The 144,179-nt window shown below is 39.1% G+C and overlaps 5 protein-coding genes and 1 long non-coding RNA gene across 15 annotated transcripts; 2 read left to right on the top strand and 4 right to left on the bottom strand.

The window, feature by feature from the left end:
- Positions 1–1,027: 1,027 nt before the first annotated feature.
- On the bottom strand, positions 1,028–24,655 carry SLC35D2 (solute carrier family 35 member D2). 3 transcript variants are annotated; one of them, XM_063422616.1, is made up of 12 exons: positions 24,185–24,653; positions 21,388–21,421; positions 19,717–19,803; positions 16,868–16,935; positions 14,416–14,487; positions 12,030–12,098; positions 10,896–10,998; positions 8,786–8,878; positions 6,389–6,456; positions 5,564–5,642; positions 3,730–3,812; positions 1,028–3,122 (listed from the first exon to the last, which is right to left on the bottom strand). In XM_063422616.1, the coding sequence occupies exons 1-12, from the start codon at positions 24,322–24,324 to the stop codon at positions 3,020–3,022; spliced, it is 999 nt and encodes a 332-aa protein (XP_063278686.1). In that variant the 5' UTR covers positions 24,325–24,653; the 3' UTR covers positions 1,028–3,019. The 3 variants fall into 3 exon arrangements, with proteins under 3 accessions (XP_063278686.1, XP_063278688.1, XP_063278687.1); XM_063422618.1 differs by lacking the exon at positions 21,388–21,421 and having other exon boundaries at positions 24,185–24,310; XM_063422617.1 differs by lacking the exons at positions 12,030–12,098; positions 14,416–14,487 and having other exon boundaries at positions 24,185–24,655.
- On the top strand, positions 23,708–30,356 carry LOC134564036 (uncharacterized). Of its 3 annotated transcripts, none has more exons than XR_010083456.1 (3): positions 23,708–24,220; positions 25,833–26,802; positions 29,269–30,356. It is a non-coding gene; the product is annotated as an uncharacterized LOC134564036 (long non-coding RNA). The 3 variants fall into 3 exon arrangements; XR_010083457.1 differs by lacking the exon at positions 29,269–30,356 and adding an exon at positions 27,288–27,410; XR_010083458.1 differs by lacking the exon at positions 29,269–30,356 and having other exon boundaries at positions 23,739–24,220; positions 25,833–25,912; positions 26,564–26,701.
- Positions 27,276–32,429, bottom strand: ZNF367 (zinc finger protein 367). The gene is made up of 5 exons (XM_063422615.1): positions 31,561–32,429; positions 30,418–30,568; positions 28,623–28,742; positions 28,107–28,245; positions 27,276–27,516 (listed from the first exon to the last, which is right to left on the bottom strand). Exons 1-5 carry the CDS (start codon positions 31,918–31,920, stop codon positions 27,276–27,278), a joined length of 1,011 nt encoding a protein of 336 aa, XP_063278685.1. The 5' UTR covers positions 31,921–32,429.
- A 7,961-nt stretch (positions 32,430–40,390) lies between these two features.
- HABP4 (hyaluronan binding protein 4) lies at positions 40,391–66,725 on the top strand. Of its 3 annotated transcripts, none has more exons than XM_063423513.1 (8): positions 40,391–40,409; positions 40,653–40,924; positions 51,373–51,520; positions 52,313–52,474; positions 54,474–54,557; positions 61,173–61,338; positions 62,881–63,063; positions 63,990–66,725. In XM_063423513.1, the coding sequence occupies exons 2-8, from the start codon at positions 40,669–40,671 to the stop codon at positions 64,044–64,046; spliced, it is 1,056 nt and encodes a 351-aa protein (XP_063279583.1). In that variant the 5' UTR covers positions 40,391–40,409; positions 40,653–40,668; the 3' UTR covers positions 64,047–66,725. The 3 variants fall into 3 exon arrangements, with proteins under 3 accessions (XP_063279583.1, XP_063279582.1, XP_063279581.1); XM_063423512.1 differs by lacking the exon at positions 40,391–40,409 and adding an exon at positions 40,432–40,450; XM_063423511.1 differs by lacking the exon at positions 40,391–40,409 and having other exon boundaries at positions 40,592–40,924.
- Positions 65,356–113,643, bottom strand: CDC14B (cell division cycle 14B). Of its 4 annotated transcripts, none has more exons than XM_063423507.1 (14): positions 113,236–113,642; positions 105,367–105,460; positions 104,409–104,484; positions 102,353–102,445; positions 91,738–91,814; positions 90,155–90,221; positions 88,672–88,734; positions 87,718–87,805; positions 87,161–87,391; positions 85,297–85,435; positions 85,018–85,171; positions 84,357–84,457; positions 81,770–81,915; positions 65,356–74,121 (listed from the first exon to the last, which is right to left on the bottom strand). In XM_063423507.1, the coding sequence occupies exons 1-13, from the start codon at positions 113,393–113,395 to the stop codon at positions 81,804–81,806; spliced, it is 1,455 nt and encodes a 484-aa protein (XP_063279577.1). In that variant the 5' UTR covers positions 113,396–113,642; the 3' UTR covers positions 65,356–74,121; positions 81,770–81,803. The 4 variants fall into 4 exon arrangements, with proteins under 4 accessions (XP_063279577.1, XP_063279576.1, XP_063279580.1 ...); XM_063423506.1 differs by lacking the exon at positions 81,770–81,915 and adding an exon at positions 77,412–77,528 and having other exon boundaries at positions 113,236–113,628; XM_063423508.1 differs by lacking the exon at positions 65,356–74,121 and adding an exon at positions 77,412–77,528 and having other exon boundaries at positions 113,236–113,643.
- A 2,403-nt stretch (positions 113,644–116,046) lies between these two features.
- Positions 116,047–120,793, bottom strand: PRXL2C (peroxiredoxin like 2C). The gene is given in 8 exon segments (XM_063423515.1): positions 116,047–116,731; positions 117,321–117,452; positions 117,690–117,795; positions 118,240–118,293; positions 119,834–119,902; positions 120,366–120,617; positions 120,619–120,729; positions 120,731–120,793. Coding segments are annotated over 8 exon segments (915 nt in total). The 3' UTR covers positions 116,047–116,603.
- Between the last annotated feature and the right edge of the window lie 23,386 nt (positions 120,794–144,179).

Here is a 144,179-nt window from a genome sequence, read left to right on the forward strand (position 1 = left end):
CCCCGCGCTCGGCGTGGGACCCGATGCCGAGCGCTCCGCCCCCTCGGCACCCCAGCTCCCCGCCCGGCAAACCGCGCGGGGAGCGGACCGAAAAAAGCTTCCCCGCCCTTCCAAAAACCCCGCTGGGCACGCCCAACCCCCGACATGGGGGCCGGGATCTCCTGCATCGGCTCTAACCCTGCATCAGAGCAATCCTCATCAGAAGCGACGGAGCTCGCAGGGGAGCCAGTCCTGCTTCCTGTCGAAAGCCCAGAATCAACTTCAAAGTCCTCTCCAGCCTCTTTTAGAAGTGGGAAGACTGTTCCCCAGGTCCCTAAGAGAGCGCTAGCTCTCATATTTCCGTTCAGAACGGATAAAAAAAGTTTTTCCCCCAGGGTTTTCCATGGGTCGATTAAGAGTGCTTTTTCAGCACTATAAAAAATTCCAAGTTTCTTTCCCCAGCTAAACAGTTCTCTCACGTGTTTCCTGGTTAAGTCAGCGTCACAGGACAACAAAAAGGAGTGGAGCAGTTCCATCATCAATCGTTCCTCTGAGAACATCGTGGGTTTCTTCTTTTTGCAGCTGTAGAAGGCAGATTTTTTTTTTCTTCTTTTTTCTTTCCTCACTAGCTTGCAACTTGACCACGTAGGCGCCAGTTATCACCGTGGGGGCCCAACCAGGAAAACAGACTGGGGACACAGATCTGGGTGCAACAACAGCAGCAGGGCAGAAGACCTTGCCCTTAGTTTATTTTTCCATTATATATCTGTGTCAAGGTGACCATGGATTGGAGAAGGGTATCGCCACCTCTCCTGTCACATTGGTCCAGGAGGCTGTCATTCAACCTCCCCTTGTCTTGGAGAAAGAATTCATAACATTGCCAATATTTACAAAACATGGTCCTTTACAATTCACCAGCGTGAGAAACTGCACGTTTCTCCTTTAATATGAACGCTCAGCAAACCAGGAAAATTCATGGCAACATTCATGTGCTTGGGACAATTACATGTGTTCATCCACAAAAAAAAACAACCCAAAAAAACACCTGTTAAAACTGTAATCTGTATCATTTATTTATAAAAGGTACAGCAAAATATAATTAATGAATTATATGCATATGTTAGGTGTTCCTTTGTGGGAACTACACCTTATTTAGCAGATGCCTTTGTGTGTCCATCAGTATTGCACTTTAATGGCACTCATACTGATTTCATAATTAATGAAAACCTTCCAATACCTTGTCTCATGGCAGAGAGTTAAGGTTCAGTAATTGGAATTGTAGAGGTAGAGATGATCTGAAGAAAGAGGAAGCTTATAAAATAATACACTCAAAAATATTGAAGGTTTTTAAGCATAAAGGAAAACTTTAAAAACAGAATATCACCAAAAAATATTTGCAGCAACACTTTCCCTCCAAAGGTGTTCAGCAGATAGAAAATGAAAGTCACATTCTCAGCCAGCTGTGAGAAAATGGATAGTTCAGATTTCTCTTCTCACTTTGACTGTGCCTTTAAATGGCACTTCTAGCATCTGCAGTCACTGCTCCTCTTGTCATTCAAATCCATACAGTCCTGAAGCTTCTGGTGTGAGTTACCCATGTGTTTCTCAGATCTAATTCAGACTGGTTATTGATGTGCTACACACAGAGTAATGCTTTTCAGATTCTCTTAGATGTATTTTAATTCAAGTGAGGATCAAATAAATCATTAGACCACCCTGGTTCCATGTCAAAGTATTTCAAATTCTTCTTTTGATTTGATTATTTTCAAAAATCTTGGCTCATGCTCACAGGGAATTGAGAGCTTCAAAAAGATTAATTTCTCTGCTGTCTTCCAACACTTCAGCGCTCTTATCACATTTTCAAAGGTTAACATTTTATCCTCAGATACACAGGTAAGCATTATCAAGTATTTTCAAAGAAGGAAATATAGATACAGGTGTTACTGAAATATAGATATGGGTGTTATTGTCCCACCACTCAGATAACTCAGACCATCAGTCTGGGCCTCTTAACCGCTGTACCAGCGGTGCCTGCTCTAGTAATCCCCAGCCTCATTATGATTCCTTGGTTAGAAACTGAAAGCATAAACCAGATAAGCTTTTACTGTCTATATAGGACACAACAGGACACTAGCAATTTCTCCTTATTTAAACACAAGTCAGTCTTCCACATATCTGTTTCCCTTCCCAACTATATTTGTACATAGTAGCACCACTTCTCTGCAGCAAGGTGGCTACAGACAAAATGTGAGAGGAGGGGACTGTGATATAAAAAGAAAAATGTACCTTAACAAAAGCAGACTTGTTGGTAGTGGCTCACAAACACACACACAAAATCTTTAAATATTAAAAAAACCCCTGTCATTTCCCTACTCCCCATGATTTGCTGCAAAGCAAATGGCTCATTTATAACAACAATGACAATGGTGTGATTGAGGATGAGAGAAACACAGAGAGAATGCCTACACAATGTACACACACAGACATAGTCTGAATTTTTTAGTTGACACTTACACAGGGAACAATCTGGGGGCAAATATCCTCTTTGTCCCATATGTTCTGTATCACTTACCCAAGAGCAAATACATGTGAAAAATAAATCTGAACCAATAGGATCTTTCATCTCCTCACTGATATCAAGGATTGCATGTGGCATAAGGCAATGGTGAATCAAGCCTCATGATCTTTACAGGGAGTTTTGCCTCAAGAAACTACTGGCAGTCACTGAAACAGAACTCAAAAGATCTTGCTGAAATAGCACCCAAGCACAGGTAAATGCAGAAATTTACAACTTCAGATTTGCTCATAGAATTCCTTCCTATAAAACAGCTTGCAAAGTAAAAAAAGCTAAAATCAAACTAGTTTGCATGTAAAAAATGTTCAAGAATATTTCTGAGCCTGTGAATTGTGTGCAGGATGGTGACAACTGAGGTAGACTTTTTGCTGTTGTTCCAAGTATGTTCCAGCATGTATTTATTTAAGGTCTTGGCAATGCTAAATAAACATGTATCTTCAGTCTCTTTCAAGGCAGGCACTTTGTCTAACTCTTTGACACTGGACGTGCATTCTCTTCATCCCCAGGTTGCGTAGGCTTGCTGTTTCCTCTTAATGTTAAAAATGAGTATCTCAGTCCTCCTGCCATACTAAAGAAAAGAGAATGAACAGTGGTGTCAAAGATATCTGATGTTATTTCATAGGGACATACCTTTCCTTCTGAAAGGCAAAAGAATACCAGCTATCATGAACTAGGAGTGCCTGTAATCCATCTAAGGAAGCAGTCCCGAGCAGACAAAGATCAATTACCAGTTGCCCACATAGATTCATACACGCAAATGATCATCTCTAAGGACAGAAAGTAACAACTCAGAAGTCAGAACTTATATTCAATGGCCACAACTCATTCAGTCAGTGTTACCACTTCGCACACCACACCGGCCTTTTACTTGAAAGCCTTGCAGCTCAGAACTGTTGCTCATAACAAAAGAAAAAAGAACCGATTCAATTCTAAACAGTAAAACTACAGGCATAATTCCACAATTAGGCTTTACCACAGTAAGATTTAATATCTGAAAACAGACATGAAAAGACATAATTAACTGTAATGAACTTTACATCCTGAGGCAGTGCTTCTTCAGGCCAAAAGTTTCAAACTACATCACCCAAATTAGTCCAATCAAATGAAACATAAAACTAGAGCTCTCTGAGAAATTTTCAGCTTTAATAAATAAAGGCTTTTCAAGTTTCACTTACCAAATATTTAGCCCTAAAAAGTTTAACATGGAGAATATGTAATCTCCACCAATCAACATTCCAATGTAAGCAATGGATATATTCTGCAAGGAAACAAAAGCCATGCATCTATTTAAGTCAGATTTCATCTCCATGAATACAAATGATATCAACTAATACACTTTTCTAAGGAAATAGCTATACTGTGTTGCTGACTCTAAAATCAACCTTTAAATTCATTTCATGGTATGTTAGCCTTATGGGTAATGTAGCAATGAAAAGAATAATAAAATCAGTATGTTTTCTGAAGGTATACAATGCACAGTAGCTTTCTAGGGGGAAAAAAAAAGCACTATTTGATATTGGATAAAATGGAGCTAGGGCCACCTTTTGAAATGTATTTCTTTATCATCTTTGGAATTCAAATCCCATTTCTTAGAAGTGGTGGGTTCTCCAGTATAAAAATTATGTCTTAAAGTTACAGTAAAACTTAAAAACTTCATTAATTTTCCAACTAAATTTGCACTGAAATCACTAGGAACAGGTTCAAGACAGGCACAGTTTAAAGTTAAAGATTCTACCTCCCACCCACCTGCATCACGTTTTGGAAAAATAGACCCCTAAACATATGTAGAAGTGTGTGATCATTTTACCAACACTTTGTTGCTTTCAATTGTTTTAGCAGCTAGTCTGTACAATGACATCTGTCTCTACCAGTCTCTAACAGAGACTGCTGCATCATAACTTGCTTCTCAACTTTAAAGCTGTTCAAAGTATGCCAAAGACAATTACAGCTTAGAAAATATAATTAGTCTTGCCCCGACTTAATGGTTTGATGCAGACATACAAAATTTAAAGTAATACTTTCAGGGCCACAAAATGAAAACTACTAGATTAATGTTGCAGCTTTCAAAAAAAGGATGCATGAAGAGAAGCATCACCTTCCTTTTGGAGATTTTGTTATGGCAAAGGTATTCTTTTCCTTAGTCATGGAAGGAAGCATTTTCAGTACTGTTATTTCTGTGCCTAAGCTAGTTTGAATTCTGAAAATGTTTTGCCCACAGCAGAGTAAGTTTTATCTTTACTAATGCTCTTTCAGCTTTACAGTTCTGTGCTTCTCTCCAAACTGGCTTACAAAAAAATACATGGGCAGTCAGAGATGTTCCTAGACATGCTGTCCTCATCACTACAAAGCAAGAGGCATGGTTTTAAATTAAAGTGGGTTAAAGAAAACAGACTGTAAGGACACTGGGCCCATTTCTTAAGACATGCATATTTTGGTGTTGATCAAATTGACCACAATTTGTACAACCCAAAATTAAATAATTTGTTCAACTAGAACACAAGTTCTCACACAGAGGCTGAGACCTTTAACCATAAAGCACACTCCATACTTCAGCTTATTCATTATTCTGTATCTATGAAAGCCCTATGTATCAGCTGCAAAGGAAATTAGTTTAGCCCAAGGCAAAAGCAAGTTAGTCCCAATCAGTTTGCCTGGATTTGCATCAGGGCATCTTGGCTAACACACAATAACCCAATAAACAACAGAGGCAAGGGATAGTGCCTGATGAAATGTGGCTAAATGTACATATTTTAATTAAAACTGTTCCGGTGTATCTCATAGGAGAAATAAAAATAGATCAATACTAACAATGCTTTCTGGAACATAACTGACTTTCAGTGCAAGAGAACAGGCCACTTTGTGCTGTGACCTTTTTTGGCACAAGCAGTGTCTCAATATTAGCCCTCATTTTGAGTTTCCACGTTAAAGTAGAATCAAGAACACTGCTGAGCCAGTGTTCTATCCTATCTATTTGAGCATTTATATTCCCTCTTTGCGTCCATAACTCACCTTGATGGCACCAACTACTGTTGTTGTGAGTGCAGAATTATAATGACTGCACAGGACAGTAGAATACATCAAGAGAAACCTAAACAAAGGAGAAAAATTTATAAATTCCTCCCAGGAAACGAAGAAGTTTAGCAATACTTCAAGATGTTCAACATTTTCTGAATCAGTATTTTCTGGGATCTATAATCCCCCCTGTTTCAAACCCTTATAAAAGAATTTCTGTGCATCTCTATTTTAAGTTAATGATGTGGACATACAGAATATTCAAAATATATGTTAAAATATGCTACTTGAGCTGTAGCAGAGTCATCCCTTTTCTCTGTGCTGTTTATATGTCAGTATTTGAAGTTAGTTTAACCCCTTGATTAGGACATGGAAGGGAAGAACAGGATGCACCTCATTCTTCCTTTGACTCTGCAGTTTCAACAGGACCAAAGCATTGTTTCATTCCTTTTAAGTCTCCCACACTCTCCCGTAGCTGCTTTAAAGAACAAACACACTGAAACAGTTCCTATACTCAAGGACTTATATGCTATTAACTGCAAAAAGTTAGATAATCAGAAGAGACAGACAGAAGAGGCAGTACAAAGCTAAATGTCATGCTGTTCAGCCCTGTACTGTGAGGTCAAAAATCCAGACAGTACTGAACAGTTATTTACACCATTAGAAATAATTAAAAGTCAAGACATAACTCTTGGGGAAAAACAATTCAAAGTTCAATTTTCTTTGAACTTTAACATAACTTTTAAGTGAGTCTTACATTTGAGATTTGCAATTTGAAACACTGTCATGAAAACAACCTGCTTGATTCCCCCATGTCCTTACCCCAACAAGCAGGAAAGAATAAATTGAAAGACAAATAAAAAATTTGTCCAGTGCTGGAAATGTGTTGCCTATTAAAGAAAGAGAGATAGAATTATGTGGTATATAATCAACTGTAAACACATATAAAATGTACTTAATATGAAAATATGTAAATTCACAAAATATGTTTAATTCATACCAAAATTATGAACCATTTATACTACTTCTGGAAACAGTTTAATGCATCTAACTTGAGAGACAACAGGACGACAGCACCCATGATACACATACTTGTAACATGTAGAGCAGTGTAGATACACAAGTGCACACTGTAAATAATGAATATAAACAAAATACAGAAAACTGTGTTTTGGTATTTACTGACAGATACTAACACTGTGAATAATAACACATAATAAATAGTGTTGATGTGAGACAGACAGAAACAGCAAATACATAAATAATTTCCTCTAAATCTCTTCCACATCACAGATTCATTCATTAGCAGCTTTCAAGGGCCAAGCCTGCCCTTTTGAGCATTACTAAGGTAACTCAACAACTAAGATCAGTGAAAAGGCTCAATTACTTTGAAATGTCCTCCCTAGTGATGTGCAGCAAACAAACACACAGTGCCACACAGTCACCAAGAAATATGTCACAGATTCTTTTCCATCTCTAGTAACTCCTGGATATACCTCATTTTAATGCGTTCATTTACACTTGCTGCGTAAGCACCAAATTCAGCTAAGGCTGAACACATCCCTGAGAAACAGAATAAAGGTGGTTAGTCCACACTGAGCTGCAGCCAGCTGAGCCTCTGCCATATCAAGTAATAGGTAAAAGGGATCTTGAGCAGCTCCGCCCTGATAGAATTGTGCTGGTGTGCAACAACAAACTGCAGAGTATAACAGAAAGCCATTCTGGGGCTTCCTTCCTCTTAGATTGCTTCATGCTTTCCTGCCCTCACAGTGAGCCAGCTGGTGAAGGAGAAATGAGTAACCCAGACATTCACTCACAAACTGCAATCTCTACAAGATTACAGAATAGCGAGGGCAGTAGAAGCACGTCCCTATCACATAGATGTGGTACTGATGTTTTGACTTCACAGGAAAAGGTATATGCTGTGACAAGTCAAGGCAAGAAGCTCTGCCAGGGTAAAAACTAGTCTGAAATATGTTCAGTACAAGGGTTATCTACAATCATTTGCTGACTTGTCATCAGTATTTTTCCATTTTCTCTGTTTTCTCTGTGATTTGATTTCTGTGTGGACACTGACACAGAAATTTCAGTCACTGACACTGATCTGCATCATTTAAAAGGACTTTTATTATTAAGTGACCAAATTAATGCGATGCACAGCAAGCACGATGTATTTCTCTAATACATATTTATTCTCTGCAGATAATTGAGAATTAAGTTGTTTACAGCAAAGCAGCCAGTGGGCACAACACACACCTTATTTTCCCCTAAAGAAAATCTAGCAACAAGGTAAACTTCTCTGACCAGGTCTCTCAAAATGTCTCCAACCCTGTGTGCTGGAATAGCAGTTGAAATCTTACAGCTATACAAATTTGGACCCCTTTTCCAAGATAGACAGTAGCTGCATTTTCCTAAACTGGCACAAGGTCATGCTGGACTGATGACATAAAGAAATTTTACATTCACAGCAGACCTAATTCCAGCACTTTCAGAGAATCTTATTTTTTCTGCTTAAAGCAGTATTCAGGAACACAATGGCAAAATCATGAGTTCAGGGAACAACAACATATAACAAAGAACATGGCAATGATTTATTGAACCCTCCAAAGAATTTTCTGTTGCAAATATAAAACATTTCTAGAAAGGAATATGAGTGACTAGACTCATTTTACTATTAAGAAAAAGGCAAACCAATCTGTGAGGGAGACAGAAAAAACTTCTGGTCTGATACTTTATGTATCTGGACATACTGCCTATGGATATTATATTAGGATTACCTGGGGAGAGTCTTGCTCTCATTCTATGAGAAAGCAAAACGTAGGTTACCAAACTAGATTGAGACTAAACAGAAATCTGCCTTGGACATCAAAATGAGAGAAGGACTGGAAATTATCTGTATAGTTGCAATCACATTTTAGAGCATGTGGCAAATCACACAGTGCAGCTGGATTCTCAAACATTTGTTCTAGCTAGGAGTCCCCAAATGTATGTTAGTTCATAGACAGAGACTCAAATAAGGACTATCACATAAATTCAGCTTCTTCGTCAGTGAATAATCACCTGTAAAGGACAAGTCCAACTCACACTTTTCAAACACTAATCACTAACACAGATGTAGGATTACCTCTTCAGAAATAAACAGAAAGCCCCTCCCACTCCCCAAATGAAATCCAAACAAAATGACATTATCAGTCTGATATATCCAATATTGCTACTTACCTGCTGAAAGTCTCCAGTAGAAAAGCTAATAATAACTGTTGGAATCACCATGAAACAAGCATTATAAAACAGGACACCATATTTTCCCAACTCCTGTGAAAAATGAAACATGGTGGTTTGGCATTAAAAGCCATTTGGGAGAAAAATACTACATGTAATTCTGGTAATTCTTCTGACATTATTGTCAGTGAGTAAACAGAATAGAACACATCTCAGTTTAAAATACAAACTTGCAAGACTTGGATTCAGTGTTTCATACTAACCTGAATTTCCACCTCAGCCACTTTGTGCACTCAGCAGAGCATTACTGCTCTGCCATACCTTGGGCACTTTCTATACAACACCAGGAAATTTCAAAAGCACTAGTCCAAAACTGCTTTGTGTTAATTTTACAAAAGTCACTGCCTGGCCAAGGAATTACCCAGTCCTTCTACTGCAAATCAACCATGAAAACATATAATAGGAAAATGAATGAAGTTTGACTCATAGATAAAGCTCATAGCAATCACTGGTAATCGATTATGGAACTTGAGGGTTGCCATATAACCTGTGAGTTAACATGCTTGACACAAAGGCAGAAGATTAAGAGAATGAAAAAAATAGCCTTCCCTTCCTCCAGATTCAGCCATGCTGCTTGGAAAATCTCTCCAGCCTATCTCTTCCCCTGTATTTTGCAGAAAATTGTGAAGCTGTTAAGTGCTGCTCATAAATAAAAATGCAGTCTGGAATCAACTAAGATATCTAAGATAATTAAAGGACATATATTTCTGCTGTACAAAGTGGACCACAGAAGACAGAAACCATACCTCTATCCAAGACTGCTTTTTGCTATGGCTCAGTATGTTTCATGGCACTACATTTGAAGAGCAGCCTGACCAACATTTACGTAAGCAATATGTATCAACATATCATCTAATTCCTTCCCACACCTGCCTTTGCTGCAGACTTGTTTATAGATAACAAAAAAAGACTATAGTTACAGAGGTTATGACTCAGGCTGGACAGTTCTCTGTTTATTTTACACAAACCTCACATAAAGTGTGTTTCTAGTCAAAAAATCATTGTCCCTACATAAATATATACCAAATTTAGAGGTAAACTGTTTGCTCATGGTCTGCATTTTTTTTTTTTAGTAACTGCAAACTCTGCCTAAAAGAAATGGGAGAAAACAAAATACACCGTTTGCTTACCAAAGCCTGGCCAGAGATACAAATAACATTTTTTTCCAGGCTGTTCTGTATTAAGAATGCATATATCAACTGAAACGTGAAAGTAAATGAAGTTATTTGAGTTCATAATGGTAAGTACATAAAAGTTATATAATAAGTAGATGTCCTGGGGTGACTTTATGATGATGAACTGTATCCCCATTTGTCTGTTTAGCCCAGAAATAAGTTTTGTGTCTTTAGAACTAGATCTGAGAGTAAAGCGGGGGGAAAGGAGAAGCAGTGGAATGTCTAAGGTGACTGTATTCAAAAACATAAAGAAAGATAAGAGCTTCAGCTCTGTCTCTCTTGGTGTGTGTTATCTGCAGCACAGACAGAAGGCTGGAGAGAGCTCGCCTTTGCTTTTTGGCTAATTTTTCACCAGCTGAGGCAGAGAAGTTTCCCAGACTGTCGCTTTTCTTTTTCTTGGAACTGATCAGCCCTGCTCTGGATTGAAAACCCAGAAAAACAATGGGACCTCACACTTGTGGCCCACTGGGGCCCAGGATGCAGCATTTTCCAGTGGTGGAGGGACGGATAAGAGACTGAGCAAGCAAAACTATCCCCCATGAAAGGACTTTCTGAATTTGCCATCTCTTCAGAACAGTGAGAGGTTTTATTGTTTAACATTATTAATTGTAAATGGAATTATTAATTGAATTATTAAATAAATATTAATACTTTTTTTTTCTGCTTGTGAATACTTTGCTTGGTAAATAAACTTTTTTTTCCACTTTTCTTGAAGGAAGTTTATCTCCGAACGTAATGGGAAGGACCACTTGAATTTGCTTTCTAGAGGGATGCCTTTGGAGGTTTCCTCCCTCAATTTGCCCTAAACCAGGACAGTATCCCACTGTCATCATATTGTCATAATGCTAAATCAAATCTAATAGCTCCACAGTTACCTTTGGATCAATTTTCTGCTTTGTATAAACTCCATTTGCTGCTGTGAAGATATCATTTAGCAACACAAAGATGTAACCCTCCAGATTGAAAGACAGGTCAGACCTGGGAAAGAAAGAAATACAATATTGTAAATAAGGAAAATAGCAATGCATTGCATTACCTTGCTTACCAGGATGAATATTGTGAATGAGAATATGAGAATCCCATGAACTCTCCAGTCACAGGTTTTGCTTCAAGCTTTCTTTGTAAGTCAGAGTACATTACATTTCTCCAGTCACACATCAGAGACTTCCTAATACTCAGTGTGAAAGTGGCAGGAAATGTTCAGTTTTCCTTCAGAGAAATATTCATTCCACCCATCTCAACCCTGACAACTAGTCCAATTAGAACTGAATATACTTACCTATTTCTTTTACTAAAAAAGTGGCTAGGGAATAAAATCCAACTGTTTTTTACAGTCAGAACAGACATATTGTCATCCTTTCGATTTCAACTAGTTACCTCACTAATACAGGGTAGTTCATCTGATAGGACATCACTCTATCTGGGTCACATCACATGGAAATTGTTTACCCTTGTTCATAGCAAAGCCAGGAAACAACAAACAAAACATTACCTTTCCAGTTAGGTAAATGAATGTTCAAACAGAAAACAGAGGACAACAGCTTATGAGTGCTTTGTGAACATTATCTTACAATGGAACGTATTAAAAAAAAAAAAGGGCTTTTAATGATTAAAGAAATTATACACTGCCTAACTCCATATTTGACAACCAAAATATCAGTCTTTCTATCCAGAACATGAATATATTTTTCCAAGATTATTAAAATACACTGATACCATGAAATAAAAACAACATTCCTCACACAGTTGTAACTTGCTTCACTTATGATCCTGCAAACATGGAAAACCTAGATGTGGAAAAAGACACACCCAAAGACTGTCAGCAGGAATTAGGCTTTTTGCTTTATATAACTGCATTTCCCTGTCATGTTAGTGGAGAGATTTTCCAAATCAACTTTATCCAGAGTAACTGATCTCAACTTAGGTTTACTTGGAGCTAAACAAGGAAAAAGTCTTTCTGCTGTCCCTCCCCTCATAATATGGCTTCATATGAGAAATTAAAACCTTACCCAGCGGCTATGAAAGCCCCAAGAATGATGGCAAATACGCTGACTATAATATTCAGTGGGTACCGTTTCCTGTAGGCAAAAATTGAAACAGTTCACATTTTCATTATTTGAAGTGGAGATTAAATGGTTGTCTGCCTGAAAACTTTCAAAGCAATTAATAGTCACAGAACATTTAACAGGAGAGCAAAGTCTTGACAACCTTACAGAAACAAGATGACTGCCCATGTGCCACGCTGTCAGACCTTGGCCCTGAGAAGCAAGATTGAAAAAGCACTGTGAGCACTCTCTTACTAAACAATGATAACACTAAAGATAAAAGGTTCAAAGTAACAGCACAGAACCAAACAAATTTAATGTGTATTGATATTCAGAGTAGACATATTTCAGTGTCTTCTGGCAGTCCAATAGAGCAAAATCATTGTACATCTCTTATGCAGTTTTTCATATCACACTTGTTGAGGAAGATGTTATACAGCACACTGTTTGGATTATTTTTAAATAGCTATTTGTTTTGAACTCAAATGGAAACTTTGTACTTGAAAGGGAAAACCTGGTGCTTATGACATTCTTTACTACCACATCAGTGCTGCCACAGAGTAGTAAAAAGCATACTGTAAACCTATTAAAAGGTTTTTCTGTCTACACTATTTGGAAACATCATTTTTGCATCATACTACAATATGTCTTACAGATACTCCCCTAGTCCTTACTCTGTCAAGATAGACAGAGAGAGAAGATTCATCAAAACAAAATGTACAATGCTCTTTAAAAAATGCTCTTGAAGAAATCCTATGTGTAAAGAAGCACATCTGCGGACCACTGTCCCAACAATAGAGCTGAGCAGATTCTAGATAAATCAGGCTTTGATCATAATGACTCTCAAGAGTGACAACCCAAACCTTGATTGTTTCAAAAATCCTGACATAAGCCTGCACAGACTCTCTAGAGTCCTTTCATTTTCAGCCCTGAAGAAATACAGTGTGTCAGCCTGCACCAATACAGCATTTTCCTCCCAAGCTTTCCTTTGGTTAGGATGTTACTTGCACTCATAGACCACCTTGCTGTTCTTCAGCTGAGCACTTACGATAATCTCAATGACTGACTTTTTTTTTTCACTTGCTTGTGGGAATCTTCAGGTCAACAGATTACAGCAAGTTTTGCTTTCCCTGGGTGGAGCTAAAACTACAAAAGAATTCCAGAGTATCTCCAAATATGAATCACATTGATCAGTTAATTGCTGCATCAGCCAAAAGGAGATGACAGTTTACTTGGGGGCTTTTTTGCGTTTTTAGCTTTCCTCTGACCATCACTCTCATGTTGCCTGGGTTCAGCTTCAGCAAGCTGCTTTTCTCCTTGTGAGTTCATCTTGTGAGTCCAGCGCCAGCCATGTGGATAGAGCTGTGAAGTTCTAAACAAAGTATGATGTATTTATACTCCTGTTCCTCCAACTCAGTACTATTGAAATTAGAGATCCTGAACAGCTAGCATATCTGTCACCCTGGTTTTTCTGAGTTTTTCTAAAGCCTTCTACTTGTTCATAAGATGCAGTCAGTTCTTTAGTTTCTGTACAATATTAGGAGCAATTTTTCAAGTTCTCACATCTTGGAACGTAAACAAAACTTCTTGTTTCTGTTCACTGTCCTTTGTTTACATATTTCTAGCCTGACAATAATGTTGGTTGACAGCTGGACTGGCCATTGGGGTGAAGGGGTAGTAACCCCAGAAGCCAATCTATAACCAGACCCAGATATGTATAAAAACTAAAGAACTAAACAGGCTCGCCCTCTTTTTGGGGAGCAGCTCTGCACTGCAGACCTCTTGCCTCTACTTATTCTGCATGTCGGTTCCACACATATCCTTCTTAATTTCTCATGAAAAATAATATAGATGTCTGTAAGTAAGGAATTTTCTGATCTAACAACTGGTAGATACCATTTTGCTTCATTAAATGTTTTCAGACTTGACTCAGACAGTTACTCTGTATAAGCAGGCTGCCATGCTATCAGCATTCTTTGGAGATATAAGGATCTGTCTGTTTGAAGCAGTTCACAGTTTAGGAGCCTCCAAGACAAGACACAAACATAACCACAGAAAGTGTCTGAGTGTCTGCTGCCCTAAAAGCCATGTAACAGTCTGGAGAAAGAGATATGAAAATGAAGGAAAGTTGATTTTTTTCCCTCTCTTCACTAAAATGTATATATCTATGCCTTCGAAAAAGCTACATAAATAATTTTCTTTGCTTTTCTCTATTAGTACATAAAAATCACTCTTTCAATATTCTGATGAGATAACAGAAGTAATGTGTTTGATATGATCTAAAATAAAGGTATCTTAAATGAAAAACAAAACAAAAACACAACCCCAAAAACAAACAAAAAAGGATCACCCAAGTATGATGATTTCCAGCAGTAAAGTAAGTGGAATGGTAAACTTCCTGAGCACTGTAAACATCGGCAAACTGTCAAAAAAAAAAAATCCAAGTATAGTATCAGATGAACAGTATTCTTTATTCTAACTCTTATTTTACTAACCCAGGGGATGGATCAGTTAGTCCAGCAATAAGCAACCAAAACATACACCAAATCATTTAGTACATACATAAAAATGTCAGTCTGACATTAGATGTACATTAGAAAACCAAATAATTGAAAGATAGAAAGCTTTACCAATTTGTAAATCAGTGCAAATTGCCTATGTTCTGAAGGACAGTCTGCATTACTGAAATGGAATAGAGTAGGTATTTTCTACCTAGCATAACCCTTATGAAGTAATTCTTTCTGCAAAATGGGCAGAGTTAAATAAAAATTATTTCTATTGTAAACTTAAGAGGAGAGAATGAACCTGTCTCTGAAAACACGTAACATAAATAAAATACAAAATATGTTTAGTAAACAAGTTGTACTTTGAAAAAAGTAAAATAACTCCATGACCAAAAAAATAGAGGAAATACAAGAAACATGAAAGGTGAGACCAGCTGCAACTACCATACAAACTTTTAGCAACATATTGTTGATCTTCATGAAGTAATGCAGTTGGAAGCCTTTCTGGTTGAGAAAACACTTGTATCTGACATTTTGTAAATGTGACAGCATGGCCATATGGACCAATTAATCCCCTGCTTAAGATAATTATTAACAACTGCATTAATAAATGATACAATTCCTAACACAATGTTTAATATCTTTACAACAGATATTTTGAATCTATGCATAGGATCATCTTCACCTTCCAGATAACCCAAACAAGGTGGAGAATTCAATGATGTAAACAAGTGATATATATTGAAACAAAAGGCAAGGTAACAAAATTTTAATGGTAGAAACACTGCAGGCATTTTAAAGTTTCTGTAACAAAAATTAGTTACAAGTAGTAAATCTAAAAGAAGTATATCAGTCACAGGAGACAGGGAAGGTGCATTTATATACCCTATGAAACATTTAAATTTACAGTCAGAGAAAAGGGAAAGAAAAAGCCAAATTTTGCAGTTTTGAAACTACTTGCATATTCACAATGGCTTAAGTGCTACTTAGCACTTAAAGCACAGTACTGCCTAAGTCTTTATGTCTGTTTCAGTGGAACAGCTTGAGAACACATTCAATAAAGAGTTGCAGAATCAGGCATCTAGTGTTCATAGCTAGAGAACATTAATTCTATAGGTAAAAAGAAATGTAAGCAAATTAAAAGTAATACATTGGGGGACCTCGTCACTCTCTACAACTCCCTGAAAGGAGGGTATAATGAGGTGAGGGCAGGTCTCTTCTACTGTGCCTGCAGTGAGAGCATCAGAACAAATGGCCTTCAGATGAGACAGGGGAGAATCAGATGAGACATTAGAAAAAAATTGTCACTGTTAGTAGGATGATCAGGCGTTAGAGTGGGTTGTCCAGGGAGGTGGTGGAGTTACCATCCCTGAAGGTGTTTGGATCTTCACTGGGTGATAAGGTTACTGGTGCATCGTTTCAGTGGCAGTGCTGGGTTGACAGTTGGACTGGATGATCTTAAAGGTCTTTTCCAACCCTGATGATTTTATGATTCTGTGGCTCTATTTTCTTTCCTAGCATCTGCCTCATAGTTACGAAATGCACACAAACCTGCAAATCTTGTTCTGATTTAGCTTAGTCCCAAACCCTCAAGAGCCTGCAATGACATAAAACCCCCACAACAACTGTAGTGCTTTATCCTCCAGTCCTGGTGTAGACATCATGCTTCTGTGCTCATCTTCCACAGAAAATGTGGTCATTTATTCTATTACAGCACGTCTGCATTACTTACACCTTTTTAGCACTAGCATGGAAGCAACTCTCAGGGGTCTACGCTTACAGGCACATGGGAGTCAAGGCACCCTTCAGCAGTGCTCCCTGACAACCTGCTTTTGGCACTCAGCAGGCCTAGGCCACCACCACCACCCCACTACACAGCAGTTTTTTCATCTCTTGGTGATTTCTAAATATCTGCCATGACATCGTGGCACAAATATTTTCCTTATGCTTCTTTCTTCAGAAACACCTTACAGTTTTCTGGTTAAGACACCCAGGAAAAGCTGGATGCTTGGGTGTGTGGCGAAAGTGTAAGGACTTTCATGGTCACATAGGTATATTGTGATTTTATGTCAGTAGAGGCCTGGCTAAGCTCCCCTTAAAGGAAGCAGACAACTTGTAAACTGATCACATGTTTGGGTAAAAATGTCATAACTGTACCAGGGGTTTAGACAGGCAGGCAGGCAGACACCACAGGGATTTAAGACTCTAGACAATGCTCTTCTTTAGTGTTTCTTTTCTACCCCACAAGAGAAAAGGGTAAAATCCAAACAGTCTACTTATAACTTCTACTTACTGTACCTGAGTTTGCTGGTACTTGATAATCCACTTAAGTGGTTTCCAACATAAATCAGAGGCAGAGGAAACAACTGTGATAAAATTAAAAGATTCATCTCAGATTATTTTGTTTAGAAGTACTGTTGAGAAACTTTACTTGATAAAATTTGATACCTGTCATATCAGATGCTCTTCTATCAAGAAAGAGGGTTTTTTTAACAGGAAAAATATGTAACTATGCTGCAAACTCATGTGCAGCTCCCATTTATGTGACTGGTCATGACCACAGCTTCACTGACGTCATTAAAAGAGTTGTAACCTACCACTAATGAGACTTAGAATGCATTTATAGTAAATGTTAATCACTTTTATTCTAGTTACTATAATCTTCAGATTAATACCCATTTTAACATTTAATTTTAGATGTAAAAGTAATATTAACAGCAGTAGCTAAATAAGCAAGTGAAGAGGTGGAATAAAAGTTAATAAACTGTAAGTATGCTGTGCTTCTCTATGTACTCCACATATATTTGTACAGCTGGAAGTTATAACATTTTAGATCTACCCAGAAAATTATGCTATGTGAGATACTAGAAAGGAAAGGTAAGTAATTATGAGTAAATTAAAATTTGCTTCTAGCAAAGAGGCTGACTTGCACAGAAACATATGGTCCATAACACAATACAGAGAAACAATAATGGGAACTTCAGAACCTTAAGAAAATATACAAGAAGACATGGCTCCTTAAAATAATCAGCTGCAATTCAAAGTCATTAATTTTCTTGTTACAGAAAAAAAATACAGTATCACAAAATGGGTAAGGTTGGAATTTGCAGAAGATTTAAACCAACCAAAGTAATCAATGGGGAAAAAGGCAGTGTGTACATTTGGTCCCACTCGCTATCAGTCAAGAGGGGCTGAAATGGCAGAAAGACATAACAGAACCTCTATCCTAATGTGTAATAATTGCTCTTGTTTCTGCCCTGTTACACAAGGACACTTTAAAGGACACTAACGTCAAATGCTATACATTCTTAAAACTTTGTCTGCTGGAAAAGCATACCAAGGAGTGGGGTGTATTTTACTGATGTTAAAAATTCTGCGTTTCTTTCACAGCAAGAGAGAAAAAATTGTGAAGTAAAAGTTAATTGATAATCAACTGAAGTTAACTTTTAAGTGAAAGTCATAGTAAAAGTAAACAGGATGATAAAGTAAGCAGGAGTATGAATAACAATAAATATTCAGCATGTTGACATATGTTTGCAAAAATTTTGTAATGTTCTATTTCATCTGCAGACTTTTATTTAGAACATTTTGATTCATTTAATTTATAGGCTGAAAACAGAGCAGATATTATATTATCTTTCCTCTGAAATTCATTCCATTGTAAAGATAAAATTACAACCTCCAGCACAACAACAGAGATCAGTGAATCATTTACTTGAAAGGGGTCAGCAACTTCAAAGCTTGGTCACTAAAATAAGCATTTTGCTACTTCAAAACTCTAGCTGAATGCACTGAAGATATAAACCAGTTGAGGAGTGAAAAGTAATGATTATCTTAGTGTCAATGCAAAAGTTGAAAAAAGGATAAGGAGTTGGCCTAAGTGTTCCTTAAAAAGTAGAGAAATCAACAATGAGCAATCCAGCCAACTAACTACTATTCGTCAAATCCAGCACTACAAATAATATGCGAGTTCTGGAAGCTAAAATTCTGACTGCTCCCATCCTATCCAGTGAAGTCTTCCTAACAACAGATATTATTAGGATAAAGAAAATGTGTGTTGTATTTTTTAATGCCTTTGTACATAAGTTTAAGTGAAGACAACAGCAGAGAGGGAACAAAGTAGGACTTGGGAGGAAAAAACTCCAAGAGGACTTGGAGGGAAAAAACATCTCAAGGTCTCAATAAGTTGTTTATACAACTGGAATAAAAAAGGATTGTCCATTTTAGGAATGATACTACAGAGTTTCCTCCAAGACTTGTACATGTAGCAATGCCAATTCAATTATTTCAACATACATTAAGAATAAACATATCTGTGAGACATTCATTATAAACCTCATACTGGTGGTAAGACAAGGCTCTGCAATAAAGATGCGGACCTAGAAACTATACTATCTGAGCCCTGCAGCAGGGCTGGGAACACTCCCTGTGTTCTGGAGCAAAGACAACATCAGGCTAATGCATAAAAAAATCCACTCCAGCAACATTGCATAGGTGCAGAAACGTTCAAGGATCATTGCTGTAGATGATGTAGGAACATCATAGTTCCCACAATGAGGTAAGAGGAGGTCCTCTCACATTTTTTCTGTCCTGCCTCCTTAGACCATACACATTTAAGGTCTGTATGATGCAGCTAGTCGCTACAGCATTTTCAGTGGGCATTATTTTAACCCCTCCTATGGAACTAAATCTTATACTGGGAGTCAGCTGTTGTTCCAGTTTCTCATCTATCACATTATTTTTCTATTATTTTATCACATGCTCCATTCATATTTCCAAGAAGCCTTTCTCTCTTCATTCTGTGTTCAAAAATCTTTCACAAACACACATCTCCCATTGATTCAACAGAGAGATATAGCCAGAAAACCTTTCATGAATATGAAAGAGTTCATCCAGCTGTATAAAGGTAAAGCACCCTTTGCATGTGTTGCACAACAAAATGGCACCAGATTTCTCTGAAAACAGAGTTTATAGCTCAAACCACAACACTGCAAAGAAAACTATCAAATCCATTTTAAAATGAAACAATGATACAAATAATCCCATTTGAAAAAGAAATGCAAATATTTTTCCTGTCTCCATAAGCAAGAATGCTACTATAAGAAGTAACTCTTTCCTATGAATACCAGGACATATATGATCCTTACCTTCACAGGTATACTTTTGTCAAAATCAGGGAAGTGAACAATCTTATTTAGTTTTGACACATACAAGATAAGTATAGTGGCTGCCATCTAAACAAAAAGAAAAAACAAGAAGTCATGTAAGAGCAAAATTGTAATGTATGAATGAAAAAACTTCTTTAAGGACTAAATCTTTATACAAATTTGACAAATGCTAGGTTTTACGTATTTCTCTAAAAGAACAGCACAGAAATGCAGCTAACAAATTGAAATAATTTTGCTCTTATCAATTTTGCCAGCTATTCATTTAAAAGAAAAATACACACATATACTTTACTATCCTGAAGAAAACTAGTGGCACCCTGTGAAACAATGCATTGAGAACGAGCTGAGAAAATAAAACAAGACACAATCCCAGATAAACCAAGAAATTTTTACTCAGAGAATTGTTTAGTCTGCAGAACCATTCCTAAAACTTTTTTTTGGTAATGTAAGATGGAAGTTGGGCATTGATCAGTCTGTTGACAAAATGAGAAAGAAAGTATGCAGACAGAATGAAGAAAAATATCTGTGCAATCATACACTGAAAGTGCTAATGCTGTCCCCAGGGAGTCAAAACAAAGGGTGAAATTTTCCTAACACAAAAATACAGTCATTGACTATCTAGAGGATGTGGTGGAGTCATGTTCTGCAGACTAAAGCATTATACCATATCGTATGCACTGTGATGCAGTGTTCAGGAAAATCTTGGAAGGATCAATCAGCAAAAAAAATGGAAATGTCATTACATCTTAGATTCTGCACAGAAAAAATCTGCATCAAGACATGAATTATTGCCACATTTTCTAGCTTTTCACTGAAGCATCTGTGGTTCCCTGAGCAGTCTGGATGTGTAAAACTCTCCCTCTCTACCACATCACAAAGTCTTCACAAGCTGTTTAACTCTCTCTAGCACCTAACAGCAGAGATATCAGACTTGAGGTACTTGCTTTTCAATTCTTCCTCACTACCCCCTGCTGTGCATCCTTGGCAGAAAGCAAATTCTCTATAAAATGTATTCGCCTAAGCAACACTTGCTTCAAGGGTCAATATTCACTAATGATCCTTCTGCTGTGACACATTCTTCTTTATAGACCTGGTCCACAAGCATTTGAACTTTGGTTTTATTACAATGCCTCCTAACAACAAAAATAATAAAAAACATTTCTGCTGCAATACTGCAACAACCCATGGGCAAATAAAGCAAGAAAAAAAATCAAAATTTTGCACTGGTCCTACTGCAAAACTCCTGGGAAGTGGGGAGAAATTTATGAGGAAATACATGGTTTGGTTACAAACAGGGAAATACGTTTGCACGTAGTCCCCAAAGGCTCAAGGACCCTCACAGAATGTACGTACTTGCTAGAAAAAAGCTGGACAGTTTTGAAGGCCAGATTCCTTAATTACTGAACTTTACAAGGAGAAATAAATGGCATTCCTGTCTTTTACATTACGCTCTCCAGGCAATAATTTTGACTCAAGCTCAAAGTTGCCTGTCTTCAATGAAACCAATTACAGCTCCTTATAGTGTATCTAATCCAGAAGACAAGCAGTTCACTAGAACTGTGAATTTGCCTCCTAAAATCTACCTCTATTACCACTAGTTTAACTTACAAAATAATTAATACTTTTAGTATGCTTTACTTGTGAACATACCTGTCCAATTCCAAGAAACATTGGTGATGGGAAGCTGAAAAGCATGAACAGGTATTTAGTACTGAGAATGAAAAGAAATAATTACAAAAATAAAAAAGTCTAAGTTTAATACCAAAGTCAACAATTAAACATGAGGATGACTGGCCTGTGTTTCAGAAGAGCTCAGGACTATATTTACTGTAGCAGTAATATTTTATTTCTGCAGCCCAATACTACAGCCAAGGCACAGCTGATCAGTTCTGAACTGCTAGTTGTTTGGGGGATACTCATAAGTGAAGGCAACACACTTAGAGAACTCTTAATGTGTCGTTTCCTGAGTAGCTTCACATACATATTTGAATCCTGAGATCGGATAGCAACTTAAACCTCTTGCACTTGCCCTAACATGGAAGCTTATCTCTACAGTCCAAACATACCAGCAATATGTTTTTGTCAAAATCAAGTTCTTAGGTAAATATTGTAGAAACATCTTTTTTCTACTAAATCAGCTTTGTTCCTACTATAACCCTTTGGTTGGCATTTGCTGAAAGTATGGCTAGAATCATTGAATGGTTTAGGCTGGAAGGAATCTTAAAGGTCATCTAGTTCCAAACCCTCTGCCATGGGCAGGGACACCTTCCACTACTTCAGGTTGTTCAAAACCCCATGCAGACTGGTCTTGAGCACCTCTAGGGATGAGGAGTCCACAACCTGTCTGGACAACTTACTCCAGTGCCTCATCACTCTCACAGTAAAGAATTTCTTCCTAATATCAATCTAGACCTGCCCCCTTTCAGCTTAAGGCCATTTCCCTTTCTCCTAGGCCTTCTGAAACTTCTCAAGCTCTTCCCTTTAGGTACTGAAAAACCACAATAAGATCTTCCTGGAATCTTCTCCAGGCTGAAAACCCTGTCTCTCCCAGCCTGTCTTCACAGGAGAGGTGCTGTCATCCTGTAATCACTGCTACTGTGATTAGTGGCCTCCTCTGGACTAGTTCCAACAGGTCTGTGTCTTCCTTGTGTTGGGGAGCCTGAGATCTGGATGCATTATTACAGGTGGAGTCTCATCAGACCAGGGGCACAGAATCGCCTCCACATCCACACCTCTTCTGATGCAGCCCAGGTGGTTTGATTTCTGAGCTGCAAGCACACAGAGTGCTGCTTCATATTCAGCTTTTTGTCCACAAACACCCCCAAGTTCTTCTCCCCAGGGAGATTTCAACCCGTTCTCTGTGCAGACTGTATTTGTGCCTGGGATTGCCTCCATCCAGGTGCAGGACCTCATACTTGGTCTTGTTGAACTCCATGAGGTTTGCAGAAACTGTTGTACTCCTACTTGGTGTGGTGGGAAATGTACATCTCAAATTAACACAACTGGGCTGGGAACAAAGCATCAACAAAAGAAACAAACATATTGAATCACAACAGGAAGGCCATAAGAGCATTACAGACCTAACACAGAGTTAGGAGCAACCGATAGCAAAAGAGATTCAGGGAAACAGAAGTATCAAGGACAGGAAAAACATAAGAAACAACAGGCCCTCAATCTATAATCATATGATGCCTAAACCGCCTTTTGTTTAGTATTTACAGCTAGTCTTTATGAAGACGGAAAGTTTGCTATCTGTACTACACATATTTCTCCAGACATCTGTGATTTGCAGAGGCTTAAATATTTCCAGCAATGCTGTAAGGTCTTAATACAAATCTTAGGCTTACTGATGGACATACTGCACTTGATTATCTCACACAGGTGTGCTAGATGTATGCCAGGGACTTGCAGGGAGCTGCAGTTTGTAGGATAAAAACCACTATAAAAAAATTCTCAACTTGCACCAGGTACAGTTTATGAGATATTAAATACAGCTGCTATATGTGCTATATAGCACTGTTCAAATAGCACTGAATGTTAGAAAATGACGACAAGTTTGGTTTTTAAACTTTCTCTTCATTTTGTTTTTTCTTTTACTTATTTTGACTCAAGATGAGCCAAATCACAGCAAAAACAGAGCAAAGATTTTAAGTAAAACATATTAATGGTGAGAAAAATGGAAACCACAGGACAATCATAGAATCATAGACTATACTGAGTCAGAAGGGACCCACAAGGATGACTGAAGTCCAACAAGTACAAATCGAGATGGGAAAAGTATGACTTGGGGATGAATGCTCAAGTTCCTCTATTCCCCACAGCTGCAAGACTAAGAGTAAAATGCAAAGTGTAAGATGTATTTAAATTTTACTGCAGTTTAATTTAACTGCGGTTAATCCTGTTGCTTTACACAACAGCATAAAATGGTAATTATCACCATGATTCCCATGTCGGAATTAGCACCATCAAGTCAAGGACGGAGTCCTTCAGTGTTATTATCATTAAGCCATTTTATGAGGTTTGCTTTTCGTTTCTGGCTACCCCAGAAAACAAAGATGCTGGAAGGAAGATACTGTTCGGCAGGGACAGTTAGGGGACACACTGTTTCCCTCACGGGTGTGTGAGTTGGTGGGATGCCCTGGGAATAGCGAAAAGACCCCGAGGAAAAGACGGGCGCTATCGGAACCGTGCCTGCCGTCGGGCGATGCTGCAGAACAGGTACATCTTGGGCACAAGTGGGGTCTGGAACTGAAGAAACCAGCCCGGCTCCACCACCTGGCTGCCCGGGATCCGAGCTGCACGGACGCCCGTGGGTGACGCCAACGGGAAGAAGGCGAACCGGAGCGGGAGGGCTTCTCCGCCGGGCAGGGACAGCCTGGCATCGCCCGGCACCGGCTGTACCAGCACCCGCCGGTGGGAGGGCCGCCCGCTCTGCCCCGGCGCTCACCTGTAGGCGCTGAGGAGCGCCTTGTTGACCAGCACGGTGAGGAAGGAGCACGTCCCGTAGAAGAGCGCCGAGAGCACCCTGGGAAGTGCCGGGGTCGCGGCGGCGTCCGCCTCCTCCCCCGCGGCCTGCGCGGCGCTCATGGCGGCGGCAAGCAGGCCCGCGCCGCGGCCGGCACCGCGGCCGCCGCTCCTCCTCCTCCTTTTCCCCGGCCCGTCCCCGAGCGGCGGCACCGGGTCCCGGGCGCGGCGGCCCGGCGGGCGGGTCTGGAGCGGGACCGCGCCTCTGCTGCGGGGGGCGCTGCCGCCGCCAGGGCCGGGGCGCCGCGGCAGCGCGGCCTGCGGGGCTCGGCGGGGCCGGCACCGCGCGGGGCCTCCGGAGACCCGGGCCCGCCAGCGGCCCCCGAGCGGCAGCCCGGCCCCTGCCCGCGGTAACCACCCCGCCGTGGTGTTCACCCGGGCCGGTGGCACAGCGGCGCAGACGGCAGGAGCAGGGCTGCAGCCAGCCCTTAGCACCCCCAGAGCTCCGGGCTGCGCACGGAGGGACGGACTCTCACAAGTTTCTCAAACTCTTACAAACGCCCTAGGGAATTTGCCTCGGGTGGCTTAACTTGTGTCAAATTTCAAGGGACAGGGAAAACAAACACTTTCAAACCTTCTCTGCAACAAGTCGGGCTGTCAGAAACGAGGAAGAGGCTGGGTAATTAATAATTACCAAACGACACACATTACACCTGAAAATTAAATCAAGTTTTTATTCAAAGCATCTATTAGAATGACAGCACATCAACTCTTCTGCTTTTAACTCATGCCAAACTACAACTTAAATCTTTCAAAGCACTGAACAATTTCTTGTGTGTAATCACTTAATGAAACAAAAAGCAGTCTTCCATATCCTGTCTTTACTATTTTTACTTGGTCTTTTACCCAAAACTTGTCATGATCGAAAACTGCTTCAGCTGTCTGAATTTTGTCTATGGCAAAGTACAAAATCCAGTGTACTTGTCATACTTCAAACACCTGAGGAAATATTATGGCTGACTGAAAAAAAGTCCTAAAACCCCTCAAACCCAACAACAAAAAAACCCCACAACCAATCCTGATGAAGTAAGATTCCAGTCAGTAAGTGGCTGGTAATTACAGTCCTCTGCCCTGTGAAATGCTACTCAGGAGCAAATCTGAGTTACGATTCAGAATTACAACAGATGTATTTCCAGGGCTCATTTTGGGATCAGACTATTCACATGAAGCCAGATGAACAGTCAGAAGCATGTAATATTTTTTAGAAACCCAAAACCTAAATACATGAATGAATTACCAGTTTTACATAGGCAAAGAAGCTTTGTATGACTAGTGTTTCTTTTTTTTTACCCGAAGCTGAAGCTTTAGTTAAACCGTATCACTGGTGCAAAATTTACATTCAATGAAAGAGACTTTTTTGTTTAAATTACTCAATTATTTTTTAGTTAAGTGCATCAACACAGGATTTAAACAAACTGGGTTAATGAGATTTTCAACCACAACAGGTTATCAGAGAACATACTTCAACAGCTGCAGTTTCTGATGTAAAACCAGTCTACTCTTCTGGAACAGCTGTATGCATGTGGTCAGCCTGTATCAAGCAATTGATAAAATGTTTTCTTCCTTTTCAGTTCAAGTGAGAGGGAAGGAGGCTTCCTTTCTCATCTGAATTTCCTGACTTCCAACAAGAGGAAGAAGTTAAAGCAAGCAGGTCAGTAAATACACATTATTAATATCCCCTTAAGCAGTAGCTTAACAACAACAACAACCAACAACAAAACCACACACAAAAAGTTCAATCTGAAAACAAAGTTTTGTTAGCATATTAGGAATCTCTGGCTGCCTTCAAAGCAAAATACGGTAAAAGATCTCCACGAGACAATGCTACTGAAAGTATACAACATTCACAAAGTGACAAGATACCCTGTTAAACATTTTATATCAGCATCTGAGTACTAGGCAGCATTCTGCAACTTAATTTATTTGGGAAATACATGAAATCACACTGTTAACACACTTGTAACTACCTTTGGAAACCTATTTTCTAATTGTATAGTGAATACTTTTCTGCAGTGTTTACTTTATAGCTGTGCTATGGTTAGTGAACAAAAAATTGACATGTTATGCTGGAGTAAAGCGGTAAGGTGGCTTTATGCACAGTAAGTATGAAGGCTTCTATTTGCTAATCATTATAAAAGCAGTACTTTAAAATGTAGTGTTTGCTAATAGAAGACCTAGAATAGTTTACTACAAATTCATACCACCCTGTAAATAACCCCTTTATTAACAAAATCAAGTGCCAAATCACTACAGGGCCCAAAAACACCTGAAAAAATATTACCAATTGTTTACTTTTTTCTAGACTTTGCAAGACTAATCATTTTCAGATAAAAAAATGTGCAAAACTTCCCAACTACACATGTTAGGAATGACAAGTGCTACGAAGAGATTCTGATGAAATCAAATCAAAAAAATATGAAGCAACGAAGTCAAGCCTCATACCTTGGGCAGTCACAGTGAAGATATTCCCTGCATGAAGCATTTTCTTTCCCTGTGCAAGTTGAGATGACTAACCTTTGCCCTTCGCCTTGGAGATGCTAGGTAAAGATACACTGACATTAGAAAAACATGGTTTCATTGCTGTTTAACAATATCCCCAGACCCATCACTTTGCTAGAGACAGTCAGATAAATACTTTTTTGTCAGCCTTCTTTGGCCACATGTACCATCCTGCTGATCATTAACACTTCCTTCAGAAAGTGTTTTCTGTGAAATCTGCTTCAGATAAATGAGTTAACCTTGCAAAATCTAGCTTCCCATGACACACAAATTTGTCCACCCTGCCTTATGCAGTCCCATATTTACAAAATACTTAGAAATTTTACATCTGTCTTCTACCTTGTCAAAAGTGCAATTCTCTCACCCCATGTTATGGGGCAACAACATTCTTCATAAACTCTACAGAATAGCAGCCTATTATAAGCAAGTAAGGTGCTTAGCTTATGCTTGGGATCTAACTGGTTAAGTTACACCAGAAAGTACATTTTCTTATGGGCAGAAACAGCTCCTCCTATCTACTGTCGCAGGGGTGCCACAGCTAAGTTTGCCAGCTCGATGAGCGCCAGCGCGCCGTGCATGCGCTCACGCTGCTCCTGGAGGCGGCGGTGCCGGGCAGCTGAATGAGCGCTGTTTTTCTCTTCATCATCCTCTTCATCAGACTGAAGATACTCCATTGGGTCCTGCTGTTCCTGATCTGTTTTCTGGATTGCTTTGGTCTTCAAAGCAGGAGCACGCTGCTCTCTAGTCTCCCAGTACCTATAACATCAAATGTGAGGAATACTTGTAAAATACATACATTTGACTCGCACACCAACAATACAAAATGGGCAGAAACCTCCCAAGTACTAGCTTGCATCCAGCCAAGCACTGCACTTGGCTTTACCTTTCAGCCCTTATATGGTAGTATTTAAGCTGTCAGAAACCTTCTTTATTCAGTATTTTAAGTGTAAAGTGCCCAAGTGAACATCTGTGACAAATTTCTTGTCTCCATGGTGTTCTCAGCAGGCATTTCTCCCTAGGCATACAGAGCCCCTCACACAAAAGCAAATTCATCAAAACTGTAGCACTAGCTAATAAACTATTAGTAGGTGTTGATAAAGCAACAAGAAGTATTTAAGCAGAGAGCAAACACACAACAAAACAAAACTGGTAGAAAGAAGTTTCATGAGGGACTTTGTCTTGACCAGGAGTTCATAATTCTTCCACGTGAGGCAAGGGTGCGCTGATGCGTACTGGAAGAACATCTAGTTTTGGTTTCTTGGGGTTTTACTGTCCCAACGAATAAATGATGTGTCAGACTACTCTTTTAAGTATTTTGAGAAAGATGACACCATGAGGGAACTTACTTTGCTAGCCACTCAGCCACAGCCTTATTGTCAGCCGTCTGCTTCTTACTCAGCCTGTCCGTGAGCTCTTCCCTCTTCAGTCGGGCATATGGATGTTTGGGACAATGACGGTTTGCATGTGTGAATCTGCTTAAACAGCCTTAAAAAAAACCAAACACAGAATGACAATTAAGAGCTTGTTACAGAAAGCAGCCAACCAAAGGAAGTGTAACATATGTGGGATGGAAATGAAAGTGAATCCACCCTTCCCCATTCTCAAAAATAGGTTTGGTTGAATATGGAAGGCTCTAGTTTCAAGGGTCCTAAAATGACCCATTATTTTATACATTAGTATCCACTGGCAGAGAATGTATGCAATCCTTAGATACATACTTGCAGAATTACCAAGATTCTGCATGACTCTTCCTTAAAAGTTCCACCAAAATTAAACTCCAAAGCGTTTGCCATGTAAGCACGCATACATTTCCAATATTAGTCTGACCCCAGAAAGCTGCAAATTCTTCTCTGATGACTCACCATTCTCTGAGCAGACAAAAGGCTTCTCTCCTGTGTGGAGACGCTGGTGAGTTTTGAGCTGCCCACTCTGCACAAAGGCTTTCCCACAATCTGGGTAGTCACATAAATAAGGCCTTTCACCTTAAAAGCAGTAACACAAGAGATTTATGAAAGATGACAAGAAGTGTCATAGTAACCAGTGGTGGTCCCTGGCTTGAGACTTGCACAAGCAAACGCTCCTTTTACCCTCTCCTTTCGATGTAGAAACTTAGATCTACTTTAAAAATCCTGGTGCACTTTGAAGTGCATGCTCTATGCTACTGGACAATATACTTGTCAATATACTGGACAATATACAAAGAGGAAAAAGAAATTGTACTTTTCCTTGTCATATGTTCTGATTTAAGACTCTTAGATAGCACTACACAAGTTTTGTGAAACTGTGCTTATGTACAGCAAGAAATATATAAAGTAAATGGACAAGTAATGTAATTGAGGTTATAACCAGGAACAGTTTATCCTTATCATACCCTGAACTAGGCTAAAATATCTGAGGTCAACATTACTACAAGGTTGTAGAAATATCTCCTTAGGAGAAATAGCTCATGTGTAAGAAAAGTTGTAATGATGGAGGCTGCATGAGAAACTTATTCCAGATTTTTCTTAGGACAATCATCAAGACAGATTTCTCCTTGCAAACTGCAACCAGAAGAACAAAGGTAGCAGGTATCTCTTTCCTCAATTGGCTCTGACTGCACGAACTACACAAAGGCTTGCCATGCCCCCACCCTCAGGAAGGCAACAAAATGAGGGTGAGTCTGGCTCACGAATTCAGAGGAATGACAGGGTAAGCTCTACTCAGTTAAGTGGTTCTTACAAGTTCAACACATTGTAGGACCAAGTGAAATAACATCTTTTGACAAAAAACATGAGGAATGCTGTTATTTAATATCATTATCTAGATTAGTCATAGTAACTTGAGTCAGAAGGAGATGGTGAGAGCCAAAGCTTTCATGGGATTTTGGTTGTTTGGGAGGAGTGCTGGTGGTTGTGTCTGTATTGTGAGCTACATTTGTTCATATTTATGGCAAACATAGAGTTCTGTTGAAGAAATAAAATGTATGTGCTTGGTTTAAAAAAAAACCCCAAACGGCATCTTCAGTTCAAGCTCAGCTGAGTATTGAGTAAGTTCATCATACATTTTAACTTAACTGCAAATTACCTTCTAAACACAGTTCAGTAAATTAGCATGATCTCCTCCACCCTAGAAAATGAATTTTAGGTGGTGGGAAAAAACAGCTGGGTGGTGATTTTAAGCATGTGAGCTCTTCTCTCAATATTTAAGCACAGTTCCTAGGATGTTACAATCGTGAAGTTGACAGCTACTTTTTAGGTTACTGTAACCTCTTACTGCAAAACTTCAATTGTGATGTGAAAAATACATCAGCAAGGAGGAAACCAATCACAAAGAAGAGGCAATCAGGATACAAAGTGCTACCACGCTCAAGTACAGAGCACCAAACCCAAGACTAACTCTCTCTCTTACAAAGTGAGTCTGTGACATCGACAGATAACATGTTTATACTATTTGCCTATACTATTACAGCGCAAATTGCTGCTACACTTCCCCACCACAACCATGGTTACAGAGACTTTGATAAACAAGCACTGGGAGCAAAGTATGATTAACTTAGCAGTTACAACAAAATCATAACAGTTCAAGTTCTCTGGGGTTTCTTTGTTTGGGGGGTTTTAATCCTTTGCTCGTGCTTCCTAAGTGGCTCTCCTCAGCTATTCACACCTTCCTTTTACTCACCAGTGTGAGTTCGTTTATGGGCTTGCAGTGACTTCTCTCGTGGAAAGACCCTGTTGCAAATATTGCAGCGTATCCTGCTGGAAGAGTGCTCTCCTTCACTGATCAGGTCTCGGACGGTGTCTGCTCTTGGACGGCCACGTCTTATTCCATCCTGGGTATAAATAATGAGGCAACTAAACTCAGGCACTTCCTCTTCCTGCAGTTTGGCCAACAGGCACAGCCATCCCCTGGAGTGACGGCATGACCAAGGATGGTGCAGTGACAGCACAGAGCCACACCAGACTGTGCCCAGTCCACTCCTAACTTACTCCTAAAGGCTGCGCTGTGGCTGGTGCAGGAGGGGAGATGAGAGACCCCACCATGTGCTCAGGAGCATGGGGAGAAACTGACAACAGGATCACAGAATGGGTCAGGATGGAAAGGACCGCAGTTAGTCATCTGCTGCAACCTCCCTGCTCAAACACAGTCATTCAAGAACGCATGGCACAGGATTGTGTCCAGGTAGTTCTTGAGTATCTCCAGTGAGGGAGATTCCAAAACCTCTCTGGGCAACCTGCACGAGTGCTCAGTCACCAACATGATAAAGAAATTCCTCCTCATTTTGAGGTAAGCTTTCTGTATATCAGTTTCTGCCTATTGCCTTTTTTTTCTATAGCTTGTCACAAGCAAGCAGATCCTGGCTCCATCTTCTTGGCACCTTTTTTAGATTATCATATCCATTAATAAGTCCTCTCTCAGTCGTTTCTTCTCGAGGCTGAACAGGCTCAGCCTTTCCTCTTTAAGAGAAATGCTCCAGACCCTGAATCATCTTTGCTGTCCTACACTGGACCCTCTCCAGGAGCTCCATGTCTTTCTCGTACTGAGGAACCCAGAACGGGACAGAGCACTCCAGATGCGAGGAGAGAGAGGAGAAAGGGTTTTTTCCCGACGGCAAGGGTGCTTTTTTTAATGTTTATTTTTTACTTCGGAAAGGAGGGAGGACGAGCAGCTCCTCCGGCCCCTGTGCTTCCCCGCGGCGCGCGCGCCGTTGCCGGAAGTGACTTCACTTTAAATGTCCGGGCGGAAGCGCGGGAGGGGCGCGCGCCGCGGAGTCACCCTGTGAACGAGCGCGCGGCCCGCCCGCCCCCGCTCGCTCGCACTCACCTTCAGGTGCCGGTGCCGGGCGCCGCTCCCCGGGCTTCCCGCCTTCGCCTCGTCCCCGCCGGGGGCTCTGCCCGCTCCCCCGCGGGGCGGCGGGATGGCTGACGGGCCGGCGGTGCTGTCGCCGCCGCCGGGGCTGAGGGTCACGTTGTGTGCGTTCTCGCCCCAGCGCCAGGGGTAGACCATGAAGTCGCTGAAGCCGGGGCTGGTGGGGACGGGCGGGACGGGCATCGGCTCCTCGCCCCCGCTCCCCCCCGAGGAGGGTTTGATCGGGGTGGTTTTAATAACGGAGACCAGGACGCGCTTCGGGGAATCCTGGCAAAAAATCACTGGGGGGGGGCCCGGCGGGAGCCGCTCCGCCATCGCCGAACCTTCGCGGGCAGCGGCGAAAGGAACGCGTAGAGAGAGGGAAAAGACGGCGCTCCGCGGCGGCACGGCCCCGCTGTCCGCGCCCGTGTCCCGGGATGGGCCGTGCAGCTGCACGGAGGTCCCGCGGCCGTCGCCACCTGTCGTCGCCCGGGCCCGCCTCAGCCGCTCATCACTGAGGACGGCGGCTCCCCGTGTTCTGGCTGGTTTGCCCTCCGCACCCCTCCGCCTCCGCGGCCACCCCCGAGCGGATCCGCCAAGTTAGCGGCGGCCCCCGGCCATGGCAGCGGCCGGAGCGAAGCAGTCACAGCGTCCCCGCACCTTTCCGAAGCGAAGCCGGCCCCGCTGGAAGCCCCGGTCCCGGCGATGCCCGAGGAGGAGCCGCCGCCGCCGCTGCGGTACCTCCGCGCTCGCAGCCCGGGCCGAGCCCCAGGTTTTCCCGCGTTACGTTTCGCGCCCGAGCGCAGCCAATCACCCGGCCCGGCGCGAGTGTCACGGGGAGTCTGTTCCCGCCGGCCAACCGCTGGGCGGGAAAACGGCGGCCGCGCCTCTGGGGGCGGGGCCCCAGGGCGCGGCCGTGCGGCTGCTGCCGTTCTATTGGGCAGAAGCTGGGCGCACGGCCCCGGACGGGGGGCTGATTGGTCCCGCCGCGGCGGGGGCGGGGGGAGGCAAGGGTGGCGCGCCCAGGCAGATTTGGCGCGCTGTGGCTGTGGGCGGGCTGCGCGGGCCAATCCCGTGGCAGCGCCGCGGAGTTGGCGCGCCAGGCGGCTTAAAGGGGTCGCCTGGCGGCGGGTCGTGGCTTCCCTTGCGTGGGGCGGGGCGAGGTCGCTGCTCGGCGGCGGACAGACCTGGGAGCGAAATGACGGGCTGGGAGGGAACCCCCGTGAGCTGCCGCCGCCTCCGCGGGGATGGTGGGGCGGGCGGGGTCGGGACGGCGCGGCCGTTATGGCGCTGGCGGGGCCGCCAGGGGAGACGCCCCGACTAGCACCGGTGCCCGCGCGGGAGGGCACTCGTAGTCGTACAGCTACATGCACGGGTCCCGGGGCTGTGAGGAGTGGGCAGGAGACGTTGTCACGGCCCTCGACGCGGGAATATTAGGAGGTTCTTCAGGCAGGTGGTATTTTAAGAGCGTGCTGCCGGATTTTATTCAGTGGTACCCAGCGATAGGACTAGGAGCAATGGCCCTAAACTAAAACAGAAGCTTCACCTCAACATGAGTAACAACTTCTCTACGTTAAGTGTGGTAGAGAACTAAAACACGAGAAGTTTCACCTCAACATGAGGCTGCTCCAGCCTGAGGACATGCATTTTATTACACTAGTAGCTAAATTTTGAGGCCAGTACCAGAAGCACAGAGAAGCCACAGAGCTGTAAAAACGGTGAGGTTTTTTTTCCCTGATCTATTTTGTTTGCAGTTCATATGACTACTGCCTTGTAAGATTGTTAGCAAACATCACGGCTGACAGGAACAGGAAAGTGCAGGGAAGAGCAGGTTTGCAGCATGTAGCTACTAACTAATACCTACCCTTTTGCACAATGGAAAAAGCCTACCAGTTCTTCCAAAGCAGAGGCTGTAATACAGGGCTGCAGCATTCATTATCCATCCTGAGATCAGCAGCCATTTAATTTTGAATTATAGTTGAGTTTGCCTCGGCTGTTCTTTTAAGCTTCGTAAAAATCCTCAAATGTTTGCTTAGGCAAATTCTTGTTCATTGTAATGCTATCCCAGCTTCTCAAAGTCAGTGTTACATGTTGAAGTCCTACCATTGCTATGCCGGGTCAGGCCTTGCTTACCCGGCCGGAAAAAAAATGCTGCAGCTTGTAACATTTGTTTCCAAAACGAGCAAATAGGTTTCCACATGTTTGGATCTGACCCCCTTAAAAACCTTTGCCCCTGAAAACAGCCCATGGTAAATAGTTCTGATACTACAATGATGTTGTAGATGAGTAGTAATATAGAAAAACATGTTAAAGTCTACTTAAAAATAAAAAAGGAAAAAAAAACCCCTCATGTTAAAATAATTGCATCCCAAAACCAAACTGCATATACTCTTCATAACTTTCCAAACCTGCATGCCTAATGTTTCAGATAGTACATGTAGCTGCTGAAGGACTCTAGTGATTGATGGAATTAACATTGTGAGCTGGTAATATAGAACTGTAGATGCTGGGAATGGTGCAGTGCATTGTGAGCAACTGAATATCTCCATATTTAACTCTACGCTGCCCCAACGTACACATTATGTCTTGTGATGACTTTCAAGGGCCTTAAATTTTTTATGTGGATCTTGTAAATTTTTCTTATGCCAGCTAATAGAATTTTGTTAATAGAGACAACATAAGAGAAGTTAGTTGATGCCACATCTGATATTTTCACTGTTCTGAACAATAGTGTTTCATGTTGTAATAGCCATAACCCAAGAGAACTGAACTTTTTCTCCAGATCCTACTACTGGAAGAGAAAATGTGCTTGTAGAATGTATCTGACTAAAGGGCTTAAATACACTGCTTTTCAGTATACAGTCATAGGTATTGTGATATATTATTGTAATTGTTCATGTAACAAGTAAAACCAGTTTTAAAGTAATCATCTGAACAGTACTGTCCTAGCAATATTAAATATGTTTGCTTTTCATGGTATTTTGATGCTATGCTGCTAACTTAATGTGTGTCGTGGGTTGACCTGGCTAATTTCCAGGCACCCACCGAAGCCTCTATCACTTTCCTCTGCAGCTGGACAGAGAAAAGAAATTTTAAGGTTTGAGGGTTGTGATAAGGAGTGGGAGACATCACTTACCAAATACTGTCATGGGAAATCAGGCTCAACTTAGAGATATGAAGTGAATTTATTACTGACAAAATCAGAGCAGGATAGCGAGAAATAAAACAACCCCTTAAAAACAGCTTCCTGCCACCTCCTTCCAGCTCTGCTTCCTACCCCAGCAGCACAGGGAGACAGGGAATGGGGGTTTTGGTCAGTTCATCACCCAAGGCTTCTCCCACTGCTCAGGGAGGGGAGGTGTTTCCCTCCTGCACCGTGGGGTCCCTCCCATGGGAGAAAGTTCCCCATGAATTTCTCCAATGTGAGCCCATCTCACAAGCAACAGCTCTCAGTGACCTGCTGCAGTGTGAGTCCATCCCACTGGCAACAATCCTCCCAAAACTGCTGCAGCCTGGGTCACTCTTCCATGGGGTGCAGTCCTCCAAGGGCAGGCTGCTGCAGCATGGGGCCTCCCTTGGGTTCACAGAGTCCTTTGTGCCTCCACCTGCTCCAGTGGGGGTCTCCCCCACAGGCTGCAGGTGGATCTCTGTATCCCTGTGGGCCTCCATGGGCTGCAGGGGCACAGCTGCCTCACCATGGGCTGTCTGCCCCATGGGCTGCAGGGGAATCCCAGCTCTGGTGCCTGGAGCATTTCCTTCCCCCTCCTTCTGCACTGCCCTTGGTGCCTGCGGAGCTGGTCCTTCAATGTTCTCACCCTGTTCTTCTCTGGCCACGATTGCATCAGTGCAACAACCTTTTTTTCCTTTCTTGAATCTGTTATCACAGTAGTGTTACCACCATTTTTGACCTGCTCAGCCTTGGCCAGCAGCACATCCATTTTTGGAGCCACCAGGGACTGGGGCTGCCAGACATGGAGGAAGCTTTCAGCAGCTTCTCACAGAAGCCACCCCTATAGCCCTTCCCCCTCCAAAGCTTGCCATTGCAAACCCAATTCAATGCATTAAAGCATTAATATTTTAGTGTAGAAACAAGAAAAAGTTCTCTCAGAGAGTTAAAGGACAAAAAAAATGAAACATGATGCAACCTGCAGTCAGATCAAATCCTGCCTATTACAACAAAGCATATCTTTTAACACGCATAAGACAGGAATTGTAAAAGGATAGGAAGCTAGGATTCAAGAAAAAGCAGGAAAAGCACCTGCGTTCTATCTTGCTAGTTAGACTCAAGAAGGAAATGACAGTTACAGTGTTTGAGGATAGTAAACTCTTTCAGAAATAAAAACAACTAACTCTGAAACAGAACAGAACATGACAAATAAAGATGAAAATAGGTATTCTACCTCTCTAAAGCACGCATTTTAGATTATGGCCTTTAGGTACAGAATAACAAACAATCACACTGCGTGTAACTTGTTATTATGTTATAATATGGATTTACATAAAACTTTAACAATCATAATATCTTTTACCTAAGTCTTTATTATTATTATTATTATTTTTCATGTTTCTGGATTTCTTGTCTGAGCATTCAGATTCCACTCTAGGAGTCACATTCACAACAAAGAGACTTTCGCTGCTGGGTCTGAGATCCCTTTGCAGCGGGTGGCTTCAGTGACCTGATGGGTGCCCCATTTCAAACCCTACACACTCCACACTCGCACTGTCAGACAAGCTTCCTTTGCTGTCTTGACCCCATGTTTCCCAGAGCAGTGTCCCAGATGCTGGATTCCTGGAAGCATTTTGATCGTGATGCAGTGACTCAGTAGCAGCACATGCTGTTTCTAAGGAACCCCTGGGCTTTTATCTTACAATCCACGTGCCCATCTTTCATGCTCCTTGGACTTACCCCTTGGTCCAATGGTGGTATTTTGGCTGAGGTCCTCTCCTTGCTCATTGAGTCCTGCAGAGTCTGTAGGTGGCTAGCCACCCCCATCCCTACCAGCTAGAACCACAGGTCCCTGTGCCCTTTGTTAGCAGAAGGTCAGTGCCTGTTCATGGCTCATTTGGGCTCCTGCCATTTGCTGCCAGCCAGGGCCCAATGTCCAGCTTGCACACAAAGCTCTCAGCATTAGGTGTATTTCTCTACAAGCATGTCCATCTTTGGTGATGCAGCTCTCTTTTTGGCTGAAGATTTCATGTAGTCAATTTTGCTAAGTAGAATTGTGTTGCTGGAAAATGCATATGATGGCTAGATCCTCTAAGTGACACAGTTGTTACCCTCTCTGCCTGTTCTGGTGCCCTGCCCCAGAATGGCACCTTGAGACATGTGATGTGTTCAGGATGTTTCTCCCTCAGGCAGGAGAAATGAAGGCACTAGAAAATGAAATGTCCAGAGATAAGAAAGTTTCTGTAAGAAAGGTCAAGGACAGGATGACCCTTGCTGGTGATTAGGTACTTAGCCGTAAAGGTCAGAGAAACACCAATCTCTGTTCTCAATTCTGTCTCTTGCACTTTTGCGCCTTGAAAAACAAAAACAAAAACAAAACAAAAACAAAACAAAACAAAAAAAAGGAAAAAAAGAAAAATAACCACAAGAGGGCTCTTGTGGTAAAGAGGTCACATTCCATATCTACACCTGCTAGGCAACCTTGTCTAGGGTGCTGTTCTGTGTGTGTGAAAAATCCACTTATGGAGAACATGTGGATGGAGTAGCCATTTAGGCAGGCAGCCCCCATCTTGAATTAGATGAGTCACCTGTTGTCAGAAAGGTTAGACACCTATGCCTAGTACTAATGTAGGCTTTGAATACAAATATGTAATCATGCTGAAGCCATCACTTTTTGGTGTAAAATTCCAGACAGAACATTTGGTTACACTTTGACAGCAAAATTCAAATTTTCCTTATCTATCTCTGTTGTTTGTGTAAATATGTAACCTGACAATCACACACTGATTGCACATAGTGAAAAGCTGTGAAAGGAATGAGAGGGAGATATTTTTACAAACAAACTGTGGGCCTGCTGGTAGATAAGGCCAGATACTTTTACCAGATAGGTAAAAGAAGCAATGCATTATGCATTTATGGTAGGAACCATAAATTCCAGAGGAATTCCATTAATTGACACAAACTGTTACCCAAGGCTGTGCTAAATTCCTGGACTTAGAGTAAAAGAACAGAGACCAAAGAAAAGGGAGGGGAGGAGAGGATGCACATTAGAAGAGGGTCTGTATTAGGTGATTTGGGAAGTCTGTACCTCTCAAGTGCCTAAGACAATAGGGAAAGAGAGAAGGAAATGGGGCCAAGAAATTAGGATAAAAAGAAGGCTGCATCCCCCAGCACTTTGAGAGATCCCAATTTGGGAAATTGCCCCATGACCTCTCCTTTTATTCATTAATAAAGCTACAGAACTCCTCTGTCTCCTTTTTGTACATAAACCTCTGGCATTGTGGATTAATTTTCCTGATAGCTGCAAGCAAAAAAGAGACCGCAAGTTACTTATATTTGTCATTTGAGATTTTTAATCAGTTTGGATGTTGGAGTCTCTTACAGAAATTTTATTTTGATTGACAGTTTACAGCATCAGAAAACTAAGGATTTTTCTAGAGCTTTGCATTAATTTTAGAAAATAGAATTATACAGATAAAGACAAGATATATTTATAGCAAACACTAGGTTTGGCTGTCATTGTGGAATCTCTCTGAGCAGTTAGACATTTTTCTCTTTTGAGGCTTCACAAAAAGAAAGCCAAATCCCACAGAACACCAAATCTCTAATCTTACTGCTGAAATATTTCTGAATTCCTCATATTCATCCCTCTCCAGAGATACTATGACCTTCAAAGTACCTATTAAAACTGCAAGGACATTACAGTCAGTGATGGCACTGACCAATGGTGGTCATCTTTCATGTACAGCATGACTTTGATTCAAATTGGCAGAACATTTAATTAAAAACATTTCTAAAATGAAAAAAGAAAAAAAATACAATGTGTGCTGAGGAGATCCAGTGTAGGCTTCAACTGATACTAAAAGGCTCCAAACAATCTGCAAAGATTTGGTAAGTTTTTTGATAAGCTGCAGTAATGTGATGGTGTTAATGTCTTTCTCCAGATTAATACAGGACACAGTAGCTTTCCAGTTCCTTTTTAGCACTAAAAACACATGAAGTTTCATCTTTCTACAAAATAAACCAACAATTCAGAGGCAAGTACGGTTGATCTAAGTGAACATTTCTTATACAGTATTTTATTACTTTATAGTACTATTGACAATTTCTTCATGAATTTTTGTTAATTATGGGTAGCTACATTTTACAGCATAAGAACTGTGAACAGATATTTTTTCTTTGTTGACTTGAATTTTTCTGCTTTTAATTTGAAGCATTTCAGAGCCTGAGAGATTTGACTCGACTACCAGGATTTTGTAAAGCTCTTTGCGAGCAGATAATTGACTGAATTTACTGTAATTTATTCCACGCAAAACAGTTTGTGATCTCTCGAATGAAATTGAAACTTGAAAGGGAACTAAGTCCAATTAAATTAGTTTTATTCTGCAGTAAGTGTGTCCTGCAAAAGTGGGTCTATATGAAATCCAGGAGAGATGAAATGACTAGGTTCAAGGCTTGGAATAATCTGTAGAGGATACACCACGTTTGTTTTACAGTGGTGTGCACAGACTTATCAGTACCCCAAAATGAAAGAGAGCAGGGCTGTCTTTAATCCCACCTTTTGAAACATAGCAAGAACTCTGATATGGTTTCAAGTTACTGTAATAAGGATAAAATTTATTTCAAAACAAGGTGTTATATACAGTGAAGTTATCATGATAGAGGAAGCGTCAGTTTCTCATGAATGATTAGAATAAAGACAGCCTCGTCACAGAAATCAAGACTGCTATCGCCATTCTTTGGGCGGTTGTGGCCGAAGAGCTAAGATTTTGTTGTTACTGTGGCTGACAAAAGAGGCACTGAAATTTCGCCTGCCCAGGTGTCCGTCCTCTGCGGAGAAAAGGCCTTGATGAGTCTCCTGGCATGTCATATATATATATGTTGGTCATATTTATTGAGGCGCTGTTATTTTGAGACAGGGAAAGTGCTCGCAGCTCGGTGCAGAACTGTGCGCAGCCGGCACGGCTCCTGCAGGGGTGCTGCACTAAAATCTGTCACGGTGGGGCTCAGCGGGGCCGGGGCGCGCCCTGCCCGGGGCGGAGCAGCTCTCCGGGCTGAGCCCTGCATCCCGCACGCCGCTCCTGCCGCGCTGCCACCTCTGCCACCGTGCGGCACCGCCGGCAGGATGGGTACCACTGCTTTTCTCAGCAGCAGGGCGAGTTTCAGATACCTCGTGGTAACACCGGACCTCACCCAAGCGTGCCGGCCGCCTACAGCAGAGCTACCCTCGGGAGCTCCCAGAGCAGCGAGCGCCTCTCTCGTTGGTGTCACTTGTTACGGGATGCAGGTTGTACCAAAGGACACGTGGCAACGCCGTTGTGCGGCGGCACCACACTTGAAGCGCTCGTTGCTGAGCGTGTCCCCGGACGGGCCGGCCCCGCCGGCACAGGGCCCGCCCGCCGCGCCCGAGGACAGGCGGGCCCGGCTGCTCTGCCGCTGGGGGCGGGGCGCACACCGGAGCGATGGCAGAGCGGCACACCGCATTGGTCAGTGGCTGCGATTGACAGCTGCGGCGCTGCGCGTTAATTGGCCGAAGCTGGGCACGAGGAGCGGGGCGGAGCCTTGCGTCGGGATTGGCTGCTCTGTTACTCGCCGGTCGCGCGTGCGGGCCGTGGGCGGGCTCGGCCGTGCTTATAGGCGGCGGCGGCGGCGGCGGCGGGTGCGCCGCGGGGCTGCACTGGCCGCCGCGGGCCGGCGCCGGTGGGGCTGCGAGAGGTGCGGCGGTTCGCGGGCGCTGGGGCGGCGTGTGGGCCAGGCCGTCGCCGCTCTCGCCCGTCGTGCGCGTTGTTCCGGCCCCGCGCAGCAGCGGCAGCCTAAGCGCGGGGGGGGGGGGGGGCGCGGTGGAGGGGGCGGCCGGGGGAGGTGAGGCGGCCGCGCGGATGATGACGGGGCTGGTGGGCAGCCCGGTGGCTGCCGTCATGCAGGAGAACTTCGGGTGCTCCGTCGCCAATCGCTTCTACCAGCTCCTGGACGACGAGTCGGACCCGTTCGACGTCCTGCGCGAGGCCGAGCGCCGCCAGCAGCAGAGGAAGAAGGGCGACGAGGCGGCGGCCGCGGTCGCCGGGAGAGCCGTGCCCGGGGGCCGGGCGGGCGGCGGCAAGAGGGAGAGCCAGAAGGAGCGCAAGCAGCCGGAGAGCTCTCCTGCCCCCGGCCCTGCGGCGCCGCCGCAGCCAGGTACTCAAGGTGGGGCGAGGCGGGGGCGGGCGGGACCGGTGGCCGGTGTTGGGAAGGAGGGAAGGAGGTTCCCGGCGCTGCGGTGCCCGGTGCGGGTCCTGCGAAGCCATGTGGGCGGCCGTGGGCTCCGCGCTTCACCCACCCCAGCCACGGCTGCCCCGTGGCGCGGCGGGGGCAGCGCTGTCACAGCAACGCTGAAAAAACCCGGTTCCTGGTGGCGTCGTGGTGGTGGATGCACCTGAAAGTATCCTCAGGGAAAGCAGTGACACTTGAGCACGGTCCTGAGACGTTGCGGAGCGCTCTCGGCCGAGAAGGCATTTTAATATGTAAATGAAAACTTCAGCAGTGTCCCCAAGAGGCAAGTGCAAGAGCATTAACTCCTACTCTGCCGCACCTACAGCGTTCATGCTGCTTTAGCAGCCCTGTCACAGCCTTTCACCCTGGACAGTATCCTTCAGTGTCTGAAATTTCCAGGTGTGTTTTCTCAGTACCTGTGAGTTTTCTGGCCTTTCAGTGTCTTCAGGGCTCTGACGTCTCCTGGGATTTGTGCTTGTTTTGCCTTGAGCTTGCACTGGTGAACCACCCTTTGAATAAAAGCTTATTTCCTGGGTTAACTCTTCAGCACGCTGTTCAGGAATGGTCAGCTGCTAGATTTTAATGTGTAACATTGCCTGGGGAAAGAGGGAGTCAGTTGGCTTCTGTGCTAAAATGTCTGTCACCGTCCTCTGTTGCTGCTGAAGGTTTGTGGGCCATAGCTGTTTGCATTTGGAGCTGATTGTTATGTCTTAGTGAGTCTGATTGTTACTACGTACCCGGTGTTGAGCTCGATGTGTCTGGATTCAGTATCTAAAGTATCCGAGTACTGGTGGATTGTTTCCAGTTATTGAGAGTCTCTGCACGGAAGATTCTGTTTTCACCCTCTTGAGTTGTAAATTCTCATTCTCCTGCAGGAGGCAATGAAGCCTAACACATAATCTGTTATTAAGACATTTTCTTCCTGCAATTAAAGCTCCCGTTAAGCTCACAGTAATTGTACCGTGTTTTTTAATGCCCTAGAAAAGGCCTTTGAACCTCGTTACTCCATCAAGTTCTTGCCAGTGCTATCAATTCTATTGCTTAGGCTTACAGTGTTATGCTATTCCCTACAGCAATTAGTTGATGCATTTATAGCAGTTTGTGAAGCAGGGAATCTTTCAATGCTAAATATGTCCTAGATAATGAGCACCTTTGTAGAGGAAGATATCAACAAGTTGTCGCTGTCTTTTTGGGCAGTTATATGGAACTACTAGTTTTGATGTTTCTCTGCAGCTATGTGACTTTGTCCCCTAAGATCAATACTCCAACTATAACAGCTTATTTTATTTAAAAGTTACTTTACTGTGATTGTCAATAGAAGTTGAAGGAGTGTGTTCAGTGAATAGCAAAGTCTCAAGTTCTAATGAAAAAGTTTTTGAACAAGAACTGGTGGTTATCAGTAAATTACCAGGAGCATGGTAGTATGTGAAGACCATCCTTTACCTCCTGCTCGCCTATAGGTGTTTTTATTCTTGGCGATACACCATCATCCTGTGGAGTGTCTTTGACTATTCTCGGCAACCATGATGTTAAGAAATCTCTTTTCTCATACAGAGAAAAGCAGCACGTGCAACTTGTTTCAATTTCTTGCTAATTTAAAGTGGAGAAAAGACTGCTGACTACAGTATCCGTAGTGAAAGGGCATTAAGATCTATTTTAAGAGGAGTTATTTCTCTTCTGTATTTAAAAATGCACTTTCTTCTTTAAATGTAGCATCTGTTCTGGATTTTGTGTGTTTGTCTTGGGCTTGTTAGGGAGTAAGGACTATAAAAGTACAGTGCTTAAGATGCTAAACCAGTGTGGATGGTCAAGACTTGGTCTTGTGTGTTCCTCCTTTGAATGTGCTGTCTTGGCAAATCTGCTCTGAATGGCAGAGAACCCTCTGACTCTGCGTAAATACACAAGTGATGATGTAGCTGATAAATGCTAGGCAAGAGGCGTGTTGAGAGAAAAATATTTTGGATTTTTGGAAGGGAGGGGGTCAGCTCTTCAGTTGGGCCATACAGAGTTGGTTTGTTACATAGGGTTCAACCAGAAAACTTATGGATTTTATACAGTTGAGAATGATCAACCTCTGGGAAATGTCCTTGTAGCCCCACGATTTGGCATAAAGCTTCTAATAACAGATGCATTGTCAGAAGAGTGCACCTCTGTTTAGGGAAGTAATTAATATTGATTAAAATTACTAAATTGTTAAGCTAATTGTCAAACTTTTAATTAAAAAAAAAAAAAACCCACACCAGAGTTAAGACTTCGTTAATAGACTTTCTTAGAGATTTTTTGCCCCTGATTTTGGGCATAACTACCTCTAACTTCATTCTACCTATTAGTAATTAAACACCACAAAATAGCATTTAGACCCATCTGACAAGCAGAATCAGATTTTGGTGGTATTACAGCTGAAGTGATGGCATTCACTGCATTGTACTAGTGTTCCTGGAATCATCTCATCACAGAACAGGGCTGAAAGGCCGTGTTAGAAGGGACATCAAAGGATGGTCTGGTCCAACCTTTCCTAGGAAAGGCAGCCTTGAAGAGCTCATCTGCTGCCTTGTCCAGTTGCATTTTGAGAGCCTTCTTTGAAGGGGGCCTAACCCTGAGAAGGTTGTTTCAGTGTAAGGTAGCACCAGAAAGAAATTCTTAACACAGATGAAATTGCTTCTTGTGCAACTTTTTCCCACTGTAGCCGCTCACCTTTGTGGGACTCCTTGTGAAGAGAACCTTCATCACTGTAGCCTTTCAAGTACCTGGGGTACTGTAATGTGGCTTATACGAAGCCTTGTCCAGGGAGAAGAGACATGGCTCCTTCAGTCTTTTCTCAACCAACCTTTTCATAACCTTCACAGCCTCCTTTTGGATATTTTACTGTCTGATCATCTTCATAACCCTCCTTTGGAGCCCTCCATACTATTTTATCTAATTGCTAGGTTGTTTCCTTGTTTGGACTACAAAAAGTCTTGTTAAGTTTCATGATTTTTTAAATTCTAGTATTATTTCTTGAGCATATTGAATCTGTAAAAAAGGGTCTTTAGAAAGACTCAAAGCATATTTAGTCTTCTATTTTGCAGTATAAGAAGTTTTACTGTAGTCACAGATTTTTTTATGGTATTATGTTTTAAAGTTTGAGTAGAAGGTTTAGTCATGAAGTTCTGTAAGGCAGCTTTTCTTTTTTAATGTAGTTCTTCACTGAGTTTTTCAGAGCAGATTTTACTAAATTTCTGGAGATATTTTCAATGTGAAGCAGACCTCCTGGGAGGACTTTGCCAGATAATGTAGTACTTTGACTTTTAAAATCCAAACTATTTATTATGAAATGACACAACTGTAAGGAGACAACTTTTTAAGCTTTGTTTTTTATGGAGAAAATGAACTTCTATTTCATTGACTACCAAAACCTGTGCTTTTGACCTTAAGTGTGTGTTTTTTCTCTTCTACTTACTGTTGTTTTGTGGTTTTTAGACTGTATTAGCTAAGGTTTTGAGTAAAGGCTGGTTGTAGGTATTGCAGCTCTTATAGTTGCACCACTTGACGTTAACTCAGTCCATTCTTAGCACAGTGTCGAAACTGCATTTGCCAGCTCTTTATTCAAAAGGCCCAGTTGCAGAGCTTGCATTCTTTGCCAGCCCAGGAAAATTATATTTGTTGATCATGCACTAATACTCTCTGTTCATATGAAATCTCTAAATCTTTGTTGCTAATACTTCTAAGACATTCTCTTCTTTCATGTGCATATGATGACTGTGGTAACATTTATATATAGTTTGTAAAGACCATTCTTTTGAGTTTTTAGCTGTGGTTTTAAAATAGCATGGAAAGTTTCTATGGAATTTTATCTTTGACTGTAATTTTCTTATTTTTAAATAGTTTATCCTGATAGCATTCTTTCAACTACAGTGTCATAAGGATAATCTAGAGGAAAGTTGTGACAAGCAATTCTGTGATTTAGTGAATACTGGCACACATGAAAAAAAGAAGGCACAACATAGAGTCTAACTTCATGTGTCTTTTTGGTGTGTTGCTTGCACACACCAAAGCTTGAAGCTTTTTATTTTTGTATTTTGGCATACCCTATCCTTCTGCAAATCAAGTGATTAGCCATGCTTTAATTAATGAAATTAATTGCTTGAAGTTTGGTATTAGAACTGCATGGTCACACACATTTAAAGGGAAGAAAGGGTTTTTGGAATCTTGATTCTTCTACACTAAAATATAACAAAATAAGTGCCTGAATTGCCTTTTACTATTTCCAGTTAGGAAGTTTTGTTGTAAAGGAAGATTAGTTGCCTGTGTATCAGTTGTTAAAGAAGTTTATTCACCCTAGGCTTCCCACAGCTGAGTCTCTGACATCCAGTTTCTGGGGAAAAAACATGAATTATTTTGTGGTACTGCAGCAGGGACAGCTCAAGCTAGGTGCCTCCCCAGAGGGACCCAGAACAAAGAAATACCTGGGATTTTATACCCTTACAACCTATACACTCTTTGTTGCATGCTTCACACACCTTGCATGCACCTCGTATTCCAATGGTGATTTTTGTTTGGGAGTCTTCTTGTTCATTATCAAATTCTTTCTCTGTAGCTGTTTTTATCTGGATGGGTTGCAGCTTCTGATGATAGCCGTGACTTCTTAATCTTTTAGTTTGCACTGGTCTCTCTGCTCTTAAACAGTACTGCACGACTCATTTAGCATTTCAAGATGAAAGTTTGCAGCTCGTGGCCTAGAACTTCAGCACTTTGCTCGTGCTAAGATAAAAGAATTCAACAAACTGAACTGATTCTACAACAGTCCTCCTTTTGTTTTTATTAAGCCTTCCCACTATTGTCAGAAAAAAACTCATGAAGTCTTTCAAAGCATTTAACTGCAACCCATAATGTCCCATATGGTGCTATTGTAAGTAATAGGCACAGTATCTTAAAGCTCTAACAGCAAAATAAATATTTGTAGTAGGATGGTATATGAGTATTTCCATTTAGGTTCTAATTTGGATTTCTCTGAAAATACCCTAATTAATACTTCAGTAATACCATTGAGCATGGTTTTGTTTGTTTTGTGGGGTTTTTTTCCCCTCAAAGGTTTTTTGCATTTATCTAACACACTGGGTCAACCACTGGTCTCTAAGAGGTTTGTCCTGGATGTAATTGTTTGCCAAACACTAGTCCTGTTGATGACAGCCTTAGATGTTGGTGAAGGCTATTTCCCATCTTTGCATAATATCCCAAAATACACTAGTCCGAAGCTTCAGGCCATTGTAAACCTATCTGACTACAAGTTTGGGTTATTTTATTTTATTATTTTATTTTATTTGAATTTTGTTGAAGCCTTTTGTATGAGCTTGAGAGTGTACAACAGAAATTTCCCTTGAAACCTTAATAGCTACCAACAGAATCTGAATTTAAAATCCATCAGAAATATTATTTTCTGCTGAAGCAAGGGACTTTCATTTTTTCTGTAGTGTACCCATTGCATGACACACTCCAAAAACTTCTTTAGACTTGGTATAAATAGTGACACTTGCTGGTCATGTCACAAGCTGCTTTTGCTGATTCAATTAATTTGGCCTCTTGGGCCATCAGCAAGGGTTGTAGAGGTTCTGTTTCAAGTGCCTCAAAGTTTTTCAGCAATGCATAGCCTCTGTTTTCAATTTATGTAATATGAAGATCCATTGGTGAACAGTATAAGATCTAAGGTCTCTAGAGGCTGATTTTATCAATCTGTCCATAGGTGGCTCAAATGGAGAACCTTGTAGGAATCATGATGCAGCTCACTGTTGCAAGGAACAAATAGAATTGCTGAATTCAAAACATGACATCCTTTTAAAGCAGTAGTAATTAAATTAATGATTTCAAATTCAGAACAATTCATGTTTTGAAAAGACAAAGTTTGTCTATCATGTTGTTTAAGAATCAGTTCTACTTTGTGTTACACACACAGTTGTGTGACCTTTAACCAATATTTCTTTTACAGCTTAGAATATGCTTTCTTTCTCCAGAGTCCAATTTTACTTCCTCTGCCTTGATAACTTCTTTCAATGGTTTACTTAACTGCCCTAGCCCCCCTGGTAGTTTGGGTCTTCAGTACCCTACTGTGCCTAAAAAAAAATCCTCACAATTGTTTTCCTTATTGCTTTGTTTGGTCAACGTATTTATACCGTAGCTTTGGACCCATCTTGGGGTCTAATTTGTCCTTTTGAAGTTTACTGGGAAGAAGGATAGTCTTTCACAGCTGGAGAGGGTTTCCTCCCTATTTTATTTTGGGTGGGAGGGGAGAGAGTGATTGTTGGTTTTTGTTGTTATTTTGATTTTTTTGTTTGAGTGCATTTTGTTTTGTCATTTTTGTTTGTTTATTTGTTTTTGGTTTTATTTATGGATTAAGCCCAAGCTATCAGTTCTACATCGGTGCTGATTTTATTCTACAGCTTTGTGGCTGTGGTTTTCAACAATTCTGGGATTTTAGCTCCTTTTGTAAGCTTTTGGTGACCACACTGCTTCCCATAATAATTAGGTCTGTTAATTCAGGCAACAAATGTAATTCCTTATTTCAGGTCTGTAAGAGGTCTCTTTATGCTGGGCAGTCTTCTGTCAATGTGACCCCTCCAGAAACACTCCTTTTCCCATTTGCACTGTGCAAGCAGTTACCTCTCAGTTTGTGAATTGCATGCTAGCTGCCACCATCACATCCTAATGATCCTTAGAGTAGGGAGTGGGAGAAACAGCAAGGTTTCTACTTTAGCTTATAGTCACTGACAGCAGTTGCAAGCTGGGGTCCTTGTGGTGTTTGTCTAAAGTCACGGCTTTCTACCAAAAAAAATTTAAAACAGAAAATGTAAAGAAGTGGGAGCACACTCTCTCAGTGCAGGCCAGTGAAGAGCCACTGAGAGACAGAGAGATACGTCTTTCCAAGCGGAAGTCTCACTTGTTTGAGGATAGAAGATATGGATAGAGAAACTTGCTGAGAGTTAGACAGCAATACTGGAAAGGCAGCTGGATTTTTCTGCATTGTTTTAAATCCATCTGATAATATATAGATATCCAGTGTCTGGGAAATCAAGTAATGCAGGTTCAAGTTCTGCTTTTCCAGTTGCAAGTTCTGTGTAAATACTTATTAAAAACATTTCTCTAGGAAGTCTTCTTATCCAAGTGCTGCAGTGTTAGCAAAACTAATAGTGAAGTATTATTGTGGGGAAAGTGAAAACTACTTAGGTATGTTTGCTCTGTATGATTTAGAGTTTTAAAAATGTCACATAAAGCTGAGCTTTTTTTCTTTAGCACTGTCTATTTCTGGTACCTGGTAATTTTAGTATTTACAGGTTCTTTCCCTCTAATAATAGCTCAGCTGTGTCTTCTGGGGAAAAAAAAAGCTAGGTCTGATGAAACATGTTAAACATCAGATTTCTTTTCTGATTCCTCAGTTTAGAAGGTAAAGTGATAGGCAGCTTAGCCAACAGACTGGGCTGATGCAGTAACAATCCAGGAAAACTGTGGTGAGGTGGAGAATAGTATGGCACATATTCAGGTGAATACAGATTACAGATGTAATTTTAAGACACAGGAAAACCCTTTAAAGAAAGAGAGGCTAAACTAGATAACTAGAAAGAGCAATCTTTGGTTTTTAGAATTATGTTCCTGAGGCCTCAAGCAGATGACTCACAGAACTGCAAAGCTTTTTTTTTTTTTTGTGATTTTGAAGAAAACCTACATGCCAGACTATATATACAAACAAGCAGACAAAACTGGGGTGTACTTAGAGAGGTAATTATTAAGCAACCATTCAAGGTGTACCCCAGTTCTTTAAGTTATGTCAGTGATATACAAGAAGATTCATGCTTTGTCTTGGTTTTGTTGCCTTGGTTTTTTGTCCCCCGAAGGGTAGATGGCCCTTTAGCTCTGTAAATAAAACTGAGTCTGTGTTAGGACATACACGTAGCAGAGGATTAAAATTGTATAGTTTATGCTGTCACTGATGCCAAGGTCCAGTTTGGTTTGCATTTACATGCAGAGCTGAAAGTTGGGTTGTTTTTTTGAACTGATTCATAGGCACATCACACAACCTTCTGCCCTGAGGATGACTCTAGGTCCTACTAGAGAGATAGAGATGCTGCATCCACTACAGTTCTGCAATCCGTTCCTTCATATCTGTCAAACCAATTAAAGATGCTTTTGTGGCACTTACTACCTGTATAAAATAATCTTTCTAGTGTTTAAAATCCATCTGCAGTAAACAAACCCACGTGTTAGAATCAAAGTGAAATAGCAATGCACTGAAATTGGAGTAGAACAGATGGCTCCATCCAGTATGCTTAGTGCTGCTGACATGTAATACACTGACTTCTCTGGCAAGAAGACTTGTTTTGAAGCACTTCTAAGTGGTGCTGGGTAATAGAATGAGACACAGTCTTTTTAAAATGACTTCTGTGTCTTCTTTGGCATTGTTTTGCTAGTTCCAAGGAGCTCTTTGGATCTCAAGATGAAGTTGAAGTTAATACTGAGTGTGTAGGGATGGGTGTCCCTGACTACTGCATTCTTGCCAAAGGAATCTTTATAGAATAACTGATACTTCCGATAGCTAATCAGAGGATCAGAAATTAATAACAGTATAGTTGTCTATGCATTGTTGTGCATTCAGTTCCTAACAAAATAACAAAAACGAGGTCAAAAATTAGTAGTCATTTTTTCCACAGTAAGATTCCAATTTAGAATTAACACTTACATAGTTGGTAGTGTAGTTGAGATTTGTGTAGAGCAGATGTTTCCCAACAGCATGTACATTTCTGTATCTTTTACAATTTTGCTTTGTGTTAAAATGTCCTGATTTGAAAAGTTTAAACTGGTTTCAAAAGTTGTCCTTTGTCCAGAAATTAAATCATAATTTGAGTAATGCGAATGTGCTCAGTGCTCAAATAACTCAGTAGATCAAATAACTCTAAACCTTGAGAAAAGAGAATTGCTAGAATGTATTTTGTCAAGTGGTTTGTAGTTTAAAGAAGAGCAAAGCTGAAGTTGCTTCTATACCACACACTGAACTGTCTTCTCTTCATACAAATATGACTGTTCTTCGTGCAGAACAAAAAGCTTTCTTTACCGCTTATTCACCAAACGGGTAGTTCTTTGAAGCTTTGTTTTTACAAATGGTTTTAGACTTCATCCTCACCACCTAAACTTTGATCCAAAATCTTATATGGGCATTTCTACAGGGCTGTGAATTAATTTGCAACTTTATATTGTGACATAAAATATCCTTTTTTCTTTCTGTGTTCTAGCAACAGAGGTACAGTAGCCAGGACTGTCACTTGTCCACTAACCTGAGTTCTGTAATCTGCTCAGCACTGCACAGGGTACTTCTTGTGGAAACAGTAACTCAGTTTTGTTTGAGACCAATCTTCCTGTTCCTTGCTTGATTGACTTACACTATTGGCTGAAAAAGGTGTTGGTTTAAATATAGAGGCCTAGCAGACAAAAAGACTTACTTTCTTTCTTCTGGAGAACTTGGTCCCAGATACAGAACAGAATTTGGGAAAATGGGAAAGGAAGCACATAAACAACCTTAATCTTCTGCTAGATGTATACAGGTTGAGTGTGAAAGTTCAGTTTATTCTATTATAATTCTATTATACTAATACAATTTCTTTCCATTCATTCTGCCCAACCCCTTCCTCCTCAACGCCAACAGTGGCTGAACAAAACCCTAAAAAAGTCTTAAATATATTTTATTTTGGAATATGTCTATGTTCTAGAATTAGTGGTGTTGAAGTCTTTCCACTTACTGTTTGGGTCTCTGCCACCTGAACTCAGTGACCTTTAGTGTTGTTTAATGACGCTTTCCTCCATAGATCAGCAGTGTGAGGAGGTGACCCTTTCCTGGTTGTTTGATACTGTGCCCATGAGCTCAGAGGACCTGGAGGCTTAGACTTCTAAATTGAGCTCATCTGGCAGGAGGTGTGTTGTTTCACTATCAACACTTGACTGTAAGGAGTCCTTCTCTTTCCCTCGCCTTCCTTCATTGCTTCTGCTGCTGTCTTTCAACTAGTCTTTTCCATTGAAGCTTCTCTACCTCATCCTGTGCTATACTTTCATGATCCTTGAAAACATGAGAAACAGTTTTTGTGTGACTTGTGAGCAAAATGAGATTTTTCTTTAGACTATCTTTTCTAGAAATCTCTGACCTGTATCAAAACCCATAGTATTTTTCAGGTTCATCAATACAGAAGGTAAAACAAGCACGTGGCTTTCAAACAGTGTCTGCCAACTTAGCTATAAGGACTTTTAATTTTTGGTGGACTTGGGTTTGGAGGTATAACCAACTCACTTCAGTCAGTAGTTTAGTAACTGCAATTGTGTTACTATTGAGCTTTCAGTAATCCCTGCGTGTGTTTGTGTAGGCCCAAAGCGAGTACCCAGGCAGGGAGAACAACAAGGGTTCAGTAACAGAAGCACAGAGGGGAAAAGAGACAAAACTGAATGGAGACCATCTTTCAGGGAATACCGTCCCTATGGACCACAAAGACAAGTGGAATTCTCAGTGGAACGGTATGTATCATGCAGAGAGAACTAAGATCCCTCACAGAGGATCTGTGCTTTATTAGCATGCAGGTTTTTTGCAAGGCTACTCCCTTCATGCCTGTCAGAGCTGTAGTTTCAGCTTCCTGGGGGGTTGAATTGGAACATTTTTTGCTGAATGTTAGAAATACAAGGCAAAACTGAAAAATATAAAGATCTGAAAATGTACCCCCTAGTCAGCAGCATATTTATAATGTTAGTTTCTGAGCTCACATACCAAGCTTTGCAGAACATGTGGGAGGTTCCAAGTTGGAACTTACTGCTTGGACAGTGAATACATATTGATTTTGCCTTCTTCATAAGTACTAGAAGGTTCCACTTAAATCTTTAAAGCTTCAGAATGTGGCTGTTCTTTCTTTATACTATGATAGTTGATATTTAGTAGATAACAAGTTGTCTGAAGTTTTTAGCAGTTGCATATAAATATGGGTTTAGATGGTAGAGCTATTGTGGGATAAAGTTGTGAAGATTTGGCAGTTTTATAATGTTTTCTTTAATTTCTGTAATGTTTTCAGTGTTAACAACTGCTGATTTTTCTGCTCCTGTGTGCTGTAATAATTCCTCCAGAGTTCAGTTTGTGTCCATTTTTAATGACAAATGAAAACAGCTGTACTGTGTGCTGTATAAAGGTGCAGTCTAAAAATTGTGCAGTAGCTGTTATATACTGATGTGTCCCATAGCTGCACAAATATAACTATGATTTTTTTCTTCTTGTTAACTGTTCTATTAAAAGAAAAATCTGACTAATTATCTTCTTTTTAGACCAGTGGAAAGATTAGACTATGAAAGACCAATAAGAGGTCGTGGTGGAGGAAGAGGCAGAATGAGAGGTAGAGGAAGAGGTGGTGGATTAAATGGAAGTTTTGATGGGTTTGACCAAAGAAGAAAACGGGAACCTGAAAGACTAAGTGGGAATGATAAAACGTAAGTGTTCTGTGTGCTGTTTCTTACTTGGTATACAATAATAGTCAGCACTGCAGTACTGTCTTTTAGGTATTATGTTCCCTCTTACTATCCAGGTTGGCTGGCAAAAAGTCAATACTAATTTTAGTTTGAGGTCATAAAAAAAAAGGAGAAAAAACGTCTTAAACTCAGAATTGCTTTCCTCTCTAGAGGAGTGGAAGCAGATGACAAAAAGGGTGGAGGTAGAGCTCACAACTGTAGAGCAATTAAAGATGATGCGAGGTATGTCATACAATTGTGCCCATCATAGATCATAATTTTCTGTGGCCTTTGTTAGATCGTCATTTTCATCAGTTCCACGTCCATTCTAAGCTTTATAAGCATCGCTTTCTATTATTGTTATAGTTAATATAATTTTACAGTTTTTTTAACTTGGCTCCTTCATGGTGGTGAGATTAAATTGAAGCAAAGGCATGATGATGCTTGTTCACTTAAGACTGCCAGAATCTTTTGAGTGGAGCTGAGTTGTCCTTTAATGGAAGTAAGTTACTACTTTTCTCAACAGTTAAGTAAGTGGACTCTGGTATTTAATGGGATTACTCCAAAATGCTGATTCTGAGATTCAAACTCTGTTACTTGGCCTAAAGTCCAGTCTCTTTTCTGGTGTTTTACAGATACTTCCTAAATTACACAACTGTAGTATAATTCAGTGTCACTCGGAAGGTAATATTGAGCTGACTTGTACCACTGAAGTGTATTTTAAAGTGCTAGAAAAATCAGTAGCATAATGTGACTAATGGCCACTTTGAGTTAAGAAAAATCAGGAATTTTCCTTTTAATTCTGTATATCTTAGTGGTCCTGGTTTCTGTTCAGATTTATAAAAACCTCACAGATTATGTTGGCTTTTGTCCATTCTTTGCACCTAGCAGTACATTACTCTTTTCAGTAGCTTTTGTTCTCTTAGACATCTAGAACTCTTTTAATGAAGCCTGATAAAGGATGGAGAAAAGGCAGTGCTTCGAACTTCTAGCAAATATCTCTGGCCACATTCACTGACAAAATTGTTTTAAAAATAAAATTGTATTTTAAAAATCTAACTTTTAAAACTTAACGGATTCAGATAATCATGCTAAAAGATTGAAAAATACAGCCTTGGTGTGTAATAATTTTTGGGTCTTGACATTCTGAATTCTTTGGAAAGGTTGTTCTAACTTCTCTTCCATCTACAGAATTTCATATTAAGAGTAGATTGGTTAGGTACTCTGGCTTTTCAAAGGATCGGCTTGGTGAACATTGTTCTGAAGTGATAGGACAAAACTAGCTAGCAGAAAACTTTCTTCTGTAGGGTATCAGGGAAGGCTTCATAAGCTTACTAGGTTTTTATTGGCCTTTACATATTTTCTCCCTAGTTTAGGTTTGGTGGGTTTTCTTTTAGTTCAGTACCATCAGAACTTATACCAGTGTTGTCTTGTGATGTTGTAAAAGTGACATAAAATTAAAGCTCTCTGAATGATTCTAAAAGCATGTCTGTGCCCTAATTGTGCTAATCAAGCATGGAAGATAAAAGGTGTTAATTTTAAATATGTATGCCTACTACTGGAATGAAAAAAAGTTCCTACTGTCATTTGGCAGTGAATAAAAGTCCATGTGACAGAAAATACAAACTTTAATTCTTTAAAAGAAGCAAAAAGGCAACCCCAAATATTGGTGTTATACTGACAACTAATACTAATCATGATTAGTATTCATAATTGAATTAGTTCATCCTCATATATGCATTTTTTTAAGGAAACTTTTCTCCTAATACTGCTCATTTTGTTAGTTGTACAACTAGTTGCTTAATACATCTTTCCTCTTACAATCAAAGAGTTTTACTTTTTTTTTTCTCTCCATACCAAGGAATTCTGGTAAAAGAAGTAATGTATTGACTTGGTTTTTTCAGTGTGACTCATGAGAACTGTGGTTTTGTTTTAGTTTTTTGTGTATGTTTTGCTTTGGTTTGTTTGCTTATTGTTTTAGTGGGATGGAACAGACTGCATCTATGGAGGAGACCGTGTTAACTCCTGAACAGCCAGGGACATCTGAAGGAGAACCTCTGAGCAAGTACAGTCAGACAAATATTTTCTTTCTGAATGTAAAGGAAACAATTAACTCTTACTGATGTATTGAGGGGCATACTAGAAACACGAAGTTTTGCTAGTGCATGTATTTAAAAATAGAAAAGCTTCTCTTGTTTGTGGGTATTGGCAACTGAGAGATGGGGACATCTGAGTTCTGATCAGAAGCCTCTTTTATTGAGTATACAAGGCATTTATATAGGGTTTTACTTATATGGCACTTACATAGGGTTCTATTTGTGGTAACAATTTCCCACTGGTTACATGTTCTTCATAACATCACATCACCTGGTAACATTATCTTATCACAAAGTTTCACAACTTGTTTCCTGGTCACTTTTTCTTTAGGGAGCATCTATCTGTGTTTGTCTGTCCCATGGTTTCTGCTTGATCAGGCTCCTTTATGTTCTATTCCCCATAGGGAGTATGGAGAATGTGTCCCTAATTCTGAATAAAGCTTGATTTATATGGTTGGAGATTGCATTTAATTGCACAGTGATACTTAAGTTCCTAAGATTTGGTGATAATTTAAGGAGGAGCTACATGTTATGTTTTACTAATTTGTAGAAACTACCTTGCTTTTTGATGTTCTCTAAGAACAGGTATTCAGGGTGCCCATGCAATTGTACAAAGATACAATTCAGTTCCCTTTGTATACAAAGACATTTAAAATACACTGAGCTACTCTAAGTTGGTATTTACCAATCACTAATATCATGCAGATATCATCTATTCATGAGAGGCCATGGCAGAACTTGGAAAAATTTTCTGGAAAAATTTTCTGGAAAAATTTTCTGGAAAAATTTTCTGGAAAAATTTTCTGGAAAAATTTTCTGGAAAAATTTTCTGGAAAAATTTTCTGGAAAAATTTTCTGGAAAAATTTTCTGGAAAAATTTTCTGGAAAAATTTTCTGGAAAAATTTTCTGGAAAAATTTTCTGGAAATGCAGTGAGCCTTGAAAGTAGAGAAATTGAAAGAGGCATGTGCCCCTTGTCTTCTGGGTTCCATTTTAATCAGTGTCACAGCAAATAAATTAACACTGGCTTAAGAAAAATAACTGTACGGTCTTGTCTAAGTAAGAGGCTTAAAGAATAATTAAATAGCATGTGGTGCATATTGCCAAATGAGTGAAAGATGGTCAGTGCAGTATGTCAACCTCTTCTGTTGCTGTGAAGCTTTTTTTACCTCATGAGGCATTTCCAGATATAAGTGATATGGGTTCATTTCTTAATTCTAAAGCTAACTAGGCTACAAAGCCTGTTTTATATGTTCAGGTCATTTAACCCTGTAAGAAGTTCAGTTGATATAGCTTTGATTCTTTTAATTTTAGCGTAGGTTTTAATATATAGCTAAAGGTGTATACACATGGGGGAATCTGTCTTTGAATGATTTATTATTGTAAAAATGTTTCTAGACTGTGTTAAATCAGTCAGGCAGTGTAGGTACACTGGCAAAAATGCACTATATTAGCTATATACAAAAACAGTTATTCAGATTTTTAAAAATTTTGATTTTGTCAGTTGCTGATACCCTTGCTTGTTTCACACTTGTACTTGTTTCTGCTTCAATTCAAGGTCTTTGTAGATTTGTCTCAATATCAGTTCATTGTAGAGAATAAGGCATGAAAAGTGTATACAGTGGAAAAGGCCTTTGGCAGAATCTGCCAGTTGTTTTTAACTCTTTCATCTTTCCTAGAGATCACTAGATATTCAGTTAGATTGGGAGCCTTTCTAGAGATTTTACTTGTGTTTGTATTTTTTTTAAGATTAGTTTAGGCATAGTCCACTGAAATTCAAATGATTCAAAAAAGCAAGTAACCTACAAGTACAAGATGCTGCACTGTGTAGTCCTTTCAGTGCAATAAATACTGTCCCAAAGGCTTACAAATCTATATACAAAACATGAGTTACATAAATTTCCCTACACTTACCTTTTGGGGAGTGTCAGCTTGGTGACTCTGTGTCTTTTAAAACAGAAGATATTGTGTGAATAGTGCCTAGGTCATTAGGGAGGGTTGTATGGCATACACCTTAACAAGATGGAATTGTTGTTTTAATGTTTAAAGCAAAAGCTGGTTAGGATATGGTGTTCAGGCTTCAGAATGTATTTAAAGGTCTTACATGCTTAGTTGCTCCTGTCCAGCTAACACAAATTAGGTTACCTTCTGCTTTTGCTACAGCATCAATATTATAAAAGGTTATGTGTTTGCGTGGCCTGCTTCTAGGGTGTTTCTAATTCTGACACTAAAACACGATGACTGCAGGGAAACCATTTATTCCAGATTAGATGTTTTGGCTTTGTTCAGTACAATTCATGGGCTAATCAATTCCTATTCCATATCGAAAGGTATTTGCAGAGCTTTTATTTTATCCTGTGGGGTTCTTTTATATTTTTTCTCACAAGATAGTTTTCCTTTTTGGTGGAGCTATGTATCATTTTGTTTATGTAATAGGAAGCTTTAACAATTTGTCTTCAAGATTTTTTAGCTCTTTATCTCATTTATTTATTTGTTTTGTTGTTGTTTATTGGGTTCTGTTGTTGTTCAATGGTGACATAAAGCTGTTATAGATCAAGTCAGAGCTTCATAAGTATTTGATTCAGTGTTTTTCTTCCATAATAAGTTCGTGTAGTTGTTGTTTGGTCTTTCTTACCTTGTTTAAATTTTTCTACAGCTGGTGATAATGCTCTTACAAATAATGTTTAGTGGGAAAGCTCCATGTCATTGACTTCTTGATAAAAGCTGGCTAAGCATTTGCTTTGTGCAGCTGCATAATACAAAAACTGATCTGAGAGAGACCTGCTGTCATTATTTTTAGTGATATGAAAATAATAACTGAATAGCTGAGCTAAATGCCATTCCTTTCCATTTGTCTTTCTTCTGGTAAAAGGAGAAGGTATTTTGTTAACTATATGCACAGTAATCAAGGCATAGGTAATGGGTTATTGTCATGCACTGGAGACATTGAAGCAGTAGGTGCCATTACTGAAGGCTCTCATTTAGTGATTTGGTAGGACTTTCATTGTGAATTCAGTTTCTTCGTGTCCAGAGGTTGTGCTTAGTTGTCTGGCTGTGTTTTGTAAGCATGATTGCTGGTGTGTCAAGGAGCTTATTAATTTGATTAATGAAAATGCACACCAAGCAGTTACTAAAAATGTGTAAGGTTAGAGGGTAGAAAGTAATGCACAGAATGCACTTCCATGCTGGCTTGGAGCCCAAAATAATTTGCTGCAATTGAGTTTCTGTCCAAAATGTGACATGCAGGTTTCTGTTGCTGTGCTTCATTCATAGGTGTTTCCCTGTGGGAGTCTTGACATCCTAAACCAGATTTGTACTGCTAATAACCTAGCAGTTAAAACCATCCTTTGGAGTAAAGACCAAAATAGTACTTTGCAGTTGAAAACCCCAAATATTTGCAGTGTAAATCCACAAGCAGTTCCTTTGGAACTGGCTAGTGGGTGTTTTTGATGTATGTGTACTTTTCAAACCAATAGCTCTGTTTGCTTTTTGAGAGATCAAGTTGTTGTGTGGTCAAATGTCCTCATGTTATCTATGAACATAGCAATTCAGACCTGAAAGAGGTCTTTTGGGCCCAAGGCATAACTAATTTTAATTTTTTCTTCTCATGGCTGTCTAGTTGATTTTAATGTACTCTGCTAATGGAGATTTTAGTGTCCTCTGGTGGTCCTTCCAATACTTAAAAAAATAGAAGCTGCTATGTTAAGTTCTTTTTTTCCTGGATGTCTAGCCTTAATGCCATGGATATGCAAAACTTTCTTTAGCATTATGTATATTTCCTTTGCACATCTTTAAAGGCTTCCCATGTACATTATGTGTTTCAGACTTGTCTTGCAGCACTATTGTGGACTTCTCACCTGTTCCCATGCAGAAGACATTATTCAGTTGAGATGTTTTTCCACCCTACCAGCAATAACATCTGTTCCAAACAAAAAGTTGATGTGGCTCCTTATCATACATAATATGTTGTTGAAAGAGGAGCAGATATTTACCTGAAATGCTCTTGCACTCTAGAGAGTTGGGGTCTCTCCTTCAGAGCTTCTGCCTTGTTAGTAGTTCTTTCTGTGTTTGGGCAGCTGATACTTTTGCCTGAGTGCACATATTTCTAGTTGTTCTTAGGACTTTCTGGTGATTGTTGTTTTGGTTGCTTGTTTTCAAATCACTGGGTCACTTTAGTGTCTTGTACCACTGAATGGTCAGCCATTCAGTATTCTTGAATACTTGCACTATTGCCCTTGTTTTGTGCAGTCTTTGTGACACAGAAAATGCAGTAAATATTATTTTACACCGTTAAACACCCACTCACATTCTTTTTTTTTTTCTTTTGCAAGTTGAAATATTGATAGCTAGTTCTCCACTACTTTTTGCTATCAGTTCTGTATCTTTGTGCAGCCCTTGCCAAGGATTGAAACACTGTCTCTGTAATGTGGTGAAAGGTTCATGGGAGAAAGTAAAAAAGACTTCCTAAAGTTCAGATATGTGGTTTACTGAGTGGCTTAGGAAAAAATTAAACCAGTTTAATAGAGACACTTTTATTAGTTATGTTTCTCTTTAATTCATCTGAGTGTTTACCACCAGTCTTGTTTTTCTAACACTTATCCTCAAAACTGAAGCTTCAGAAAATTGATCAGAAGTTATCTAGCTTCTTACTCTTGCAGACAACAAATTGAAATGTTTTGGGTGCTATGTGTTCTTTGTATTCTTACAGATGCAACAGTATCTGTTGGTGTTTTTCAAGAAGTAGCTGCTTTTTTCACCAGTATCCTTTTTGTGTAACTCAGTAAACTATTTTTTCCCTAACAGTCCTTCTAATACAGTTTCAGATTGTAATGAGTGTGGAACTACAGGCTGCTTAGCAGTCTTTTAACCTTGAATTTCTAGTTGATAAAGCTGGAATTTTCAAAATAACAGGGCATAAAGGCCTGTCAGAGGGCAGGCATGTAGTACAGGACTGCTGTATTTGTTATTGTTCTGTGAAGTGAATTTATAACTGTGTTAATCCTAGAACTAAAATTAAGGGCTGCCTTAGTGTACGGTTTTGCTTCTCCCAGTCATATGCTGTGTATTTACGAAAATACTGTCTTATTTTGACTGGCAAGAAATACAAACGCTTTGCTGCAGAATCAGGTAAGAAGAGGGACCAGGCCTGTTCCTATGTAGGCTAGTTCTATAATGTACACAACAGTCCTAAAAAATGTGCATACTCCAATGGGTTGCTTGTATAACTTTAAAAACAGAATACACACAGTCACTGGTTGTCATTTGACTGCATCTTTCCATGATTAAAAAAATCCAACTTGCATCTAATAAACTGTATATTTACATAGGGGAAATTATGATTATTTGGTAGGACTGTGGAACTGTGATTGAATGAGGAAAACCAAATCCATTGTTCTCCCATGAGACAGGTTCTAATGAAGGGGCTTTCCAGAAAAGTTAGGGAAATACTTCGTCAACTCCAGCTGCTGTTGTAATGCCTAGCAGCTTCCTGTGTAAGAAGAAATGGTTTCTCAAGTGTCTTGGAGTAATCGGTGTGGGCTTTCCTGGTATTTGACCTGTTTATGCAGCAGACAGTTATGGTGATGTAGGAAGTTGTGCTCCTTGTATGTGATGCTGGTTAGTAGGAAATAGCTTTCTGTAGGTATCATTAGATGTACACCTGTAATGTTCTAAAAGCTGCTGTCCTGGGCAGGTGTATCATGATCAGCAGCAGAAAAGTGGCAGAAGAGTACTCAAGCAGTGATCAGTGGAAGAGAAGACTTTTTTGCTTATGTATTTTGTTTTATCTCTGTGTGTCCTACAGATGTAAAACCTTCTGTCTTTACAGTTCAAAAATATGCAAGGCAGCCTCTGACATATTCCACATGTTTTTCTAGAACATATCATTATTGTACTTAGTGACAAATAAAAATTTGACTAGGATTAATCCAGTTTTGCCAAGTGGTAAACACTGTCTGCTTGTCTGTTACTACATCTGGTAAAAAAATTCAAGGAAGCATCTTGTGAAATTAACAAAGGAAATATTAATAATTACCTGGAAGATCCCATGGTGTGATCATTGTATGACGATAATTTTTGATGACTGAAAGCTACACTGAAATATGAATTCATGTTGTATTGTCATTGTGCAGTACAAGGCATTGAAATCATGCAATGGTGGTGTCTTAAAATGTCTCTGTGTGCTTTTTCTTTTTCCTGTGGCCATATTTGCTAGGGTGTAGATCCACGATTAAACTGTAGGTTTAAGAATATGCCAGATCAAAAAGCAGAATGATTTTGTCTAAAATCTAAGTGCTTAAATTCAGGATGAGACTGCATGAGTACTAATACAAGAGGCTGCAGACAGCATTTGTTCATATGACTAATTTCAAAGACTACATATACATATATGTATGCATACTCTTAAGTTACATTAGTGTAAAACTATCCACGAAGTTACTGTGAGGAGTCAGGAAAATTGACAGTAATTTGGTGAGAAACATTCTAAACGTTTTGTTTAGTATCCTTACTTTGGAGATAAGTGTTCTTGTTTGTCCTGGAATGTTGCAAGCTAATGTTTTTTTGCTTTAAACTGTAAACTTCTAGAGCTGCTGAAGGAGAGCCAATGGAAGTGGTTCAAGAAATGACATTAGATGAGTGGAAAAATCTTCAGCAACGGAATCGACCAAAGCCTGAATTCAACATCCGGAAACCAGAATCTGCGGTTCCTTCCAAAGCAGTGGTGATTCACAAGTCAAAATATAGTGACAATGTAAGCACTGCCTCAGGAATTCTGTAAACTCCTTTATGACCAGGGTTAGGAAACTGTCTCTATTTTTTTACTACTAGTTTTAGTGTAATCTGAATAGGCAAGAAAACAGTATGTAAGCTTTATCACTGCATTGACATGTGCCCCAAAACTGGCTTTAAATTGTGTGTTAAATTTTTTTCTCTGATCATTGCTATTTTCTATGCAAACATGTAGTTTATCAAGTTGTTCTACCTTACAGCTCAGCTGCTGCCACCTGTACAGGTCTTGGGTGATGCTGCTAGAAAAACTTGTTTTATGAAACTTGGTTTACTACACACTTCTTTTTCTCAGTTTGAATCCTGTTTAGCTTACTTGCCAATATACACTTACATCTTGTATCTTACTGTGTACTTGGAAATATGACCTTTTTCAGGGTGTGGTTTTTTTGGGTCCTGCTTCTTAGAACTAAACCTGGAGAGCTTGTGATGCTATAGTGTGCACCTCCTACCCATTTCCCCTAAATTTTACTCCATGATATTATTTAGATTGAAATTTCAGGGAGTGCTTCTAGTTCTGAGGAGAAGAGGGGAAGCTTCTTTCAGATTCCAGCTTACTTAGATTTCAGATTTTCAGAAGTATGTGCATATAGTCTAGCACAATGGGATTTTGATCCTTGAAGTCTATGTGTATTTATGAATACACATATTTTCTCTAGTTACAATATTGATGTCAGAACTTGCTTAATCACTTTAGATCATTGAGTCTGCATTCTTCTTAGTGAGACGACTTAGGTCAGAGTTGCCATTATCCCCTCTTTCTTTTCTGAGAGATTAAGTAGCGGTATGGGTGGGGAGAGTATCTTCCACAAACTTCAAAGAGAGAATACAGATATGTGAAGAGTACATACAAGGTTCTCTTCCTTTTACCCATAAAGTTTCTGTTCTAGCAGTATCAAGAGAAATTGTTAAAATGGCCACAGAACAGAACATACAAGAACTGTGTAACATAGGCAAGTGAAATCCGTGAATTAGGGATTTTTTTCCCTGATCAAGTGATTCATCATTTTAAGGGGTGAGTTAACATATACTTTATCATTACTACAGTCCCCTTTAAATTTATGTTGGGCAATGGTCTGATATGCACTGGCTATTAGGAACACACAGTTAAAACCACAGTAATCTCAACAGCAGGCATGTAGATGAATACAATTAAGTAGCTTTGGTATAGCCTTTTATCCATTACTTGGAGATGACTATAAGAGTAAGTAGCTTAGATCTGATGCACTAGTCCCTTTGAAAACCTAAATTATATTTCTGACAAACCTCTTCAGCACTATGGAGTTGGTATAGAAGCTGTTGTCAGGAATCTCTGAGCCAACAAAGAACTATCCCAGGCATCTGAGAAGCTGCAATGACCTCATCTGTGTTGAAATCCTGTGCCATATTGGTTCTACTCCAGATGCCACATTGGTTCATCTGCTGCTTAGTTTATAAGTGTAAATGTGTAGGGAAGAGAGACGCTCATACATGGAAACTGTAGGCTTTAACCAGATCTTCTCTTTAGTTGCATAAAGAAGACTTTGAAGATGATTCTCATGTCTTTAGAAAACCAGTGAATGATATAACTTCCCAGCTGGATATTAATTTTGGGAGTCTTCCTCACCCTGGCCGTGGATCAAGAGGAGCACGAGGTGGTCGTGGTCGTGGCAGAAGACCTGAAGAGACAGGACCTCGACCAGAAGTAGTGGTAATGGATTTTATGGTTTTGTTGTTGTTATTCATTTAGATTTTTTTTTTATTTTTTTCCTTGTTGTTGATGGTGTTCATGTGTGTCCTGCCCCTTTCTGTGTTGAATTTTGATTTCTGTAGTGACAGACTTGTTTCTAATTTCTGTCTCATTTCATGTTATCCTGCATATTGATTCCTGGCCCATATTATGTTACTTAAAATTAAACACTGCTTCAGGCTCACAAGTCTTAACACATTTCAGAAAGTCTGATTACTAGATGCTTTAATGGTAATTAGAGGAGATGACACAATGAGTTTTGATACAAATTGGGAAGTAAATAAAATAAAGGCTTGTATCTCCTTGAAAAAATTCAGTGCGATACAGTAATACTTTGATTATTGACAGCAGAGATCAGTAAATCTGTGATACTACAGAATGATTCATGTGTTCATTATAACCATTATAAAAAATCCACTTATTTTTTCCTTTGGAAAAACAAACATTTGCACACTGGAAAATGACATCTTCATTCTTCATACTAGCAGAAGCTTTACTGTGACTAAAATGCTTTAAGACCAGGAACTTTCAGAATAATATGGAATTGTTGATTTGTTTCATCTGGAAGAAAAAGATTCTTTATGGTAACAGATCAGAGATTAAAACTACAACCCTACTTGTTCAATAGTTCTAGAATGTAAAAATATAGTAATGCTGCTTCCAGGCAGCATTATAAAATCATTTACACTGGAAAGAAATTATAGTAGTCATAAGTTCTGAGATGAGTTTGTGATAGAGGTGACTAAAATTTGTGTAGAAGTGGCATTTAGTAGTGGTAGCATTTGAGTAGAGGAATGAACTCTTTTGAAGGTGAAATATGTATACATAGCTATCAAATACTATTGAAATGCTTTCATTTTTATAAAACTTCTTTTTTCCCTTAACAGGTGCAGCTTGTTGCTCCAAATCCTGATGACCCTGAGGATTTTCCGGCTTTAGCTTAAAGACCCATCGTGAATGGTGGTATCTCAAAATCACTTTGTAACTATGAAGAGACCAGTTCTATGCTGCTGTGGATTAAGGAAGCCTGTTTTCTTCTGGAAAGTTGTTTGGGTGTTTGGTGTGGAATGATTGCACCTGTCTGCTAATAGAGTTGGGTTCTGGAAATATGGGTGGACTGGGATCCTGTTACAGGTTCTAATGTCTGCCGCCATTTGTGAATCCTATGGGAAGGCTTACAGTACTTCCCTACTAGGCCTCAAGTGAAGTTAAAGGGAAGAGTGTTTAAAAATGTATATATAGATATCAAATTCTCCATGACACCATGGTGAAATGTAAACTGTACAACATGATCTACAATTGGAACTTAGTTTCACTGAACATTTGAAAGCTGTTTCCTTTGGGTGAAGTGTATACTTCAGACAGTCACGAATTGCAGTTCTTCAGAGTTTGGCAAATAAAGAAAAGTGCACATTGGTTTGGGTTTGAGGTATTATTTTAAGGAGTCAGAATGATAGGTGGAAGCTTTTGCTATTTGGATGTAGTCTGGGGGGAAAAATCCCAAACCCTAAAAAGCAACCTGTACTTACCAAAAAAGTGAACATCTCTCTAAATGGAAGTGATCTTTAAAATCAAGGCAGCACAGATGCTTTGATTTGACACCTAACCGTAAGTCCTACTTCAGTAACAAGATAATAGTCTGCAATTACTTTGAAGATTAAGTGAAATAAGAATTTTGATCTAAAGACACAACTATGTTATTAAGGAAACTTTTAATTTCAGCAGAAGCAACTACAAACTAAAATGTTTCATGCCTTACCAAAAAATCTGTGATGTTGGGGATGAGGTGCAATGTACTCCCATTGCAGCTTTAATATACTTGAGCCAGATTTTTTAACTGTTTCCTGTCAAGGGGACACTGAGAGCCATTCTGGGGAATCTGAGAGAAAGAAAATGGTGCCAGAGGTGATGACAGAAATTAGAGAGAACAAGCACACTGGACATTCTGGATGTAGCTGTCAGCCTCACAGGAGTCTTCAATTGCCTGCTCAGCTTGAACACATTCTTTCAATTTACTGGGAAAGCAGATGACTATAAACCTTTCATGTTTTCCAGTTCTGTGCCTCACTTCTAAGCAGTCTCCTTTCAGAACAAATAGTGGATGAAGCTTAAAAAAAGTTTTAATTTGGAGTAAGCCATAAGAGTACTCACAATCACAAAAGACTTTTTTTACTGATAAGGCTTTACTCAAACAGGATATAGTCATCCTAGAAAGACTCTTTTCTATATGCTTCAAACACATGGTCTGTAGAGTAGTTCAGCCCAAAGGGGTTTTTTTTTACATTGTTAAATTACTTACATGACAATTTGCTATGAGATTTTGTGTTCTGCAAGAAGTTCATTGTAGTGGCATAGAGATGCTCTGACTTGTAGTAGGAAGAATGTGCAAAAGCAAAGTGCTGGTGTTAGAGGAACCTATGCTGCTACTGTTGGAATAACTGAATTGGATGAAATAATGCACGACTACTTCACTTTGTAGTCACAAGTAAGTTGTTTGAAATCACTGCAGTTTAAGATTTACATGATGCTGCCCTTTTTACGGGCGTTGTTTGTTTCTACCAAAAATGGCAATTTAATCAATGTGGAATAGAAGTGATTTTGTCTATGGGGTTCTTGGAATATTTCACTTGTTCTTCCTTTCTTGTTTTCATATTCCCAATGGACAGGGAAGAATGTGTCTGAATTTTTGTTTATATTTTTACTTGCTGGGGTGAGTGTATGCATAGAGATGTGGAGAGCTTCTTTGCAGGGCTTCCTTCTATTTCCTGTCATATTTTGAATGTGGCCTTCTCTCCTACTAAGACTTCTTTTTGCTAAGGAAGGTGTTCATATACTTAAAAGTAACCCTCCCTTTCTCTACTATAAATTTAAATCTTTGCTATGCTGTGCTGGGAAGCTCAGTCTGCTGTGATGCATTCAGTTTAGTACTGACTGTTCTCTGGGAAGGGTGAGAGAATTGTTTTATTTTTCAATCTCTTCCCTGCTGTTGCAAAGTTACTGTTTATTCCTCTAACTTTGATCTGCCTTTCAAAACAGAATGACAAATAGGTTATTTGGGGAATGCTGTAAAGGACTTGTGAAAATGTATCTGTATAATCCACTTTTGGTCAGCAGATTTTTTAACTCCTGGTTAAAAGGAAAAAAGGCTGGTTACAAGACTTTAATTAAAAACAGAACAACCAACCAAAACTAAAAAATACAACTCATCCAATTCAAAACTTTGTGAGAATGAGATTTAGTGTAATGGATTACTGCTTAAACCAGAAGTTTCTTAGAGCTGTGTGACAATTTTATTTTTCAGTCTGTCAGACTTGAATATGGCTTAAGAGTTTCTTGAGTTGATGGTATATCCAAGTACAGAAAAGAAATTATTAATTGTAAGTGATGACAGTGATGCTGTTCCTTTGCCTAGCTGTGATAACAGAACTGTGAATCTCAGTCATCTGTCATATTTAAGGTATCAAAATAGCTGTATCTGTAAAGCACAGATTTGCTGCTGTCACTCCTGGTGTAGCTTTACTCCTTCACGTAAAGCAGTTGGCAGCAGGTATATATATGTACACAAACACTAGTAGAACATGGCATGCATATTTAGAAGAGATTAAATTGTGTTGCAGATCTTAGTCATGTTATTCTTTATTGCACTACTCCCAGCTACTCTTTGGATTAATGTAGTGAGTGGCCAAGGAAAAACTGCTGCATTTCAGGTTTAAGTTTTAGATTCACGTAAGTTGCCGTAAGTTTACAAAGAAAGGAATTCACCTCTCTCCATGACTATCACTTACATATGGTAGTGCTGATACGATGTTATTCAGTTGAATTATATGCAGTACTATGGTTTAGGATTTAGCTTATATTAATATGAAAGTGCCTTTAGAAGAAAGAGGAGATAAATGTCTGTGCATAAGATAAGAATACCAAAGAATGAATAAAAAGACTCAGAACTAAAAACTGAGTTAATAAATGGGAATATTGGGCATTTGAGCCCAGAAAATGAGCTTTCAGCTGGTTACACTTTTTTTGTATGAAAAAAAGCCCTAGGGTATAAGTATGCTTGGGGCCCAAACCCAAAAAGTCCATTTATATCATTAAGATTATTCTTAATCTTATATTAAACATTTTTCACATAACTTTTCTTTTTTTTTTTTTTTTTTACCCAGAGCTGTCACAGGCATATACAGATACATTCATATAAACCCCAAATATATGTATGTATATACATATATATACATATATATACACACACACAATATTGGAAGCAGTGCAATGCTGCTGACTCATTATCAGTGGATCAACAATTGAATGTGAAACATGGTTATCTTTGCATAAAAAGTACATTTCAATGACTGAGTAAGGGGCATGAAATCAGAGCTTTTTCTCTTGAAGTAGGACATGCTGAGCAAGTACTGAACAGTTGGTGCTTGGAGGGGGGCAGCCTTCAGTCTTTGGAAGAATTAACTGTTACATTTTGTCTGTTGCTTAGAATGTAACTTGAAATACATTATATGTTCAGCAGTGTTTTGTTTCTCTGAAAACAACTGGCTTTTAAAATTTGTGATACAAGTGTTGCAGATAGCTGTGTCTTCAGTGCAGCCTTAGATATGGCATCACATTTCATGATAGTGTTATGTTGGAGATGAACCAGCTCTAAATAAATTGAGTAAAATTTCTGATCTCCCTGTTTAGCTAACTAAACTAGTTACTAGTAAAACTAACAAGTATGACTATTCATACTATGTGTTCGTTGTCTCTACAGATGTTTTACAGGTAGATAGCAGGATTCAATAAGCTGTTTCTTGCTTTTAGCAGTAGTAGTTCCTCTGTTGAGATTTGTACAGTAGTTACTGTTTGAATGAAAGATACTGAATTTTGCATACTATAATTAAATCAGCAGGATAACTCTGCCAAAACATAAAAATACAGCAAGGTTATAATAAGCTGACATACTCTGATCCAAGAACTCCATACTTGTTAGTTGTTTGGTTATATTTCTGTTGCATATGGATTGAGTGCTTCTTTTCAGAGTTTTTGTGAGTTCTGGCAAAGACTTGGAACTTTAGAAGCTTTTGTGGGAAAAGTAAAACCTAGTGATCTTTTCAGTGAAGTTGCCAGCAGCATGAAAAAAGACCAGAGGCTGGAAACGTCTGATCAGTGAGGGGAAGAGGTAAAACTCAAAAAATCAACATTAAATAGTAGTTCACTTTAAAATAGGTATAATGCTAGTGTAAAGGGATGGACAAAAAGCACCTACAAGTATGAAAGCAGGACAAATATCATGTGTTGTAAGTACTGACTAGAGATTCAGTCCAGTGAACATGCCATTTTGGGAAGAATGGTTGAATTCTAGTAATAGTAGAACATGAACTCAGGAGGAAATACAAGGAGGTCTAGAGAAAAGCTGTGTTTGAAGGAGGGATGGTGAGGAGATTGAGCCCTTCCCCTGAATAGAAAACAATGGAATTATTCTACCATCTTAAAAGAATGGCATCAAAGCACTGACAGAGGCAAAATCAAGCTCACAAGGGTAAGAAGTGATGTTTCATTATCCACCCTCCTGCTATTGGCATCACTCTCACTTTGGCTTTTCTTTTCATCAGCTATTAGTAATAGCTGATGCCAAGGGTCTGTTTCCCATTGTGCCGTCAGGGTACAAGGACTCGGGATTTGCCACTTTATGCTGTTAGTGCTGTAACTGAGCTGCAGCAGCTGGCATGATTAGAAGAGCTGGGAGCTGGAGGTGCTAGTGACACAGAAGAGCTTTTCATCTGCTGCTGTGCTCTTATACAGCAGGGCTGCACATGCTAAGTTGAGGGATCAAAACCAGCAGCAGCTGCTTGGCCTGTCCGGACTCTATCAGCCTTGAGAACTAGGACAGACTTTAACAGGGAGCACATGGGCCAGGAATGTTTGAAGGACAGACTGTCTAGGTGCTTTCTTCCACCTACTTTGTGACAGTCCGACACTTGACAAGGCTCTTGAGAATATCCCATGGATGGAGAGTGTCATGTTTAATACCACATTTACTTACTTGAAGATGGTTCATGTGACATGGCATTTCTGGTTTAGAGTGATATAAATGATACTGAAAACACAAAAACATAATACTATATTTAATATAGCAATTGCAGTACACAGATTAATCACAATACCAATATGACTCCCTTTACTGGTACCTATGAAATACATTCTCAGTGTCAATATGTCGGGTGTCCCCAGGTGTCAAGAATGGGAGTGTTGATCAGTTGAATCCCACTGCTCTCTTTGAAATTGTTATGGCAGTTGTCTGGCTTTTATATTTCATGTATTCATTCTCACCATGCTGGCCTGGTCTTCATTCTTACTAAAGAAGTACTGATTGATCCACTCAAACTTGGATAGCCATTTATCCAAAACAAAGGCCACCCCATGTTCCCTTTGAGTTGAGATAAAGTCATCTTTGCAACTGCTCTGGTCCATCATTCCTGGGCTTTAAAAGCACATCACCCTTGTCTGTGTTCTCTTGGCCTTACTCCATATTTAGGACTTATTAGTCACATCCATATGAAACCAACCCCAAAACCCAGAAGTGCAAATGAAAATCATCTCTTCTTTAACAAAACCTTGGTGAGGTAGGTTTAAAGCATAGTTTCTCTCTAAAACCACTCAGATTTCATGTATAACAGCACATCCTTTTTGCTATAGCATGCTTTTTTCTACTCTCACATAAGCAATGTAGAAACTGCAATGCAAAGGAGACTAAATAGACCCAAACTGAATTTACTCAGAACTCCTGTGAAGAGATTATTCTTGCAGTGCATTAACTTCTCGATGGAATTGTCTTGGGCCACTGTTCAATTTTTCTGTGAGATTCTTTTAGTCCTCTGCCCTCCTCTGCCCAGTGCCAGTACTCCTAAAACTGCCAATGATATATATGATAGGACTTAACTGTGTTTTCCTGTGGGCATCAAATGCATAAATAGGTGTTCTTCCAGGCAAAATCCACCATTCACTCATCAGGCAGCTTGTTTGTTAGGAAAAGGTGCTTAAACATTCATGTAAGTCTGAAAAGGATCACCTTACAAGAGAAGAACACGGATTTTCCAACTATAAAACTCTTATCTTTGAGACAAGTGGAAGTTTACTTGCTTGTCAAACAGGCTCCACTTGGTGTGTGCAAATTCTGCATTTTCTAATATAGGTAAGGTAAAAGCAATAAGAAGTATTTCAGTTGGTCACCATTTTTTGCTGTTGGATTTTTTTTTTAAATATATTTTTTTTTTAAAAAAATATAATCTAGGTAAATCACCAATGCTTGTGCAAAAATCAATGTTCCTAAAAATTTAATTCATTTGGGAAGTCTTTGCTATCATGGTAACTATCAAATTTAAGATAATATTTAAGATAATGTCTGTTTCTAAAAATTAATACTATATAATCATAGAGGAAGGAGAAATAGCTAAAACCTCATTGATCTGTTTTACTGTGCATTTTTCACTGTGTGATAGTATCCCAACAATTGAAATACAGGTACTGTTTTCCAGTTTGAGTTTCCAGAATTGTAGAGCCAGAAAGTCTCTATTTTTGACATTTAAAAAATATGTGTTTTAAGAATCTGTGCTTTAATTAAAGGTTTTCAGGCAGCTGAGTGTGTTGTGTTTTTTTCAGTGTACATATGAGTCAGCTTGGTACAGATATGATGGCTTTGTGATCATACTGAAAATAAAACAGAAAAAACCTTCTGATTACTTTTAATTTTACACAATTAATGATTACACTTCTCACTATTCAGTATTTTCTACAAAATCAAATGCAATCTGCAGTATTTTCAAATGACACAAAAATGCATATTGAACTAATCAATATTACAAGATAATATGAAGCTTTATCTTAAAAATACCTTCAGCAAAATAAACTTTTGTTCTGTCAATCCAAGTTTAAAAAATATTATTAGAAATACACAGTTTAGATATAATCAGGATGAACAGTACTGCTTAGTCAAGAAATTTTAGACCTTGATAGCCTGTACAAGACTCTACGTGTGACAGTCTGCAAACAATTAATATAAAAAGCACAGTGCAATAAACTGGTGAACATCACATTTATGTTTTCTTTTGGTTTTTTCCTACAATCTCTCAATGCTTTAAAGCAGCAGTGCTTCCTCTACTGTCATGCTGGGGCAAAAAGACAAGGTCTAGGTTAACATCTGAGTTGTTTTGATGCTCTAATGAAAAGTAGCAATTTTACCCAAGATATTACAGTGTTTGACCATGTAGTACCTTTTGAGTTAAGAGACTGAGGAAGAATCCATCTGTCACATATTTGAAAGAGGAAAGAATTTCTAAGGAGAATCTCCTAACGGATGGCAGCAGGAATAACTTCATTCAGCTGCTCTGTTATACAAAGGCGATGCAGCTGCCAGAACACATTCCATTTTGGCACGTAATTCTTCACAATTCAGAAAAAAACTAGAAACCAAGCACTTCCTTCCTCACTTGTGCCCATTCTTCATTCTTGTACCTAAGACACCTTTGGTAGGGTGTACTAAAAATGTTAGACAAAGTAGTAAAATTTGGTAACAAACTAAGCAGTACAATCAGATAGATGGGGCACAATGAGGTAATGAGTTAATTTTCCATATAAGGCTGTTTAGGAAGTTCAAATGTAAAATCCTTTTGACATTTGTGTTTTTAACTACGATAGTGGATGGTGGATGGGGTATCCTGAAACACATTGATGCCAAACATGCAGTTTTGGTTTAGCTAGAGTTGCTATTGTTTGTGCACTTGCATTATGCAAATTTACTTCTGATGAACCTAGAAGTGCTAATGACTCTGTTGGTTACTTTAAATGAGGCAAATTCTGATTTGGAAGGGGTGAGAAACAGACCAATTATTTTTAGCTTAAAAAAAAGATGCTAAAAGCAGTAGCTCAGCTGAGAGAAGAGCAAAGCCAAACACAGTAAATATTACTAAATCTTTATTCTGGTTCTCACTTCACTATTTGCATCCCTTTTGCCTTCCAAGGTGAGAATTTTGTTCAAAAATAAACATAGATTCATATTTGCACGAGAGCTACTATTGTGGTTACCTGTGGCTACGTAAGCTTTTACACAAATGGCTTACTAAAAAACCCACCCAACCAAAAAAACCAACCCGAACCACACAACCCCCACTAAAAAAACCCTAACCAAACCCAAAACCCCCTGAACTGAAACCATCTCCAAAAACATCCAAATAACCATCCCCCCTGCCCAAAACAAAACAACCCCACATTCAAACCCCAAGAATTTTTAATTGCCTTATCAGGATGAGATCTGTCCTTCTCTTTTAGATGCTTTTTATCTAGAAGAAAAGGGGGTGGAAAAGGACATTTAGAAGAAAACAGAAGAATATTTTCAGTCTGAGCCTTCAATGATCCTTTATTTTGCATTAAACCTTTTCTTCTTAATTTGTATTCATATTTGCAGATTTTGACTATCTACGCATATAGATGTTACCTATAAGCTTACACTTCACATCCTGTTTCCATGATTCTCTTGCTAGAAAATATTTTCAAACCACTGTGTGATATTTATACTGGCATTCAAATGTCACCAGCCTAACAGAAGGCTTAGTTCCCATTTAAAAGGATATAGATTGAAACTAGTCATTGAGCATTTACATTCATTGAAGTAAACTTCCCTCTCTCACAGAGGTAATATGCATCTTTAAAAAGTTCAGATATTCCAATACTAACATTTCATGTTTCTCAATTTCTTCCACTTTCTACTGTAAGACACTAAATCAACAGATAACTGATTCATATTTAAGGCTATGTGGTAACATATCCCTTATCCAGGGGATATGCAGCTATAACCATCAGCTGGTCGACAAGGGTACATCAGTTTTGAAATGTCATAATGTGAAAAGTAGTAGGAAAAAACCACTGTAGTCCTATAGGGGATGAAAACTTCAGTCTCAGGCAGATTCCTCTAAAAATTACACTGGTTTTTAACAGATGTAAATGGTAGTTCTTGAAGTGTTAGGTGTCAAAAATTTTACCTGCCCCTGAATTCCACAACCTCAGTTGTATGACACCCTTATTTTCCCTTTTTTGTGCATGCATTAAGTGTCACAAAGCTAAACACCAGCACTGCCCACCTGTTACCAAGCGTACCAATGAAATCTAGGGGGAATTCTTACCTTTCATATATGGTAATTTAATGTTTCACCTAAAGAACTTTATAAGAAAAGAATCAGTAATGTTTCAGTGATGAAATATTAACGACATTTCAATATGACAGCTCTGCTTTAAATGGTAGTTTTTTTCCTCCCCTTTAAAATCATACCAGATTTAAAGCAGTTATAACTAGTTCAAAGAGCAATTGGTTATGAACAACTAAAAAGCTGCCACTATTAAAAACAAGTTAATCACTTACAAGTAGTTTTTCCTAAATAAACCACACAACCTTTGACAATAAAGCACTCTTTGGTGGACGATAGTTACATTGTGTATTCAATAATGCAGCTTCATAAAAAACTTCATACAAAGTAAGAAAGAACAATCAACACAGGAGAGTACCAATATTATTAGAAAAAAAAGCTTTTGTGGTTGATTCTCAGACTCAAGTGAAGACTTCAGCCCAGTCTGAATGGACAACACAGATTTATATACTTAAAAGCCCCCACCATCTGGTGGTCAGCAGCTAAGTGATTGCCATCACAATTCCTCACATGCATCATACATAGTAGCAAGCCCTCTCTATAATAGAGAGCTTAAATATTTACACCTGAGTCTGAATGTGTGTAGATTTTGTTGGTTTTGAGAAAGTGTTAGCACAGTAGAAAAAGATCTACCAAACATGTTGACAGTTCATTTTATTCTACAAGTAATAAAGAGATGGTTCTATTTCATTTCTTGCTGAAAAATAGAGCCAAAGTGATCTTCCTTGAATTGCATCAAGTCCCCTCCATATCCCCTTCACTCCTGAATATCCTCTTCAACACTGGTGGCTTGTTCGAAATTCAACGCCATACTGTCCTAGTCTTTGTAATGGACTGGCTGTCAAAATAAAACATATTTGAGGGAAAAAGTTAAAGATTACTCAGTATGCATTTCAAGCAAGCATTTCTGGCAAGGTAAAGTGAGCAAATGTTAGCTCAAAGAAAGAAACAAAAAGTCACTGCATTTAATAACACAGCAATACTGATTGTCAAGAATGCAAAGACTAGTCTGATCACAGACAATATGAAGAAAATTTTGTTCCATACAGAAATGCAAAAAGGGATTCAAAGTGCCATAATTTCATTAAGCATATTTGTGTAACGCATTCCTTTTCTTTTTCTCCCTCTGACGTATCAGACCATAGGAAAAATAGGAAGAATAGGACAGAAACATTAATATTGGTTTAAAGCTAGGTTTAGATTACATATACAACAGCTTTGAAATGCTGCAGGTAGTTTTCAGTATTTGAACAAGGGAGTAGAAGGCTGCTTTGTAATACCTGGCAAAGCAAAGGCATATGAGATTTTTAAAGTATATTCCTTTTACTTAGATTTTGTGATACTTCTCCATACAGTTTTCATACTTTTTAACCCATATTCTCGATTATAATTTTTGTAATAACTTTACCTGCTTCCCTTAAGCACGTCTACCCATCAAAATGCCTTTACCACTTAAGATTTCATTTCTAGTCAACTACTTACTATAAATTTAATTTTAACTCTCTTCTGTGTGGTAACATGGAAAAGACCATTTAACTTGTGCCTTATTACGACTCTGTTTGGATGTGAAGTATGCATTTGTGAAAACACAGACATGAACTTAGTAACTGGCAAATTTACAAGGAAGATGTCTTAACTGAAGAAATAAGGGCATCCATGGAGAAATACTGGGTTATGGGCTGACAGTGTGATTTCCTGCAATTCAAAACCAGTATTAATTCAATCACAAGATGTATTATGTCCATCAGTACTTTCTTTCTTAGAAGGCAGCTGATGTTCCACAAAGGAGATGCAATGAGTGTTATATATAGGACTGAAATTCCCTGCGTTCTCTTTAAAAAGCCAGAATAGTGTTTTAGCTGTAAATAGCTGTTTTGGCTGAAAAATCTTCCCGGAGACAATCCATGGTAGTGTATCCAACAGTCTGAAGGATGAAATGGCAAATGAATTCCCTAGCTCTGCAGATGATACTGCATTAAGATGGGTCACAAGTGTGATTCACATATGGAAAGAATTGTCTAAAGTGACATAAAGCAGCAAATGAGATTGATGTAAAAATGGTGAAAGATGTTTCCACTGGAATGTATCAGAAAGACAATGAAAGAATAAGCATACACAGGGATGTCCGAAGTTCAGTGAAGTAAATGAAGGCTTGACAAAGACAGATGTTAGTTAGGGCAGGATATCAATATTGTAGAAATAATTACTCTCTACCCTTCAATCCACTTGATCTGGATTAATTTCAGTGAATCTGAGCACTATGAGGTAATGCAAACTGCTCACACTTCAAGAAATTAAATGAAAAGAAAAGGCATGCTCAGAAAAGACTGATACTTTTTCAAATGCTACAGGAAAAATAAAAGGATACCTACGAGACAAACAACAAGATACTGCATTCTAAATCCATTAAAAGATAGGATCATACCAAAACACTCTTCAGAGAGACCAGAGCCCAATTAGCCCTCTCAGATTATAAGACAATTAAGAGCTCCATAACTGACAGAACAAAGACAAATTTGATTATTGGGTGGAAATACAAAAGTACTAGAACTTCTTAGACCTCCAAAGTTAGAAGAAAAGGAACAGTATATTTTGAAGTGTTTGGGGTAGAAGTTTTAGAAAGTCCATTAAAATACGAAGGAAGTAATGTATGAAGTTTGAGATCAACCTAGCCCTTGGCCTTCAGAACCATAAATCTGGCAATACACCCAAAGGACTTCTTGCAAAATTAATGAAATCTTCTGTGAACTCTATGCTGTTTTCTGCTAAGGATAGGTATTCACATATCACACAAAACAAAGGTCAGCTTGGAGAGGGAACTGAAAAATCTCTCCAGATTACACATGCATGAATGCAGCTACAAAATGTTGTGAGCAGGCTAGGTTATAACAAGGGAGAAGCATGAAGAATTAAAACAGCAGGCAGAATCCCATTAATTCTATTTGGACCAAAACTGACATGGTGAAAATTAGGCAAAATGGAAAAAAAATCCCAACCAACCAAAAGGAAAACCAAAAGGAAAACAAAAATACTACTGATTTTTGGTAAAATACCTATTCTGGGGAAAATATATTATTTTTTAGTATGTTGTTCAATAAAACAAAGTCACAACTAAAAATTCTCTGAATAGAATTTACTGCAGTTCACTGACTCTTTCCACTGACTAACAGAGAGTTTTCATAACTTCATTATCTTCAAGGTAATGAAGAAAGGATGAAGAAAAAGAAGGAAGAGCTCTGTGAGGAAAAAGCTGCAAAACAACTTAAATTTTCAATGATATTTATAAGTCAAGCTGCATAACATAGGAAGTAGTTATGTGCCGTCTTTTATCAGTCAAAATCTCTTCAGCACCTGACAGACCCATTTGAAAGTTTTTCACTAAGAGTTTAACACAAATTCCAGTAAATTGTAAGCAATGGAAATAGTTTGATATTGTTTTAAATAGATATTGTTTTAAACTATGCTCTCAGGCTCATCTTCTTTAATGACCCGGGAAGTTGCCACAGAGAGGTGTGATCACATGCATACACAAAGATACATAGCAGTAGTCGGGCTATATGCTTCTGGGCCAAAAGGCAATTTCAGTCTTGCATAAATCCATTAAAATTTAGAATTTCATTAAGCTTTACCACACAGGTTTATTTCAGATTATCATCCATGCTCTCAGTTAAAAAAAAAAAAAAAAAATCTCATACCAGTATACACATGTGTTTTACACACTTCACCTTTCCACAACCACTGCATTTCAGTTGCCCATTGAATTTTTGGTAGTTTTGACATCATGCTCTGACTAGTATTTGACTTAATGCTGTGAGGAATTTTTCCATCTCTGACTCCAGACAGAGGGGTTTCCATGTTACCCAAATCTCTCATCTTCAGTAGTTTTCACTCTCATTAGGAATTACTTTATAAAATTCTTAAACTTGGAAGACTGAGCAACATCAATTACCTAAATGTAACGTTCCAGATATTCTCACTACATGTCAAAAAACATGTAATTGTTTCTCACTTTCCATTGCTAGGAGAAGGAGCTGAACTATAGCAAAGCCCCTGCTAGCAGTGGATACAACAGCTCAAAGTATTTGCCTAGAAAACAGTTAAAGGATCTGTAAAGAGGGTAACTCTCACCTTTTAAAACTGTTTTTTCTTGCAGCAGACCTGGTAGTTCTTTTAGTAATGTCTGTACTGTCAGAAATGCAAGGTTCAGAGGTTTTATTTTTCTGAACACTGGACTGCAGAGTTACTCTGTAAAGAGTAGGAAAAAAGAAAGATTATATAACTGGAAAGTTTCTAAAAACACAGGAAAGAGGGTGTTACAGTTGCATTAGAGCTAACAAGTGTCAGCTGGCTTCTCACAAATCTTTCCACAAAGCAAATTCTTCTGCCTGAAACACATACTTGTCTTTCCTAACATCCCTGTTATAATTAGGATAATGCAAGTTGTTTTTATAAGGAGAATAGCAGCTTGCTTTGCTGGTTGGTTTTGTTTGGCTTGTTTTGCCTTCAAAGAATTGATCAAATTAATAGTTTTGAATTTTCTGTTAGTTCTTTGGAAGACAAAAAATATCCCAAACTGCATTTTAAATTTGGCTACAAATTAAAAGACAACAACCACACAAACAAAAAACACCTCAAACCCAAACAAAGAAAAACCCCACCCCCAATGCTAAAAAACAAAACAACCCCCCAAAAAAACACAAAACAAAACAAAAAAACCCCACCCTGAAGTATGCAATAAAAAGAAACATTATTTTACAGACTCACATGGAATACACAAAATAAATTCAGAATAAACCCCAAGTAATTCCATTTGTGGAGATCTAAGCCTAGATCTCCTTCAATTAACCATGAGATATCCCCCTCAAATAGTAAAATAATTGCAAATATTAGCATTTTGCTCTTAGAGGGAATTACTCAGTTTGAAATATTCAAAACTCAGCTTTACATGCTGGTTGTGCTCAACTGCTTCTCTAAAAGAATATAGTGCAACATATTAACTATTTCTTAAACAGGCAGATAAATCCTAGTGTTGTTTACGTTAGAAAAGAAGTCCAGATTGTGAAATGCAAATAACTACTTTTATCCATCAGACAACTGGTTCACAAGAAAATGACATCTTTTCTCTTCCTATATACTTGTAGTAAAAAAATGATACTACGGAGAAAATGACAACTGGTTAATGAAGTCCATGGATATCTGTTGAGTGTTTCATTTTATACATCTATTTTCTATTCCATCTATGCAACGTTCCAGCTATGAAAGTATGAACCATTTTAGAGATTCTGACCTAAGAGGAACTTAGCTATTACTCTTTATTCTCCTGCTATTATTAGACTATAATTTTCAGTGGCTTCACTGAGTCCAGTTGTATGAGCAGATTACATTAGACTGGAAATCAAAACCTTCATTAAATTGTGTAAGTTGCAGTCTGGTCAGTTAATACTCTGAAGAAACTACTTTCACAGAATCCTGTATATGACTACCGAATGCTAACTTTCGGAGCAAAAGTGAACAGGAATATATGGGGAGAATATATTCATCTATATTCATGTAACATACTCACCAAAAACAGAAATGGAAAAAAACTCCAATGTTTTCATTGTTTTATATGGGTTTGATTTCAGAATTAGAACATGCATTTGAGATAACATAATTTCATCTAAAATATATTCTTTATGCAGTAAAATTGATCAGCAATGTTATTTTTACTATACACTTCTTGAGTAGCAAACAAATGAGAACATAACCACAAATTTCAAGTTTTTTAAACTTCTACTTGAAAAAAAAAATCTCTTAACAGTTCAGCCTAGCAAAATATTGTCACTTGATTAGCAAATGTTCAAAGAAAACAGCCAGCTGCTGTAAGATACAAGGTTTCAACGACAAGTACTACAAAAAATGCAATGCAAGTTCTACTGTAAATGCAGGACAATCGAAGTTGAAGGAATTGCTTTTACAGGAGGCAGAAAAAAAACACCCTCAGATACCTTCAACCTCATATCATACTTCTTTAGACAGAATAAATCTCCAGTTCATCTGTAATGGAAACATAACTTGGTAGTTCTGATCCTAAATAAACACCACAAATAGCAGACTAGTTTATACACTGCTTTCTTATTCAAGTGAATACCTTGGTCTTTAAACAAATAAAAACCTGTTTAAAAGGAACAATATTTGAGTCAGTAGCAGCAGTTTTTAAGTAACTCATAACTTCTTTTCATGATTTAACTCAGTGCAAGGGTGGAACATAGGCACACCACTAGGACACAGAAACCCAAACTCCACAACCCAAGACAAAATCCACAAAACTTGAATTGCAAGCAGTGTAATACACATTGGACAGAAATCAGTCCAGAAATCAATCCAGAGTTTTTTTAAAGTACGTGACTGCAATATCCTAAGCAGGGATGAAGAAAAGAGAGGTTACACAGGTGTTTGCCTTCTCTGTCTGCAAAAGGCATTTTAGCCTTGCCAACCAGTCTAGGCAACCTGTCTTACAAAGTCTGTCAAGTGCAATACTGCTTTCTCCTTCATCACCTCATGATTTTTAAGAAAATAGACCAGAGACCTCTACTACTCTTCCAAGTGATTGATAGGCAACAAGTGACTGATAACTCTTCAGCATACAGGGCTCCAGCCAACACAACTGCCAGGCTAGCCCAGATTGATCCATGATCCTTACTGATAATTTGATCTCTTAAAACACAAGAGACACTAGCCACAGAATGGAAAGTTAGGCAAGCTCTTAAGAAAAGCCTAAGTGTTTTCTCTCCCTCTACTTAAATCAACATTGTATGATTGTTAGTCCTGAAAATCAAGCAGCAGCAGCACCAGTAATTGGAAATACACAGGAAATGGAATAAACAAATTGCTTGCATCACATCTACCAATATTTTTTTCTCTAGCAAGGAAAAAGTGCTTCTAGCTTTTAGACAGTACACAAACACAGTAAAGCAAAGAAAGGATGATAGTTGACTGAAATTGATCTGGCAGCACAGTACAGCAAAATAAAGCACAGATTGTTTCACCTCTTCAACCTGTGTTTTAAATTTAGCTTTTTAGTTTGTGTTCAGAAATCTGAGGACCGACTTCCAGAGACCACTGAGAAAGGAAATAGTGCTCCATTCAGTGTAAAACTTTGAAAACATGCCTCTCATGTTACTTGGAATAATGCATCTCAAGTCCGTTATTTGACAAAGGGAAAAAATTAAGCTGAAGTAATCTTTATTTCTTCATCTTTTTTTTCTCAAAATGAACAGTTCAAAAGATGACCTCAGTGAAGGCTGACTGAATAACTAACCTGTCCAAAGTCTCTGAGTTCTCATTCCATAGTTACTCAGTCACTTAGGTTAGCAGACAGAGTTTCATGTTTTTAAAAAGTGCAGACAAAAAATTGCAAGGCCAAAGGTAAGGATGACAGAAAATCTCAACACTCATGCCTGTCAGGAGAGAATGCCTATTCTTACTTAGTAAAAGACTTTCTGACCATTTTTTAAATCTGAGAGCACCAAAGTTTCAAGCATTCACCCAAAGTAACAATTCTACTTTGAGGGTGGTGATGACAGAGAAGTTCCAGGGAGACTCAGAAGTAAGCAAAAAGTTCATTTGCATTTCCTGATAGTTCTATGTGCTGTTGGAATTTTTGTTTGACCAAAAGATGTAAGTTGTCATTTGATGAAAACATTGCACCTTTTAAGTAGAAGCAAGGCACAGAAATCATTGCAGCTACTCTGATGAAAGCAGAGTGAAGAAAGATTGAAAACTGTACTCAAGGAACTGAGATGCTATTAATGTTTTCTCAGCTGATGAATCCAAGTAAGAGAATAAAGGAATGTAACTAATCTCCTAAAGCCTTAGAAAACATAATTGTGAACAAAAGATGATGAAACCAGACTGGCTGGGTAAACAAATAATCCTTGACCTAACACTGCAACCTGCCCCTTCTTCTTTTATGTCAAAAAGGTAAAAGTAGTCATGTTTTATGCCATGGCATATAATATTTGATCTCTTTGTAAAAACAAAGACCTACTGACATTTCTGACAAATTGTATTTCCTTGCATTTCATGAGAATAAAATCATGTGTTGGGAAACTAGCCTAGTTTCCAAGTTCATGAACTTTGAAGTAAAACTGAAGCTAACATCTGCATCTGCAATATGCAAAGAATAGGATCATATTATAAAGCAGTACTTTTTCTTTCTTACAGATAATTTTGCTTACGTACTTTTGCTTATCTGCAGAGAAGAAAATCTTCAAAACTAAAAATTATTCTAATTATAAGAGCTCTTTGCCTTTGTGTATTGCAAGCAAGCCATAAAAATCACTCAATTATTCCAAATAGTATACACAAGAATATAACAAAGCCAGAGCAGTGAAATTCACTCTTGCAACAAAGCCAGTAAGAAACATGACATGAAAACATGCATTTATGAGACATACTAGACAGAAAGTGTGAGCTATTGTAGAGAAATGGAATGGGACACTTACACAGTGGCTCTCTCTCAGGGGGTCCTGATGGTTACTATGTTCTTAAACCATCTAGACAGAATAGCAGGCTGGGCAGAAGGGAGCCACATATAATCCACCAGATGACAATGCTACACAGTGTAGACACCAGCATAGCTAGGAGCCATCTAAAAAGGGATTGGAGGGGGAGGTAGAGATGAAAAAGAATTCAAAAGCAAAAGCTATTGGTGCATTTTAGCTTGTTTCAAATTCTTCAGAAGGGTACTGCTCCATAACCTTTGCCAAGCATTTCTTACTTTCAATGACTAACAATCCAGGCAGTCATAAATTGCCAGTGTAGCACCCATGTGCTGCTGAAATCAAAGCAAATCTGGAATCCTCACCAAAGTAACCTATTTCAAAGAAAGTCTGTATCACTCTTGGAAATAACTGCATGCAGGAGCAATACATCTCTGGCCACTTGCTGCCATCTCTTAGGTAGTTGTATCAGCCTGTATCCACACATCCTACTTCACAATGATACATTCAGATACTAAAACATTACATCAGAGACAGGTAAGTTTGCAGAAACAAACAACTTGTAAACAACCAGATGATGGGGTGTATTGCCTTTCTGTGTAAGAAGGAAAAGCCAATTCTTAATCCTTTACCACAGGTGCAAAATACTACTTACTAGACATATCTCAAACATCCAGTCATCAATGCATGAAGAATTTATACAGCCATCTTCAATAAACAGTCTATACAAATCTCTTGTGACTTAAAAGTAAATAATGCCTCTAGTTTTCAAAGACTGTAACTGTCCAAGTTTCTGGTGCTCTTACTTTGTCCCTCCCACCCCCCTTCTTTTTTCCTCTGAAATAAAACTACTTGGAAGATTTAGAAGCTTCTGTTTGTTTATTTAGACAAAAGTAGTCAATTTTCCTGCAAGAATAAGTATTTTAACAGACTAAACTAAACAGGAAAGAGACAGACACCTCTTGTAGTAGAAAAAACTTCTGACTCATGTAAGGCAGTCAAATATTCCTTGCAATAAAACAACAGTAACACAAAGGAATGTATGAATTCTACACATTCATTTTTCACCAAATTATTTCAGTACAATTTGGAAACCATAAAAGTAACTCAGAGGAACAGAAAGATGTAAATTGAAACTCCTTGAGTAACAATGCACAATGTAAAAACCAGCTATAAGCTCCAGGTTAATTATCTTAATTCTACACAAGTACAAGCTAATTAGAGCAGACAGGTTGCAGAACGTTTCATGAGCCAAATAATATTTTAATAGTAGACAGGTCTTGTATTAAGAAGGTATTAAGACAATGGCTCTGAATAGATTATCACACAATCTACATTGATCGTATGGAACATACAGTAAGTGTGTGGCAATTAAGTACTTGACAACAACTTCTGTGCCTTGGAAACTAATCTGCAAGGTAGTTGTTTTTTACTGTGCTGTTTGAAATAACTGAGTTGATGTGTTTTGGCAGTTTTTAAATGTCAGATGAGCACAGTCATTGTTTTGAGTGTGTTGTTTCTTATATGGCTGCCTGTGTAAATGATAAGCATGAATGGAAGACAGTAATTTAAAACAAAAGCAGAAATCAGCAATAGCAATGTGTGAAGGTTTCCAAAGTTATATTCCTTTACTTTCAGCACATTTTTACTACCTACTTCTCACTTTTTCTAAAAGTCTGATGACAGTGGTGATCTAAGAAAAGAAAAAGAAAATATAAATGCCAGCAAGGTAGCAGCATCATATCGTACAGAAGGACAATACAAAAAAAGTCAAGTTGACTGTGGCCTGTGACTTTGGTGATGTTTAATTAGCAAAAGTCTGACAGCCAGGGGTCACCATTCCTTTCCTAGCAATCAAATGAGATAAAGCCAAGTTTTGCAAGTGTTGCACTCTCTTGCAAAACTGTTTGCCGATTTCTTTAAGATTTTGTACCTACAGTTGCTACAAGCTACAACAGATGCAAACTTTCTTTTATAGATGATGTTTAAAGACTTGCCTAAAAAAAAAAGATATTACCAGTTTCACTGACAGAAATGCACTCTGAGTTTGTTTGCTAAAACAGTAGCTACTCTTCCTTCCAGATCCACCAGCCATTATCACAAAGCCTGTAGGATTCAGGGAAAGTTCTTTTCCAAGGAAGAGAAAATGAAAGGAAGATAAAAAATCCTTGTTTAACTCTTCTTAGGTAGCTGACTTTACTTCAAACACCAGTATGTATCTTATTTGAGCCAATCAAACAAAACCACAGAGTCATATTCTTTCATTTTTATATTATCTTAGGAAAGACAAGGGAATGTTAGTGTTTAAACTGAAAGTAAAGCTTTCAGAAGTGCTATAGGAGCTTGTAAAGTGCAGAATACCAGCATCAAAAACTATGCAGAAAACTAGAAATTCAGTCATGCAGTTCTTTAACCAAACTGTCCTGCCTTCTCAGCATTCATCAAGCCTTCAGAGAAATGGTGAATCTCATGTTTGTCTTTAGGGAGTAAAAGCAGCATTGATAACAAACATTTGGGAGCAATGGGACACATGCATGAAGAAGAGGATAAGAGTGTTTCTGGCATTTTATATATTCCGAAACTGACTTACGCTAGTGGAGATGCAGTTGGAGCTTTTGCTTGCCTTTTGCTTTTCAGAGCACGAAGCTTATCCCCTTGTGTTAAATAGTTTGTTTCATCATCATCACTGTACTGGATAAGTGGAGGGGAAAAGGGATAAATCAAGATTAAATATAGACACTTTGATATTTAAGAATTAACCTTATCTTAAAGCTTAAAATTAGAATTATCTCAACAGGATAAAGTCAAAGGAAATTTTTAAAACAGCAGTACTGTCTTTTTCAAAAAGCACCATCAAAAGGTTATATAGAAGTTGCAACTACTTAGACACTAAAAAGAGTAAAAAACCCTCACACTTTCATCCCCTCCCTTTAATTACACACAGTGAAGCAGCAGACAATCCAAAATGAAATCAGTGTTTTTGATTGCAGAATGTGAGTACTTTTTTCTATTATTGACCTAATTACAAAAGACTAAAGCATGATGATGCTCCTTACTTCATCTGTGTTCTAAACTCCATTTTTCATAATTGCTGTCCCTAGCTTTTCCCCTCCATATCCTTTTATATAAAAGGGGTGAACAGAAAAAAAAAATTGATTAGCAAAGTTTTAGTGTACCCCCAGGTTTTTTCAAAACCTGAGAGATTCTCAACAGTTCCAACTTTTACAAGAGCACAATATTTGGATGGTTACCAGTTCAATGTCCTTTTGGATGGTTCTCCTGTTTCTTGTGTTATTAATTGAAATATCATCTACTCCTGACAGAATTCTCGTTACAGCAATTTTAGGGTTTCGTTTCAACTTTGCACGGAAAATATCCCCTTCTGTCCAAAGTTCTGCCTGTTTGCTATCATAACATGGAAAAAAAGGCCCAAAACACAACAAATTAACACTGAAGACTGTTAAGTATACAATAGAAGAAGAAGACATCTAGATTTATTTTTGGCAATAATTTACACTCAATCTACTTACTCCATGAGGAAATGCTGTTGTGGTCCAATCACAGAACCAGGTCTGTTTATTCTGATCCAGGCAATAGTTTCAGCAGCTGTCATCCGATAATGCTTCATGATGTAACAGGCAATAAGTGTGCCGGTTCGTCCGAGACCAGCTGTGTAAGATAAAAGAATGACTTCTTTTATATATCCATCTTCATCTGGAATCTGCTGTAACTACAGACACTTGGACAGGTAGCTACCTGTCTAATTTACCAAAACAAACCTCTGATTATCAGATGTGGTATGGAAACTTACTCTTTGATCTTCTTCTTCAGATACAAGGTTACTAACACACTGTCCATGATTTTTTGAGTGAGGTAACCTTCCAAAGCCAGCAACTTTACAAATATCCACAAGTTTAGCTACCTTTATTTACCTATCCATCTATGAAGATGAATGAAGGTATGAGAATGTTTTGAAGCATGGAATAAAATAGTTGACCTTTTTCTTTTCCAGAATTCCCCCAACACCTTCTTGCAAACTAATCATACATTGCACTGAAATCAGATGTTTTTCCAGCCCTTCCTCTAATTAAACTCTTTAATTCCCAAGAAAAAGACAAATTTTGCAATAAACAAGTCTGGCTACTAGCTAGCATAGACAAGAAGTACTCCAGAGTGAGAAATCTTATTTAAAATGGCCCTCAAAACAGTTCTATTTGCCTTGGGAAAAACGAGAAGCAGAAGAGGACAGCTCCAGCTAAGTGGCATCTCTTCTCAATCACTTGCTGTACATGCAAATCATATGCCACTTCTCTCATTTAACAATTGACTGATGAACACCAGTCTAAAATCTTCTGTATAGTGCAACAGCCAAGACAACCACACAGCACCTTCCATGACTTGCTCCAGCATTCTACACTTCCTCAAGAGTAAGCACAGGCTAGAAACCATTAGTATGACATTTACCAAAGAACACCTTAATCTGAGTGAAAACAAAGCACTTGTGTCACTGATACTCAATATTCTGGTCTAACCAATTAAGTGATATGCCTGAATTCATCACCTCAGTGAAGAATAAGAGTATGCACTTGTTTCCTAAGAGTCAAGATGATAATTTCAACAATTCTTTCACTTTCCAGAAAAATTCTGTTAAATGCAGCAAATGGATGGCAGAAGCAAGAACAAAAATGCAGTCTTTGCAGGTCCAAAGCAGACAGGTTAAGGAAAGGTCCTTCTCTTTCAATCATAGCATTATCAGGTACACTAGTGATGCAAAGTTGTGGAGAAGAAATGTGTGATAGACTATTAAAGATGGTGTGGGAATGGAAACATATTGCCTCTAGAACCACAAAAAAATGAGTAACTATACTAGCTGCATTGGTCAGGCTCTTAAAATCTTCACAGTCTAACTTTGGAGGAATGGCTATTCAGAGCATGCCTAAACTAATATAAAGAGTTTCTGAGGGATGGAGATTTTGGTGGTTGTTGAAGAACACTCATATATTTTGAAGAATCTCCCCAAAATGCTGCACTGTTTCCAAAAGTTTATGACTTGATATATTTAAGCATGTATTTTCAGAGAGAACTTGACAGGATTTCAAATGCCTGCCCAAAGCATCCTTAGAAAGTACTAACAGTTTCTAGCAGAAAGAGCTGGTAGTGCTGGAAATCTCACTTTCCCCAGCCTCCTTTTGGGAATGACTGGGAAAACTTTTCTGGAACTTAACAAAATTAGAAGATGAAGTACTGAACAGAACCACAGAAATAATTTGAATGGAAAAGCTGCAGTTTGGTAGTGTTGTTAATAACTAGATATAGTAGAGTTATACTGCAAAATACCTAAGGAACTGTAATTATAAACATCACTTGTAATATAAACTGGTTTTTACATCATACCTTTGCAATGAACAGCTATTACACCTTCAGCATTTTCACAAATATTTAGAAATGTTTTAACTATAGTATCACTAGGTGTGCTTCCATCAGCAAAGAAGAGATCAAAATGCTCAAATCCAGCATCTGTAAATCGTTTGGCATCATACAGTTTTTTGTTGAGGCGTATTATAGTGGTGACCTTATGTTGCTTGAAGTATGGGAAATAAGCCTCTGGAGCATGGTGGGGATAGCCTATTTGAGAACAGAAGATAAAGAAAAAAGAGTAAGGCTTAAACTAAAGAAATAAAAAAGACTAAACACCAAGATAAGAAAACACTTTCAAAATAGAGACAACATAAAGAAATACACTAACTGAAAATGAAATTTTAATACAATCACCTAGGTCAGATACAATTAAACCAAGCATTAAAATTTTACTGCCAGAGTTCTTAAAAAAGGAAAAGAGCCAAGGAAAAAACACACTGTTTGAGGAACAATTTTTAAAGCTTGTTCTTACTGATAAAAATCAACTAAGAAAGCAGTGGGTTTGTGTTCCCCACCTCCTTTTTTAAGCATACCATTTTCAATTTTACTTCTTGAATGAGGTCCACTGAAGGCAATGAATTTGTTTGGTATTATCCAGTTAAAATCTCCATTTTCTGCTCTCTGTCAAGAGAAAATGCTTGGTTTATCATTATCCCTGTACTTTCAGGCTTTTCCTTACTGTTTCAAAATACATGCTAGATAGAATTGATGTACAATTTTTGTCAAAGGAAGTTGTGTTAGTTGCCTGCTTTCTTTTTCGTCAGGAGGATGACAGATGCTCTCAACCTCATGTTTCTCCCCTCTGCTCCTGTCTTTTTAAATCAGAGGTTTCGAACAATGTAACTCATGCCTTTCAGATGAAGTACAACTTCCAATTTATTTTTTTAGGATTCTAAATTAGTCTTACCAATTGATCTGTTCACAAATTAAATATATTTTTAAGTTCTAGGAGCATTTAATTTTCTCTTTATAGATATCTGGCAGGTTTGCATTTCTGAGACTGCATACAGTCAAGAGTTGCAGTCCTTCATTGTCACAATAATTTCCTATGTCCCAAAGTGAACTATATGCACTTAGAAGTTTCCCAGCCCTGTTTCCTTCTTTACCTCAAAGAGTGTTATCAAATTTTTGCCGTGTGTTCTCAAATACATACTTTGATTGTTCTCTAGCATGCAGTTAGACTTGGGCTTGTACGCCCTTTAGTTTTTCATCAAGACTGCTCAAGAATATCCATGGTTTTAATAATAATGGACACTCTCATTTATTTCCATTTTGGTTTCTGCTTTCCCCCATGTTTGAGCATAATTATGCTTAAATCTGAATTTCAGTATTCTCTGTCTGACCATGAACTTTTATTTAACTATCATAACTTAAAGAGACGAAACAGAAATGGAACTTAATACTATAAAAGAATAGCAAAAATTATAAGCAATTGTTTTAGCATTAGTAACAGCAAACAAATCAAAAGACTGACACTGAACACTTACTTCATAATGCTCATATTCATCTACATCAAACGTACTAAAATCCAGGAAACCATACTGCAAAGCCTAAAATTCAGAACACAGCTCTTAACAAAGATTCCTCTTCAATGAGGACAGTTTATTACTCTTTTTGGTTACATAAAATCCTTTAATACACACTCTTCTCTTTCTTCACATAATTTAAGAAATACAGATAAATTCACTCTTGCTTCAAAACAGTTTCACAAATTTCAATATAAGTGAAATTAGATTAGTAAATTGACTTTTTTTGTTTTCACTGAATCACTACAAAAATCCCAGATTACGGAAGCATTTGGTCTTTTCATTATTGCTAGGTGCACAAAATAAAAAGAAAAATAACAGCAAAAAATATCTATTGAAACTATGGGTATTTTCTAAAGATCACATTCAAGGATTGGAAATATTTTTTGCGCACAAATTCTATTCGCTAGTATCTTCACTGATTTCAAATTGTTTGCAGTCACAAAGTCCTAAGTACATATTTCTGTGAGTCCACGATGTCCCATAATTAGCCATAAACATAATACTTAACACTGTACAAAAAATCATTTGGGTAACTAATAGTTTATCCACTTGTTAAAACAGGAAGCACAAACACAGAGAAATCCCATATCTCCAGATATTAAAAATACTACATTCTAATTTTCTCTTTTACTACCTAATCTTCTGTAGCTTTCCTTGCTGTTCACCAGCAAGAATATCAATGCACCAGTCTTGACATGCAAGTTCAAAATTTCAAAATACCCAAATACTCAAAATACCAAAATACCCAATTTCAAAATACCCAAAAGAGCTGAAGAATCACCAATCTTCAAGAAGGTGACTTAACCAGTAAAAACCTCAGTATCTGGCAGAGATACTGGTAATACAAAAGACAATTATACAGTGGAGAGCTACAGAATTCCGCATTTCACTATCCATACAGACTAAAAAGAATGTTTTGATTCCTCTATCCTTCAATGCTGCATAACTTCACTGCTATAGTGCTATAAAAACTAGATCTTATAATATTATAGTTAAAAAAGCACCTACCTCTTAACATATGTACTATTTCTATTACTAAAGCAAAACTTGAAATTGTTAGCACGTGCTGCAAATGCCTACAGTGTATAGCAAACCCATTCAAAACCACTTTCAAAGGCTATGTTCAGCCTAATACATAACATCAGGGGGCATATAATAAACCTAACACACAGGTCTTAGAATTAGAGGTGTATTGCCATCCTGAGAGATTAGACAAGTAAAACTCAAAATTCTTCACTTGTTGATTATATAAGGTATCGGCTGACTTCTGTGACCGATGTATCTACTTTTGTGATGATACATAATGCACAGTAAACCAGGTAACAATCAGCAGATCTGCTACTTCACAGCTCTAACTGGATCCTAGTTTCCTAAGCCTTCTTCTTCTGATGAGCAATATTTAGCTAATTTTTTGAAATGTGAAAAATATTAGTTTACTCACCTTGTTTATTGCATGAAAACAGTCCAGTAAGGTCAGATGAAAACTGCAAGTACCAAAGGAAGCATCCCTACAAAATACGATGACCAAAACCTAATTATTGCATTTTAATCCAAGTGAAAGCAATTGAAGATACTTCTCTAGAAGACCTTTTAAAACTTACTTCAAGATAATGATTATTAAATGAAATAATTATATCAAATGATTACTGTATTTCCCATACCTTGAATCTTACAAGAATAACAAAACATAAATTAAGCTGATAGATACAACAGTAAGATTGCTCCAGCTACAGTTTTTGTAAAGCTGAAATGTTCAGTTTTGGATATAGATATGTATGGCTATGGACTGTTAGGATAAACATTTTAGTAAATATAGTAAAATATTTTCCTTTAGACGCATAAATAGTTCATGTTTAAACAAGAGGAGAAACTAGTTTCATTACAACTGCTTCTTTCAATTACAAGTTTTTAATTCTGTTGATCCAGGAATTGCATTTTCTTGGTATGTGACCATTATCAAATTTCATAAGCACCACAGAGTAAGAATTCTACAGGAATACCATAGTGAAGTAAATAAATAAATTAAATTGAATCTACACCAGAGAATATTATCCCTTGGCAGAACACCTTGAGACCATGCAGCCCTTATAAGCTAACGTTTCTTATACGTAAAAAAAATTATCATATTTGAATGTCAACTGAAAGGAAGAAGAACTTTTGAAGAGCGTGGATGGCTGTCTCTAGTAATTGTTTTTTATCCTTTCCTTCCTTATGAATCAGTGTGAAAAGGGGCAGAAATTAGCAGGAGACAGAAATAATAGAACCTTATTCAAATAAAAGAAAGAACACATAAAGATGACATCATAGTAGCATGTGTCTCTTAGACCACCTGATGAGAAAGAGCGAAAAAAAAAAAGCCTTCTACAGACAGAGAGAAGCAGCCTCACGTTCTCAGGCCATGGTTCTCACAGGGAACTGCAACCACTCTGATATGTTTTGGAGGGATAGCACAGTAGGGCACAGACAGTGCAGAAGGTTCCTGGAGTGCACTGATGTCAACTTCCCCCTTGTCAAATATGTGCAGAAATCTGTAAATACTGTCTCCTGCATAAAGAATCCTATTAAGTACTGCAAGCCTTCTGTGGCGAATGATAGATATTCTGATATGCTTAAGTATCAGCTACTGGCACAAAATCAGACTGCCAAGTGAGAAGCAATGTAGATCAAAAAGCTCAGTGAGTGGATACAAACGTTGGGGCTTCTTCACCTTCTGCTGGTACATTTCACTACCAGCTGGTAACACCTCTGATTCACTGAGCACCTAAGGCTCAGACAGTGAGTGTGTCCCAAGTAAAAGCTTCAACACACACACACAGAAAATAAACCAAAACCAAACAACAAACCAACCAACCAACCAGCAACCTGCAAAAAACAAACAAGAACCACCCAAACAAAGAAAACACCTCAAACCCCCAAACAAAACAAAATCCCAGAAAACCAACACAGCAAAAATTAATACTGAAAACTGTTACAGTCTTCTTCAAAATATCAAGGTACAGAAAGTTCTATCAACTTGTTATTTACCTGAAAGGAAGATATGAAACACTTCCTGACAATATAAGCCTGTACACATCTTCTGGGGATTCTCTCAGGTATATTATCTATTTTTGGAAAAAGACAGAAAAGGAAAAAGATTATTTTAAGACAGGCCTCAATAATTTCAAGTCATTTGTTTACTACAGAAGGCAGAATTAATTATTACAGAGCACAAAAGTGCTGGAAAAGAGTGGCATCAAGAACAAATGTTTGCCAGTGTACAACAATAAAACTAACATAAACAATAAAAAATCTTGTAAGTCTAAAGAAATATATATTATAAAACAAACTTTATAACTTTGTGCAGGAGTTGTTCAGGTGTAGGCTACAGTGAAAAGGCTCCTGGATTCTTGAAAAGGTTCATCTGGATTCTTACATTTATACTACAACTCTGCTTGACCAGTTTGTAGATTTTTTTTAATTAAGCTTTTAAGATGTAAATCAAAACATAAAAACCTGCATAGATATCAGTAAAGCTATGAATCATCTGGTACACAAACTGCCAGTACACTCAACAGACAAGACTAAAACAGTTATTTATGTATGTTTTGATTTTCCTACATAAGAATATTTGCATTAATCCAAATTCTGTACTTCCTCCTTTGCACTGCTGAGGCAATATCCAGTAACTAAATCCAGATGGCATAAACTAGGAGGAAAATAAATAAATAAATAAATAAAATCTGTAGCTTCAGAAGCAAAGTACTAAGAATCAAACTTTCTACTGTAAAAAACACTCAGAAAAGAATTCACAAAAGACCAACTTACGACAAATATCCATATGGTCTTCCATCACAACATGTCTGATCCCTCTTGGACAGTCTTTAACACTAAGGTCTCCTTAAAGAATACCTAAAACTCCTCTTTTTTCCATGTCTCTTCTTCAAATACCAATAAACACCATCCCCAGCATGGCCAGGAGGTAACAACTGACAATAACAAGCTGTCATTAACAGGTCAATATTCAGTAATTTCAAGTTAATACTTTTTCTTTGAAATTTTTTTAGCACTCAACAGAAAGTTGTGTTTTTTTCACTAACATTCAGTAAAATTATTTATTTCTTATATAGTAATGACGTCTTTCCTTAGTGTCATTTGAAAGCAAAAATCCTCATGAGCATTAATTAAAAAAAATAAACTATGTCAAAAATCAAGGCATAGTGTATTTACTTTCTGTTGCTTTGGACACTTTTTCTTTAAAAAGTTGGCATTGCCTTTCAAATTTGTTTGATGCTGCCACAAAGTCAGTTTGATCAAATGGCTTAACATACCTTAAACATCTTCTCTCCACACACACGCAGAAAACAAGAGTTAGAACAGATGTTGCTAAAAAACCCCAACAAACAAACCCAGCTTGAAACACAACCTAAACAGACAGCTGAAACAGACATGGCCAACAGGTGACCCCTTTGATTTTCCTGGTTCAATTAGTGTGTTAAGTATTTTCTGAGCATTCCTCCCTTGAAACTGGCAGAAGAAAACAGAAAAATAAATCTTTCTTGAGACATAGCTAAGTAATGAAAACTGCATGTTTTTTGTGTGTGTGTGTGTGCTTTCACTGGGGAGAAAGAAGCAACTTCTGTGTTTATGTTTGCAAGTATATACCCAAAATAGAAAAGATACTTAAAAAGCCTCTCCAAGTATCATTGAATAGCTTATCCTCCGACTGCCAAATTCATTTTCTATTCTGCAGGCATTCATTGCCTGATTTGGATGTAAATGTTACCTTCCAAGAAATTTTAAATTGTGTGCTTTGATACAGTCCTAATTTGCATCTTGCAGCACAGTGAACACAGATTACTAGCAACCATTCAAATCAAGCCCTTCTTGTTTATTGGGAAGAGAGTCCTGTCCCTGAAAAATTTACAGATCTGAGACATAAAATGGAATTAAAAACCAGATAGTAATTAAGACAGAGTTTGTAGCCAGAAATGAGTCATTTGGAAAAAACTGGATTACAGAATCACAGAATCAATTAGGCTGGAAAAGATCTCTGAGATCATCCTTTGCCCAAACACAACCATGTCAATTAGACCATGGCACTGTGTTAGTGTCAACTAGACCATGCCACATCCAGTGTTAAACATCTCATCCACCATCTCCCTGGGCAGCCCATTACAATGTTTAATCAACCCTTCAACCTTCCTGTGAAGAAATTCCTCCTAATGTCCAACTGGACTTAAGTGCAGTTAAGTATACACACTGTGTAGTATACAGAGTACTAATAGTACCATAGGCAGATAGAAATGCTACTATACTAGCTGATTTTGTAAGCACATATAAAAGTTCAGCTGAGGTATGGGAGAAATCCTTGGCTTTCTGAGTTGCCAGAATCTTAAAGGAAACAAGATTGAATTCAAAAGCATTTGTTTACAAGTGTAACAGCTGCAAGAGACAATTTTTCTCCATTTCACTGTGTTGCATTAAAATAAGTTTGTTTGTTCTAACATGTTAGTTCTCAATCACAGATCCTGCTTCTGAAATTATATTACAAGTGAAACTGCTAGAAACACCTTTTTAACGTACATGCATATGCATGTGGACTTTTCTTAACATAGATACATAAGAACAATTCCTCCATAAAAGGACACTTTAAAAACCCAATCTGATTTTGCAAAGCAAAAATACAACTTGTATTGCACAACTGAAGTAAAATACAGCAGATTTACTGAAGAAGAAAATATTCTGAAACAAAGAGAGATCTTGCTACACTCAGCTGTGACACTACTACACACAAAAGACACAACAAGTGAACAGCTGCAGAGACAGCAGTTGATGAAATGGTCAAATGGTGTACTCAGTGAAAAGTGTTTGCAAAAATTAGGTTAGTATGAGAAAAACTGAATGAGTGCAATGGTGTAGAGTACTTCACAGGGGAAGAATGACATTCACACATAATGGAAAAGACCATAAACAGATAATTACTTCACAAGGAAAGTATCCTGGCAGTAACACAACACAAAAAGATGTGACAGTCAAAGTGGAGACAGGATCAGTTTCTGTCACAGCTAAAGTGAGTACCCAGCTAGAAATCCTGGATATAACCGAGGCTAGATGAAAGCTGAACACGATGGGGCCTGTTTTTAGGTTAGGGTGAACCAAATTCCAGGTACAGTAACAGGTAAGACTGAAGCACGAAAGCTCAGAGAAGCAATAGAGGTCAAGGCAGCAGAGGCCACACATCTGCATTAGGAAATGGTCTGCACCACAAGAATTCCATCAGTAGACAGAGAGCCAGCACTGAAGATCTAACATCTTTACTATATACTTCCAGCAGCCTTTAAGCTTGATAGCTGGGTTTAGTCTGGTCCTGTGGACTGAATGCACATTACTTGTTGGGACTGCTCCTACACTGCTCCATGAAGTGAACCAAAATGCAGTAGTCAGTATTTAAGGAAAGATCAAGTTCAAAAAATATTTCTGACACATCTATATCTATATCTATATAAAACTAAATATAATACTGTTTCTGACCTGGAGGAGGGCAGCAAAGCCTTAAATAGGAAAAGTTTCATTGGAATGATGTGAGTGAACAAAGAACTAAAGAAAGCAAATAAACGGGAAAGAGAAAGTAGTAGTGCTCAAATATCTGTAGCAGACAAAAGTGTTGAAAGAGAGAAGGACTTTCTAAGGCAGCAAGCAGAACTGAAGTTTTAGAAAAGAAGAGAATGGAAATGTTGATCTGATGAATAAAGAAACGAAGATACTTGTAAATTAATGAGGTATGTACTGGGGGAAGGAGAAGAAATGAGAAGACAAACTCAAGAAATCAAAATATGCAACAGCTGAAACCAATTTGTCCAGATACTGATTACAATGTATGTTTCTGCTACGCTTTCTAAGATGATGAAAACTTTCACAAATAAAGTTGTTTTCTTAGGTTAATGCCAGTAAAGCAACCAACAAAAATGACTACTAAAAAGATAAAATAAATTTCAAGCAATGATATTAGCTGTTATTTAGCAGAAGCAGGCATTCTCTGGGATAATTTTTATCCTTTTGTGTATACACAAATGAAGAAAATACTATTAGAATTTTAAAATGATATCTCAAGGGGCTCCTTTCCTGCAACAAGGGAAATGTTTTTTTAAAAAATCCGCCTTCTTTCAAAAGAACTTAGTCAATGCAGCATAGATCTACAAGTCAAGCTTTTAGAATTTTCCTACAGTCATATGCAAGTGCAGATAGAGTATACATACATATCTATACTACAGAAATACGAACAGAAAAACTCTTAAAATCTTTTAGAAATCTTCTACTTAAGAACCTTCCATGAAAATTGTTACTATAAAGAATTGACATCTTTCAAGTCAAACATATAATTTTATCACAATCTACAATCATTTTGTATACAGACTGTTTAGAAATTTGCTTTTTTTATGTGTACAAAAAATATCCTACTGAACTTCAACACAGAGCCAGGAATTTGCTATTAGCAGTTGAACCACTAACAATGTTCTAACCATCCTTTTCATTTTGGACATCTGTTTCTAATTAAGGAACTACAGGCACCTCTGTGAATAGTCAAGAACCATCCAAGCGCTGAACACTGGAAAGGTGCACTCAAGCACTCCTCCTGCCACCATTGCTGTGCAAACAGCCGCTTTCAAGTTCACTCAATGAAACACAAGGGTTTGCAGGATTAGGTAACCCAGTCTTTATTTATAAGCATTTAAAATCAACCAGAGAATGAGAGCTTTTAGCAAGCCATGCTTTCATCTGATTCATTAGTGTTTTCAATTCAGTCTTATTTTTTAAGCAACCATTTCCTAGATTATAATCATTGGAATGGTATTCACAGTAGGATGCAAAGTATTCCTGGTGGAAAGGCAAATAAGTCTCTGGTTAAAAGAGGCATCTTAACTTTCAATACATGGCATTGCCAAATGAAATAGTTATGCTGCACATAAGGCAAAAGAGAACAGTTAAGTAATAATAATAATCTATGACATAACTTGTTGCTTTTTCAGGAAAATTAAATAGGCTATTGAAATAAGCTCTACTCTTAGAAACTATATCAACTCAAGTCTGTAAACAGCACTTTGAAGTCATATCTATAATGTGCTCAATACAATCATGTTTACCCATCCATTCACCCTCAACTGAAAAATCTGCTTAATGGTGCTACCGAAATCATATATTTTACCGACAATGATGACTTAGAAGCCAGAAAATTATGAGGTAATTAATTTTCAACTCCTAACAAACAAATTTTATATGATACAACTATGTTCCAAAATGTCACTCACCCAAGACAGCCTGAACTGCTCTAAAGAGAAAATTATTAAACCCACCCATTCTGAACAAATGCAAGTAACTGCTGTGTGTGACCAGACTCAAACACAAGCTCATACAGTTGTTATAACCTCAAAGTATTAAAGATTTTATTTCATTAAAACCTCAATTGGATGTACTACTGAGTTAGTAGATTAAATTTCAAGCAGTATTCCTTAGGACAAAATGTTAGATGTTGCAAAATTAAAACTGAAGTTTATTAGAACAAATAGCTTCCTGTACGGATTTGTGTTGTAGTGAAGAAATGCATGTGGCCAACGGTTTCGTCATTGGCAGAAAAGCAGTCATTAAGTGGATAAAAGTGACAGAGAGTGAAAAACTGCCTATCTCTGGCAACTGTCTTTGTTCATCATAAACAAAAGCAAGAAACTTCCAATCATGTTTTAAACAACAGACGGAAAGTATAAAAAACCCTGAACTGACTGGACTGGGCACATCACTACTTCATGCCAGGTAGGAAAGCAACCTAAGACTACAGAGTGAGGGACCTCCGAAAGAACAACCCTTCTTCTCCTACAGAGACAAGCAGTTTTGTAGGAACATCCTGGAATAGAACCTAGTACAAACAGCAGGAAAAGTTGCCGCTGTGAAGATTAATCACGATTTCCCAAATACAGCTCAGAGAGGGTAGCATATTAGAGGATACAAACTCAGAGACTGACAAGACTCCAGGAAATTTCTGCTTAAATGAAAGGTCAGTACTCTGTCTATCTTGTCTCTGCCCCTTGCTCATCAAGCACCTCTCACCAAAACATAGCTGAGGGTAAACATGGTTTACCCACTCTAAATTTGCGCACTGCCACAATTACCCATTCACCACCACCCAGCCTGGATCACTAGACAGGTTTATCTCAGGCTTAGCCAGAGATAATTCTACAAGTGTCACAGTCAGAACAGAGCAGTTCAACATCACACCTGTGGGTGCCAATTGATTCTCCAGCCTCCAGCTTCTACCCAGCATTTGGCCCCCAACTAGGAAGGACACCAACAAATTGAAAAGGCAAAAAATCAATACTATGGATTAGAACGGATGAAGGAAACGCTGCTTACCCTGAAGAAAGAAGATGAGAAAATAGACAAAGTACAGAGATGAGTCCTGGAGAAGGTGACCTGAATTACAGCAGTTCATGGGGCGGTACCCTGGGAGGGTCACCCTCCAAGTACATAATTAGTGCCAGGCCTGAGAAAAAAAACACTGTTACTAAGTTAATGTAGCCAAGGGGAGAGGGGGGAGCTTGGGAAGTGGGTGGACAGAGCACAGAGAGTACATTTTCTTTTGTAATATAGAAGGAGCAATGATGGAAGAAGCAGACTTTCCTCACCCACAGTCAAGTCCTGGTGAAAATCAAGAGAAGCCACTGTAGATATCAACTCAGAAGATCACTGCTGCTTTGGTAGTGTGGTAAGGCCTGAACAGTGCAGATAGCTTTCAAGGAAAAGATTTTTCTTTAAAAGGTGAAGAATCAAAGCTTCCCGCCCTCCTCCCTTCTTTCCCTTTTCCCCCTCCACCCAAAAAAAGTGTAAACATTCAACCCCAACACACTGAATTCTGGCTACATTTTGCGTGGCTGAATGTGCCAAATTTTTGCTAACCTACATAGAAGAATATTAGTTCCATTATGTCTGTAAAAACGTAGAAACAAAATACAGAATTAAAATAGATGAGAGACAATAACGGGATTATGGTCTAGATTGTTAGGATTTACTCTAAAAAATTAGTATTTTATTCTAAAACTACACATAGAACCATGTATTTGTAAACTTAGTTCTTCACTCTTAAGGCCATGTTATACTGAAGAGCTTGAGTTAGGCTGTGCTGTCACACCAATGTACACCTGGAAGGAAGTGGCAGATGCAGGAGGGGGGAGAAAGAAGTATGTAGTCTGGAGAGTTCATAAACTATCTCCACTGAAGAGGAAAGAAAGACAAGTTAGATGAAGGGGAATGGGGGAAACATTAAAACACATCAACTGTGAAGAAAAGACTGAGAACAGATTTTGCTTGAAAACAAGAACACTAAAAGCTGCCCTTAACACACCACAGTTAATGAAGACTTTCATAATTGCCTTAGTAGTCCAAATGAGCATATCTCCACATGATATATATATACATATATGCATTTGAACAAAAGATGTCAAATGATAAATCATGCTAATATATCCCAATTCCTTTAAGCAGGAGTTGTAATATTCTGTTTAAGAATACAGATTTGAGGTCAACAAGCCTTTGAAAAGACATGCTCAAGAGTTGAGTGTCTATGAGGGCATAGAAGTCCCAGAGGAGAACTAATCATATACAGTTCATTACAGTTTTATAGTTTAAATGTAACTGCATTAAAAAAAAAAGATAACAAAACCAGATATCACACAGATTCACTGTGCCTTAGCTATTCTTGAAAACCTTGCAGCCTGTTATCCTAATAAGTAAACTGTAGCACCTGCACCTACAGAGCTACTTGCACCCAAAATTTTCTTAAGTTATCAAAAACCTTTCAACACAAGTAGACAAGCACTGTTTTTGTGACTGAATCTGCAAAGGCCACATTCCCTTTCTACTTCCTTGCTCTTCCTTGACTGAACTGGAACTCCCACAAAGTAATGCCCTCCTTACCCACAGAGTTCCTTAACCTAAGGTAAACTGATGAAATGGGAACCTAGCATGAAGCTAAAAAAATAGAATCATGCAAGAAAACACATTCAATCCACAGAAAACAAAATACAGTATCAATCCACAACTCATACTGTAAGATCAGAAAATAAATTATGACAATCAGTTCAAGCAACAAAAAGTATTACCAACATGACACAGGCTGATTAATTAAAATAACAGAAAACCTCCTTAAAAGATTTGACCAGTATCTGGATCTTTCTTCAACAAAAAGCAAAGCATTCTGAACTAAAGAAGGTAGATACTTAAGTCTACATATGTTTTAAATAAAGAAGTCATCAATATTTCCTTTCAATCAGGAAATATGCTTATAGACATGTTTATCAGGTGTTCTGAATAGATCCTCTATCATCGCTTGCTCCACAGAGAACAATCCAACTCTCCCTGCAGAAAGCAGAAATATGGGACAAGTATATGTGAACACTTGAGCAATAAGCTCTGTAATTAAGCTTGCCTCCTCATGAAAGATCATCAAAGCATGCCACGGAGCGGGCCTCAGGGGCATAGTTTTCCTTCTGTGATCTTTCTTCAGTGGAATCCCTCCTACATGACACTGGGAAGAAACTCTGCCCTACTGTAAAGAAAAAGCAGTACCAAAGCCAAAATGTATTGCACTGGAAAGAAATTCAGCATCTAGCTAGAGCTAACTCACTATCCTAGACTTGCAAATTTGCAAGATAGACATGCCTACATGTAAGGAAGTGACTGATACTCATACTGCGCTTCACTTTCCCCTGGGCCTTTCGGGAAACTGCCAAAACATTCAATGTGTGCAATACAGTAATGTAAGCACCTCTCCAAAGTCTGAGAACTAGTGGTGGTTTTGACTAGCCTCTTTCTGCTATATGCCATGTGTCTGCAACTAGCCCTACCACATGCCTTGGCTAGGCAGTCATGATCTTGTGTCATGGATCCATGTAAGCATCCTTTCTTTACTCTGCAACTCCCACTATCTTCACTGCAGCTCTCTAGAGCAAAAACTGCCTACTCATCGGTACAACAGCCTCCATTTTCAATTACTGTGCTTTGGGTTGTCATAAGCCATACATATTAATCTTAGAGCTTTATTCAAGCCTGTTGAAGCATTCACCTTCACCTGCATGTTATTATTGCAACATAGCAGGGTGATCAAAAATAAGATTTATTTTAAGTTTTCGGTATACTTTTGAATAGTCCACAGTAATAAGTGGATATTAATACCACAGTATACAAATAAAATACAATAAAATAAATAACAATATCACAGTATTTTCTTATTAGATTGTTTTTCCATTGGTTAGTCTTTTGTACCAAAATTCTGCTCAGATGTCAGCTGCTGTGGTGCACAATGCTACTACTACACATATTTAGAAGACGAGCGTAGGAAAAAACAAGACCCTCTTTTTTCCAAATAAAGGCTGAAAACTGAAGCCAATCCCCTCTTGCTCTCTGGGCCTCAATTATGATCAAGTAATTAGGAAGAAGTAGTATTCCTAAAAGCTGCAGCTGTTTTGTCAACATAATCCCTTAACAGCAAACAAGCTTAGTAACTCATATTTCCAGTCTCCATGTGTTTTAAGAATGCACAGGACTACAGCAACATTCCTAAGTACTTCTGTTTCAAATACCAGGAGTGATACATTTTGAAATTCAGTTCTCAGTTTGTAAAAAGTGCTATCGAATAAAGACAACAGAGAAATCCCAGGGAACAGAAAATGGACATCTGCATGATGCAGAGACAGCAAGGAGACTGCCTGCATCCCAGAAAGTACTGTGTAGCCTTTGCAGCCAATAAATAGGAGTAACCTACGGCTACAGGAACTTCAATCCCTCAAATCTCCAACATCAAAAAGTGCATAGCTTCTCATTTCATTTTATTACTCAGTAAACAAGAGAGATGGGTACAACCAAGGTGTGTTACAAGTCAAAACAGAACATGAATATGGTATATCACAGCTTTCATCCTGAAGTATTCAGCATTTTATTCCTTGTTTCCTTTACATTTTTGTGTAACAAATACATGCAGTTGTGATGTAAAGCCAGTCCTTTTCCCCTTTGCAGCCACACACTTGGCTTACTACTTTTCCAGCCACATTGTATCTTCCCAGGCTTTATACAAGCTCTAAACACATTCTCACTGCTTCTCCCAATTTAACTGAAGAGATTACCTTGTATTAGAGAAGAAGCAGTGGGGGAAGGAAAGGTTTAGTTAAATGTGTACTGGCAAATGATACATTATACTTTATGCAACATACTATTTTTCTATTTTAAAAAAGAAAAAAAAGGTTGTGTGGTTGGGGAAAGGCAAAACTTTAAAAACCAATCATTTTGAATCTAAATGAAAACATTAATAATGATTTTTTTTTTCAGTGATGCTCTTATTTCTTAAGAACAGAAATGGCAGTAAGGAGGAAAAAACCCAAAATCATGCTCTTATTTCTTAAGAACAGAAATGGCATTAAGGAGGAAAAAATCTAAAATTATACAACTTCACTCAATACCTGCTAGACTTTAGAAACTCTCTTACTATGTGGTACATTACTATAATTACATTAGTAGGTTGATTATTCAAGAGAAAAGAATTGTTTTTATCTTGCTGTTCTAAAAATTGAGTATGAAAAAATGAACAGTCAGCAGCTGATATAGAAATTTAAATACTTACTGCGTAGGAGCCTATGAGGAATGCAGCGTTGGCTTGCTTTTTCTGATCAAAGCCAGTATAATGAATTATTTTCTTCCTTATCAATGAAAATGACTGTATCAAGAAATGAACAAGATTATGATTTTACATTTTAGACCTTTTACACCTTCTTTTATAAAATCAGAGGAATGCAAGAGTTTATCTCCTTTCATCCAGCTGTAACCAGAGAACAAAAAATACTGTAGAGCAGTCCCTCAGAAGCTTTGGAACTCTGTATTGCATCCCTATCTAGATTTTTCCAGTAGTTTTTCCCAGTATCCAGCCTAGATAATTTTTGGTATAAATTACTGAAATATTTTATTTTCTTCTTAAATGCATTTGAATTTTTAGTTAGCATTTTTGACTTTAAACCTTACGTAACAGACAGGCGTTCATGAGAATAGAAAGTGGCATTCTCAAAAGCATCACAGGTATATTAAAGCTGCAAAAATTTTAAAAACAGAGTTTACACCTTTTCATTCATTTTTCAAACTCAGATGTAGATAAATGCACTAGTATTTGTTTCTAGGGATCAGAACCATGCATAGACTAAAATATTTTGAAAGTATTTCTAAACTTTATAATAAATATTTTTTTTGGTGTCATCTTGGCTTGGCATACAGTTCCTCCATTTATCTTAGAATATGGTGGAATGCGTTTTCAACAGAAAGGACACACACATATGTGGTGGCAGTTATCCCTAAGTGGCCCTTGAAATAAATTCTGATGTGCTTGAAACTGCACACTTTCATCAACTGCTAAGCTATCATAAAATGTCATTTTATGCATTTAAATAGCAATGTTACTTGTTCAAGATACCAGATTCTATGCATACAAGACAAAAAAAAAAAATCCCAGATCAGTAGCAGAAATATGTTCTCAGAAATCCTAACATGTCAAACACAAAAAAAGGAAAGGGACTATAACACAGACTTGTGCTGCGTCAGAGCATCCTGTATACAAAAATCAGATAATCTCATTTCTGGCAAACAACAGTTACCAAGGTGGGAGTTTACCACCTCCCAGCCTGTACCACTAAACAGGTTCGTCTCAGGCTTAGCAAGACACAATTTTCCTATTGCCCCAATAAGAACAGAGCAGAACATCACACTTGTGGGTGCCAGTTGCTTCTATAACCTAAAGAACAATAAAACAAGTTTGACCTACGCAAACTATTATCTGCGACAGACATCAAGGAATGAAAAAAACATACACTCTTATTCTATAAAGTGCTTTATATTTCCCACTTTTCACAGTTCAATCTCAGTTTAAAGATCTAAGTAGTGTGGAAGAGGCAAACCGTGACATGAACAAAAATAAGCTTTTTAATCTGCCGAAGAGGTTTTATACTCAACATCTACTGAAGGCCAACTAACTTGTAGTCAGTTGTACTAATTCATTTACAAAATCTATTTCAAAGACATTGTGCTCTATCAAGAGCCTAATCCCAAAAAATTACTGAGCTCCTGTAAGAGAGAATAATCTGCAGTATGAGCAGAGCAGCCTCCTTCAGGCCAATGCTATCAATGCTACTAAAGATCAAATGTTGTTCATTACTGAAGAATGTCAGCATCAGAAGAGAAGACTGAGTCAGACAATTCAAACAAAAACATAGCACTACACCCTCAAGCTCACTCAATATTGACAGATTGCCAATAAGACAGAATTCCAGGAAATAAGCTTTTCCTATAAAAGAGGCCGTATTGATTTGGCAACTGATCTTCTAGAAGCTTAACAATAGTTACTGCCACAGTTGTGCATCTTCTGGTTCCTAAAAGTAAGTGGATTTTCCACCCTGGTCCTCTTGCCCCCTAAATTCACCTCACTAAAATTCACCTGCCCACTAAATTCACCTCCTCCCTAAATTCATCTCATTAAAATATATTTTAGTGAGGTGAATTTAGGAAAACAGCTGGATTAGGAAAACAGGAAAGCATCTGAACAATAACAATAACAACAAAAGAAATTTTGGCCCATTTGTTTTTGGTTTTTGAAAAGCCAGTAATATTGGCTTTTGAATAAAAAACCCAAGCATTACCTTTAATTTCTTATTTAGCTTGCAGCAGTATCTGTAGACCATTGCCAGATTGAGTGGCCCAAAGTCTGCATAGAAGCTGTTAGAAGAAAGCAGAAAGATTGTACATGACCCCAGTAAATGCCTTTTTTTTATTTTAACAAGATGCACAAAGCAAGGAGTAATAATATACATATTATATATGTACATCATTCTAAAAACAAGCACACTTTCTTACATAAATACATACTGTTTAGTTGGAGGAAATGTTTTGTCCTCTTTAAACATGGACTAAATTTTTTTGTTTTCCACAAAGCACCATTCAAAACCAATATCCCAGATTTTAAGAACTACTTCTCACTACTGTATTGTGATAGAAGTTTTTAAACTCTATTTTAAGAGGAATTCATAAGCTTTACTTTAAAAGGAGGCAATTCATAGTGCTAGAGAAAAGAGAATAAAGATTGATTAGTGCATTAAAAAACAGCAAGCATGTCAATGATCAAAACTATTTGAAGAATTAGCAACATTCCACATCATGTAAAAGACAAACACTGTTCACTACAGGGGAAATATATCCACTGTCAGCTCATAAAGGCTTGATCTGACTTTGGCATTTTCTTCTCTGATTCTAGGATGTTCAGACATTCCACTTAATACATGAGAAATCAAAGACACCCCTTTTAGTCTGGCAGTACAACGTACGCTTCTGAATTTATAAGGCTGCATCATGTTTCTGTGTCTTCAAACAGAAATGGGTACAAAAAAAGCTTCTGCTTTGAAAATTTTTTCAAGAAATCATGATGGAAAAGCAAGAAACCCTTGAAAGGCCTATAAATTATCATGGCATGTAAGTCTTAGAAGACCAACCTTGTAATTAATTCTCCAATGAAACTGAGCCCTCACTGCTGTTGTTGTGACTATTTTATTTCTGTAAAAAAACAGGAAAAAACCCTACTTACTTCTTACTTCTGGTACTTACTTCTCATAAACAAGTTCATCATCTACACAGAAATAATGGGTATTTGCAGCTCCACTCTTTGGTTTTTGGTACAGAATTGCAAAATAAAGGCGATCTGAAATGCAAGAAGATTGGAAGCTTTTATGAATATGATTTTCTGTTGAAAGTCTGAAGTATTACTTGTCAATAGGACAACTTCAAATGGTTTAGAATGAAGAAAATCTTCTTTTAAGCATTAAATTAGGTATTATTATTTCTCCAGTGTTAAACAAACAAGGCACACAAAGATTGAGGCTTTTTGCTCAGCAGCATTCCCATAATCTGCAGCTCTTTAGTGTTCTTTCTCAAAGTGTTCTTTGTTTAATGACTTCATAAAATAGCAGGATCCGGACTTGCACCCACACACACAGCAGACACGTCCTTTGGCAGGTTTGCTTGCACTCCAAATACCAATGCACACACACCACCTCCCCAAACTAAACCACAAATCCCTCTGCACCTCTGAGCACCTATGTTAAACTAAATGATGAAGTACACATACCAAACACAGGCATTTCTTCCTGTAAAGCCATGATTCTGACCGTAGTGCCATGCAAATAAAGTTTGCTGGTAACAGACTTGGGAGGGATGCATCCGGGCAGCCCATGCTGCCCATGGGAGCACCAGCCAAGCCCCCACCCGGACATCTCCGATTGAATTCCCATCCCCGCCCCCGCTGCCCCTTCAAAGCCTGTGTGCCTGCAGGCAGGAGGTATCTTATACTCGCCCTGGCTTCCTTTGTTAAGCTGAGGGGAAAAAACACCCAGTGGTATTCATATAGATATAAATTACTTTTATGGCCAGGGCAGCTGAAGCCCCAGTGAACTTTAAACACTGACTCTGCTCCTGCTATAAATTGCTGTGCTTGCGGTAATTGATCAATAAAAATTCAGGGTTGCAGCACCACTGCAATACTTGTCTTCCTCCTGCTGAGAAAATATCATCATAAAATATTTGGATTAAAATTCAGACCTAAAATAAAAACTTTCTTTTTTTGTTGTTTTTGCAAATTAGTTCCCTAGAACAGATATTTTTTAAGTATCAAAAGAGATCACATGCATTTATTATTTCAAAACATGATCTGTGATGAGGAAAAACTGTATGTCAGTTTTTAGAAAGCAGGGGGTGAAATCACTTTAAGCTTCAAAACAACATAATCCATGACTTAGAAATCATTACTTGTATCTTGAAGATGCATGTGTCCAAGTACACCATGAAAGCAGTTACCATATCTATATTTCAACAGTCACATGTTCAGTGCTCACCTACATACACTGGTATCTCAAGGGTGAAGGCAGACAAGTCCACCAAAAAGTGTACATTTTCTCAATGCTTTTTTTCAGTAGAACAGCAGCCTGATGTGAGTGGTTTGGCTTAAACATTTACAGGCCAGGAGCAACAGCAGGATGGATAGTACCTCCTGAGCAGGTCAGGCACATATTTTCTTACTCTCTAACAGAAGCAAGGCACTCAACTTGCTTATTAAATTTGTAATCGTACCATCCTGCAAGTACTAGATGTGAAGTGCATTACCTGCCTCTGAACCTCCCAGCATTTACCAAATCATTCTATGAAAACAAGTTAAGGAAAAAATTGAGAGTAATGTGTGCATTTTTAATAAGTGACTAAACTGGCGCATAAAGTGAATTATGTGTGGAGAAGCAAGTGCACCAATACTCCAGCTGAGTGCCAAATATTCTACAGCAAAAACTGCTTCATAGAGAGGCAGTCCTGGGGGTGGACTTTTGGGGGTGGTTCCCCACCACTATGTTAATCACTGAGTTGTGTCAAGGTGGATTTGCATGTATTAGAAATTGTAACAGGTATCTCTGGGCAATACTAAAAGAAAGGAGGGGAAAAAAAGAAAAAAAAAAGGAAAGAAAAAAATAGGGGGGTGGAAAGGAAAAAAGGAAAAAAATAGGAAAAAGAAGGCAAGAAAAAAAGAAAAGTGTAAAAGAAGGTGAAAAGTTTGCTGACTTAATTCCCTCTGCTCTGCGAATGAGAATTAATGTGTGCAGAACTGAGGGCAAGGGAGGAAACAGAAAGGAGAATTGAGAGGATGTGATATCTAGGGATTGTTTTAAAACTGGCGTTGCTAGATTAAACACTTGTCACTGCAGCCCCAAGCTATAATTTCGCACCACTTGTAAACTGATTTAATGGCTGGCTGCCACCAGGTTCCTTAGAAGGAAAAATCTTCTGAGTTAGCTCATTGAACCAGCCTGCTGGGGGTTAACAGCAAGAATATGCAGCCAAAATTTTTCCCTCCATGGCATCTCTCCTTAAGTGCCAGTCTAATTATTGACTAGACTGAGCTCTCCCTCTTTATTATACACAAACAACAGCCATATCAAAGTCTGGGAAGAATAGCAGTAGTACTCAGACTGAGTACCTTGAGTACTCAAATGTGACCTTTCTGCACTTCAGCTTCTTCACAGAAACTTTACATCATTTTGAAAACATAAAAGTACTTTACAAAAAGCAATCCAAAAATCTTCAAATAGAAAAGGAGAACAAAAATAAAATAAATATAATTTGCACAGCTCAAAGATCTAAAATAATTTAGCATTTTGCTCCAAAACAGAATTTGGAATAAAAGAATCACTTTCATCCTCAATGCTCATACTGTTACTGAAAGGCTTCTGCAGCTTGTTAAACTATCCAGCAAAAATAAGAAATCCTGTCTTGAGCAAGCAGTGTGTATGTGGCCTTCTGAATTGCTACTGGCAATGGTTCTGCTCTGGTATCTCTAAACTATGTTCATTGTTGCTATTCTTAAAACACCTGAGAGAAACTTGAGTTTAATGAATTTACAGAAGTACCTCACAATAAGAGCAGTGTGTGTCAAATGCCAATATCCTGACAAGCATTCCTGTGCACTGCTAACAATTACTCCCTATTATGCAAACAGCAGGCTCCATCTTTTTAGCATGTTTCCTATGGGGAGATTTTAGAATAGAAAAATTTCCTGTAAGCATATTTACTCTTCTACTGATTTACCAGTCCAGCATCTGACAAATGCTGTATTACTCACCACATCTGTTTTTTACCTGTTCTTTTCCAAACACATTCCAAGCTCTATTTAATCAAAGATTAGTGTGTTGGTCTTTTTTAACAGAAATTAAGAGAAAGGAGAATTCCTTCATTAAGGATCTGATTGCAGGATTGAGACTTTATACATAAAATACACTCAAGCACTGATGATTTGATTTCACTAGGATTCCACAAAGGTTTGGACTGCCAGGAGCAGGCTTCCCTTTCATTATCTTTATGTTTCCTTTGCTAATTTTAGCTTTTTAGTATTTAATATACAAATAGTGCACTTGGGCACTTCCTAATTCCTGCAAATTTCTGATAAAAAATCATCCTAAAACTATCAAACTAGAGCAGACCTTTCTAATCATTTCTCAGAGGAACGACAGAGTAGGGCTCACTGCCTTACAGGCTGCATCTGCTCTGCAATTGGGTGATATGGCTGCAGCATGTTAGATATACTTTAATACACTTAATTTTGTCTGCCTTACATAACAAAACAGTTAAAATACATAAGCACAGGTGTCACTGCAGGCAATTCATCTGAGTAACCATGCAATGTACAACAAAATGAGCCTACATACCCCTAACTGAGGCACAGGTTACCACACCTATGTTACTGCTGGTACCTCAGAGACTAAAGCTAGCACAAGCACGACTGTCCAAGCTGATTGCAGAGTGCTACAGAAGGGAAAGCACTCTGCTTGTTTATCAGAGACACAGTGTTCTGTGGAAATAGATGTGTAGCAAATTGAGAGCTACCACTTCAAAATCACATTAATGTGAATTTGGAGATGAAAAAATAATCTCCTTCCTTTACTCTCAACAAGCCTGATGCTTTTCAGGATGTGCTGCACAGGCCTTCATGAAAGAAATTTCATTAATTCAAGAATTACAGTTGGACTTGATGATCTTAGAGGCTTCTTCCAACCTAAGTGATTCTGTGACTTTAAGTGACAGCTAGATATTTAACAGGCATTAGTGGCAGGACAAGTTTGCATATGATCAGCAAACATTATTTAATACAAACAGAAATTCTACACTTCTATTGTTAAATAGATGCTTTAGATGAGAAGTGACTGACAGTACAACAAAACCCAGTGTTAGTCTGTTTGAATCACCAGGAATATAACCAGTTTTTACTATTTTAAGAGGAGTATATTTCTAAATCCAGGCTTGGTATATGGACTTTTGCTGTGTTTGACTTAAAAAACTTCAAAATATTTGAAAGACATAAGAGAATACTTAAAACACAAATTCTGTTGCAATGTCAAGGCAAAAAGCAAAATTATTTAAGATTTTATTTTTAGTGTTTCTATCCTTGAAAAAATTCATTCAGTCATCATCACTATGATATTTCAAATTTAGCTAATGAGAGAGTTGGCAATTGAGTCAATAGCCTGGACTCTGAAAAAGAAAATGAAAGTAGACTAAAAAGATAAAGGAATTTTTTTCTTAAACAAAAACTCTGAAAGCATTATTTTCAGTGCTATGTGATGACTGATCAACACTGTTACTTCACTTACATAGAGTGCTTCCACTCTGCTGCTCTTTACTGATACATGAGATTACATATGTTCATGAACTTTCAAAGCTGGATTAGACACTAAAAGCCTTAAACATGTATTTAAAATCTTAACTTTGGAAAAGACTCACAAATAAGTGAGGTCATATTAATAAAAGAGTAAAGACAGTTTTTGTACCGAGATAGCTGCATGATAAAAACTAATTGAAAATGTTGACAGTCAGAACACTGGAAGCTTAATGATACTTATTAGAAGCGTCCTTTGTATTCCAGAAAAATAGTTTCCTATTTGTGGGTACACAAAATCTATAATGACAAGCCAGCACTCCTGGAAAAAGACAGCTTAATGGTTTGAAAAAAACAACAAACCGCAATACAAAACCAAAAAACAACCCACATATCAATGAATATTTAATTATCAACTCCAACTGACAGTATAAGCAAAATTATTCTCAATGAAGAAAAAGAAATAGGTATGTACACTGTAGCTTAGTGCATCCTTTAAGATGTTAGCTCCATTCTGTAAAAAAACTAGATATACATTCAGCAGGAAGAACAAGCAAATGTCAAGAAATTACCCATGACACTATATCACTTAAAATTTAATTCTATGTATAGTTATTGTGGTTATTTCACTTTAGAATTAACTACGCAAAATAGGTGAGAGAGAAACCTACACCTTTTGCCTGAGGTTTATGCATTATAATTCCAGCTTTTCTTTAAAATATTTTCTATAAAATCAGAGCAATGAGAAAGAAAAGCAGCTGAGGAAAGGAAATGAACAGCTTTCAAGCATCTCACATGTAGAGCATTGCTACATTTTATTTAGATCATATAAATTACTCCTCTCAGAGATCAGAAGGATATGGAAATATGCTTCTAATAAACAGAAGAAATGCATTCAGTTCCAGCAAATTGAATTCATACCAGCAAGCCTCATGCACCACTTGACAAAGAGAAAATGATAAAGCTTACCATGCAGCTTCACAGACCAAAATAAACAAGTTGTTAAAAGAATAGCTTTCCTGAACCTGCTTAATAGTAAACAAGAATATTTAGATAGTTCTAACTAATAGTTATTCTGACATATGGCTGATGTATACAATTAATTACAAAATAAAGAAATGCAATGATTACTGTATTTTAGGTATAAAATGCCTAGAATGGATTTGAAACTTTGCTGTTTAAGAATGTAACATCACACAATGAAAGATCCATAAACCTTTACAGCAATTTGGGTTTATGTTCTGCTTCTGCCTTTTGCAAAGATGAAAATAAGGGTGGTCTGCAACATTTTTAAAAAATTTGGCACTGTTTCTGTAGGCAGATAAGCTAACACAGCCTTTACTTCACATCTCTCAGCTTTGACAGTGGTTCAAATATTTACCAGTATGTCCATTTTTAAGAATAAGACCTAATGCTTTGTCTCCAGTCCACAACTATTAACTTCTTAGAACTGTATCATGAGAAGGCAGAACTGACATTTCAAACCTTGGCATAACTTTAAAGCAGCTGAACAAAAATAAGCCTATTAGCTTAAGATTTCTCTTCAAAAAAAAAAGTATGACATAGCAACAAACAAAACATTAGACTACAATTTGAATCAGAACTAAAAATTTGACAATAAGCAGCAGCCACTGGTGCACAGCAAGATAAAGACAAAATTAAGTATTGTTAAACACAATAATCTTGTGCATTTTAATCAAATTTACTATACTAGGTACTGCTGCACATGCTGAAATTCCACTGAAAAAACACAGGTCAAAGCCTAGGTGCTCTACTGAACTTAAATGGGTGAACACTCTTCCTTGAAGGAGAAAATATAGTAATTTAATGGGCTTGTTGATGCCAGACACACACTACGAGATCCAAGCAACTGCTTTGTGAGAATGGTTAGAAAGATCTGTTTGCTGGAGATGTGAGTGGACAGGGCTACACGGTAATCCAGGCAGCGAAGTCACTTTGATAGCAAAAAGTCATCTGTCACATGAGGGGTTTCCTCAACTGACCTTAAAATCGTACTATCATCATTGTCCTATATAAATGGTTGCTGCTATAGAAACAATATACAGACGGACTTATTGGTGTCTTAGAGTTCTGTAGATAAATACACAATTATGTTTCTCTGTGTAGATTAGGCCTAAAATGCTAATTTTTTTGGCTGGAGTATTTAGGATTTTACTCTCTGACAGTATTAAAGCTTTTTTTAAAAGAAGAATCTGGTAAGCTCTGGCAGTTTACTTTCTTTCTATGTTGCTATGCCAAATTTTCAAAACAAAATCTTATGGTTTTCTAAACATACCGCTATCAAGGAGGCACACTAATTAATATAAGGAACCATACTTCTTGGCACATAAATAAAAGGTACATTGGTGCCTTTTCTGCATGCTTGCTCTTTATATTTTTGCTTGTTCTGTCCACAGATATTGTTCATGCCCTTCACAAAGATGTGCCAGAAGATTTATTTCTTGCTTTTTATCAGAAGTTTTAAACACACCAAAATTCTGAGATTATGACATATGACTTAAAAAGTAATTTTTGTTGTTGTTGTCGCCTTTAGGCAAGCTAAACTCAAAGCCATCTTTTAGCTGGGGAACTCAAACCGAAACACGGAATTTTCTGGCTGTGATCCAGCAGACTTCTCACAAGAGGCAGACCCGTGTGCCAAAACAAAGCGCGGCTCGGAGCCTGGAGTCACGAAAAGGAGGGACGGCGCTGAGCAATCCTGCCTGCACAAGCTCTCAGCACTTGCGTGTCACGACGAGGTGCAACGCTTGCCCATTATTTTACCCATTAGCCAGCAAGCACTGATGCTATTACGGCATCAGGAGAAACAAATATCTATATCTACCCATAAATATATATCTCTGTGTGTGTGCGTCCGACACACGGAGAAATATGCTACTTTTTTCCCACCCCACAACGCATTGAACGGACACAAATGTGTCTAACGTTGCATTCCGTTCACTCTCTCCGGCAGCCAGCAAACGCCAGCACGAGGCAATCCGTGCTGATCGGGCTCCCGGGACACCGGCACGATGAGTTATCCCGCTGGGCGAGCGGGGCACTTCTCAACAACACTTCGCTGAGTGACACGCCAGAGCTCCGGGCTCCGAGACTGACCGGCCCTCCGCCCGGACAGCAGCGCCTGCCGAGCGCCGCGGGGTCCCGCCGGGAATCGCGCCGACGGGAAGTTTTCCTGCCCCCCCGGAGCCGGCGCGGCGCCCACCGCCGACGGCACGGGACGCGACGGGACGCCGGGACCCCCCGCGCCCCCGGCACATCCCGCTCACCCGCGATCCTCAGGCAGGTCTCCAGCCCAGCGGGGGGCAGCTGCTGCCGCCGCTCCGCCTCGACCCCCGCCTCCCGCAGCGCCGCGCCCCGCGTCCTCTTCAGCGCGGGCGGCGGTGGGGTTGCGCGGCGCCGCGCCTCGGCCCAGCTCTTCCGCTTCATGGCGGAGGCCGCCGCGGCGCTACGATCCCCTCATCGCGCGGGGACCGGGCGGCCGGAGGGAGGGACCCCGCGGCGGCGAGGGCGGCGAGGGCGGCGGCGGCGGCTGACGCGTCCCCGCGGACACCGCCCCCTCCCGCCGCACCTCGCCCCGCCGCCCGGCGGAGCGCCCGCCGCGCCCCCAACGGCCGCCCCTGATTGGGGCGCGCGGTGTGGCGTCACCGGCGCGGAGCGGCGGGGGGGTGACGTCATGGCGGCCGCGATAACAGGTGGGCCGAGGCGCGCGGCGGGGCACGCGCCCCCCCCTCCTCCCCGCCCCCGCTCGAGGGGCGCCGCCTCCCTGGGCGCGCGCCCGGCCCGCGCTGCTGACGTGGCGCCGGCGGCCCCCGGGCCGGGCCGGGCCGGGGGGGCCCCGCTGCCGCCCGGGGCCGGCCGCGCTCGCCCTGCCTGCCCTGGGCCGCGCGGTCCTCCGGGCCCCTCCCCACACCAGCCAAGAGAGGGGCCCACGGACTCGCTGCTTTGTAAGGCCGACTGAAAACAGCCCAGTGCGTGCAGGCTCCTGGTCTGAACGGTGAACGGACTTCTCTGAAAAGTTTAAGTAACTGGGTTTGAATCTGCCTCTTAGATACAGTGAGACTTTAAACCACACAGTTATTTTAAATAACTGTAGCACTAAGCCAAGCGCGTAGGGAAAACAACTTCTGAAAACCACTCCCTTCCCACCTCCGTCTAATTGGCCATGACCAAAGCCCTTGGGGAAGTATTCTGAGTGTGCATATCTATGGAGGAAAACCTGTTGGAAACCTACTAGTTGCACTTTCCACCGCACGGCGTTTTTTAAAAATAGCCTTTCTAAATAACGTAAGAGTTCTACTGACACTTAGGAAACAAATTCTCCCAAGGATAAATGTGGCCATCGTTGCTCCAATTCATTATGAATGTGGGAGTCGTTGTCTCGCAGGGGTCCAGCAAACTCTCTCAGGCTGTGGCCAGATGCAAAAGGCAGGGCCAGTGCCCTGATCAGGACACTTCAGCTCTTCTGCTGAATCCTCCTCTCCCTTCCTCTCTCTTCTTGTTTGTCTGCACTTTGTTAGTCTTCCTGAAGAAGTGATTTTGCTGGGATAACACAGAGGTTGTGATATAGTTCTTGACAGTATTGAAATGGTGAGGGTGTATGACTTCAACCTAAACAGCTGTAAAACTGCACTTTAATTAATTCCAATCTCTTTTAATAGTCCATAGTTCTTTCAGCTGTATTTAATTTTGTTAAATGTGCTTATTAGGACCAACAGAACTATTACCATTGCATAGTAGTTTTAATTCTACTAAAAGCAAAAAAAAAGCAGGAAGGCAGTTAGAACTTTACCTTTAAAATCAAAAGCACCAAGAACAACTGCAAAATAATAGTGGAATGAGAATCATTGTCTTTGGCTGTGATTATCAGGTGAATGAAGCAGAGTGGAAGCACTACTAATAAACTATTCTTCATTCATTCTTTTGAAAATAATTTTTCTTTGTTTACTGTCTTTGTTTTACAAACATATGACCAGTTTTTCAGCTTGCTTTTGGCTGTTGTTTAAGTAACATAAGGCAGAGAAGCAGATGCATTCCAGAGTTCCTGGCATGCTGAAAAATATTGTTGAGCTGAGGGAGTGCTGGAGGGAGGAGACAGCTCCTTATTTGAGACTGTAGGGGCAGTAGTTCCTGAAAAGCAGACTTCACTCCCCTGTGAGCCTGAGGTGCCTGTCCCAGTCTGTTATGCCAAGTTTGAGGAAGCCTCTGGCCAGCCCTGAAATCACAGGGGTTCAGAGTCTGCACATGACTACCTTTAGCCCTGTGCTGAGTGCTGTTAAGTCAAAGCAGGGAACTGACAACAGTATTTTTCCATTAATAATATCCTTCTTCTAAACACATAATATCAAAATAGGGGTGTAATGAATAAGTTGCTAAGGTATTGTATCTTTAATAGAATTACATTGTTCAATGTTGTTATGTTTCTTAAGCAAGCCTTTTATTTTTCATCAAGGAACAGTGCACTTAATTTCACATGCTCTTAATGGTGTTAAGCTTTCCAGACCTTGCTCTGGGCTCGTCAGTGACCTTAATGGATGCAGGGACAAACATCTTCACAAAATGCCATTTCACAATTGCATTAAAGCTTAAAGGGAGAACATTTGCAGTTGAGAAATGTATGTATGGCAGCATTTTAGAGTGAAGGTCAAAGATCAGAGACTGCAGAGAAGGATATGCTCCTCCATAAATCTTGGATTTTTTTTTTCAAATTGCTAAAAAGAAGTGACTCCTGGATGAAAGAGGGCATGTTTTAATAAAAACAATCAATGTTGAACATAAACATTAGATAGATAAATGGATCTATATATGAAATATGCCAGAACTGCAAACCAGAATGCTGTTATGCGTACTTCATTTGTCTGAGAAATAACTAAGAACAATTTATTCAGAAACCTCTTGTTTTGAGAGAAAAAAAGATACATATAAAGGAAGAACATTTTGCTGCAAATCTTCATAGGAATACAAATAATCTCTTTTACTCCAAAATCGATAGTCTAATCAGATACAAATTTGACACACCTCTCTCTGGTCTTACAGACCCAAGTTTTTGTGTCACACAAAAGAATTCCAAACAATAAGGATGATGTATTTAACATCTTTATTTGAAATTGCGAAAAGTATTTAATAACTTCTGCCAGTGCCAGATGCAAAAGTATGCATAAGCTTACATCCAGGTGTTAAAAATTGTGACTTTTCAAGATGTATTTCAATACAAAATTCATACAGTGCTGGAAGCTCTAAAACAGTGCTGAGAAGTCTTGGATTGAAAGTCAGTGTTGATCTGCTGGAGGCAAGAATCCCAAGTTCTTTCTGAGGAAAAAATGATTTCTTACTTTAGTGTACCTTGAACAATGATTTTTGAAATATATTAGCAAGATTGTTTAATGGCACAATAATAAGCTCCAGGATCTTTTGCCATCAGTCTCAGTTTTGTTTTAGTTTTTATTATCTTGAACTCAATGGAAATAGCATTTTTGTATCCATCTCTAGTGTCAGGTAGTTTATTGTGTGCTCTGGTTTTCTACAAATGGATTCAGATGTCCCACGAAGACACAACAGAACCAATGCTTGTTGGAATTCACTGGAGAACTGTTCTTGTAGAGCACAAATTTTAAAAAGAGTATATATTACATCAGTGTCATATGTCAATAATCTGGGGTTTGTTTGAGAAATTCACTGTTTTAACTCCTGCCAGCTGCAAAACTGTATTAATGGGAACATGATCCAGCCTGTTTTTATCAAGGTGCAGAAAATGAACTTCATTGCCTGGAATGAGAATAACATGTAAATTATTGAATAACATATTTATTTATTCAAAGATGTAAGTGAATTGAAGCAGCATTCTGACTACCTACCAGTTATTGTAAAATGCATACTAGTTCTGTAGACTGCACAATTATACTGTATTTTAAACAGTTACAAAAGGTTTTTAAATTATGTTAAAGAAGCAAGGAACATCGAGGCATGTAACTAGTTTAAATCTGCTGTAGCATGATGTTTCCTAATAATACAATGACTGCCATGTTGCAATTCCCCCTTCATGCTCTACCCCTCTACTAAAACCACATTAAATGCCTCAAATCAAATGTGAAAGCAGAATGTAGGTAAATACCACAATGTCAAGAAAACCTTCCTATCTTTGAGGCAGTTGTTCCATCAGCACTCCAATCAGTTTCTGCAGGACTGTGATCAGCTTTGTGCCACCTCTGTGGGACTACACAATGTCTTCATGCGACAGAAATCACATGGTTCAACACAAGACTGTCTCCTTGGGACCCACAGGGACGGCAGGTGAAATGGCAGCAAACAGCGGAAGGAGACAGCTGTAATTTTCACACAAAACAAGGCAGCTCACCTGGGCCTATAATCAAAGCTCCTCCCTGCTGAGCAGGGTCTCCTTGAAAATCAAAAGCTGGGCCAGTCATTGCTCTCCATATACTTCTAATGCTTCCCAGAAACGTGTTTGATTTCACATGAGGGCTCCGAACTAAACAAAACCACAAAACACTTGCTATCCAGAAATATGAAAGTATATAAGAACAACAACAATGTACAGCTGCTATGAATAGAGATTACTGATTACCAGTGTTTTCACAAAATATAGCCTACAAGACACAGTCTTGTGGGCAACTCACTTTCTCTTTACAGTGTGATCATACTGTTTTATCAGAGCAATTTTGTTTTGTTTGTGAAAGTCTAATTAAGGTGAGAAAATTATTCTTACCTGTTACTTTGTTACCTTCACCTCTTTTCATGCCAAGTATTTTGTAAATTTCCCTTTGTGGATCTACATACATTTCATGTGTATACCCAGTTAAACTGCAAAAGGGCTGCAAAATATAGGCATACACACAGACAGACACAGAAAAGGAAAATAATATTTATAAGGTTAAGGCAGTAACTAGTTAGGGTCTACTGACAACAGCAAAAATACTGACACCCTGCCAGCTCCACACTTCCCCCTCTTATTTGAAAACTGTTAGTTTTTGTTAGTTATGTTAAAGTAGAAATTTTTTTAGCCTCAAAGCTTCTATTAAAACAAAGCTTCCAGTGAAATCAAGAAAAGATGTTTCCTTAGCAACCCCTGGTGGTTTTTAAACTGCAAGTTTTAATTATTTGCTTTAGTCATGTATTACTATTAGATTTGCATCAAGAATACTATCCTTTTTTATTGTCATTGCAAAAGACCACCTTTTCATGCAAACCAAATCCCTCAGTACAGACCATTTAGACATAATAGAAGATACATTGTATTTAATGATTACTTTATTTACCTTGATGTGATGATATGATGACTGTCCAATAACTATAAGCCTCACATTTGATTCCTAGAACAGAACATGGTTATTGAAGCTGTAAAGAGAAACTGGGTGTTCCTACATGACTTCAAAGCATTAACAGAATCTGGTATCCCGAGTTAGTGATTGCAGTGCACTGACTTAAAATTATTTGAAGTTAACATAAGTGTATATTTGGAAACTGCACTTTTGTATATCACCCGCAGTTAGCAGCTACATTAATTTATTAGGAGAAAAGTTATTTTTAAAGATAACTTTTAAATTACAGTTGTGTAAACTTTGTGTTTCCTGTAGCATTGGTAGGATTGTCTTTTCAGTTGATTGCAACATGCTATGATTTTGGAAACTCAAAATTTTCACTCAGTTGCACCTACATCTAAAGAAGCGGCACACAGACGATGGTGCCCAAACTTCTGTGATTTACATATATGGACCCGTTGATAGATATAACTTGCATTCACACGCACTGCTGTCTTTTGCAGGTGCAGCCTTAGGCCTGAGTCTAAAACAGAGCCCAAAACTGAAGTTCCTTTAGATATCAGTAAAAACAGGTAATAAATATAAGATTGTTTTATTATTTATTTGCCTTTCCCATACAGAATCATTTCCCATATAAAATCATTTTGCTTGTTATGAAAAGAAGCCCTCCTAAAACCAGTATACTTGCACTATGAGAAGCATGGACAGTTTCGACTCTCGATGTACATTTATTTAAGGAGCCAAATTAAGAAAATGTCCTTTTGAGCAACACTGATCAAACAGTTTAGAAATATCTATCCTGAGAAGGGAACCTGACAAAGAAATTTCCCCTTTTTGTCCTCAAATTCCTAGTCCATCTCAGATGGACTTAGGTGGAATTGCTGTCAGCAATGACCTGAGTCTCTGTCATTGGCTATGCTGCTGTTGGGAATAAAGTATGACAGAATTTCAATCAGCAGTCTAGAAGAGACAGTTTGACCTTCCTCATTTAGCAGGAGATCATTGTCTTCTCTGGTGTCTCCTACCACCCAAAAAATAAATGTCAATAGCAACCCCTGCCCACCCTACTTCTCTTCTCTGTCACTGTCATGCCTGTTTGTGCAGCTGCCCTGGAGAGCAGGACACACTACTAATGCAGCTTACAAGTCACCATAGAAAAAGATACTATTTTTACTCTGGATCAATTTTCTGATCTTGTTCCGTGCACAACCGTCAGTCAGTCCTACTAGCATAATGGAAAGGGCAGTAGTTAGCAGTCAGAAGACAGCTGTCCAGGGCACTACTAATACTGAAAGAAATGCCTGACAGGTGTTGTCTAACTGTTCTGAACACAACAGTAAAAAGAGCACCAAGCTAATAGGGCAGAGAGAAATAATGCTGTTGCAACAGAGCGTGTAGTGCCATAAATCCTTTACTGTGTCTCCTAGGCAGATTCATTATTGCTATTGTAGCAAACAATGAAGGCGCTTCTTCTGAGCCTTTTTCGTTTTTTGGTTTTTTTTAATTCCTAGAAGCCTTATGTAAGCCTGTAGCTGGACATAGCATATCTGCTTGACTGCAGCCACGAACACATTAAAGGCAGAGTACTTACTTGTAAAAATGCCTTGGGGACTTTTGCCAGATCTTCTACGTACTCCTTACAGGTGTAACACAAAAAATTCTGCAACATACCCAACTGAATGTGTCAGAAACAGATATACCTGCATAGCTATGAAGCAGCAGACTTTGGGCACGCACCACTTGGGATGTGATCAGGAACAAGGAATGGGAAAGATTCCAGCCACCAAATTTGGATTACGATACTGGTTTAATCCAAGCCTCAACAAGGACACTGGGCCCGCAGCCTTGCAAATGTTTTTATCTCTAGATATTTTAGGAATGTGATAGCTGGCTCGACAGCCGGGAAGTCAAGGAACAGGATACTTGTTTACCTGAACACCCGGCTGAAGTATTTCCTTTCTGGTAAATAGTGTTTGACTTTACCACAGAGCAGGGGGTCTCAGGAGCAGCACTGCTCTCCTTCGTGCTTTCTTCCCCTCTGCTCCGGCCCTGCCAAGTCCCCGCACCCCGCCCTCCCAGAGCCCCGCCGGGAGCCGGGCTGGGCCGCGACGGCCCCTCCTCACCCGCACGAAGAGCACGATCGCTTTCTGCTCCGCGTACAAGGCCTGGAAGGGGACGCCCCTGCCGTCAGCGTCCAGCACCAGGCAGCGGGCGGCCTCCCGCAGCGGCTCCTGCTCCGGGAGCCGCCCGCAGCCCCGCGCCCGCCCGACCTGCTGCGTGACCGGCGGCGCCGGCGGCCCGGCCATGGGAGCGCGGCGAGGAAAGGCGGGGCTGCAGCGGAAAGGCGCGGGGCGGTGTGCGACGGCGAGGAAGCGACGGGCCCGGGACGGAGCGGAGCGCTTCGCTCCCGTCCGTGGGAGCCACCTCGGGCAGCCGCGCCGTGGCCCAGGAGGAGCCAGCGGGTTCGGATGGAGAGAGCGAGCAGGCTGCGGCACAAACCACTGCGTGTCCGTCAGCCAGAGCCGGGGTGCAGGCTGTACCCGGGAAGCATAGGAGAGTCTATCCGGAGCGTCCAAGGTGTGCAAGCGGGAGCAGTGACAGGGTCATACGGCCTCCAGGTCGGCGTTGTCTCTGCGGGAGGCCGCGGCCCTGCAGAGGGCCGTAAGCGAGACAGAAAACTGTTCTCGAGGAGCTGTCGAGCTGCTGTGTCAGACAAAAGCCACTCCAAACCCGGTGTCCACCTCCATGCAGCAGAGCTTCATAGTATCTTGAGAGCTGAGTAGCAGAATAGCTCGAGTGCACGCAGAAATGAGTGTACAGTTCTTAAAATAAGAAAAACATTAGGTGGTTGAAGAGTAGTGTAGTCTTTTAGATTGTGTAAACTGAGAGCTTATGAGGATGAGGGTACTTTTCTTAGTGGGCAGAGGAAAAAGAAGTATCACACAGAATAGGACTGAAGAGAATCTCCAGAAGTTATTCTGCTTTGTAAAAAATCTCTGATTGTATCAATTCCAAACGATATCTTGACACACTGTTCCAGGGTCTGTGTGTTAATGTGATTTAAACTTTCATCCCCTGTGCTTTGGGTTAAACCACTGCTTTTATATTACCAGCAGTGAGCACATAGAACAGGTTGTCTTGCAGTTCAGTATGTCCTCACAGGGACTTTGATTTAAAAGGTGATAAATTCAATTTAGTAAACGTTATTAAAGAACTTCAGAAAATTGTGAAACTTCTCCTAAATTCTCCTAAATGCAGCTGGACCAAATGATTTTAAAGGTCTTTTCCAGCATAAGTGATTCTATGATTCTGAAAGAATATGGGCAGTATTCCCCATTGTTGTTTTCATCAGGCTTCCTTGTTCAGTTATACTGTCCAACACATTTCTTCCACGGGCAGTTCACAAACCGAACTGTGTGTGCTCTGCCGCAGCGCCCTGCAGCTCCCTCAGCAGTACTGATGGGAATATGCTGCCTGCCCCTGACTACTGCAGGACACAGCAAAGCAGAGAACTGACAGCTCTTGACAGGCTTTGCTCTTCATCTGGAAGCTGAAGTGGATAGGCCGTAACCTCGCTGTGTAATGCCTGCAGTAAAACTGGGAAGCATTGGGCAAGACTCAGGGGCACAGCTCAGGACTTGATCATCAGTAGAGCTTAAACCAGACCCTCTGCCACTGCAGCTGGAAATCAGAAGAGGCAGTCATATCACTGTAGGGGATCTGCTGCCACAGCCTCTGAGTGAGAGCACATATCCGCATGAGACCACTGATGAAAAGAATTGGGTGTTGTGGTGTCACAAACTCAGAGGACACTGCCCTGGGTCAGTCTGCGCATAGCTGACCTTGTGCATCCAGACAGCTAATTCTTTCTTGATTTGAAATGAAATCTCCCAAGGAAACCAAGAGAGGCACTGTGCCTGTCTGAGAGAGGTGGTAATCTTTCCTACTAGGCCAATGAAGACTGCCTGCAGACTTTGCTTTGTTTATGTAATTTGGTCTCCTTAAACTAGCTGAAGAAGCACGTCCTTAACAACAGGTTTCAGCAGTATACGAGTGAGGAACAGCAACTTTCTTCTGAGGATGTTTGCCAAAGCATTCTCTAAAGACCCTGAAGCAGTATGTTTTTAACTTTTGGTGGAGAATCCTAAGTGTTGTGAGAATACAAATACAAACTGCTGTCACACCCACCTTTGTAGAGAAAAACAGAAGGCAGTTGTACTCTGACATATTCTCCAAAAGAAGAAACAGTCAAAATTAGCAGTCATGTTCTGAAAGCTGAAGCTTAAAGCCTTTCATTAATACATGCTTAACAAAAGTGCAGACATAAGTTTCACTTAGTTGGGAAGAAAGAATCCATGTCTGCTGATACTCTGGACAGTACTAATTGTCAAACTGTGCAGTCTACTAAAACCACATAATTCTTCAATGTGTGCTGTAAATGCAGAAATTTCCTTTCCCCCTCTTTTCTTTATAGCCCACAAAAATAGAAATGTGTATAACTTAAAAAAGCACATTTGTCAGAGTGATATATTTTTCATTGTCCTAGGCAGAATTAATCAGTGCATTTACATTATTATTTTTGATGCAGGATGCAAGTCACTCTCTTCACTGAAGTGCAATTTACAGTTGTAGAGAGAAACTTAGCTAATCTTTAATTAATCAAGGGTTGGGTTACCTTGTACTGTGGATAGGAGATTCAAATTCCTACCATTTCAAGAGGGAAAACAATAATTACACAAAGATGGTGGTTAATTTATTTGTTCTGTATTGACTAGTGAAACAAAATACCAGCTGTAATTATGCAACCTTAATTCCTTTATACACTGCAGCTGAACAAAGTATTTGACAAGGGAGGTGTGGCCTGTTTCAATACCATAAATGCACTGCCTAAAGTACATGGTATTTATTTGTAAAGCAACATGGTATTATCAATTTACTACATGATGTACTGTTTATTTAACACAAGGATATTTGTTCTTGTTTATATTCTAATTCTAATCTAAATCTAATATTGTTTAGCTAGAGATAACAAGGTTATTACTTATCAGCAAAAATAAATTAGTGTTTACAGTTCCAGGAAAAAACATCATGCTAAACATTAGCTAAGAATCTGTTGTTTTTAAACTTGTTGTAATTACAAAGGAGTAAAAATGTGTACTGTCCTGTAGATGAGACAGATTCTTCTCTATGAGGGTGGTGAGAGAAGTATCCCAGAAAAGTGTAGTATCCCTGATAGTGTTCAAGACCAGGCTGAATGGAGCTTGGGGGAACCTGGTGCAGGGAAATGCTCCCTACCCATGGCAGGGGACACAACTGGATGATCTCTAAAGTCCCTTCCAACTCAAACTATTTTATGATTCTGTGATGAGAAGCTTTTTCCTTTATGTCTGCCCTTTCACTGTTCCCTTAGTGTCACAATATCCTGGAGGTATGCTTGAATAGCATCATGAAGTGATTCTTCTGATCAGCAAGGACAGTAATTTTTACCTTGAAAGTAATTTTGCAAGTGGTGGGTTCATCTCCAGTTTTGCTACCTGCTGTGTGTTCTCATCCCAATGTTATTTCTCATTAGTTTTGCTTCCTGTCTTGTGTTCTGTTGTTGTTTTTTGTTTGTTGGTTTTGTGTGTGTGGGTTTTGGTTTGTGTTTCTCTGGTTTTGTTTGTTGAGGGGAGGTTGGTTGGTTGTTTTTTTCCCCTGAAGGGGGAGTTATTACCATTTCAAAGCTTGCCCAAGTTTTGCTTTTTGCCTCCCTTTAGAAGTTCAAGATTATTTACCAGATTAAAGGGCTGTGTAAGTCTGGCTGCAGTGTCAGACTATCAGTGTGTGTTTCATATTGACTAACTGTTGTTTCACAACACAGATAATAGAAATATAATTTAAAATGCACTCAAATAGTTCAGGGATTGTAATCATATATGGAGAGAAAATATTTTTCCTGTTATATCTATTTCATTTTGTAAAGCAAACTCTACACAGAGAGCAGTAGTACAAACTTTACTACACAACAGAATAACAGTATTAAGTGAAATGTGCACATTTTATTTAATATGGCCTCAAGGCACAAAGAGAACTTTTAATGCATTTTGTAAGAACTGTCTGAATTTGATCTATTTCCGTTTTGCAGCTACCTGCCCTCTATGCTGCAAATGAGAAGTGGAGATGACCATCTACGTGTCAAGAAAAGTAAATTATGTGTGAAGATGGTGTTTATTTACTCTAAGTGCCACTGGTTTGAATCTTTTTTAAAAGAACTAAGAGGTAGCAAAATACTACTTAAATAGGTGAGACAGCAAATAAAAAAGTGAATAAAAGATATGCTACAGTCCAGACAAGCCAAACAGAATTGTCTTTTATCTTGTTAGCAGTAAGGCTCTTAGAAAGTAAGCTAATTATCATTAGTGTAAACCAGATGAGAGGATTAAAAAATAAAGAATGTGGAAAAAAGCAGAGGTGATTTCATGGAGCGCCAGGGAAGATTAAGCCTTACTTAAGGCTGGTAACCTGCAAGGTAAACAAAAACTTTCTTGAAAACTTCAGATATTGTTCCTTTTTTAACTTCCCCCGTTCTCCCTCTGCCCCACCCTGCCTCGTTTTTTGCTTATATGGAAAAATGTGTTGTGAGAAGGTTGTAGTTCCCAGCTACTATTTCTATTTTCTATTTTCATAGAGAGTTGGATGTATACTTAGCAGTAGATTCAGTTCAAATGGCTCTTCTATTTATGACAACATTGATATTTAGCTACAGTTAGGAATTCCCTTCTTGGGACTAGTGCATGGTATAACATTTTCGCTGGAGGCTAATAGCTTGTGCTAATTATAGCACACACTTGAAACAGATCTCATTTATTTCTTGGTATATAATTAAGAGTAGCATCACTTTAGCATCAGACATATCTCTTGAACCTCTTTGCTAGAGAGATAAATTAGAAACCCAGACCAGTTCTCATAAAGAGGTAAATTTGATTTTTTCACAAGCTTGCCTGACTGCTTGTATCCTAAGTACTACAAATCCACAACCCATGTCCACTCTCCTGCCTTTCAAAATGGCTAAAAACTGTTGCCTCTCTTAATATTGACTGACTGAGGGGATATATGTGCCAAACTCTGATGAAGTCACAGTTTTTATTTGGTGGATACTTCCTTAAAAAATTATTTAAATAAGAAAAGGAGTTTGAAGATAAAGTGGCTAATAGCCATGTGAACCCTTCATTACAGCTTTCCAGCTGGCCCTCCTAGGAGGGCTTTTAAAATCCTCTCCAGTGGAAATAATGTGTTTGGTTTGTTAACAATGAAAGCTTCTACTACAGCCAGTAAAATTCCTGCCAGAGCTGAGGTGGAGGGCCTAGCCCTGAAAGCCTTTTAGATCTGGAGTTCATGTGGATGCTGGTGTGAATCCTGCACTTGGTGCTTTGAGGTATGATTGCTGGCTTAAGGCTCAAAATATGGCCCCTTCTGTATCTTCAGCCCCTTCCTTAAACAAGAAAGCTGTTTCTCCTTCTGTTGTTCGCACTGTAATTATGTTACTTACTTCAACAAAGATGTCAGTCTGCTCCAGATTTTTCTTTCTTAATGAAGCTATTTATTCTTTCCCTATTTTTCAATTGCTATTTTCAATTATCTTTTTAATGTATTTCTAATGCAGTCATTCGTTTACGCACAAAGTTAGCAGTTTAAAGTGAAGATCAGAATAAAAAGGCGAATATAGACACATTAAATATACTTTAGTTGGAGACAACCATAAATTAACACATATTAGCATATCAGCTAAACCACAAAATCTGTCACTGAAATGTCTGTAAATGTAAAACAAGTGTTATCTTTCTTTGCATATTTTTCGTATGAGGAAAGGTGATTCAAATGAATTCAAATTTATATACTGTTGTTTCATAACACCATCATCTTTCATGTTGTAGGTTAGAATGTGCAATATCCTTCTGTCTGCAACCTAAGATTTCACATGTAAAAGCAGAAGAATAAAGTGCACAAACTCAAAATCTGTTGGGAAAAAAATGGGAAAGGAATGAAAACTCCCTCTAAGCTCTATTTATTTTATTTTTTTTTATTTTCCTCATTGTTCCTCTCTAAAATGTTTGCTACAATGTTAAATTTTTTTGCTGCTGATGTTTATGTATCAATTATTTGTTAAATGCAGCTACTGCCATTTCTGCATAGTACATGAGTCAGGTTTTTTTTCAAACTGAATTGACTTGTGCTCTTTCTCGAGAATGATTCACAGCCCCTGTTTAAAAATTCACTTAAGGCACTTTAGCAGTCAAGCTGTGGCTATGCCATGGTTTCCAATGTCTTGACATAGAGCCCTGGTGATTTCAGTATCAGTTTGGTCATACAAATAAATTAGCTATTAGATTAGCTATTGCTATTAGATTGTCATAGCAATCAATCTGCAAAACATATGTGTCTCTCTGCTGCTGCTGTTGTTAATTCTACAAAGGGAAATCCTTTAAAAAGTAATAGTTCTTGTTTGAAATTATCAGAAGAGAGAAAATATCTGTCTTACAGTCCAAATGGGATCAACAAAACTGTGTCTGGAATTGCTGTACCAGCAGGAATCTCTTCTTGCTAATGTAATTTGTGTGTCCCTTTCTGAGTAGTAATTGCTGTGTTGCTTTTCTTAAATGAAAAGCCTGTACAACAGAAAAGAACGAATCAGAATTGAAGAATTCTTATTCCTTCTTACTGCTTAGTGAACTGCCAATTGCTAAAGCAAGCGAGTCTAAGCAGGGATTGTTTGTATTTAATTATTTATTTAAACACATTTGTAAAATAAATTTTGATTGTCTTAGTCTATGGACATTTATCTTACTCTAAAAATGACGTCAGGGAGTATGGTCCACTTGAAAATACATGTATAGCTATTTTTCTCTGTGACACATTTTTCACATGTGTGTGTATCTGCTGTAGAATGCTGCCTCTGTGGCCTGTCCTCTGTGTCTTGTGGCAGTGACTTTTGCATAAAAGCTTTGATAAAGCACTATTGAAAATCATACTTTTTAGTTATTCCTCCTTGTATGTCTGTGTAGCTGTATTCTAAACAGGCCATTGTAATTCAGCCTCTGTTTCTGACAATGTAATAAGGAGATTGTTCACACTTGAAAGTTAATTCTGATTAAAGTAGACGTAAATTTAATTTCTGTAGCTATTGCTGAATAACTTCACTTGTGGTTGTGCTTACTTGAACTCTGCTTAACTGAAACAACTTTCAAATAATGAGACTAAATCAGAATAAGGAATGATTCTCTAGGAAAAAAGATGTAAAAACACAAGGGTGTTCAGAATACCTATAACATATTGTGGACAAGCTGAGAGAAAGCTTCAGTGGGACATGCTTGTAGCTTTGTTTGGGAGTTTCAGGTGATAAAAATATCTTGAAGCATCTTTGTTGTCATCTCTGATGTCACTTAGATAAGAGAATTTTTATCTAATTTGAAATTGACCTAAGAATTCTGCTTTCTTTGAAGGAAACTGGTGACAGTCTTCTAGAGCAAGTTATTTACTGGATTCCAGTGCCAGAGAAAAAGAGCATTAAGAGCAGGGAGTCAACAGCTGGCTTGCTGAATGTTGGATAGACTACAAAGAGGATGATACAGTATGTCTGCAGTTTTTCACACAGATTTAAATAATTTATGTAATCCAAGAAAGATTTTATGCCTTCCTCAAGTTCTTAGAAATAGCTGTCGCACACAAAGTGGAAGAGCTATTTGCTCTGGGTATGAAAATTCCATTTTCCTGGATGCACTCTCTTCTTCTGTGCATTTTTTGAGGCACTTGTGGGGTCAGAACAGTGGTTTGCTTTTAAGCATAGCATGCCACTGGAAGCATGCCACAAGCATAAGCATAGTTGCACTGGAAGGCTCATAAAAGATGGAGGGCATGGGAGAATAGTGTCATGGGTGCGGAAGCCTCTGTTAGTAATTCTCTTGACTACTTCAGCAACATGTCAACCTGGAGTCACAAGCTTCCACTAGAAAGTTGCTGGTTCTGCTTCTGTAACAAACAGAAGCTTGAAAATAATGACCATGAATGTAAAAATCCAAATTCTGCTTAGAAAGAATCACCAGTGTGACCTTTGCAGAATCACCTTTGAAAAGATTCTGCATCAAAACTAACCTTTACTTGGAGCTGGCAATACTGAAGTTACCACTGGCTACCACTTCTTAATGCTTTCTGTAAATGCTGCAATGTCTAGGCTGTCCCACTTCAAATTAACAGTGCATGACTTGTGCTTCTAGGGGGAAATGTAGTTTTACCACTCTTTTCAAGTCTGAATGAAATAAAAGCTCTTTTCTAACTGAAGCTGTGGCATGACCTTGTCAAGCACTTCTTGACATGTAGGGTTCTAAAAGTGTGCAGCACAGCAGTTGAAGATGAGAGGCAAAGGAGCGTAGAGTATTTAAACAAAAATGCAATGGAAAATTTAGTTTGACAGAATGCAATTGCAAAAATGTGATTTAATCAGAACTCCAGAGAAAACCTTGTTCAGAGTGCAGTGGAGTTCTCTGAGGACCATAAATACTTCAGATATAAGTTTAATACTGCATCTGAAATACAATGAAGCCAATAATTCAGCCTGACACCATGCTGGCAAATTATTTAATACTACAACTTAGAGGTAAAAATGCTACCTATGAAGTCATTAGTGTTAATGCTTGCTATCTAACTTAGAAACAGGTGCTATTTGACAGTTGCTTGTTACCTTAAAAAGAAGAAATCCTACAACATATATTTTGTGTGACACATAATCAACTTTCAGATTAAATAGTCTTTCAGAAGATTGGAGTATATAGTAGCACTTGGAGGAAACAAGTATTTGTAGAACCCTTAATTCTAGGCCTGAAACAAACCCATTATCTCTGAGTGTGCAGAAGGAGCCAGTGGGGAGATCCACCTTTCATGTACCTCTCACATGATATCTTGTAAGGTTATCTTGAGCTAGTGGGATTTCATTCAGGAACCAATAATAAACAAAACAGTCAATCTGGGGAGTTGGAGTTGGGGATTTACACCTAATGTTCTCTTTCTGCCAATTTTTCTTCTTGTTTTCCTCTGCCCCACTGTGGTTTATGCATGGGTAACTGTCTCTTTGGGAAGTTTCTGCCCTGGCATGTGTTCTCTATGAATCATAGTCCCTTTAGAAATGTGTTACTACTGGTAGTGACCATCTATGGCCTGTGGCTCTTCAGGGGTGTCCCTACTGTAGTGTGTCACTAGTGGACCACAGTCCCTTCAAGTCATCCTCACTGCGGGCTGCAGTCCCTTCAGAGCACCTCCTCTGCATATGGAGAACCTCCATCCATGCCATCAACAGTATCCCTGTCATATGTCTTCTCTGTTCATCCTTTCCTGGCAGCTGTCACATCTTTTAAACATGTCTGAACAACATGTGGTTGGTTGAAATTTTGGTGTGGGGCATGGGGTGCACAGTGGTTGCAGAGCCAGCTGTAAACAGCTGTGATTACACTGTGCAGCTGTTGAATTCCTCTCTGCAGGCCACCCTTGCAGCCCCTGGGTACAGAAACCCCCCAATTTGTGCCCAAAACCAGCTGGGTACTGTCTCGGCATAGCATGTCCCTGCAGGACAAACTTTTACTGAATGGATTCCAAAGACATCCCAGGGAGGTTCAGGTTATACCTAAATAGTGAAATGTGTTTTATTTATTCTGTAGTTGTGTCTTGTTACATGATATCTATGAAATACTTAAAACGGTAATAGAAATCAGTTGCATTTCTTGTTTGTTAGTAAAAATGTCTCTTTGAAAATAGCTCCTCCTTGAGGATATTAGAGTGTCCACTGGACATAACAGTAGAAAACAGATGAGAAAAATTAACATAAAGGGAATTGGAAGTGAGTCCACTCAGAAATTATGTATGATAGTGATATGTTCATGACACAGACTTTCTTTGAAGAAAGAAAGTGCCTTTAATTACCAAAGATGAGTCTTGCAAAGCAATGGGTTAATTTGAAGACTGAGGAAGTGCTGATTATCACAGGAGCAAAGCTGCTGTAATGATTTATATCTGAAGCTGGTGATAGGCACCAGCTTTATCTGGTGTAGATGCTGTAGGTAATTTCCTTTTAACAAGCAAATACACTACCAGAAGTTGCTATGTCTTCCATGATGCTACATAGTCTCTTATTTGACTTCTAGTTTCTATTCAAGGGCCTTTAGTCTCTTTTTCATTTTTTTCTTTTTTTTTTTTTCCTCATTATTTTTTATTACATTTACATCTTGTTGTGAAATATCAAGACGTAAAGCCTGCAGTTAAAAATCTCTGGGCAGATGAGAAAGGTTCTTCAATGAAGTCACCTGACTATGAAGTAAGGTAATAGATGGAATAAAAATGAATTTAAACTGCAATTAGCAATGCTTGGCTGCTAGGAAAAATATTTTTGTGTGTATGTTACTGCTGACAGAATTAGATTAATGGAAAATTTAAAATTGAAGAAATCAGTAAGAAAATGAGAATTTGAACGTGCGTGGTTTAAATGTCCACTGGAGAGACAAGGAGTTCAGGGTCCATTGTGAAGCATTCAGTGAATGACCTAACGATTTGAAAATGCATAGGAGCTGTGGTGATGGCTGTGTTACATGAAGCAGAAATAAACATAATTGTACTCATTTTAATTGTTAATTAGACATAAACATTTAAAAGGAAAGTGGATTTTTTTGCCTGAATGCTGATCACAGTTAATAAGAGCAGATTTTTTTACAGCTGAGAGAGTCTGAAGACATCTGGGTCTCAATAATCATTAAATTTGGGACACAAATTGTCTCAACGAAATGATGATCTTGCTGGCATTTGTTTTGCAATTCTTCTTGGCTGGTATGTTTTGTTTTCTGGCTTGCTTCTCTAATATCAGTATGGGAGGGGTTATGTCTGTTACATGTCAGGCTTGGATTTGACTTGTGTTTGAGCTCTTTTTTATTGCTGTAAATTTGATTTTAAAATTGTAGGTGTTTTATTTCACATAATGTGCACATGGTTCCTCTTAGGATCTTTTAAAATACTTAATCTGGCTTCTGAATTGAACACATTTTAAGTATGAATGAAAGAAAATTAATTTGAAATATAAAGGGCTGGAGCGAAACGAAAATAAAGTTTAGGTGGCATAATGTGGCTCTATTGTGAAAGACCATCCTAGGATGTAATCCAGCTGAGAGTGGGCTGAGGACCATTTAATACTTTAAATACAACTTCTTTTGGACAGCCCTTTGAGGGGAAATGCTCAACCAACAGAATGCTTCTCTACAGATGGACCACATGGTGTCAGGAAAGCAGCGTAGCTCAGCACTGCTCAGGTGTTGAGATTTCAGTCAGGCTGGATGTGACTAATGTTGTGTAATCTTATTTTTGTTATGTGGCTTCAGTAAAAGGCTGGCCCTTCTGCTTCTTTATTCTTACTTTTCTTTCTTTCTTGTTTTTCAATCTTTAGGTTTTCTTGACCCCTTCCCCCCGCTCTCCTACAGTCTTTATCTTGTCTTTTAGCTGCATAATTTTTTTTTGCTAAAACATTCATATAATGAAGTCCTACTGGTAAAATAAAAACCTGCTGCAATGCATTTGGCAGGAGTTGTGTGCTGGCAACACAACCCTTTCCTGTTTTGTTTTTTTTTCTGTGCTCAGATTTTTTTTCACCCAGAATTGCAGCTTGAAAGAATGAGCCTTAAAGTAAGCTGTCTGGCTTTAAAATTATTTATACAGGGTATTAAAAAAGTAGGTTACGCATTTCCTCAAAAATTAACAAAAATCCCCATTATTTTAATTAGGGAAGAAGATGCTAAAAATTGAGTAAACATCAAGCACAGCTAGGTAACAACCTGATTTTTTTTAAGGATTTATATTAGTTGGCTCTGCTTTCCCTCCCTTCCCCAATACTTTGTTTCTAACCTTTGCACATGTATTCAGCAAGATATTGATTAGTCCTTTCCATCTCTCCCACTTCATGAACATTTTGCAAGGCCAAAACAGTAACAGTTTTAGTATCTCTGTACTGGAAAAAACACAATTCTTGTTGCCGCCAGGTTACCTGCCATTGTGCTGCTTTGAGCATGGAAGGATGAAAAACAAAGTAAGGAATGAGTCTGATAAGCCAAGATGAGAATGTAATATGGAAATGTGGATACATTTCTAGCCAAGAACTTCTTCTCTAGGAATATAGTCCGCTATATTTAATGTATCTCAAATTAAAACAGAGCCATATCTAATACCAGGTTGTGAAGGTGTTGTAGAGTATCTAAAATCTTGCTGTCCCTAGACTTAACACTTTGTGTTCATGTTTCTGTTGAAAAAGTTGGTTCTGTTAGAGCTTCTTAGAAGCTCTTGCTTCTCCTTCAGACAGAGCAGAACTTACTCTGACACCAAGTAGGTTCTTCTGGATACTCAGTAGTTGCTAGGTGCGCATGTTTTTGAGCCAATATACTCGGTAGTGAATTCTCAGTTTAGTTTTGGACAACTACCTGCTGTGACAAAAAAAGAAATTTAGGTTGTGACTGCCTTTTCAAGGAAGCATTTATCAGAAGATATATTTATCCAAAAATGAATTAACTTTAGACTGGGGTTTACTGGAGTGGTGATTTGGGGAAGGTGCCCTCTGAGAGAACAGAGGCACAAAGCCAGGATGGAGTAGATCCTATTAACTCTAGTTTGCCACAGCCTAAAATGAATACTGTCTGAATGCTGGTTCTTTAAAGCCACAAGAAACCCTGTCAGAAAAAACACCTCAAATAACTAAAAAGGACAATAATGCACTTTTGAATTAATAAATGGAAACTGTAATGAACTCCAGAAAATGAAGTCCTCACACTCCTGATTGAGTATTAGCTGGGGTATTTTTCAGCATATGGAAGGAAAAAAATGATATAAGCTAATGCAGATTGTATGTCCTTAATGCAGTCTTTCTAGTTATGTAAACAATTGGATGTTTGCACCACTTTGCTTCCTACTGCCTAGCTAAAGCTTCCTGATACTTCGGTGCTGTAATTCTTTGAAATCTATTTAGAACACAAATATGAGGTTATAAAGCATTGTGGCTTACAGGGAATTTCCATATACCACACTTTTAATGAAGCTTCCCGTCTCTTTCCTTTATGATTCAATTGATCTCCCCAGCCTTTGACATGATATTCTAGTACATGGCAGCTTTTCCTTTTTCATAAATCAAAATCAGCCTTTGTGTATATCTTAACCATTTTGATGTGGAAACCTCATTTCCTGTCCTCCAAGGCTATCAAAAATAGCCTTTTTTTCAAATTTGGAAAGAAAATGTCTTAATGAAATAAAAAGAAGGAAAATTAATATATAAAGCCATATACATTTTGCATTTATAATATACTGTATCCGTGTCACTGCCCTGACTCCACATCCACTCTGAATTAGTTTAAATAGTCATTAAAATTCCACAAAGTGTAGTGTATAATAGGGACTGTGATAATGATTCCGGGTGAATGGCAGTGTGAAATTCTGGGGTGTGAAAAAGGCATATTGTATATGTGGCTCTACGCAGATATTTACTATATGTAATCTGATAAATAGAAAAGTTATACTATATTAACATTAGAATAATGTAGTGAATGTAGTTTTGTAATTAACAATAAGTTATAGTACAATAGAAGCTGTGTATGTGTGTTATATTTTTTTTGCTCAAGAAGAAAAATTCCTCAGCAGAGAGATAACATTCACAGAGGCCCCTAAACCTTACAGAGGCCTCTAAACCTTCTAGTGAAGAAGAATTTATGGCCTCTTATCCACAGAACCTAACTTTCTCAAGGACGTATGCTCTCATGTGTTCTTTTAATTAACAGAAAGCTTTTGTGACAAGAAACAGCTGAAAATTACTTGTTTTACGTAAGATATGAATAGTCATAAACTGAAGGCTTAAAAAAGAAGACTTCTCTTTGTTCTGGGCCCTTCTCCTTCCTAGCCTTTGTCTGGGAGGGAGGGGGGACAAAAGCCCGGGCTACCTTCTTTGCTCTTGTTGTCTCATTATTTGTCCTGTCTCTGAAAACTTTTTTTAAACTTTTATTATTGTATTAATATTTTTGTAACCAATTTTTATTCTTTATTAAATATTCATAAATTTCAAAAACGAGTGATTAGCGTTTATCACAATTTGGTAGCAGAGGATGGTTTAAAATACCCCACTGTGGGTGCTGTGGGAGGATTAGAGACCAGGAAGACGCGTCCCGCCTGCATTAGGCGGCCTCGGCTCTGTTCCTCGCAGAGTACCCCAGAAAGGGGTAAGATCCAAGGACAAAGGGAGACAATAAGGCAAAGAGAAGGGAAAGAATTCCCTAAAAAAAAACCGCGGTAACCAGCTCCTAACATCAAAGTGTGCACGAAGAATAAAGACCCAAGGACAACGGAGTGGTAAGAATTGCTGGGATTGGGGGGGGGCAGCGTTTGGCGCGGAACGGGGGCTGAAAGTGTGTGACTGAGAGGCGGGCTGGGGTAACACCCGGACCTTCCAAGCGAGAGCGGAGTCCCCTACGCTGCGGTTCCGTTGTCCCGCGAGGGAGGCGGCCAGCACCGGGACGAAAGTGAATGGTAAAAAGGAGTGAGAGAAACCCCCCAGGGAAAAGGTAAAGTGTGTGAAAAAGGGGACCCTAAAAAAAAAAAAAAAAAAACAAAAAACTTTTGCTGGGATTGAGGAATTATTCCAAGAGCACCCAGGGTTGATAACCAGCTGGATTGGAGGAAGGAATTCCGAGACATCCAGGGTTATGTTAAATTCTGCAGAATCTATAAAATAAACCCAAGAGCACCTGGGGTTGGGAAGGGAGAACCCCCAACACTGCCAGATTGAGGGTTTTGTGAAGGGCATTGATAACCAGCTGGATTGGAGGAAGCAATTCCAAGACATCCAGGGTTATGTTAAATTCTGCAGAATCTAGGAAATAAACCCAAGAGCACCTGGGGTTGGGAAGGGAGAACCCCCCAACACTGCCAGATTGAGGGTTTGTGAAGGGCATTGTCTGGCCAGGTTAAAGAGTGTAAAAGTGTGTGGAAAGTAAAAGGTACCTTGTTGTTGTGATTGTTTTGTTGTGTGTGAGATTAAGTGAAAAATAGAGTGGAGTGAATGTGGACGAATGAAAGTATAGAAAGTGTAGATTTTTATTTTTATTTTAAGCTTTATTATAGTTCCTCAGAGAAGGTAAATTGTATTAAGAAATAGTGTGGGAGAAAGGAGAAAAGTAGTTTTTGTGGGGGAAAAGGGAAGGTAAACAGAGACAGGGATGGGTAGAAAAGAGAAAATTTTGAAAGAAAAGGGATAGAAGTCCAGTGGGGAGAAATCATCAACAGAGATACCACCCTAAGATCGTCCCCTGGGAGCTGCACCGCCGGCTCCGGTGTTGGTGCCTGTCTCAGTCCCTGTGCTTGCCCCAGGTTCTGGCTTGTCGCTTGTTTCTGCCCCAGTTTCTGTCCCAGGCACGAGTCCGCTGTTAGCAGCGGCAGCCCAGCCGGTTTCCCCCTGCCCCCCCTCGCTGTTCGCAGCGGCGGCTCAGTCGGGACCGGCACCCCCCCGGTCCCTCCGCCCGCCGCTTCGGGACCGGCTGCCGCTTCTCTGCAGCGACGGTACCCGGCCCCCACCCTGGTCCCTCTCGCTATTTTCCCGCAATGGCTTTTTCAACCTCATTCCCAGTATTTGTTTGTTAGTTTGTTTTAGCAGCGCTGAGCGTTGCCGCGGCGAGTACAGTCGCCATGAGCCACGTGGGGGGGTGACCGCGTGGTAGCTTAGCCGACCCTGGAAAAGCCCCCCCAGCTGCAGCAGCGGCGGCAGGGCGGCCAGTTCCCCTCCCCTCCTCCAGCCGTAGTGGCGAGTCCCCCTCCGCTTGCAGAGCGGGGGTGGGGGCGGCTGGTTCCTTCACCCTTCCTCCCAGCGGCGGCGGCGGGTACCCCCTCACCCCCCTCCCGTTCGCGGTGGCGGCGGGGCAGCGGGCTCCCCCTCCCCCCTTCCCCCTTTCCCGGCGGCGGTTCCTCCGCTGTCGGCGTGTGGCGGGTTGGTCCGGTCCCTAGCTGCCTCAGTAGCGATTCCAGCTCCGGTGGTGCTGGGCGACTGCCGGAGGCGGCTAGACCCGCCAGCATGGGCCATGCGGAAAGCGCGGCCGCATGGAGGAGACCGGAAATTGCTTCCCCTTCGGGAATTCCGGTGGCAGCCCACTCCCTGTTGGGGAAGCCGTTCCCTTGGAAACCGCAGTCAATGCAGATCATCTCAGGAAGAAAGGGAGACGGGCAGCCGCACAGCCGTGCCATGGCAGAGGGGCTGCCCGGTGGAGGCGGTGGCGCCGAGCCGCGCGTGGGACGCGCAGCTCCCTGCCTGCCCCTCCTCCAGCTCGCTTATCAGCGCCCGCAGCTGCCCTTTTCCTTATGACCAAGTGACTCGGGTCATAGAAGTTTTAAAGATTTTTTCAGTATTTCTCATGCGCTGGCCTTCAGTTTCTTTTAAATCGGTAGCCTGTAAAATTCAGACAGCGTGCATGTGTTCTGGGATGTTTTAGGAAGGACTTGGGTTTTTTTTTTGAGAGGAAAGGAGACAGTGTCTGAAGCTGTGCTTTTTTAAATGACTGCTGCTTGATGTGCTAACATTTTTTTTTCAAGCGTTTTTCACTTGGTGAGAGAGAGCTTGGCCATGTGAAGTCAGTGTTTAGTGCTTTTTAAGTGTCTCTTCTACAGTTGATGAATGAATGTGTGTGAAAGTTGAAGGAGGAGGAGTGAAGAAAGAGAAGTATTAGTGTTCACTGGATTATTTGCTTAGTCTATGTTATATTTTAGAAGATGCAGACAAGAGGAAGAGTTGGAATTTGTGGAAGGTACAAAAGCAAGAAGAATTTGTTTGGTAGATATTTCAGAGAGGCATGGTGTAAGTAAAGATGTGATGGAGTGCAGGAGCAAGAAGAGACTTTTGCCTGTCATCAGGGATGTGGTGATATAGAAAGATACCAGAATTTAGATAGGAGATGTTTAGTTAGTCCCAGGAACAAGGAGTAATTTGTTAAGATGAGAATTACAAGTGAAATTAGAAATAAGAGTGGCTCCAAAAGATGAAATAATTTGGCAGACCAGGAAGCTAAGGTGCAGCAGAGAATGAAGCTAAAAGGGTCATGTTAATATTAACTCCAAATAAGGAAAATTGAAAATTCCAGAATTTAGTGAAACAGAGGAAAAAGAATTGAAGGAGATAAGAGGTAAACCAGATGAATCAAAGAAACAGAAACTTCTTGATAGAAGGCAATTACTTAATAAAGTACTTACTAGAAAAATATTAGAAGACATGCATCAGAAAACTCACTGAGGTACCCAAGCTTTGTGTGATTATTTCCTAAGAAACTATGAATAAATTGGGATTTGTAGGATAACAGAGAAGATAACTGAAAGATGTATAATTTGTCAAAGGATAAAATAAAAAGATAATGAGGAGAACTACACTGGAAGGTAAGGAATTAGCCTTTAGACCATTTCAAAGTATCCAAGTAGATTTTACAGAACTTCCTCAAGTTCAACGATGGAAATATATATTAGTAATAACAGACCATTTAACTCATTGAGTGGAGGCAGTTCCCACTGCCAAGGCTACTGCTAATGTGGTAAGTAAAACCCTTTTAGAACAAATTATTCCGAGATATGAGATGGTTAATAAAATAGATTCAGACAGAGGAACACACTTTACATCAAAAGTGTTACAACAATTAATTCAAGCTTTGGGGACCCCAGGCCCAGCAGCTCTGGCTCTGTAGGAAAACCCTAACAGAAGCTGTGAGGCAACTGCACCAGGACCCCCCTGACCTTGGGCCCCTCTGGGCATTGGGGTCTAGGAAGAGAATGAATGTCTTTGTCCCCAAGAGGGAAATCCCAGAAGCCCCAGGGTGTCCTTGGGGAAGTGTTCCTGAGTTCTGCTTCTGTTTGTTATTAATGCTGGGGTTGGTGTTGTTTGTTAACCTGTGTATATACACCAAAAAGGAACTGTTATTACTGTCCCCAGATCTTCGCCTGAGAGGCCCCTAATTTTCAAAATTACAATAATTCAGAGGGAGAGAGTTTGAATTCTTCATTACAAGGGTGGCTCCAGCTTTTCTGTGGCAGATACCTGTCTTTCAGACTAAGACAGGACCATTTTTTTAGTTATCCTATAAAACTTAAGTGTGATATTTATAACAGTATTTTAGCATTGTGCAGCTTGTATTCCAAGATTTTGTTAAAACCTATGATCAATTTAATATGCTGCCATTTCTGTCAGCTATATAGTGCACACACAGATAGATTATGTTGTGCCAAAATGCAATTCAAAGGAATTATAAATTGCACCATATCAAAATTGTTGTGATTAATATCTCTAACTCCAAAATGAGAAAGTCCTTTTCAGGTATTGCTGACTGAGGCGGCGATCCAGATCAGGGAATGAAGATGAATTCACCAGCAGAGCAAAAGGACCTGTGGAAAAGCCTAAGGAGTAGACAATATCACCAGAACCAAGTGATACAAAATTAACTCTTAAACGGGAATGAGTAGTAATGAACTGGGGAGATCCACATGATCCAGGAAACATACGCAGGATCACACCTGACTGGAAACTTAGACTGAGTTTTGCATCAGTGGTTTCAAATACCACCTGAGAAAACTTTAAGACACCTCCAGTACCCTCCATGGGGAGGATACTGCCACCGCAGACAGGAAGATCAGAAATGTTTCGGACAGAAAACCCCTGTAATTTTTGGCCTTAGCCTGTGATTTATATAAAGAGGAGGGTGAATTACAACCTCATATATTGCCAAGCCAAATACCCTGTTTGATTCACCCAAATACTGGACATGCTGGTTGGTTTAAATGTGTTTGAGCTGTGGGAAAAATTGGTACTGTAGTTCACACAAACGACACTGTCGTTGCATGAAGTGTAGAGTGTCACCTGAGCCCCCTATCCAAGCAGAACTTGGAGCTACTGAAATAATAACTTAGTTGTGTGGTTGGGAGTTATTAGTGCCTCTTGAATGGGAGATAGCTGAGAAAAAGTGGGAGACCACCATTAAAGAGTGTCAGAAACGATTTGCCTGGAAATTAGCCAAGAGAAAGTGACAATAGACGAGAGGGCAAGACCAGATTGGCCTCTATAATCGCCACCGAGAAGATCACATACACCTGCTGTGGGCTGCAACCCCATAGGCATGGGAGGTGGGAGTATAAGCCATACTGGACCTCTCCTTTTTCTGTCACTCATTCTTTGTTTCTTCATTTTTGAAATATTAACCAGGCCATGCTATATGGAAAGACACCGAGGCTCCTTCTTTATTTCTCATACTCATGTCAACAGTCACTGTTATAACCCTTCCAAATTGGGAAATTGCATACACAATGAGAAAAAGTATTAGATTGCTGAAAATTTAAGGGGAAGTGAATGTGCAAAAGGGGAGAAATGGATGTGTTTCACCCACATTACTAGAAGTAAAGCAAAGAATTTGGTATACAGGAAAAATCCCTATGTTAGCCTCCCAGAGATTTCTAAATTTTGGGAGAATATGGATGAGCAAAAACTGGATTATTGGAAAGCACCAGACGGTCTGTTCTGGATATTGTGAAAAAGGCATACCCAAAACTCCCCCCCACAAGTGGAAAGAGAGCTGTACTCTAGGAGTCATACAACCAGGATTTTTTCTTTTGCCTGGACCTGAAGGGGATCACTTAGGGATACTAGTTTATGAAGATCTAAAAAGAAGCAAAAGAGATATAATTAGAAGATTCCAAAAATGGGGAGATGATGAGTGGCCCCCTGAACGCATACTGGAAACGTATGGACCAGCCACCTGGGCACAGGACGGGAGTTGGGGATATCGAACTCCCATTTATATGTTAAATCGTATCATAAGGCTTCAGGCAGTCATAGAAATAATAACAAACAAAACTAGTCTGGTAATGGAATTAATATCCAGGCAACAAACTCAAATAAGAACCACTGTGTACCAAAACAGGTTAGCACTAGATTACCTATTAGCTGAAGAAGGGGGCGTTTGTGAAAAATTCAATACATCAGATTGTTGTTTATAATGGAGATGCTATCCTAGGTATAGTCAATGATATCAGAAAAAAATCGCCCATGTACCGGTTCAGAAGTGGGAATCCATGCTAAGTACCAGCTGGTGAGATAATGTGCTAGGAGTAGAATGGTGAAAGAAACTAGGCTTTTTGCTCTTATGTGCTACAGCTAGTTTAATCTTTCCTTGCTTGATCCCTTGTTTTATTAGATTAATCACTAGTGTAGTTCAAGGTATGCAATTAGTAACCTTAGATCAAAAGATGGATACAACAAAAACGGTGCAAAAGATTATGGTATTAAGGAAACAAAATAGAGTAGAAGACCCCCCTCCAAAAAAGCTAGACTGATTTATGAAGAAAATGAACATAGAAGGGATGCAAGAGAGCATCGAGCCAATTTATTATAACAAGAAAGAGGAGGGATTGTGAAAAAGGCATATTGTATATGTGGCTCTACGCAGATATTTACTATATGTAATCTGATAAATAGAAAAGTTATACTATATTAACATTAGAATAATGTAGTGAATGTAGTTTTGTAATTAACAATAAGTTATAGTACAATAGAAGCTGTGTATGTGTGTTATATTTTTTTTGCTCAAGAAGAAAAATTCCTCAGCAGAGAGATAACATTCACAGAGGCCCCTAAACCTTACAGAGGCCTCTAAACCTTCTAGTGAAGAAGAATTTATGGCCTCTTATCCACAGAACCTAACTTTCTCAAGGACGTATGCTCTCATGTGTTCTTTTAATTAACAGAAAGCTTTTGTGACAAGAAACAGCTGAAAATTACTTGTTTTACGTAAGATATGAATAGTCATAAACTGAAGGCTTAAAAAAGAAGACTTCTCTTTGTTCTGGGCCCTTCTCCTTCCTAGCCTTTGTCTGGGAGGGAGGGGGGACAAAAGCCCGGGCTACCTTCTTTGCTCTTGTTGTCTCATTATTTGTCCTGTCTCTGAAAACTTTTTTTAAACTTTTATTATTGTATTAATATTTTTGTAACCAATTTTTATTCTTTATTAAATATTCATAAATTTCAAAAACGAGTGATTAGCGTTTATCACAGGGGATTGTTTAATATTCATATTACATACTTTGTAAAAATTCAGAACATGTTTTTCAGCTTCACTGCACATCTGTGCATTGTTGCATATGTATTGTGAGCCCTGGCGGCTACTGAAAAAGCTGGACCAAATCTGCCATTGGTTGTAATGTTAAAAATCTGGCTAAATTATATTCTTTTAAAATCAGAGATAATCTCCCTACACTACTGTTGTGGAAGGCAGATCAGAGGCCCAATGCTTGTTTTTGGCTGCTGTGATCCGTTGATGGGCTGTGTTTAATGCTATTACAGGCCTGCAGTCTCAATTCAGTTTGCTGTTTTTAATGACTTATGTGATACTCTATTAAGGAAGAAATTTTAAAAAGAAGAAAAAAACCCCAACAACAACAACAAAAGACTGCTAGCCTCTGCTGCTTTCAAAGAGGATCTTTTGGCAGAGCCTCCTGGTCTCTATCTTCTACAAGCACCTACTCCCTTCAGGAGCTTTTCTTGTCCTCCAGGTCAAAGCCTTAGATACTCTCAGATTTTCTTGACTCTAACTGGGTTCTAGGTAAAGGTTTTGTATGTTTGTGTATCAATGTACTTTGTCTTAGAAACTACAAGATCACCTCTTACTGTGTATATTCTGCTGTATATCCTTGCTGAGTGCCAGAAATCAAACCTAGTTCTCAGGTGACAGGACATATCACTGCATACAGATGTGTGACAGGTAGTCTGATAAACTGATTTGGGTTTTTATTTATCCTGAGTACATAGTTCTGTTTCTTTTTTTTCAAATTTGCTTAGTCTATGTTACATGGCACCAATATGATTGTTCTTGTAGTCATGGAAGTTTCAGGGTTAGCTTTATACTGAGCTATATTCAAAGGAAACTGAGATGCACAAGAATGTTACTGAGATAAATGATTTTTGTTTGTTCCCGTATGCCTACTGTCAGCAGAAATTATGCTAGTAAAGCATGTATGAGGTAAAAGTTCTCTACTTCATGGTCCATAGTATTTAGAATCGGAGCATTTCTGAACTAGCTGTAATTATGGAGAAAACTTTAGTGCCAGCTGTCATTGTTAACTACTTCACTGTGTGAGTATAATGTATGATGGTTGCAAGAAGCACATTGTGAATGTGCCAAAGATGTACTCTTTTTAGTTACAACTTTTGAAATAAGGGGAATATATTGAATCACCTTTATACAGCGACTGGAAAAATAACCTAACATATTTTTTTAACTTCTGCCACCACAGTTTGTAAGAAGTGACATTTGTAACACTTCATTCTGAGTCACTGCCTTTATGTGACAGTATATTTATTCTTTCAATGATGCTGGTAACAAAATTGCTCGGTTCATAATGTAGGTTGTTGATTGAGCCTATCTGCCAACCCAGTCTGTGACTGCAATTCTGAAGATTTTTTCCTAATTTCATTGTGCCTATCCTGCTTGGCAGCAATGATTATTTTAAAGAAGGAACTTAAGTAAAAAAACAATTACATGATTTCCTCCTTGGGGCAAAAATTGAGGAAAAACACTGCAATAAAAATTGGGAGTATAAAGCACTAAATTCATAGAAGTATATAATGTAAGATGTAGTTGATCTGTACAGAACTGCAATCAGTGGGTGTAGTTTTGCCTAGAAGTTTGCTGAAATTTAGATATGCTTGATATATCTAGTACACGTAACTACTAACATGTACTTCTGGCATCTCTGTTTACGGTTCCTCTTCTTTCTACTTATATGAAAGCAACTGAATACACACTCAGTAAGAACTTATTGATTGTAGATGGTATTAAATGTAGCCTGCAAACTCTTTTTCACAGCCATTGCTCAAGAACAACTTCATGTCAGTCCAAATCTGTGTTCCTTCTGCTTAGTGAACAGTGATATTCATGTTGTTGTTTTTACCAGTATACTGCTGTACACACCTGTAACGTCCCTTACCGACACCTCTGGTGACATCACTTTGCAGCAAAGAATGACAGTTTTCATCCTTTCCACTGGTGGTAGTCTACAAAAAAGACCACAACCTCCAGTTAATCTGTTTAATATCTAGGTTGAGCAGTGCATGCTCTGTGTTGCACTGATTAAAAGTGCGTGTCTTCATCTTTGCCTAACCTTGAACGTATCACTGAGTTACCCCAAAGCTATCTTTTGAGGTGCAGCGGGTTTATCTTTGCTCTTTTCTTTTCACAATGCAGCCACATCTTCTTGCTCAGCCAGGCCATGTTATCTGCCTAGAAATCCGTTTGTCTCCATTTCCATGTGGGGACGATTTCCATCCTACCTCACATCTTAGTCATGTTTACCACAGAGTGGCTGTCCAACAACGTCATTGTTTTTGGAGTTCAGCTTTCATCAGCTTTTCAGCAAATTGTTGATTTAGCTATTATGAAACCTCTGTGAGGATAGCCTTTGTCAAAAAAAAAAAAAGTGCAGAAGAATATGAATCTCTTGCACTGTTCTGTCTTTGGCACAGCTGTAGTCTACTGGCTGTCCCAATTGACAAATTTAATAGTAATATTGCTAGAGGGTGTACTAGGCTTTGTTACCTCACAGTTAAAAGGCTTCAGGGCTAACACTAGTTGACACAGGAGAAAAAAAATTGTGAGTTTGCATTTATTTAATACTGTATGAAGAGGACAAAAAACTCCTTCTTCTGTGAGTTGACTCTATAGAAAAAACCCAAGAAACTAAAATTGAAGTGCAACAGCTGGAAATTACTCTTAATGATGAGAATAAGCAGACACCAAGCATATAAAAGGCCACAAAAGGAGTAAGAGCCAGAAGGGCTAGATTTTTTATTTCCTCTGTATTATGGTGATATGACTCATATTTCTGTGGCT

Source organism: Prinia subflava, chromosome Z (genome assembly GCF_021018805.1).
Source record: "Prinia subflava isolate CZ2003 ecotype Zambia chromosome Z, Cam_Psub_1.2, whole genome shotgun sequence".
Taxonomy (NCBI): domain Eukaryota; kingdom Metazoa; phylum Chordata; class Aves; order Passeriformes; family Cisticolidae; genus Prinia; species Prinia subflava.

Excerpts from the sequence above, each read along its gene's own strand:
- SLC35D2 (XM_063422616.1), bottom strand. The coding sequence starts at position 24,324 with ATGAGCGCCGCGCAGGCCGCGGGGGAGGAGGCGGACGCCGCCGCGACC. Across the intron at positions 6,457-8,785 it reads CTACTGGAGACTTTCAGCAG|GCAACACATTTCCAGCACTG; the intron begins GTAAGTAGCAAT and ends TTTCTTTAATAG. Across the intron at positions 3,123-3,729 it reads TTTTTAGGGCTAAATATTTG|TATGGCAGGAGGACTGAGAT; the intron begins GTAAGTGAAACT and ends TCTTTTCTTTAG.
- ZNF367 (XM_063422615.1), bottom strand. The coding sequence starts at position 31,920 with ATGGCGGAGCGGCTCCCGCCGGGCCCCCCCCCAGTGATTTTTTGCCAG. Across the intron at positions 28,246-28,622 it reads TTTTGTCTGCTCAGAGAATG|GCTGTTTAAGCAGATTCACA; the intron begins GTGAGTCATCAG and ends GTTTTTTTTAAG. Across the intron at positions 27,517-28,106 it reads GTGGCTGAGTGGCTAGCAAA|GTACTGGGAGACTAGAGAGC; the intron begins GTAAGTTCCCTC and ends TTGATGTTATAG.
- HABP4 (XM_063423511.1), top strand. The coding sequence starts at position 40,630 with ATGATGACGGGGCTGGTGGGCAGCCCGGTGGCTGCCGTCATGCAGGAG. Across the intron at positions 54,558-61,172 it reads GAAGGAGAACCTCTGAGCAA|AGCTGCTGAAGGAGAGCCAA; the intron begins GTACAGTCAGAC and ends GTAAACTTCTAG. Across the intron at positions 63,064-63,989 it reads GACCTCGACCAGAAGTAGTG|GTGCAGCTTGTTGCTCCAAA; the intron begins GTAATGGATTTT and ends TTCCCTTAACAG.
- CDC14B (XM_063423506.1), bottom strand. The coding sequence starts at position 113,395 with ATGAAGCGGAAGAGCTGGGCCGAGGCGCGGCGCCGCGCAACCCCACCG. Across the intron at positions 91,815-102,352 it reads TCCTCATAGGCTCCTACGCA|ATAATATACCTGAGAGAATC; the intron begins GTAAGTATTTAA and ends TTCCAAAAATAG. Across the intron at positions 87,392-87,717 it reads AAGAAGTAAAATTGAAAATG|GCTATCCCCACCATGCTCCA; the intron begins GTATGCTTAAAA and ends GTTCTCAAATAG.